General features: G+C 40.5%; 1 protein-coding gene across 2 annotated transcripts; it reads left to right on the top strand.

The window, feature by feature from the left end:
* Positions 1–59,249: 59,249 nt before the first annotated feature.
* Positions 59,250–130,259, top strand: RAB2A (RAB2A, member RAS oncogene family). Of its 2 annotated transcripts, none has more exons than XM_055126361.1 (8): positions 59,250–59,594; positions 86,148–86,219; positions 89,696–89,763; positions 95,303–95,385; positions 95,783–95,875; positions 105,152–105,263; positions 126,875–126,943; positions 128,940–130,259. In XM_055126361.1, exons 1-8 carry the CDS (start codon positions 59,549–59,551, stop codon positions 129,033–129,035), a joined length of 639 nt encoding a protein of 212 aa, XP_054982336.1. In that variant the 5' UTR covers positions 59,250–59,548; the 3' UTR covers positions 129,036–130,259. The 2 variants fall into 2 exon arrangements, with proteins under 2 accessions (XP_054982336.1, XP_054982337.1); XM_055126362.1 differs by lacking the exon at positions 59,250–59,594 and adding an exon at positions 60,164–60,252.
* The last annotated feature ends 13,920 nt before the right edge of the window (positions 130,260–144,179 follow it).

The raw sequence follows: 144,179 nt of genomic DNA, 5'->3' as shown, positions 1-144,179 counted from the left end.
GAAGGAATAACAAAGTTTATTAAACAAGTGCCAATAGACTGAGGAAGTATGTCAATGATAACACAATAGTAATGGTAGAATTTAACACTCCACTCTTGCTATTGAACAGATCAACTAGACAGAATATCAATAAAGAGCCCTAAATGAGGAAGAAAAAGAACTTGGATTAACTTCTTGGAATATACAAAAAAGGGCCCAAAAACACTATTTAGAAAAGACATCTGCACTCCTATGTTTATCGTAGCACTAATCGCAATAGCCAAAATCTGGAAACTACCCAAATGTCCAAGAATAAATGACTGGTTAAAGAAACTATGATACATATGCACAATGGAATATTAGTTGGCTGTAAGAAAGGATGGAATCATGCAACTTTCATGATTTAATCTCCAGATGAATCCAGTGTCATACTGTAAAGGTTAATCAGAAAGAAAGAAACAGATACATAGCAATTTCCATAATTCCCCTAACATAGAGGAAAATAGACAAGAAAAATCTGTTTAAAATATCCAAATTAGAAATATGGAAGTTATCAATATTTGTAGGTATCATGACAATATACCTAGATAATCCACCATAAAAGCTATTAAAATGTGTGCTAAAAGTAGATAAAGGACCAAATGTGACAGCTTCTCAGTATCTATATTGCAAACCATAATGCCCAGAAGTAGAGAGAGAGTATGGCGGAAATTGTCTGCCATAGAGGCAGGGGGAGGGTTGGTAGGTGGGGGTGATACTGGGGACATTGGTGGTGGAATATGTGCAGTGATGGAGGGATGGATGTTTGATCATTGTATGACTGAAACTCAAACATGAAAGCTTTGTAACTGTTTCTCAAAGTGATTCAATAAAAAAAGAGAGAAAGCAAGCAAAACAAAACCAAAAAAACTGTTAGAAAAAACATTGATAGAAAGAAGTGGTAGGCTACAAAATCATTATACACAAAAACATGTTGCATTTATATATGCAAACAATAAGCTAGAATAGAAAGAAATGTTTTAAATCCCTTTTAAAATTTCATCAGAGGCCAGAGCAGCGATAGCATAGTGGGTAGGGCGTTTGCCTTGCACGCAGTCAACCTGGGTTCGATCCTCAGTACCCCATATGGTCCCCCAATTGCTCAGGAGTAATTCCTGAGTGCAGAGCCAGGAGTAACCCCTGAGTATCACTAGGTGTGACCCAAAAAGCAAAAAATAAAATAAAAATTTTAAAAATTAAATTTAATCAGAAAGAATCAAGTATTAGGAATCAGCTTAACAAAGGTGGAAAAGACATAAACATCAAAAAACTGAAAGACACTATGAGAAGAAGTGAAAACACAAGGAAACATTAAAATATGTCCTACTCAAAGACTGGAAGAATAATTAAAATTACCACCCACACAACAAACTAGATAGATTCAATGCAATTACTAACAAAATTCCCATTTCATACTTCAAGGACACAGAAAAAATTTTACTAAAATTTACAGAATTGACAACTCCCCTGGAAAAAACAAAAAATCCAGAGGGAAAAGAAGATGGAAAGCATTGTGTTCCCTGACCTCAAACTATATTATAAAGCTACAATAATCAAGACAGGGTGTCATTGGGATGGGGAAAAAAACTGCTCAAATGTATGAACAGTTACTTTATGACAAAGAAGCAAACAGTATAAAATAAAGAAACAGGGGAGAGAGAGAGAGAACAGGGATAAGATGCTTGCTTGTATTGCATCTTATTCTAGTCATCTGATTATGGTTGACAGCTTCCTGAACACCACCAGGAGTGACCCCTGAGCTCAGAGCCAGGAGTAAGCTCTAAGTATATGTGGGTTTGTCCACAAACTAACAGGGGAAAAAAAGAAAGAGGGAAAATAATAGCCTCCCAAATGGTTTGGGAAAACTGGATAGACCAATGCAAAAAAGAATGAAATTGAACCACTGTTTTATGCTTTGCACAAAAGCTAACTCAAAATGGAACAAAGATTTGGATGGTCCATTAAATACATTAAACCCATTAAATACATCAAAGAAAACATAGACAAAACACTCCAGGATATTGATTTTTCATGATGCACTCAATGATTCAATTCCAATGGCAAGGGAAACAACAACAACGACAAAGAAACAAAAACAAACAAACAAAAAAACCCACAAAACCCCAACAAGATTGCATTAAATTTAAAAGCTTCTTGGGGCCAAGGATGTAGCTCAACAGTACAGCACCTGCCTTGCATATGCTGGGCTCTGAATTCTAAAAACCCAGAGAGAGAGTGGGGCTAAGGAATTAAAAGCTTCTTGTGCGGTGGAGGGGAATAATAAAAAATTTCCACACTGTGAAAGAAACTATCACTAAACCAAAAGATAGTCTACTATCTGAATGTAAGAGAAGTTTAGCAGACTACGTCATATATCTGACAGAAGACTAATATCCAAGTGGAATCCAAGATATATAATGAATTCACCATGACACAACAGCAGATATACAAATAACCGCATTAAAAATAGGGAGGAGTGCTGAATTTCATCGTCGCAAGAATGTTTATCATTACTAGTTAGCAGGAAAGTGCTTATCAACATGAGAATGAGATATCACTTCATACCACTGAGAATAGCTTTCACCACAAAGGACAGAAACAAGAAATGTGTCAGGGATGCATACTAAAAAGCACCCTCATCCCTATAGGTGGGAATGTAAATTGGCTCAGTTTCTATGGCAAACAGAATGGAGATTTCTCAAAAATTAAAAACAGACTCTCCTCCCCAGATGTGTGTCCCCCAGACAGCCCCATGTGCTCCAGCTCCGCCACCAGGACTGCGAGTCCCAACATCCCAGGGATGGTTTCAGGCTCCCAGCCCACCCGGCCTCCTAGCCCCAGGGACAGGCAGGTGGGTGAGAAGGAGGGCGGGGTGGTTGGAGGGATACTGGGATCATTGGTGGAATGGGCACTGGTGGAGGGATGGGAACTCGAACAGTGTATGACTGAAATATGAGCACAAAATTTTGCAAATCTGTAACTATACCTCACAGTGATGCACTTAAAAAAATTGAAAACAGAACTATGATATGATCCAGTAATTCCACTATTATATATTTATGCAAATAATATGAAAACATTAATTCTAGAGATAAGTCACTTCAAAGAACATATACTGATGTTCACTGAAGCACAATTTACAATAGCAAACACAAGGAAAGAGTCCAACTTCCCCATAATCAATGAATTAAAATATGGTATATATGCTTAACGAAATACTACTCAGTTGTCAAAAAAATGAAGCATTACCTTTTGCTGCAACATGAATAGAACTAGAGATTGTTGTGCTAAGTAAAATAGGTTAAGATAAAGACAATTACTGGATTATCTGTCTTATATAAAGAAACAAATGAAGGAAAGATACAGAATGATGATAGATGGTAAGTAGACTTATTTTGATAATCACAATATGCACAAATGTCAAAAATTAAGTCATATACCTGAAATAAGTATATTGTAGGTTGATTATTCTTTCATCGTGTCACTGTATCACTGTCATCCCATTGCTCATCGATTTGCTTAAGCAGGAACCAGTAACGTCTCCATGTGAGACTTGTTGTTACTGTTTTTGGTTTTAAACTCTGCATTTCAAATGTGACACGAGATCACCACTGGTATGAAAAATAAAATGAAGCAGCACGGTAATTACATATTATTACAAGAATGAAAATTTAAAGCAATGTATACCAACATTTAATTATTCTTTAATTAAAATATACCATATCATAAGAATTTCACAAATTCATAAACAGAAAAGTATCTTATATAGTTAAAATCATATACAACATATATAAGTCCTTGTGAGAGGACATTTTCAAAAAGTAGCTGTCAAATTTACTATGATCTATATTCAATGTCAATATTCTTTCCCAACTAATTTTTCAAGTTCTTGATTCCTTTTTAGAAATTCATTTTGTACACTATTTGAGCAAATACTATTAAATCTAAAGTTTAACACTATCTGTATTAAGCTCGAGTCAAAAGTTTACTAAAAAGCTGCTTAGCCATTGTTTGTCTTTTGATAGTTTGTTTTCTTTGTAAAAAAAAAAAATATTCCCTCTAAGATTGGTTACCTTCTACCTTGAACCCTATCAAATGTGCGGTGCTCCTTGAGTATGAGTTTGTGTGTGGTATGAAGTGTCCAGTAATAGGTTTACTCGTGGGTGAGGCTCAGCCCAAACATGTGGAGAACAGCCATGAGCATGGCGGCAGTTGAGTTCTGGAGGTTTTCGGCTGCCGGGGTTGGGTCCCTTGGGTACAGAGGGCTCTCACCCGCCCCCACCTCTGGGGTACCTGAGTGAAATAGCCTGGCATGGGGTCTGGTGGCATGTGTTTGTTTGTCTTCTCAAGCCTTGACTGTCTAGTTTTGCTCTCTGCTGATTAGATCGAGGAAACAGTGGTTACACAATAATGGAAAGTATGTTTACTCAACACTTATGTGACAACCGTTAATATCCAAGATATATAAAGCACATGTAAACTCAACAACAACAACTAAACAACCAATCCCTGTCCCAAAAAATAGGCAGAAACACTGAACAAACACTTCATCAAAGAAAATATCTACATGACAAACAGGTATGAAAAAGTGCTCTTTAAGGGACAGACATAGAGGGACTGCACTCATTTGTGGAGTGTAGGGTAGCATCACATGAGGCTGACACCCAAAGACAGTAGATACAAGGGCCAAGGGGATTGCCCCATAGCTGGAATACTGCTTCATGAGCAGAGGGGAGAAGGCAGATGGAATAGAGAAGGGATCACTAAGAAAATGATGGCTGGAGGAACCAGTCGGGATGGGAGATGCATGCCGAAAGTAGATAATGGACCAAACATGATGACCTCTCAGTGTCTGTGTTGCAAGCTATAATGCCCAAAAGTAGAGAGAGAATATGGGGAATATTGTCTGCCTTAGAGGCAGGGGGAGGGTGGGAAATGGGGGGGGGGAGTGTAAACCCGGGATATTGTTGGTGGGGAATGTGCACTGGTGGCGGGATGGGTGTTTGATCATTGTGAGATTGTAACCCAAACATGAAAGCTTGTAACTATCTCATGGTGATTCAATAAAATTTTTTAAAAATTTTGAAAAAGAGAGAAAAAAGAAAAAGTGCTCTTCATCACTTGTTGTCAGGGAAATGCAAATCAAAATGATAATGATATATCACCTCACAGCAGTGAGACTGGCACATATCAAAGAATACAAACAACTAATACTGAGATAGATATAGAGAGAAAGAAACCCTTGTCCACCATTGGTGGTAATGTTGACTGGTTCAACCTATGGAAAATACTAAGAAGACTTCAAAAAACATTAAGAATAAAGATGCACAGAAGATGCAAAAATAAGAATAATGATGCACAAATCAAAGCGATTTGACTTCTGTGAATCTTTACTTGTATTACTGTCACTTAATTCATTAAATAATAATAACCTACATTATTAGTTACTATTACTTCAATTTCTCAGCTCAAAAATCATTAACAACACAAGGTAGTCTATTAACTTGCTCAGGGTCTTTCAACTTGCCATCAACAGAGTCAGTATTTGATTTTAGGCCTGGTTGAATTAAAAATGTGCTGCTCTTCATGACTTTCCTACTTATTTGCCTTTGAGGTACTGGTCACTGAAAAGAAGGGTTCTGTGACATTAATTGTAAGTTCCCCCTCTATCCAGAATTATTGCTTTTATGAAATCTTTCTGAAACCAAAATGGCATAAAGAAGCTGATACAATTTATTTATGTGGAAAAGTTAGCATTCACAGACCCAAAATAACCTAGCAAATTATATCCAATAACACATAAAAAAATATATAGCACTCAGAATGAGTCACAGGGAAGGGAAACTGGGGACATTGGTGGAGGGAAATGTTCACTGGTGAAGGGATGGATGTTGGAACATTGTATGACAGAAACTTAATCATGAACAACTTTGTAACTGTGTGTCAAATTGTGATTCAATTAAGAAAAAGAAAAAGAAAAATCACTTATGTAGCAAAACCAAAAATGAGAGACTACACAGAGCCTGTCAAAATTAGTTTCTGGCAAAGAGAATGATGCAGGTGAGCTGCTTCTAGAATAGTTGCTATTTAAACTTTCTGTTTTGTTTTTGTTTTTGTTTTTTGTTATTTGGGTTTTTTTCTGCTTTTTGGGTCACACCCGGCGATGCTCAGGTGTTACTCCTGACTCTGCACTCAGGAATCACTCCTGGCGGTGCTTGGGGGACCATATGGGATGCTGGGACTTGAACCAGGGTCGGCCACATGCAAGGCAAATGCCCCACCCGCTCTGCTATCACTCCAGCCCCACTATTTAACCTTTCTATCTCGTTGTAAAAGTTAAGATTCTCTTCGGATTTCTTTCAGTTAGGGAAAACAGTTCTTAACCTATGTATTTCATTCCAGCAAAGTGACATAATGCAAACCTGAAAGGCATGACATACCTAGAGAGTGGAAATGAGCTCAAAGAACATAAGACCAGAACTCTTTCTGTCTTTTGTTTTGGGGCCACACCAGTAGGGTTTGGAACTTATACTAGTCTCTGTGCTAAGGGGTCATTACTGGACCTCAGGGGACCACACAGTGCTAGGGATCAATCCTGGGTATCCTGCATGCAAAAGATGCACTTAGTCCATTGAGCTATTTTTCCTACCCAAAAGATCTGAATTCCTACAGTATCTCTTGCTATTGTTGTGTTCTCACCCCAAAAAATGACAGAATCAGGGGCCAGAGAGATAGAACACTGGGTAGGGCATTTAGTTTGCATGTGGCTGGCCTGGGTTTGATCTCCAGGATCCCATATGGTCCCCTGAGTACTGCTAGGCCTGAGGCTGAGCTCAGAGCTAGGTGTAAGCTTTGAGTACAAGGACCAAAAATGACAGAATTAATTAAAAGATAATTTTTTTGTCTAAAACATTTATGTTTCATAAATTCCTGATTACAGAACAGAGTTCTGATAACAAGGCATGTTGTTTTGACATGGAGCTATGCACAATAAGAAGATTTGTCATGAAAAACTAGTTTTTAAGGGGTCAATTTGTTTTATTAGTTCAAGTGATTGTATTAGTCATTGTGAAATAATCTGATATTTACTGTTCTTAAAATACTTTGAAAAATACTAAAGTTTTTCCTTAAAATAGTAGTTCTACACCCAGGTCATTGTGTTTTGTTGGTTTAAATGATACTTTCCTAGAATGTGGTCAAACTATCAGTATGCCATTAAGCATCATCAATCAAATAGCAGCTGGTAGAGCTTGTTTGGCTTTGTGAGACAGACACAAGGCCAAGGACAAGGACCCAGAGTGTGTAACAGTTGGGATGACCCATGGAAAAAGAGAGAAGAGGGCGAGTGTGGGGACAGACCAGAAACCCAGCTAAGATGGAGCTGGGTTAACAATCCCCAGCACTGCTTTATGCCATTATTCAAAACACCAACATCACAGCTGGTGTTTTAACTAGCTTTATTGATTAGTCTGGGCTCACATGCAACTTCAGAAAAAGAGAAACTAATTGAAAGGGAGGATTCCCAGATCAACCTTGGCCCTGGAGTTTAGGGAGGAGAAGTAAAGAAAGAGTGAAGGGGAAGGGGGGAAGAGACAGAAGAGAAGCAACATGGGCCAGGTCAGGTACCAGATTAAGGTCCAAAGATGGTGTCAAGGAAAGCTAGAGCCCAATATCCAAACCACAGAGTCAACAATACTGAAATTAGGAGACCCAAAATTTAGCAATGAAAGTTGGAGCCTGTCAAGAGGGCAGGTTGGAAGATGGGGGATTATGGGAGGGAACATAGGGACATTGGTGGGGGAAGTTGGCACTGTTGGTGGAGTCGGTGCCTCAATATTGTATGTGTAAACCTCAACTATGAATAACTTTGTAAATCATGGTGCTTTAATTTTGTGATGTGTTGATTGAAAAACAAATTTAAAAATTTAAATCATCAACACTGAAAGAAAAAAGAAAAACCAAGACTCAACATTTGGTTGGACATTTGCCAGGAAACACAGGTGAAAACCAATTAGCTAGTTGAGAAATTTTCCCAAAACACGCAAAGAGGAGATGCCACAAACTGAAGGTGTTTGGAATTGGATGAAGTGACCCAACAACAATGACAACAAAATCACTTGTTTTTTTTTCTAAACCACAAAGCAGAAATCCAAGGGGATAGCATTGAGAGACCACTGCCTAAGAAAATGAGGGATGAGTTTGTCTCCAAAAGAGCTTAACCTCTGAGTCTACAACTAAGGTTAGTTATTTTCTTCCTCCAAGAGACAGTTCAATTTTATTAAGAAACACTGAGATAATTTTAGGAATCCAAGAATCATCACAGGAAGGCTTAATAATTAGGCAAGCAGGTAATAATCCAACTGTGGTCAATCAGACAAAAGACAGAAAGACAGATGGTTGAAATTATAAACACAGTCAACCTCAAACACAAAATCTGTAAACCTTCAAATCCCTTACAAGTTCTGGTGAAGAGAGCAGTCCAGAGATTCCAGAAGGAAAATCAGTAGACTTGAGCATAGATAGCTGCGGAAAGCCAATGTGATGATCTAAATCAGACAAATCCTTCATTTTGCTCCAATTCCACATTCACCAGGAATTTCTTGATTATTATTTTACTCCCAGAGGAGAGCTGTTGAGAGAGAGGTAATATGCTCATCTTATTACCTAAGTATTCTTGTTAAGGGGATGCTCAAAACTCTCATTGCAAATTAATACTGGTACTTTACTTTATACATCTATCTCTTATCACCTGAGTTAAAAGGAGTCTGTCCCCTGAGAGCTGAATATATAGCAAGTGTGCTTAAAAATTTTAATGTTTGAAGTTTCAGACATAAAACTCTGACTTATAATAGAAGGGAATATAGCATAAATGACCATTTAGGAGACACAAAATTATGCAATCAGTCTTCTTTAATAACAATCCCCAGCACTGCTTTATGCCATTATTCAAATTAAAATAAATAGCAGCATTGGGTACACATTTAGTTCACTTCAAATAAACCACAATGTGGGGCTGGAGTGATAGCACAGTGGGTAGGGAGTTTGCCTTGCACTCGGCCAACCCGGGTTCGATTCCCAGCATCCCATATAGTTCCCTGAGCACCACCAGGAGTGATTCCTGAGTGCAAAAGCCAGGAGTAACCCCTGAGCATTTTTGGCCAGGTGTGGCCAAAAAAGCAAAAACAAAACAAAACAAAACAAAACAAAAAACCCACAATGTAAAAAAGCATCTTAAATTGCTGTGTAACTGGGGCTGAAGCAATAGTACAGTGGGTAGGGCGTTTGCCTTGCACGCGGCCAACCCTGTTTCGATTCCCAGCATCCCATATGGTCCTCTGAGCACCGCCAGGGGTGATATCTGAGTGCAGAGCCAGGAGTAACCCCTGTGCGTTTCCAGATGTGACCCAAAAACTAAAAAGAAAAATTGCTGTGTAACATATAAAATTGAAGAAATTGTCTTGGGCCATGTATGCATTGCAAGAAAGAATGCAAGGTCTTTGGAATTCAAGTAACTGAATTGATGTTGGGTATTAAATTATGAAGTGGTATATCCTACCTTAGATATTTGAACCATAGAGTAACCAGTCCAGTTTTCTATGTCACACTATCTACACTTTTTTCAGAGCCTTGAAAAGATACTTCTGTAACTTGTGTCAGTTCTTAGCATCTAAAATGCTGTGCAGCAAAAATCAAATAGAATTTTGCCAGAAAAAATGTCACTAGGCCCAGATATGATCCGGAGCTGCGGCACGAGAAACGGACCCTCTGCTCCTAAACACTTTGATCGAGAGGTCTTCTAACCCATTTTGGCACCCAGAGTGGCTTTTTGCAGCTATGCATTTTGACTGTGAACTGAGCTACAACCTGGTGCCCCCCAGAGAGGGATTTTCCCTCTCTGCCCAATTTTTCTGAAATGTATTAACACAGAATTATCCAGAGTATTAATTGTTTACATTTATATGCTTCTTTTAAAATAAAAAAGAATTAGTTTTTGAAAAGAAAATTTATAATTTACAATTTTGTGGGGGCTGGAGCGATAGCACAGCGGTAGGGCGTTTGCCTTTCACGCAGCCAACCCCTGTTCGATTCTTCCGCCCCTCTCAGAGAGCCCAGCAAGCTACTGAGAGTATCGTGCCCACACAGCAAAGCCTGGCAAGCTACCTGTGGCATATTGGATATGCCAAAAACAGTAACAATAAGTCTCACAATGGAGATGTTATTGGTGCCCGCTCGAACAAATTGATGAGCAACGGGATGACAGTGACAGTGACAGTGACCGTGACAGTGACAATTTTGTGGAATTTCAGGAGATAGCTCTCTTCATCTATATGTGTATAGGTATCTCCACCTCCACAGAGGGAAAAAGAGTGGGAAGAAGGAAGATATCTCCCACCTGAAACAAAGAAACATAGTTAGAGAACAACAGATGGTCAAAAGTCATTAGAACTAAAGATCTTGTCTATGAACTGGGCTTGTATGTGTTGAGGGGAAGGGACATTGGGGAGGGGTTGTCCTTGGGACACTGGTGAATGGAAGCTGATTGTCTGGTAGTGGATCTGGTAGTGAAATATGAAAAGTGTGATTAGCAGTATTATAGGGGCCGGAGAGAATATAATAAGTAAGGTACTTGCCTTGAACACATCTGACCCAGGTTTAATCCACAACTGAGCACTCCAGGAGTGATCCCAGAGCTAGGAATAAGTCTTGAGCATAGTTGGGTATGATCCAAAACCACACAGTATTGTACCAGTACCTCAATAAAAGTGGTCAAATAGAACTGCAGCAATAATACAGCAGGAAGGGCATTTGTCCTGCACACGACTGACCTGGGTTCAATCCTTGGCATCCCATATGTTCCCCAAGCACCACGAGGAGTAATTCCTGAGACTAGGACCCAGGACTAACCCCTGAGCATTGCCGGGTATGGCCCATAAACAAAAACAAAAAACGTAGTCAAATAAAAATTTTTAAGTGCATAAAAGAAAGCATTCAAACAACAACACACACATACCCACACACAAAATAAATTGGTTAAAGAACTAGAAAATAGATTTTAAAATGAGTTTCATGTCAAGGCATCCTTTTCTTGACTGTTCTTTGGCCACTGACCTGGCAGCTAATGATCCATGAATGTGGCTTCAAGTCTGCAGAGGATGACCATCTCAGAGAGACCTGTGTTGAAGACTGAATGACAATGCAAAGGAGCAGGGTTAACACAAAAGAGCTTTTATGATGAAGTAATCAGTAAATGTTCATTCTTTCAATGACTTCCACCTTTTTAACTATGCATTTAACAGAAAATGATATTAAGTCATGACCATGCCATTGTAACAAGCGCGAGGCAATATCTTACTGTGCGTTTGACTTGCATTTCCCTAAGAATATCACGAATAACGAAATCCCCAGTAATAGTCGATTTCTCGAGCAGGCTCAGTAACCTCTCCATTCGTCCTTTCCCTGAGAAAAGACGAATGTCTTAGAAGTGTCTTAGAAGTCTCTCTAGGCCCTCTCAACAATGTCACACTGGATGCTCTTTCAGGGTCAGGGGAATGAGATCCAGCTTGTTACTGAATTTAGCATATGAATACACCATGGGAAGCTTGCAAGGCTGTCTCATGTGGGCAGGAAACTCTCAGAAGATTGCCAGTTTCTCCCAGAGGGAGAAGTAGGCTACAAGATAACTTCTGGGAGCTTGCTTTTAATTCTCTCTCTGAATGTTGGCCGTTGATGGGATTACACACACCTGGGTTCCTCTGCCGGTACCTTCATGCATGAGGCCTGTCCGAACGTGTGGAGAGGGGCCTCCAGCATGGCTGTAGCTAGGTTCTGGTGGTTTTCGGCCCCCGGGAGCTCTGCTCGGGGTGGGGAGGGAAGCTGGAGCCCATCCCCTCTGAGTGGCCCTGGGGAAGATAGCCAGGCGTGCAGGCAAGAGACTCTCTGCATCACTCTCTTCTGGGAGCTTGCTTTTAGATGTTTGATTCCCCAGCATCCCATAGGCCTCCGAGCATCACTGGGTATGTTTCTGAAGGTCCATGAACAACACCGGGGTTGGCAGGGGGTAGGGGGTAGGGGGGCTCTTATGGTCCTGGGCACCACAGAATACAAACAGCAACACAGCCTGGGACCCTCCCAGAACTCTCCTATGCTGCATTTCCCTGGTGCAAAGAAGTCATAAGTTTAAGTAAGAAAAAGTTTAAGAAGCTTAGCTCCAAATCAATGCACTATTTCCCAGGACCCACCACCTATTTTTAAATTAGGAATATTGGATATTGTTGTTGAGATGCATTAATTATTTTATACTTTTTAGCCATGAACCCCTAAATTGGATGTCTGATTTGCATATATCTTTTTCCATTTAGGTTGTCTTTCCATTTTGATAATGGTTATTTTCACTGTGTGAAAGCTTTCTCATCTAAAGAAGTTCTACTTGGGTTCTGTTTTGTTTTGTTTTACTTGGGTTTTGTTTTGTTTTGTTTTCATTTGTTTCTCATCATTGGAGCTTAATTTCACCCAGGCATGGCTAAGATCAATATCACGTACCCTATAACCACATTTCAATGCATAATCACTACAGATTTTAAAGCAAAAATATTTTTCTTTGTGTAAAAGTGGAGCATGAGCATTATGTAAGGCTTTATATGTAGATTTACATGTGTATGTGTCTGTGTGTCTGTGTGCCTGCCAGTGTGCCAGTATACTTAAAGTCCCTTTTATTAAAATTAAACTATCTTTGATGCAAGACTAAAATATATAGAATACTTGTGAATATATGTTAAAGTTGAAAAATTCTCACTGACATTACATCTTTTCTTCTTCACAGTTTAGCAGACACTTTTCTGGTCTGAAAAAAAGTTAACAACTAGCTGCTGTTGATTTGGTTTTTTATTTGAAATATAACACTTTGGAAAATTTACAAATTTACAAATTTTACAGCAATATTGAAAAGCATAGATTTGGGAGAGTTGATCTTCTGTGCTACTACCATAGGTTTTGCTACCTGACACTCATCCACAAAGAAAATGCCTTTAGTCTGCTGCTCTGCCAGTGTGCCCTCTGCAAATTCACCTAGTACATTTGAAATTCTTGTCTTCATTTTTTTCATTAATTACTTAATTTCTTTTTTTTTTTTTTGTACCACACTCCGCTGTGCTCAGAGTTTATTTCTGGCTTTGCATGCAGGGATCACTGCTGGCTGACTCAGGGGACCCTATGGGATGCCAGGGTTGCAACCTGGTCGGCTACATACAAGGCAAGTGCCCTGCCCACTGTACTATCTCTTAGGTTCCAACATTGTCTATTTTAAGCCTCTTATGACAGGTTGACAGGTGGGTTGTTTTTTTTTTTTTTTTTTTGCTTTTTGGGTCACACTTGGCGATGCACAGGGGTTACTCCTGGCTCTGCACTCAGGAATTACCCCTGGCCGTGCTCAGGGGACCATGTGGGATGCTGGGATTTGAACCTGGGTCAGCCACATCCAAGGCAAACGCCCTACCCACTGTGCTATCTCTCCAGCCCCTCTTATGACAGTTTTATGTGATAGAAAGTCCTATCACTTTTAGAAAGAAAAATCCTAACTCTTTTTTCTTCTCTTTTCAGTTTTTTTGAATCACATCCAGCAATGCTCAGAGATTAGTCCCTGCTCTGCATTCAAGAATCACTCCTGGTGGCCTGCAGGGTACCATATGGGATATCGGGGACCGAACCTGGGTCTGCCGCATGCAAGGCAAACGCCTACCCGCTGTACTATCACTCCAGTCCCAACTCCTAACTCTTAATTGCCCATGAGTGTAATATTTTCAAATTTTCAAATAGGCAGGACTAATTCCAGCGGGTGTCAGTTGGTGATCACGGCTCAGCATCCACTCCTTGCAGAAGCCGTTCACTCAGACTGACTGTGCTCACCCACTGAGAACTTTGGGGTTGGGCACTTTGAGTCAGCAGAAGACAAATGTGCATCTCTCTGCCACTGGCGAATACATTACTGCTCTGTTTACCATTTAAGCTGCGTGACAAATAGAATTATACCATGCAACAGTTTATGTGATGAAAGGTTGGAAACCAGTTTTTTAAACTGTAAAAGCACGGTGTGACAATTACACAGTGAAACATGGTGCCTTTGTTGCCTCCTATGCATTTTATGGTTTCAGGTCTTAATTTAAGTATTTAATACATTTTAGTTTAAATTTTGTATAAGATAATCGTATGGTTTCATTATTTTACATGTGGTTCTCAAATTTTCCCAGAACTATGTATTAAAAGGACTCTGGGGGCAGAAAAATAACTCAAGTAGTACAGCAAATGACTAGCATATGTGAGACTCTGCTTTCAGTCACTGGAACCACATGTTCCTCCACCGGTTTTGGCCCTGGTAGCTCCCAGTACTGTCCATATAGGCACTGAACCAGGACTGCACCAGGTTTCCCTACTCTGCTGAGTGTGGCCCTGTTTAAAAATAAGCATAGCTCTTTTGGTATAAAATAGTTGTCCATATATATGTGGAACTCTTAATTCTGTTCTACTAATATATGTATGTGTTTTCTCCAACAACATTGCTATTTTTATTGCTGTAGTTTTGCAGTATAACTTGACATCATGGAGCATAAGATATAATTGGAATGATTCTAAGTTATAATTCTGAGGAAGATGATAGTAAGTCTATCTGCAAAAACTTATAGATATGAGCCCCAACATTAAAATTTTTTTGTTTTGCTTTTAGAGTCACATCCAGCAATGCAAAGGGTTACTCCTGGCTCTACACTTAGGAATTACCCCTGGCACTGCTCAGGGAACCATATGAGATACTGGAAATTGAACCCGGGTCAGCTGCATGCAAGGCAAATGCCCTACTCGCTGTGCTATTGCTCCAGCCCCCCTCCCAACATTAAACTTTTGTCAAGATCTTTTTTTGTTTTACTCAAAAGCAGGAAATTATTGAAACAGCTTATCTTTCACAAATGAACACTCAAACAGTATGCAAATTAATTACCACTTTTCTCTAATGCAAATACTACTTTAATAAGCGTTTACTTCAATAAGTACAACTGTAAAATTCTTTAGGAAACTGAAATCAAATGCAGTTCAAACGTAAACTTTCAAAAAGATAGCTGAATTTCCAAATAATTTTCTCATTGACTTTTATTACAAAATTGAAGATACTCTACAGTCTTTTTAAATGAATGTACATGTTTTAAGCTGAAAACTCTTGCAGTATAAATGGTACTATATATCACTATGTACAAAGAAATATAATCTAACACATTTTATAATTAAACTCAAGAAAACTACAAAAGGTACTTTATAATTGTGACTATTCTATTATGGTGATTAAATGTATGACTTTAGAATTAGCTCTCACCACCTTGACTAACTGGGTAAATGTATTCAACCCATATAAACTCTAAGCCTTAATTTCCTTACCTGTAAAATAGAGATAATATTTATTTAATGGCATTGTTGTTGATTACAGCATGAAACTGACAGATAAAAAATCCAGTAAGTGCTGAATAAGTAGAAATAGGAAGAAGAGTAACAGTAGCAACACGATCGCAAAGGTAGTAAAGGAAGTAATAGTGATCTATTTAAATGAGAACTGGAATTACTGTCATAGAAATACCTGAGAATATATGTGAAATGAGACAAGAAACTGTATTCCTTGGAAAGGACAGAGCACAGCAGACAGCTCTTGTTTCACATGCAGTCAACTGGGTTTGATTTCCTGAACCACATCTGGTCCCTTGAGCCTTACTAGGGGTGTCCTCTGAGCACAAAGCCAAGAGTAAGCCCTGAGCACTGAACACTGTCAGCTGTGGCCCAAAAAGTAAACAAAAAATCAAACTTATTACTCAAAAGCCTACCTTAGAAACCAAACTTTGTGTTTGGATTTCCCGCTATTAGAATAAACAGTAACAATACCAATTTCTAGGGGCATATTCATGTGACCATCGGTAAAAGATGAGATCCTGAACATCTGAGAAACGAGAAGGATTTTGAGGATTTACTCTCAAGATAAAATAGGAAGAGTACAGGAATTAAGGGACTTGACCATTGATGGAGCAATGGAGACATGAGAAATCCACTCTGGTATGGTTTGCTAAGAAATTCTATAAACATATCTGTAATTTGTTTTTCTGCTGAGTTTAATCAAGTGGAATCCCTCCCAGTGATTTATAAATGCTGAAGAAAGGCTTTTAGTTATTATTTAATTTATTGAAGTCATTGGTTCGGGGCTCACAACCAGCAGAGCTCAGGTTTTACTACTGGCTCTGCATTCAGGGATCACTCCTGGCAGTGCTCAGGCTGTCATATGTGGTGCCACACATTAAACCCAGGTCAGCTGAATGCAAGGCAAGCACCTTACCTGCTATACTAGCTCTCCAGCCCAGAAATCCATTCTTAACTAAACATTTGTGCAAGCTCAGATAGAGAACGGACCACCAAGTAAAAAGTGCTTGGAGGGCCCGCTCAGGATGGGAGATGCGTGCTGAAAGTAGATTATAGACCGAAAATGATGGTCACTTAATACCTTCATTGCAAACCACAACACTCTAAAGGGGAGAGATAGTAAAAGGCAGGGGTGGGAAGGTGGGTGTGGGAGATAAGGTGGGGTGGTGGGAAGGATACTGGGAACATTGGTGATGGAGAATGGGCACTGGTGGAGAGATGGGTACTCAATCATTGTATGACTGAAATGTAAGCATGAAAGTTTGTAAGTCTGTAACTGTACCTCATGGTTATTCATTAACCATGGGGAAGGAAGGAAGGAAGGAAGGAAGGAAGGAAGGAAGGAAGGAAGGAAGGAAGGAAGGAAGGAAGGAAGGAAGGAAGGAAGGAAGGAAGGAAGGAAGGAAGGAAGGAAGGAAGGAAGGAAGGAAGGAAGGATGGGAGGGAGGAAGAGAGAAGCAAATACATTAAGACTCGCAGAAGCCAACAGGGATACCTAAGATAGATTTCTATCCCACGATTACATATTTCTATCCTTGAATTTCATGAGATACCCCCTTACCTTTAAAACAAAATTCCCTGGGGGCTGGAGTAATAGCACAGCGGGTAGGGCATTTGCCTTGCACGCGGCCAACCCAGGTTCGATAGGTTTGATTCCCAGCATCCCATATGGTCCCCTGAGCACCGCCAGAGGTAATTCCTGAGTGCAGAGCCAGGAGTGACCCCTGTGCATTGCTGGGTGTGACCCAAAAAGAAAAAGGAAAAAAATAAAAATAAAACAAAATTCCCCCTCAACCCAATTTCTGTACTTTGCAAACGTTCAAGTAATAATAAAGAGATTTATCCCAGAATTCATGATATTCCTTTGTTGTTTAACATCAACCATCTCCATTTTGAGTTTTCTACCTGAACACAAATTAATTGAGAGGCAAAATGAGGACCATAAGCTCATCCTGACCACTTGTCTCACTATATATAAGCCATCCCAGGATAACCTCCTCACACAGCTCTACCATAAAAACAGGTCTCAATTTCCCCCAAAACCTCCTCTTTCATGTGAACCTAAGGAATGAATGGGATCCAAGTGGCCAAGCCTGGTCAGCATGGAACCCAGAAGCCACGTGCATTCTTTACCTCCGCGTAATGTCCAAGAAAGTAGGCCTGCTTTGAATGGGGTTTAGGAGCTATAGTTCTCTAAGAAGAAAATCACATTTAGGACAGTTTTTTTGTATTGAATCACTGTAAGATACACAATTACACTGTCATTCATGATTGAATTTCAGTCATACAATGTTCCAACACCCATCTCTTCACCAGTGTACATCTCCCACCATCAATGTCCTCAATTCTGTCCCGTGTCACCCATCACCAGCCTGCCTCTGCAGCAAGCACTTTTCTTCCTTCCTCCCCACCCCTCTCTCTCTCTCTCTCTCTTCCCCCCCCATGGGCATTATGAAGTCTGATGATGGATTCTGAAAAAAAAGTGAGGAAAAAAAAACACTCAGAATACTTGTGACACTTTTGCTGAAGAACCAAAAATAAGATAACCTCTGAAAACATAAAGGGCAGAAAGTGTCTCTTCCTTCCTGCCATAAAGATGTTGTATTTTACCAAGTTTTGAAGCAAGAAACATTTGACCAGAAAAAGATAGTGCATTCCAAGGAGGATAGTGCATTCCAAGAGTCTAATATTGTGCAAGATCTAGGAAGCAACCAAGGTAAATTGCAACAATGTGGGTTTGTAGGAAATACTCAGTGTCCCAGAAGTTTGTCTCAAAGAACAGTGAGCAATTCTTCCATATGGAGATGTTGTTCTTCTTTATTGATTTCTTCCCCCTTGTTCTTAAACTCAGGGAGCCAATCGAATATGAAAATTACAAGGAGTGCCTAGGTCCTGTCTGATTCGGTTGACATCTTTTTACTACTCGAAATAGCAGAAAACCTGCTTAATCTTTATCAAGTAGTATAAAAACAGTCATAAAGAAACCATGTTTTCTTTTTGAACCATCAGAATTTGCTAATTAAGGAATTCGTAAAGTTTAATGTTTGCTTGTTGTTTTGTCCACACCCAGCTGTGCTCAGAGTTTACTCCTGGCTTTGTGGTCTGGGGTTATTCCTGGTAGGGTTTGGAAGATCACATATGGTGTCAGAGGTAAAACCTGGGTTGGCTGCATGGCAAGCTCCCTGCCTGCTGTACTTTTGCAATAATTTTGATTAGCTTATCATAAATTTCCTGGCTGTCTTCACCGGGGCCCCTTGGAGAAGATGAGCTTCAGTTTCCCTCCCCACCCTAAGCAGAGCCCCCTGCAGCCGAAGACCTCTGGAACCCAGCCACAGCCATGCTCAAGGCCCCTCTCTACATGTTCAGATGAGCCTCACACATGAAGGAACAGGCAGAGGAACCCAGGTGTGTGGGAACCGGGGTTGAGATCTCCAAACCTGCTCAGATCGGGACTGGGCCTCTTCCACCCATATCCCCCATTTTCCAGTTGCTAGGAGGTCACACCCAAGGACTGCCCCCAGCGCTGTGTAATCCCATCAATGGCCAACATCCAGAGACTATAAAACCAAGCTCCTGGACGACATCTTGTAGCCTAGTTCTCGGAGAACCTGGAAAACTACCGAGAGTTTCCTGCCCACATGGGAGAGCCTCGCAAACTCCCCGTGGTGTATTCGTATGCCAAAACCAGTAACAATGCTGGGTCTCATTCCCCTGACCCTGAAAGAGCCTCCAATGCAGCACCATTGGAAAGTTCAAGTAAAGAGAGGCTTCTAAAATATCAGGGCTAAGACAAATGGAGACGTTACTGAGATCATTCAAGAAATTTGACGATCAACGGGATGATGATGATCATAAATTTGAGGTATTGATGGAATTGATGTCGAAGTTAAATAAATAATCTCTCCTTGGTTCAAAGTGAATATCAATTAAATAGGTGTGAGACAAAATTAATATTGGAAATTAAAATTATGTTTTTAAAATATTGCTTATAAAATTAAAATGCTGAAATTTAAATATAAATGCACACAGACCTTCAAAACTACGTTCATCTATTCCAAGAACTTCTATGCTGAATTCAGTAATTATCTTTTGGTCATCTCGTAACAATTTAATAATCATAGGCTTTGGATTTTAAGTACAAACACTATTCTCGTTTCCCACACATAGTATACTACTAACATATGGTACAGTACATAATTTACTAGCGAGCCACTTGCAAAGATCTGTAAAATCAAGATTTCACAGACGTCTGTGAGGATTCTTCTGCTTCTACTATAAAAACATATTTTGTCAGTTTTAATTATATTCACAAAACCCAAGTTTTCCGAGTTTCCATCATCTGTAACTGGATTTCTCAATGCACCAAGTATTTTTTAAATGTTGTTCATTTTTGTAAACCTTTTTTGTATCCCCTAGGTTCTCAGTGGAGTGACACCCTGCCCATCTGTTCTGTCTCTCTCTGCTAAGTCCCCTGCTATGTTGCCAAGGCAACACTACCTGTTACGACATCATAAGGAAAGGTTATCCCTTTGCTAGACTTCTGATATCAAATGCGATGCTTGACTTTCAAGACCACGGCTTTTTATCTTTCGAGTTAAGGTCCCTTCGGTAGGAAATAGCTGCCCGGGGAGGCAGCGAGCACTCCCAGCAGTCATCTCTCCACCGTTTCCTGAGCTAAGAGCTTCCCTCCATATTTAGGCAACCAAAAGGTCTTAAACACCCCCCATTCCATATTTCACCCTCGCAATCACAATCTCTCACAAAGACACTGAGCAGCGAGAGGGATCGGAAACCACTGGTAGAAGACAACTGTGGGTGGTTTTCCACCTGCAGCGTGACTCAATCCCCCCTACCCCCAAGCTGCCTGTGATCAGGACAAAGTCTCGTCTCTACCCTTCCTCGGTTTACATTCAGTTGTTGTGGTGCAGAATCCAGGCTTCTTGTCAACATCTCCTAGACCGAGGAACAATAGCATTCAGAAAACATTGACCTAGATTTTTCTAATTCAGGCAGCCGAGCATCAGGGAGTTTGACGTGTGTTTTTGTATACACAGGACTTGAGTACGTGCATCAGCCCTGCTGGGGAGTTTGACTGAAAATGCAGGCGCCAGAACACTGCTTCTTATAGCAGAATCTGAGTCCAGGATCCAAATACCTGTATTTTCACCATCATGCAGAGGCAATTATAGAGATGCATGAGAAATCCAAGAATCCTAATCCAAGCTTTGCCACAAAAATAATCAACAGCCCATATTTGAAATAACTTATAAATAAGTAAATGTTTCCTATGTAGAAAATAAAATGCAGTGATAAAATCTTTTCTGTGATAAAATCTTGCCCATTAAACAATGAGAAACCATGTATTTTTGGGTGTTTCTGAATCAGGAAGGGATATTTAATTGGTAGGCCAAAAATACTGCATAGTCTGGCCATCTTTCTGAACATAATGGAGCATTCCAGAAGATCCAGGGGGCAAACTCGTCCAATCAAAAGCCATACTACAGGGGTTGGAGCGATAGCACAGCATTTGCCTTGCACACAGCCAACCCGGGTTCGAATGCCAGCATCCCATATGGTCCCCTGAGGACCACCAGGAGTAAATTCCCAAGTGCAGAGCCAGGAGTAACCCCTGTGTGACCCAAAAAGAAAAAAAAGTCATACTACAAAACTCCAATTCATTTTTGAGAAATGGTGAAGGGTCACAGAATCAAGGAGATAATTTCACAAAATTGTCAATCCATAAAATATTTCTGTATTTCATGAAAATCTGAATATTATAAAATGCAGTATATATGCAGAAGAGAGAAAGACAAGGAACATTGCCTCGGAAAGGTGCTTGGACAGATTTTCTTTCAAGTTACTCCACCAACATTATATTTTCTACACTTATATGGATGAGCACTTCTTTTATTTTTATTTTTATTTTTTATTTAATAGATATCATTTTTTTAAGTGAATCACCATGTGGAAAGTTACAAAGCTTTCAGGCTTAAGTCTCAGTTACACAATGCTCAAACACCCATCCCTTCACCAGTGCACATATTCCACCCCCAAGAACCACAGTAAACCTCCTCCCCCGGCCCCCTACCTCCCCTGCCCCCCACCCCGCCTGTGCAGCTGATAAATTTCACTCTACTTTCTCTTTACTTTGATTACATACAAACAAAAGAACTCACTATTATTGTTTGGAATTTCCCCCTCACCCCCCAGAGTCGGACCTGGTGGAAAGGAAGCATTTGATAATTTGTTTTCCATTGCTGAGAATGAAGAGATATGAAGTCATGTGGCCACAATAGCAGCCGAGAGGTTCTGGATTTCTGTATTTTAGTAATTTAGTAACTAAGTCCAGAGGGATTTCTGCCAGAAGTTGCATCATTTCTAGCTCGTACTTCTCTGCTACTTTATATTCCACATACGAGTGCAATCTTTCTATGTCTGTCTCTTTCTTTCTGAGTATGAGCACTTCTTACCAGAATCTTATTTCCTGAGTTTACTCAAGTCCAAGTTTCTTCTCACCACCAAGTATGGCCCTTAAAAATAAATTCTTCTAACCTGATGAGAAGCAGGGTACGGTGCTTGCCTTGCATACAACCGACACATGGTTCATCCTCAACACTGCATATTGTCCCCCAAACTCTGCCAGGATGATCCCTGCACAGAGAGCCAGAAATACTCCCTGAGCACAAGCAGGTATGACCCCGAAATAAAAACTCATAAAATAAAGCATTTCTCCTCCCATCATTCACAGTCCAGCTTTCCAAAATGCTTTCAAAATGCCACTCTAACGATGAGTCCATATCAAGAATAAAAATTATAGATTTGTACCAGCCATTTCACAGATTCAGGGGTGCAAAGTTGAGGCTATGGTTCAAATGATCTGGAGTGAGGGAAGAAGCAGAGCATAATTGTCTGATTCCTATTTCCGGTTTCCATGCAGAAAGCATCCTCATCAGTTGGGGACTGCTGTTCACTTCCAAATAGCCCTCTGGAATAAACAAGTCTGGACAAAAAGCCTCCTCAAGAGTGACAACGGTGACCTCGGCCCATAACCCTCACACTGACCAACCTTCCTCGATGTGCAGAGTGTGGAAAACAGCCTGATACTGAGAACAACGCTAGGAAGACAATCAAATAATTGGAAAGTAAAACCTTTTGGGAAGGGCTAAAGGAAATAGGATATTTTGCCTGGAGAAGAGAAGGCTGAGGAATGACCTAATTATAGGCTTCAAGTACATGAAGAATTAATCTACAGCAGATGGTGACCAGCTGTTTTCAATTCCCATTGAATACAGTACAACAGAAAATTGGCTTAGAGGGTAATATAAAGGATTTAGGATAGATAAAAGAAGGAATTTGCTGGGTTTTGAGGGTCACTGAGGTTAAGAGGAGATAGGCTCTATTACTTAGGGACATGGCAGCCCCTCCTTCTCTGAGGTTTCCGGGCTGGCTTGGTTTGTTAAAGTGCACTGAGGGGGAAAGAGGGCTTTATTGTGTTGCGAAGACCAGCCTATTCCATGACTGGGGATCACACCTGTGCACTTTATTCGTATGGCCTCTTCTGCTACAGGTTTTGTTTTCCATAAGTCATTATAAGCGAACCAAGTGGCATTTATGAAGTGCTGAGTGACTGCCAAGCATAATCAAAGAAAACTACAGAGATTCCACCTTTCAGTCTGCAACCTTTGCCATTTGGCAATTATAAGCACAGATTGCGTGCCAGGCCCTGTTTCAGGCATACGGGAGAGATGAATTTAAATGAATAAAATAAAGCCCTTCTCAACAACAGAATACACACACACGTGTGTGTGCATGTGTGTGTATGGGGGAGGTAGCCTGGGACACGTGCTGTGATCAACTGAGGGATTGTAAAAACACAGTAGGGCAAGATAGCTCAGCAGTAATACTAAAGGCACAAGCTTTGCATGTGTGAGGACCAAATCAAAACCCTGGCACCACCTGGCCCCTGAAGCATCACAAGGTGTAGCCTTGCACTCCCTGCACACCACCATAATGCACTAGTGAGCCCCCAGCTCTGCAGCAATGGCCTTGGCAGTTCCTGAATGCATCACCAGGCCTAGTGTTGCCCAGCCCAGTTGGCCATGTATCACCAGGAGTGATTGATCCTCATACCCCTGAGCACTTCTTGGGAGTCCCTCTTCATCACAAAGTCACATACCTAGACCCATGGATATGGCTCAGTAGTGAAGCACCTGCCTCAAAGGTGTGAGGCCATGAGTTTGATCCCCAATGCCTCCCCCACATCATTAAGTGCAATCCCAGCAGCAATGCCAGCATCATTGCTATTGTGCTACCTGGTATCACAACAGGTGTGCAATCTCTGGCACACAACTAGGTGTATGACAATCACACCCCTGGCATTGCACCAACAACACCAATAATAGGGAAGAGGCGGGGAGGAAAGAAATACATACCTATTTCTTCCTCCTTAGACTGATTTCCCTTCTCTGATACATTCTGCCACATCAGTATCATCTCCTGTAAACTGAGATAATCCATACATATGTGTGTAGGGTTTTTTTTTTTGACACATCTAGCAGTACTCAGGGCTTACTCCTGGATCTGCACTCAAGGATCACTCCTGGCTGGGCTCAGGGCACCACATGGGATTCCAGAGATCAAACCCTGATTGGCCAAATACAAGGCCAACCACTGTACTTAACATTCCTCTGGTACCAGGAATTCTTGGTTTGTCTTTGGCTTTGTTTTTGTTTTTAACTACAAAGTATCACAAGAAAGACATCTTTATTTATTCATGCATTTATTTATTTTTTAAAGGGACTTATTCTTTATAACGACTCATGTCAATTTTCAGTATCCAAACAGTTTCACTACTGGTTTTTCTTGCTCCCGATCATGCCCTTAAGAGACCTCAGCAAAGGAGAGCTCATTAAAAGACAGTAAGCAGCAGGAGCAAAGCACACCTAACAGACCTCAGAAGATTCACTGAAAAGGGGATTGGAGAGGGTAACAAATGTTTAAGGATCAGGATAGAAATGAATTTTCACTGTGGTCCGGTACACATTCACATGCATACGTAAGCACACAAACACACATACACACTTTTATACACATAAATGCCCATGACTGAAAGATTTCTACTTTTATATTTTCTATTCTATTCACTAACTTATTGCTTGGTTTTGAGGGGTCATGTCTGGCAGTACTCAAGGCTTATTCTTGTCTCTGTGCTCAGGTATCACTTCTGGCAGTGCTCAGAGATCATATGCAATGGCGGGATTTGAACTTGAGTTGACCATGTGTCAGCGACCCCTGACGCTTTCTGGTCCTTCCACTTTACTAATGCTGGTTATTCATCTTCCCCCTCTCTTTCCTTTGTTGTTTCTGTAATGACAAGGGGGTCACACACTCATGCTTGTGGTGCTAGCACACTTGGTTGTGTTAAATGTTACACACTTGGTTGCAGTTCTTGTCAGGGCTCACTCACTTTGTTGTGTTCTCATACTTTCTGGTTGCAGTGCTCACGGGGGTGGGGAGGGGAGTATCATTGTGATGTCATATAGACAATTATCAGTGCAAACTCCCTGAAGGAAGTTGTGCTTGCACATCTTTTCGTTGTGGTGCTTGTCAGAGTTTACACATGTTTGCATTGGTGCATACACAACCTGGCCACAGGACAGCCAGAAATCACTGGTAGCTTATTCCAGACAGCAGAGCACCCGGCTCAAGGAGCAGAGCTGCCGGGCATATACCCAGCACAGTGATGGCCCCGGGGCTTGAACACTCACTCTTACATTTGCAAGGCACTAAAATATTCCATCAGACCCCAATAGGTTGACTTTTCAACTCGAACTGATCATGACCCAGTTTGAAGAACCCTGCCATGTGGAAAGAGGACAGCTTCAGCCCACCCTGGGAGCCAGAAATTTATATTCTTAACATTTTAGCTAAAAGGCATAAAGTATGGAGTGGGCAGGAAAATAGCTCCGGAGGTTAGAGTGAATGCTTTGCTGGCAGAAGACCAGGGTTTAATTCCTGCTACTACATAGTCCCCCAAGCACTGCTGGGGGGCAATCCCTAGCACCAAGTAGGGAGGAACCTCTGAGCACTGCTGGGGGGCGGCCAAAGAACTGAAGAAGGCAAAAATAGTACCTTTTAGCTAAGAAAAATAGGCCAAGGTCTCTCGAGCCTTTCCAGATCTCAAGCTGAAAAGGTGTGTGTGCGTTAGTCCATCATCAAGAGAGGAGGCCGGCACTCGGGGGTAGCAAAGTGCTCTGGGACTGGCCTCTGCAACCCCTCTATCCACCAGGCAGATGGGGATAGAAACCGGCTCACAGGGATGGAGATTCAGGGCAGAAATAAATGCGGCCTATTTGAATAGACACCGCGCAAAGAGGATACCTAGAGAAGGGGAGAATTAAAATGTCAGATTCCAGTTGCGGATAGGTCACTAGTTAGTTCCAGGGATCCAAGCAGGTCATTTAATATCCCAGGAGTCTGCAGCAGAATCTGCTGCAAAAGGCAGCCAGTGCCTCCAGCGTCTGGCTCAAAGATTATTCTCTCTTAGCAAGTGGTGAGGGGCGGACTGCGGGCCTAACAGCCACCCTATAAGACTGCCAGTCAGCACTTTCCCCTGCTACCTGGGGAGGCTTTCCTTCAAAATTGTGACCTACGGCTTAGCCTCCAGCCTTTTGAGAAATGGCTGCAAGAGCAAAGATTAAGTTTCAGGGGTCAATTGGTTATCAAACAATGAGTCGCAGATGGAGGACAGGAGCCCAGCCGGTCGCTCTGGGAACCTCTTCTTCAGCCCTCGGAGTGCTTGCGCAAGCCCAGCTCCTTCCAGGAAAGCAGGCTGCGCGGGGTGTCTGCTGGCTCCTGAGAGAAGAGACTATGTCGGCCGGCTAAGCCTGGAGCTGAGACACTTGCACAGCCAGAGATTCAGGACAGAGAAGGCGCAGTGGAGTCAGTCCCAGGTCGGGAGAGCTGGGCAGGGCCCCTTGTATTCCAGCTGCTCTGTCCCTGCACTGGTCAGCAGCACTGAGGCTCCACCAAAGACAGGTAGGGATCCAGGTACCCCATCAGTAGGGGGAAGAGGGGAGAGAGAGAACTGGGGCTCCCAGCACTGAGAAGGCACTGGTCAGCATCAGCTGTGTCCCTAAACCCTACCATGCATTTGCCTTTCCTTGGTGATAGGTCCAACAAGCCCATCCTTTTGCACAATGAGTTCTACCAATGTTCTGTACAGTTCCTCAACCAGACCCCTTCATACACAAGTGTATGTATTCAGATAGGATAATACACTCACAAAAAAATCATGATTTCTATCCTTAGAGAGCTCACAGACTTATAAAGGGAGACAATGGGAATGAAGAACCAAAATAGGGTCTTTTATAGGCCATGATAGAAATATGAAAGATTAAAATATAGTCTCATCTGACTCCCTCATCACAAGTTCCTAAGTTTCCAGTTCATTTCTCAGTCAGGGCTATGAGATATCTTCCCTCCAAGGGGACATTTAGAAATATGGTGCATAATCTTGCTTGTCAGATGTCTTAATCCATTAAGGCTGTTATCACAAAATGCCACCAATGATGTAGCTTCAAACAACAGAAATTTATTTCCACAGTCCTGAAAACTGGAAGGCTAAGATCAGGGTGACAGCATAGTCCGGTGAAGGATTTCTCCTTGACATGGACTTTTTGCTGAGTTCTACTTGGGGAAGCAGCTAGAGCTCTCTGTGGGATGGGTCTCTTTGTATGAGTGCTCACCCCATTCAGAAGGGCTCCACTCTTTTGGGTTAATTGCTCCCTAAAGCCCTGTATTCCAGCACCATCTTCTTGGGCATTTAGATTCCAATATGTGAATAGCTGGGGACACACATTCAAACCATAGCACTGGATGACAAGGGGTAATGCCGGGAAGTTATGACTAAGGGGAATGTGTGAAAAATGTCCTGTTCTGCGTAGGACAGTCCCACCGAAAATGCCAACAGCTGCCTTGTTGAAAAAAAAATGTCTTTTAAGATCCATGCCAGAAATTCTTATGCTCCCTAAGATTCCCCAGCCATTGGTATATCACTTTTAAATTCGATAAATATTTATTGTAATATTTATTGTCATCTGCCGTGAGAGTTTGAGTGTTTATCTCCTCCTCACCACTTCATGCATTGGTGTCCAGGGTGATAGTAATAGACGATGGGCCTTTAGAAATTCAGTCCTGAGAGTGGAACCTCATGAATAGGATTATTGTTCTTACAAAAGAAGTGCCACAGAGAACCCTATGCTCTTACTTGTTCATATTTAATGAAGGATCTGGCAGTAGTTCAGCCGTAGAGCACCTGCTTTGCAGGCAGATGGCTGAGATAGGTTAAATCATAACTATATGATGCATTAATGATGAAGGTAGAAAATGGACAGGTAAACACAAGTAAGGACAACATGAGATGGTGTGAAGTGATTTGAAATAAAATAGAGAAGGGTAATGAGTTAGACAATGACTTGGGAGAGGGGCTAGCTGTTTTCAGACAGGCTCTGTAGCACTGTTGTCTCGTTGCTCATCAATTTGCTCGAGCAGGCACCAGTAATGTCTTCATTATGAGACTTGTTGTTATAGATTTTGGCATATTGAGTACACCAGGGTAGCTTGCCAGGCCCTGCCATGTGGGGGAGATGCTCTCGGTAGCTTGCTGGGCTCTCCAAGAGGGACGGAGGAATCAAACTTTGGGTCAGCTGCATGCAAAGCAAATGCCCTACCCGCTGTTCTATCACTCCAGTCCTTTATGGACAGGAGGATGGACATAAACTTCTGTAAACATTTGAATAAGATCTGACTTATAATAACTCGTGTATAGAATTGGTGAAAAGAACATTTCAGGCAGAAGGAGCAACAGATGCAAAGTCTCTGAGTCTGGGGTGTGTTTGGCAAATTGTAGGACCAGCAAAAAAACTTGAGGAGAAAGAACAGGGGCACAAGCCTTAAGGAGTGTATTTGGAGCATTTATTCAGTAGTTGAGCACAAGGACCATCATAGACTTTATAGGCCACCATAAAGACTTGGATATTAAATATAATGAAAGGCATTAGACAATTTGAGTCAAGAGTGACATGATCTGGCTCCGCCAAGATTCGACCCGGGTGGCCATACATTTGTGCGGCCGCTCTGCTGATGATCAACCATGATATGGAGGCCAGCTAGACTACTTTTGGTCCCAGCAACTGCTTGCAGTCATGTCTCTGGACTGTGAACTAAGCCATTGCCCCATGCTTCCCCAGGAAGGGAAATAATGTAATTTCTAACATAAATCTCCCTGGACTTAATTACTAAAATACTAAAATACAGAAATCCTAAACCATGCGGCCGTAATAGCGGCTGCACGATTTCATATCTCTTCATTCTCAGCAATGGAAAACTAATTATCAAATGCTTCCTTGTCAGTAGGGCTGGTTTTTGGGGGGGAAACTCCAACAACAATAGTGAGTTTTGTGTTGAAATATGGAATGTAACCAAGGTAAAGAGAAAATGAAGTGAAATTTATCAGCTACGCAGGCGGGGGTGGGGGAGTGGGGAGGTGGGAGGTATACTGGGGATTTTGGTGGTGGAATATGGGCACTGGTGAAGGGATGGGTGTTTGAGCACTGTATAACTGAGACATAAGCCTGAGAACTTTGTAACTTTCCACATGGTGATTCAATAAAATAAATAAATTTAAAAAAAAAAAAGAGTGACATGATCTGACTTACATTTTGAAGTAGTCTATTGAGAAGACACAAAATGGGCAAGGGTAGAAGAGAGAAAACCAAGCTTAAAATGCCAAAGAAAGTACCTACATAGCCAAACACATGGCATGAGCTACACCACAGTTGCCAGAGGTGGCGAGGATCAGAACCTGGCTTCCAAAGCAAAGGACAGTTCCCCACCGCCATCACCCCACCACTCACTGGATGCCTAATAATCTAGCAGCACTCTGAATGGCAGAGTGATTATCCAGGCAAAGTTCATGTCCAACCCATTCAGATGGTCATGGGCATTCTCCAATCCACGAAGGCAACAGACCCTAAATCACAAGTTTAAGGAAAACTAGCTAAAATTTAACAAAATCACCTTTGTTTGTGTTTACATTGGAACCCTTTTAGGTAGTGGCAAAACAACTGATTTTGTTTTGCTTCCTTGGATTTGGCAAAGAAAAATGAGCTTGCAAGACATGGTCTAAAAAAAGAAAGATTCAAGAAAATGATAGAAGAACAAGAACAGATTGAAGAAAGTCAAGGATAAATAAACAGATGAATTAAATAAAAACAAAAACAAGCTTCCAGACTATAAGTCTAATTATAGGCCACCAGAAGAAAAAGGACAAACGGAGTAGATAAATTGGGTAAAGTTCTCAAGTGATGGAGAAAGATAGAATTGAATTTTCAATGGTAAACTCTTCTGTTTTATTTTGGGGCCACACCTGGCGGTTCTCAGGATTTCTGGCTCTCTGCTCAGGGATCACTCCTAGCTGTGGTCAGGAGACCAAATGTGGTGTTGAGGGTCAAACTGGGGTCCTTTGCAAACTAGGTAAGTAACTTAGCCTCTGTACTTCTCTCTAGTCCCCTCACTGATAAATTTAATGCACTCTACACACATGTTGGTTTTGAATGATATGCAAATAAAATAATAAATATTGCGCTGCATAACTTGAATGAAAGAAAAAAAAGCCAAAGGGACTATAAAGGTCAACATTCATAATGGCAGAAAGAAATACAGATTCTACAGTGACTTTATGGTGATCATGCAGATAGTTCATAAAGATATTAATAAATTGCACTATTTTATGTGAAAATGGGGGAGGATAGAATGCCAGCACCAACAAATTTACTGTGACAGCAGGACCCCACAACTGGAAAAGAGTAAGAAGCAAAAATGGCAAGTTATCTACAACACAGTAATTTGTAAAGGGCTTGGTGACCAACAAGCAGTGCAGAGAGGGAAAAGTGTAGAGTAACAATCAGGCTCTGGCAGTAATAAGTGATGAAAATATCAAGTAATACACATTTTTTTAAATCAAGAGTTTTATGCGTGGTTTGCACATAAATACAAGCAAAGAGGAAAGAAGAGAAAAACACATAAACATTTTGACAATTGAGGCATTGCATAATGTGTATATTTTAATTGTGTATACTTTATCATAGGTATTTTTCAAATATTCTTTAATAAGTACATTTCTTCACATAGGTTTCTTCGAGTGGGTGTCATGGGAAGGTGGATGATTCTTTAAGAGTGATTAAAAAATAAGAATCCAGACACACGGCTTTGGGCTATTCGGGCAGGTCTGACTGCTTCCGAGAGAGGCTTTAGAAGGAGACTCAGTTCAAGGACAAGGGTTTTTGTTTCCTTTTTATTTCAAAACAAGTCTTTTCCGTCAAGCATCGGCACAATACTCCCTGAGAGACACAGTAGTCATGGAACAGTGCTGGAGCCAGTCCCAATTATGCTCAAAAGGCTTGGTGACTCATGACTCTGAAAGAAGCACTCGTGAGGCCGCTCTGGGCTATTGTTTAGCCCTTTTCCCCCACGTTCACTGGTGTAGACTCAGCTCTGGCAGAGGGCTTACTCATCACTGCCATCCACAGCCTGGACTCTGCAGCCTGCCTCTGTTCCTGCTGGGTAGACGCTTCCCCAGTCTTCTCTCTCCTCATCTAAGAAGCATCAGTTATTGTCCAGCACTGTGCAGTGGAGCACTTAGACCCTCTCACCTACCTACCCTGTTTCACAGTTATCTGTGACTCCTCCCTCCCTCATTAATCCTAACTTCTGCCCTTACTATTTCCCAAAGCATGGAATACAGTGCCTGATAAACGTTTGCTGAATTTCATGAACAACAGCATCAGATTGGGTGTGACAAAATATGATTGATTCACGCTGAAATCTTGTACGGATTCAGACCCTGATTCCGACCAAATCTAGGAGAGAGTACATTTGATGATCCATCCATTCCGGGGTACACATACTTACGTTGTGGAGCTCCTGAGTGATACGTCACAGAAATGTTCTGCCAGCAGAGAACCCAGATATAAATATAACAAAATGAATAAAAATAGCAAAAGTCAGTTTTCTTTAAACCATATTCACCATCTATTTCTCTTTTTTGATTGTTTGTTTGGTTTTTTCTTTTTTTTTTTTTTTTTTTTTTGCTTTTTGGATCACACCCAGCGATGCTCTGGGGTTACTCCTGGCTTTGCACTCAGGAATTACTCCTGGCGGTGCTTGGGGGACCATATGGGATGCCGGGGATCATCCCCGGAACCCCGGTCGGCCACGTGCAAGGCAAACGCCCTACCCGCTGTGCTATCGCTCTGGCCCCATATTTCTCTTTTTTAATCTAAGTACCTGACACATTTTTTGACCATGGAGGCATCCATTTGAAAGATATCAATCTAGAATGAGCAGTGCCAGTTGTATGCATAAGTACTGGCTAGACTACTAAATACAGACCGCTCTCCTCCACCCATGAAATTCAGTTTATAAAAGAATGCTACATAACCTAGGTAACTGATCACTTTGGGTGATTACACTTTTCCCTTCCCACACCCTAACTTCCACCCTTTTTATTTGGAGGGACCTGGGGGGCCAAATTCTCACTTTTTGTCTCTACCTAGCACCCTTGCTCCATTACCCTTAGGCATGCTAAGTACTAAAGACCATGTGAATGAAAAATCTGCTTGTCCACAGTTCCCTGACATGATTGTTTAGGTGCATATCACTTTCCTAGTAAGAACCACAGGGTTTATCTACCTGTGAGAAAAACATCTGTTAGATCCCTCTAAGTGCTCTCAGACACATTTTGTCATAACTGTACAGACTTTAACTAATACAAAACGTTTTTTGAAGTAAGCAAGTCTTTAAAATCTTCAATAGATTTTAAACCATGTTTCAGAAAAGACTACCAGCTTACTTTTACTACTTAAAACCATGTCCACATGCTCTATGACAAAAGGTTAGGCTAGACATTGTTTTTGTAAACATGAGATATGCACCATGAATTTGCTCATTGAATTGTTTGTTTCTTAACTATAAAGGTGCAATTAAGAGAAACACACAAACCTGGTCTACACGTGTTCTAACTGAGTGACCCGGAAAGCAGGACACATACGGGAAGATTTGAAATGTCTGTATGAATCATCCTTCCTCATACAGACAATCAAGCTTCCCGTGTCCTTAGGACATGTTTAGTTCTACGACCGAGACCATTTGGAAATATGGAGCTTGCCTTGATTAAACTTATAATACAAAGAACATGGAGCCACTTTGAGGAAAAACTCATGAGTGTGCCTGTGGGAGGGAGCACAAAGCCTGTTCAGACACCTTCCACAGTCTTGTGAAGATTGCTGGGCTCTGTGAGTCAGAGGAGTGGAGGAGCTATTTTCACAGATTTGGTGGATCATGAGCTTAAAGGTGGTAAATGAAGTCATAGAGTAGATGCCATCAGCAAGGGGGAATGATCGGTGGGTGAAACAGGGGAACAGGGTGTGAAGTAATTGGACATAAAGATACTATTGAAGGAGGCTTGAGAAGAATGGTCTACGATAAAGAGAAAATCCAAGGAATATCTATCATTTGTGGTAAGCTGTATCAAATGTCACAGGGAAAACAACAGCTGGCAGTCACTTACCTTTTACTCTTCCATCAAGAAATGAGGTTCTTTTCCCCTTTCCCTTAAGTGGTGGTACGTGCTGTGGCTGTCTTGCCCAAAAACTGACGAATTAATGCCACACCCATTTTCAGGTCTAGAATTTAAGAGAATGGCAGCAACCAATTCCTTTTCCTTAGAATCCTGTCTTAGGGAGAAGCTACATAAGACATTGACTACTTCGAAATCACACTGAAAATCCCAAGCTGGCCACAAAGAGAGAGGTGCTCAGACAGCCCTGTGTGTCTTTTTTTTTTTTTTTTTTTTTTTTTTGCTTTTTGGGTCACACCCAGCGATGCTCAGGGGTTACTCCTGGTTCTGCACTCAGGAATTACTCCTGGCAGTGCTTGGGGGACCATATGGGATGCCGGGGATCGAACCCAGGTCGGCCGCGTGCAAGGCAAACACCCTACCTGTTGTGCTATCGCTCCTGCCCTAGCCCTGCGTGTCTTAACAATTCTATGCCAGGCACCATTTGCCCAGTTCTTGACCTCAGTTCACTGCATTACATTAAATACCTAAGGTGTGGCTAAACCCAGGTCGTCTACAGAGCTGTGAGAAATTACATTTTTCAATTAATTTTCAATTTATGGAGGTACTGTGATTTATAATATTGTTAATGATGGCTTCACATGTACATATTCATCAACCCCACACCCATCACTGCCAGTGCACCCGTGGAACCTCCCAAGGATTCAGTGTCCCTGATTTTTAAGCCCCAACCCCATACTCAGTTTTATGTATTAAGTTCTCTAATTGTGTTGCCTTTGACCCTTCCTTGCTACCTACCTTGTTGTGTATCTCTAAGTCCACACATAAGTGAGATCATTCTGTATCTATTTCCTTCTGACTTTGGTCAGCATGACATCTTTAGTTTCATCCATGATTTTTGTTTTTTCTTATAACTGCATACTATATCACAACTTCCTGCTCCATTCATCTGTTTTTGGGTATTTGGGCTGTTTCCATATCTTGGCTATTGCTCTGAGAGCTACAATGAGCATAGGTGTTCATATATCTTTTTAAATGCTTTCTAAATTATTTTTAAAGAACTAAGTAGTTGATTTATTATATAGCATCTAATATCAATGCCCAGTTGGGATGTATGTGCTATGATTTGATGTTGACACTACCTATCCAGAGTTAATATTTTCCTCACAGGTGGAGAGAAAAGTCCTCGGTAGTAGCCCTTACTTCAGACATCAGCTGTTCAGAGTGTGCCCAGGCCACTGTCTTCTGACTGAAAATTCATAGGTTTCCAGAACACCCATAGGTTTAACAAACCCACCAGAGTGCCTTGGAACTTAGAAAAGTTAATACTTATGATAAAAGATTTATTATAATGAATATACTGCACTTCATCCCGTTGTTCATCGATTTGCTCAAGCAGGCACCAGTAATGTCTCCATTGTGAGACTTGTTGTTACTGTTTTTGGCATATTTAATACGCCACAAGTAGCTTTCCAGGCTCTACCATGCGGACGGGATACTCTCGGTAGCTTGCTGGGCTCTCCGAGAGGAACGGAGGAATCAAACCCAGGTCAGCCATGTGCAAGGCAAACGCCCTACCCGCTATGCTATCATTACAGTCCAATAGGGAGAAATCTAGAAACATCATAAAGGCAGAATTAGAATCTAAAGTAGATTCTAATTAATCATGTCAATTAGAACATCAAGGTGTTTGCACAGCCAGTAAAGCTCCTTCAAGCTTAGTATCCAGAAATTTTTTTTATTGTAAAATGATTGTTTTATTATATGGTCTTTTTTAAATGAGTCACTATGAGATACAGTTACAGACTTACAAACTTTTGTGATTACATTTCAGTCATACAATGATCAAGTACCCATCCCTCCACCAGTGCCCATTCTCCACCACCAATGTTCCCAGTATCCCTCCCCCCACCCCCACTGTTGCTGTGGCAGGCACATTCCCTTTTACTCTCTCTCTCTCCTTTGGGGTGTTATGGTTTGCAATACAGGTAGTAAGCGGCCATCATGTTTGGTCCATAGTCTACTTTCAGCACGCATCTCCCATCCCAAGTGAGTCCTCCAAGCATCATTCACTTAGTGGTTCCTTCTCTATCCCAGATGCCTTTTCCCCCAGCTTGTGAGGCCAGCTTCCAAGCTGTGGAGCGATCCTTCTGGCCCTTATCTCTATTATCCATGGGTGTTAGTCTCCCATTCTGTTACTTTATATTTCACAAATGAGTGCAGTCATTCTATGTCTGGCCCTCTCTCTCTCTGACTCATTTCACTTAGATTATGAAACCCTTCATGTTGATCCACTTATATGCAAATTTCATGATTTCAATTTACTGGGATTATTTAATTGTATAGACATGCTTGATTAAATCATTGACTCTATAACTGAAAAGCACCTCTGGCCCCAAAGGTGACTGACTGATCTACTGATCTAACCATCTAATTAAGGTGTACTTCCTAATGATGAGCCCTTTCCTAAAACTCTCTAGGGCACCCATTGCTACTTATTTAATTATCCTAATACAGGCATTCCTCACAAACAGGCCATTCAAAGGGTTTGGTGAAGTTCTATGCCAGGAATCTGGGGTAAAACCCAAAGTCAAGATTTGTGTCAAGAAAATTAAGAATGAAACATACCCATTACATTCTGCAAAGTTTACAGATAGTATAAAGGTTAAGGCACTAAACAGTTCAATCCTCCAAACCAATGGTTCACTGAACACCACCAGGAAAAACTCCTGACCCCAGAGCCTAGAATTGCATCCAAGAGTCATTAGATGTGGGCCCAAAACAAATAAACAAATAAAAACAGTGGATAGAGATGCAAAATGTACCATTTTAAGCTGCAGTCAAATTTCAAACAGGAGTCACATGCTCAAACATGATAAGCTATTCAGGTACTCTCAAGATAATAGCACCGTTAAAACACAAACAATAACATAGTATAATTTTGTATCAAATTTTTGTGTGTGTTAAGTAAACAAACAGCCCAGGTGGGTTGTGGTACACATGGGGATGTGTTGTCAGGAGCCTTGAAAGGAAGGAAATGCTGCCAGATGGAGTATAGGCAGTCCACAGATGGTCTACAGCTGTCGGCCACTTAGGGGCTGGCCTCAGCTGCAGAATCGCCCTGCTGAGGAAAAGTGCTTCCTAGGTGTGTAAGGTCAGAAGGTCAGAGGTCAGAGTACTCAGGAGAATTACGAGCAAAAGGAAACAAATAGAGGCGTATGTTGTATATATTGGCACATATAAGTTTATTATATATCCTATATGATTACTTACATGATAAATTTATTTTAAACCTGTAATGATTTAGTTTTCTTGCCCACAATAATTTGTGGGCCAGAGAAATAGTATAGGGGTTAAGTTGTATGCATTGCATCCTGTCAACCTCAGTTCAAATTGCCCGCACCACCAGGGATCTCACTCCTGAGCACCACTGAGTATGGACCCCAAACCAAAAATAAACTTAAAATGTTTATTATATATTATATATTAATGTAAATATTATTACTGTCACTGTATCACTGTCATCCCGTTGTTCATCAATTTATTCGAGCGGGCACCAGTAACATCTCTATTACACTGAGCCCTGAGATTTTAGCAACCTCTCCTTACTCATCTTTCCCAACCATTGGAGGCTCTTTCAGGGTCAGGGGAATGAGACCTATCATTACTATTTTTGGCATATTGAATACACCACGGGTAGCTTGCCAGGCTCTGCCGTGCAGGCGGGATACTCTCGGTAGCTTGCTGGGATCTCTGAGAGGTATGTATATGTATTTTACTGTATTTGGAATATGAATACACCATGGGGAGCTCCCAGGCTCTCCCATGTGGGCAATAGACTCTTGGTAGCTTGCCAGGTTCTCTAAGAGGGAGAACTAGGCTATAAGATGTGGTTTCCAGGAGCTTGGTTTTATAGTCTCTGGATGTTGACCATTGATCAGATTACATGGCAGTTTCTGGGTGTGACTGCCTAGCTACTGGAAAATGGGGAATCTGGGTGGAAGAGGTCCAGTCCCGATCCAAGTAGCCTTGGAGATCTCAGCCCCAGGTCCCGCACACCTGGGTTCCTCTGCCAGTTCTTTCATGCATGAGGCTTGTCCGAACGTGTGGAGAGTGGCCTTGAGCATGGCTATGGCTGGGTTCCAAAGGTCTTCAACTCTCGAGGCTTTGCTTGGGGTGGGGAGGGAAATGCAAACCATCCCCTCCAAGGGGCCCCAGTGAAGACAGCCGGGCGTGGGGGACAAGAGACTGCATCGCTCTCTTCCGGGAGCTTGGTTTTATAGTCTCTGGATGTTGGCTGTTAATGGGATTACACAGTGCTGGGGGCAATTTCTGGTTGTGACTGCCTAGCTACTGGAAAATGGGGCATCTGGGTGGAAAATTAAATATTAAATATAAATATATTCACATAGCTGACCCATGAACAACATACTTTGTTAAGGACTTTTTGTTTGGTGGTTGTTGGGGGGGCCACACCCCCAGCTGTGCTCAGATCTTACTATGGTTCCTGCCTAGGAATCACTCCTGGCGGGCTCAGAGGACCATATGGAATGCTGAGGACTGAATTTGGGGTGACTTCATGTGAGGCAAGTGCCCTACCCTGTGTACTATCGCTCTGGGCCCCTGAACAACAGAACTTGAAATGTATGGGTCTACTTATAACTGGAAACATTTTTAAATATAGAGAAATTCTGTTGCTAGTTCCTCATTATCAGTTCATGGATCTTCATACCTATGAATAAGTAAAGCTTTATTTTTCACAATTACTTTTTGCTTTTGATGTCTATAGTTATTTGTATGTGTAACATCTACAGTTTATAGTCCATGAAATAAGACAGATATAGTTATTAATGATTATTCTTATAAATTATTGATAAATATAGTTCAGAAGTACAGTACTATACATATATAGTTCTCTTCCTTATGACTTTCATAATACTTCTCTTTCTTTTAAGCACACGGCATATAGTACATGTAACATACAAATTATGTGTAGACTTTGTTGTCAGTAAGAATTCCGGTAAATCAAAGGCTGTTCATAGTTAAGTTTGTTAAAGTTAAACATAGATCTGGGGAGGCCTCCTAAATGCTATTTGGATGAGGTACTGTGAGGACTGGGTGGTGTCAGAGGTACCCAACCCCATGATGTCTGGAACTTTAAGGGCCACATCTGATAGTGCTTGGATGTCCATGCGGTGCTTCAGATCAATCCAGGGCCTGAGGTATGCAAGGCATGTACCTTAACTCCTGAGCTATCTCTCTGGCCCCTGTACCTAGATTTTTATCTGTATAATACTTGACACACCTAATTTCCCTGTTGTTCAGGGGTCAGTTGGTGTATGAGGGGTGGAAAGGGTTTTTATAGAGGCAGAGTTAGAGATAGGGAGATAGATTCTGAGGAATTGATTCAAATGGTTCTGGAGGCTAAGCCCCATACTAACTGTCATCTGTAAGCTCTGGGCCCAGGAAAGCTGGTGGCATGAGTCCCAGCCCAAATCTGAAGAGCTGGTGACGTAAGCCACAAAGTGCAAAAGAGAACGTCGCAGCTCATACAGTTAGGCAGTGACAACAAATTCCCCTCTCCTCCTCTTCTGTCCTTTCTAGGCCCTCAACTTGTGGGATGAGGTTCACCCACATTGGGGAGGGCAATCTGCCTCACTCAGTCTACCGATTCAAATGTTAATCTCATCTGGAAACACCCCCGCAAACAAATTCAAAAATAATGTTTAGCTAAATATTTGGGTACCCAGTGTTCCAATCACATTGACACAAAATTAACCACGTCATGAGCAGCCTGCATCTGGCCTGAGGGAGGCAGCGTCGAATTCCAGGCCTCTGCATGAAGGGAGACACACCAATGGACAATCAAAGTGGCCGTGGGCAGCCCAGGGCGGCACACAGCACAGCTTCTCCGTCTGCCCCATCCTGCTGCCTCTTCCTTTCATAGGTGTGGATTCATATTAAATATCTGGTATACTATCAAGTAAAGGGTGCTAGGAGGGCGCGTTCAGGATGGGAGATGCAAGCTGAAAGTAGACAATAAATATAGACCGAACATGCACTGTAGCACTGTCAGCAATGTCATCCCATTGCTCAACGACTTGCTCGAGCGGGCACCAGTAACGTCTCCATTGTGAGACTCGTTGTTACTGTTTTTGGCATATCGAATATGCCACGGGTAGCTTGCCAGTCTCTGCTGTGCGGCGAGATACTCTCAGTAGCTTGCCAGGCTCTCCGAGAGGGACAGAGGAATCGAAACTGGGTCGGCCACATGCAAAGCAAATGCCCTACCCACTGTGTTATCACTCCAGCCCGATGGCCACTTAATACCTCTACTGCAAACTACAACACCCAAAAGGAGAGAGAGAGAGCAAAGGGGAATGCCCTGCCACAGAGGCAGGGTGGGGTGTGGGGAGGATAGGGTGGGGGTGATGGGAGGGATGCTCGGACCATTGGTGGTGGAGAATGGGCACTGGTGGAGGGATGGGCATTCAAACATTGTATGACTGAAACGCAAGCACAAAAGTTTGAAAGTCTGTAACTGTTCCCCACAGTGATTCACTAATAAAAAATTTATGTATATAATAAAAATATATATATATATACGTATATGGAATACTGGTCTCTGAGTCTGCCCTGACAACATTTATATTCTCTGAGCCTACCTGGTTTGGGATAGTGAGATATGAGGGAAAGGACATGTATTTTATTTTTTTTATGTTTAATATATATTTTATTAAACACTGTGATTTATAAAATTATTGATAATACATTTGTTTCAGGCATTTGGACAGTCAAGTGTTTCAGTCCCACTACAAGTGTGACTTTTCCTTCACCCAAGGACATGTATTTTAAAGACAGCTATATCTAAATTCTAAACACAGATCCTCTACAGATTGGCTATGTAATAACATTATTCAGCCTCACTTGGTTTTTTTAAAAAAAAAACTGTAAAATCCGAATGAAACTCACATATATTGTAGGGTTGTCATACAATTTAGAAACAAATGGAAGGTGATATCCCTGCTGCATTGGAATCATTCAGTATAGGAGTTAACTGTCCACCTGGAGAATAAATGCTATAACCCAGTCGAGCTTCCAGAGTCCAGCATGAGATGCCAGCTTCGTAAGCTGCAATCTCTCAGCACTTCATCCAAAGCACACAAAGAACAACCTAATCAGAAAAAGAATCATGGAAACAATACTCTAAGTACTTCACTTACTGAATATCTGAGTGGTTTGTAACCCAGTTATACCTAACAAAAACATAAAACTATTATAACAAAAACAAGGAATCTTAACTAGGGACTGGAGCGATAGCACAGTGGGTAGGGCATTTACCTTGCACGTGACCGACCCATGTTCAATTCCCAGCATCCCATATAGTCCCCTGAGCACTGATAGGAGTGATTCCTGAGTTCAGAGCCAGGAGTAATTCCTGTGCATCGCAGGGTGTGACCCAAAAAGCAAAAAAGAGAGAGAGAGAGAGAGAGAGAGAGAGAGAGAGAGATCCAAACTAATCTAGAAAACTGGGGGGGTCTTTCCAAAGAAATCATAATTTACATGAATTCTGAAAGAAAATTAATAGTAATCTTCCAGATACAGTATGTATATGTTTCAAGGGAAGAAGATATATTCACAAATGAACTAACACTCATTTTCATATGCATCTTGACCTAATTACGAAACATAAAGAAAGAAAAACATATGTGCACATATATTTTTTTATTTCATGCCACAGTCACATATTTAAGAAGCTGAAAGCCCCAAACTAAAACTGATATGTCTATTCTTGTTTATTAATACCCACTTGCTATTATGAGCCATCTGTGACATGAACACGTTGTGCTGGGACCATCTGTAATGTTCCTCATCTAATGGCTTAAATGATGGCTCATGCTCTCATTAGAAGATATTAGCACCTCTAAAACATTTGCTGGAGATAGCAAGGTACTGATCCCTTCAGATACTAGCAAATGGCTAAACTGATGTGCATAGGAATAGGAACAAAGGGAAGTGTGTTGTGTCCCATCAATGGATCAGTACATTTAAAACTATTTAAGACTCATTAATTCTTTCAATAATATCACGAGATGAGTATTGCTATTCTAGTTTTACTTATTTTTAGCAAAATAGGCTTTTAAAGGTCCGTGAACTTACCTAAGATGGCACAGCTTCTAAGTGACAGAGTCAGAATTTAAACTCCAGGTTACTCCTGAGATCTATGAAACCTGCAGTAACTGTTATCTCTCTCTTGCCCCCTTTCCTTTCTTTCAAGACTTGATATCCATAACTTCTTGGAGTACTTTCCAATACCACTAGCAATTCGGTTCTCAGGGGACATCCATCTGGCGTTCTTCAAATTTCTCAATTCTGGCACTGCTTACCTGGAGATTGCATAGGTCAAGGGTCCAGCAGCACCTTCTGTCTTCCTCTCGCATTAGACACTAATCACAAGTCCCAGGATTGCCTGTACTGCTAGTTGACAAGCTCTGAATCAGGGCTCCCAAACTCCCACCTTAGGTTTAAGAAGGCTACTAGGCTAGAAGAGCTTCTTACAAAGCATAGAGAAGCAGTGACTGATACTTAACTCTTTGTTCCAAAGGGATATTACTCGGGAACAGTCAGCGGAAGACAGCAGGGGTGACTCTCTGGCACGCCACCCTTACAGAACCTCCACACGTTCACTGGCCAAGAAGCTAGCAAAATCTCTCATTGTTCAGGCTTTCTTAAGTAAAACTTAATCTGCAGTATTCCTCCACTTTCTGTGTTTGGTAGGTAGGCTGGAAACTCTGGTGTGACAAGAAGGAGTTCTGATGAATTACAAGACTCTCATCACTCAGGAAATTTCTAGGGTTTGGGGCACTCTAAGGAGCAGGCACAAAGATGAAGTCTGTTTCTTATAGACTGCACCTCCACATGAAACACTGAGATTTAAAGGTTGACCTCTCTGAGCAGGCTCAATTATCTTTTGGGGTTGTCCAAAAGATAACCTAGGACTATCTCATGTTTGCATCTTAAAAGGACTATCTCATGCATCCTAGGATCTTTTTCTTTTAATAATTTTTATTTTAATTTTTAAATTTTTTTATTGAATCACAGTGAGATACATAGTTACAAAGTTGTTCACAATTGGGTTTCAGCCATACAATGTTCCAACACCCATCCTTTCACCAGTGCACAATTCCTACCACCAAGCTCCCTCCTACCTTCCCACCACCTCCGCTACAGCACACACTTTTCTTCTCTCACTCTCTCTCTCTCTCACTCTCTCTCTCTCTCTCTCTGAGTGCAGAGCCAGGAGTAAGCACTGAACACTTCCAGGTGTGCCCCCATCCCCACCCCAAACAAATCCCACTGCAAATAAATAAATAATCTCAAACATTGGGTTTTCTGTTGTTTGCTAAAGCAAACAAACTGCCTGATATATATTCTGGAGACTTGACACTATGGAAACTGGGGCTTGGGCCACACCTGGTGGTGCTCAGAGCTAACTCCTAATTATGTGCTCAGGGAACCATATGTGGTGTTAAGGATTGTACCAGGGTCAGAATATGCAATGCGGGGCTGGAGCGATAACACAGTGGGTAGGGCATTTGCCTTGCACTCGGCAGACCCGGGTTCTATTCCCAGCATCCCGTATGGTCCCCTGAGCACCGCCAGGGGTGATACCTGAGTGCAGAGCCAGGAGTGACCCCTGTGCATCACCGGGTGTGACCCAAAAAGGAAAAACAACAACAACAACAACAACAAAGAATATGCAATGCAAATCCCTTAGCCCCTGGACTATCTCTACAGTCCCTCTTTTTCACACTTCCAGGTTCTACTATTTCTACCTGGACCAGAGAACATGCTGATTTGACATTGTAGAAGCTAAGGTATTGATTTCTATTTCAAAAGCTCGCTAACTTTTTATTCCCTACTTCAGTTTTGTTTTTCCTTTCTGCATCAGCCTTCCATATTGCTCCTTCCTCTCTGTAGAAAAAAAAAATTCTTTTTCAGTTTGGGGAAGGTTTTTATTCTCTCAAAATATGAGATACTCAAGTTCATTGACCTTAGTGTGCAAATGCCTTTAACGAGCAGTCAGCTAGGTGTGGTCAGATTAGTAAAACGAGAGTGAGAGCTGACAAAGAGAATAGGAATCACAAATTTTCTTCCTGGAAAACATCCAGGAGATCCCAGTGGCAGAGCAGCACACTTGGATGTGTAAGCCCCTCACTCGTGAGCATCATCCCCAAATGAGAAGAATGCCTCATGCCTCATGCTTTCTTAGCTTGAGATCATTAAATATTTCCATACAGGTTGGCTCTTTGTCTAGGATAATAATAAAAACTCATCATATAGATTTTACGTACTCCTGTCTCTGACATGATAATTTTTCATTGCAATTTGTCATTCTGCTCTTAGAGATCAAACTCATAAACTAAGTTAATGTGTGTTCATTCCTGAAAGATGAATTCACTCTTACTGTGCAGAGAAATAAGGTTTCTAAGCCTGATTTTTTTCTATATATAATATCCTATGAGTCCTCTGGGGAGACTCAGTATATCCCTTCCTCATGAACATAAAACATTCATGATTTTCTTGTGAGGGACAAACACGATTTTCTTGTGTTATTTGTTGATGACTTCTAAATTTGAATATAGAAGAGGTTAGAATACTCATTAGACCTATCTGTCCCAGTACTACCACTTGCTAACAGTCATGACCTGAAAAATTATTTAATCTCTTTAAGCCTTAATCTCTTTCTGCATAAAATAAAGATGGGGGTGGGGCAGAGATATAGTTCAGTTATAGAGCAGTTGCATTGCTTGTGTGACATTGTGAAATGGATTCCTAGCACTGAAAAAAAAAGCATAGAAAATCAATAATTTATTAAAGTTATTAAATTTTTGTGAAGACAGCTTGGAAACTGGCCTCACATGCTGGGGGAAAAGGCAGCTGAGATAGAGAAGGGAACACAGTAGAGGATGTTGGGAGGACCCATTCGGGTTGAAAGATGCATGCCGAAAGTAGACTATAGACTGAACATGATGGCCACTCAATACCTCTACTGTAAACTACAACACCCAAAAGGAGAGAAAACAAAGGGGAATGCTCTGTGACAGAGGCAGGGTGGAGTGGTGGGGGATGGGGTGGGGGTGGTGAGAGGTAAACTAGGATCATTGGTGGTGGAGAATGGACACTGGTGGAGGGATGGGTAAATGATCACTGTATGACTGAAATGCAAACACGGAAATTCATAAGTTTGTAACTGTACCTCGTAATGATTCACTAATAAAATATTTTTTTAATTTGTGAAGATTAGGTGATTTGAATTGCTTTTGTTAAACATTTTTCAGTTTTATTAAGCTTAGAACATGTAAATAAATAGAAAATAAGTAGAGACTCTGAAGTCAGAGAGAGAGTACAAGGTTAAGCTATATTTTTGCATGCGGTTGACATCTGTTTTATCCTGGGCATTGCATATGGTCCCCTGAGCATCACCGTGGTGATCCCTGAGTACCACCAGATATAGTGTAATACCTCTCACACCCCATAAAAATAAAACTTAAGTTTTATTTAGATTGGAGAGATAAGTGCAGGAGTTAAGCTGCTTGCCTTGGTTCAAATCCCCCAGTACCACAAATTGTACCACGAACACCAACAGCATCATTACTGAGCGCAGAGCCAGGATTAGCACCTGAGTACTATGCGGTGTGGTTCAAAGACTAAATAAAGAAATATAGGGAATATTAACTAGAATTCTGAATGACAGTGGTGGTGGGAAATATACACTTGAGAAGAGATGGGTATTTGAACATTATATAACTGAAGTTCAATCATGAGCAAACTTGTAACTGTATATCTCACTGTGTGAGATATATTTAATTTAAAAAAATAAATTTTTTAATTAAATAAGCATTTATTTCATACTAGAGGAATCACAAATGTCTATCAGGCACGTGAAAAAAAAAGGTGACCCCAACTACAATGCAGGTCTATGGTATCTATTTTAATTTCTAAATTTCCAACTATTGTTTCTCCATTAATTCTAAACTTTCAGATAACTTTTTTTCTGAGATTAAAAAACTATCTTGGAGCATCAAAATTTGTTATTTAGAGCAAGAAGCTATAAGCTACAGGGATTAGAGCAGGGCCCCTTTCCACTAAGTTCAAAACAAGTATTTATAATTTCTTTTCAAAATTTATTCCCCCCCTCTTAATGAACTTCTGCTTTTAGAATGCTTGTAGAAACATTTTGTAGCAATTAATTCTCAATACCAGGTTAATTTTTAATAAATTTTATCACGCATTTTTATTAATTTTTGTTGTGTATTCTGTTACTTTTTATGAACTCTGGGTTTTTTAATTTTTTATTAAAGAACTATGATTTGCAGTTATTGATAGTTATTTTTTAAGTATATAATATTTCAACATCAATCCCACCACCAGTGTTAACTTTCCTCTACCAGTGTTCCCATATTCCCTCCCACCCCTACCCCCACCTCATTTTTCTTATCAACCTGACAAGCACACTATAAAGTTTCAGTGGCTGCAGCTTAGATCTCGCATTTTCAGTTTCCTTGAGTCTGTGATTTGGATATATGGCTGTCCCACTCTCCCATATCACCATATCACCAGGATAGGTGAAGCCCAGTTGCCTGTTCACCCATTATTTCCCATTAGCTTCTTCTCCCCTTGATTCCTTTCCTTCTCTGTCTGTCTCCTCTCTGAACACAGGGGTCAAGAGTCATCCAGGCATCCCCTTTTACTACATTTTCTCACCCAGTATTCTATAGACTACAGGTCAGTGAGATAAACCTGTTTTACTTTTTCTGGCTTACTTCACTCAACATGATATCTTCAACTTCCAACCATGTTGCAGCAAATTTCATGATCTCAATGTTTCTTGTAGCTGCATAGTATTCCATTGTATATATACACCACATCCTCATAATTCATTCATCTGTCATTGGACACCTAGGTTTATTCCATATCTTAGCTATTGTACTGCGTGCAGCAATAAATAATGGTGTGCATATGTCCTTTTGAGAGAGTACTTTTATGCCCTGGGAGTAGATGCCCCAAAGTGGTATTGCTGGGTCATTGGCAGTTCAATTCTAAATTTACTGAGAAATCTTCATACCGTTTTCCACCAGACAATATTCCCACCAGCATTCAATGAGATGAGCTTTGGTTTTAATAAACACTGTATTACTGTGTCACTGTCATTCCATTGTCCATCGATTTGTTCAAGCAGGCGCCAGTAACATCTCCATCCATCCCTGCCATATGCTAGTGTAGCCTGATGGCATATTGGGGGCTCTTTCAGGATCAGGAGAATGAGAACCATCGTTGTTACTGTTTTTGGCATATGGAATACGCCACAGGTGCCTTGTCAGGCTTTGCCGTGCGGGCAGGTTACTCTCGGTAGCTTGCCGGGCTCTCCGAGAAGGACAGAGGCTCTCATTTATCAGTCTCTAATAAATGAGAATAAATTAGAATATCCAGAATAACTTTTTATTAGATTATTAGAATTAGAATATCTTTTTCACAAAAAATGAGGGATCTCTCATATTTTATTAGATTTAATTGAAAAGTTTATTAGATTTTAAAAAGCTTTTTTTAGATTTAATTGAAAAGTTCTAGAGTAGATATACCTTCTTCTAACCCCATCTGTTCAGTACTTGTCATACAGATGTAATAAGCAGAAATCTGATAGCCAAGAGCTCCACTGAATGATATACATACACTGTTTCCCAGTTTTTCAATCAAGTATAACTTAGGTACTTATGTAAAGGACTTTTGAAGATGAAACGAATATCCCAAATCAACTGACTGCAAGATAGGTAGATTATCCTGTAGATAGGTAGATTATACAGACCTAATCAGTTTCAGCCTTGAAAGGGACAGGACATTTCATGACAGCTTTAAGAGTTAAAAGTAAGGGAAATTCTCTATTGTTAACATTAGGATGAGGTCAGCCATGTGGTAAGAAAGGCAGAGAAGCCCCTAGTCAAGGAAGAAAGAAAATAGAAACCTGTTAGACAACTGCAAGATGAATCCTACACAGCACATGAGGTTGGAAAAAGGCCCAAAACTTCTGAAGAGGATGCAGCTAAGCCGGTAGCACTGTAACACTGTCATCCCATTGTTCATCGATTTGCTCGAGCGGGCACCAGTAACATCTCCATTGTGAGACTTGTTGCTGTTTTTGGCATATCGAATATAACACGGGTAGCTTGCCAGGCTCTGCCGTGCAGTCAGGATATTATCGGTAGCTTGCTGGGCTCTCCAAGAGAGACGGAGGAATCGAATCTGGGTCAGCCACATGCAAGGCAAATGCCCTACCCGCTGTGCTATCACTCCAAGACTGGAGCAGCTAAGTCTACATCTTGATTTTAGTCATGTGAAATCCTGAACAGAGATCCCGTTTCCATCATAATTTGACTTCCAGAACTGGAAATTCATAAATGGGTATTTTTTGTATGTGATATTTTGTCATTTGTCACTATCTGTAACATTTTAGCAATATCAGCTCAAGCTGACAGGGTATGCTAACATTGATATATAACCTTTATACTAGATGATGTGGTTTGGAACCTGCACAGTAAGAATTGAAATATTCCTGGAAGTCATTTGTACACTGGACAGCTTGCAATAATTAAATTATACACTCAAAACTCTGCTAAATATATTCTATGAAGCTGTTGCTCTCAACTTAACTAAAAAATACGTGTGTGTATTCTAGTACTTTACCGAAGTTGGGTACATACAATGATTTAGAAGTCTGAGTTGGAAGAGATAAGAGAATACACTAGTAATATTTCTTTTGCAAATTTTACATTAAAGGACAGCACTTGGCCATGTGAATACCTTTGCCTTGGAAAGGGTTCATGTAACTTAAGAAAACTGAGCTTAAGTTTCATTAGGTTTATGACAATTCTCTCTCCATTTAGCATCTGCCCAAGGACTCAGCCTAAGAATGGCAGGTCTCAAAAATTTTTTCTATATAGCTACACTAAATTAATCCTTGAGCAGGTGTTTATTTTAGTAGAAGTCACTTGAACGTTTTCTTAGATTGATAGATTCCTGTGAGTTTCCAAAGGAAAAGCGGTGGGTGCTCTCGGGTGTGTGGGGGTGGGGGAGGGGGGCGGGGAGTGTTCGGTGGCCAAGAACCGTTTCCCTAGTCAGCCCACAGCGACAGATGGATGAAGGACCAGGGGAATGGAGAAACAGGGCCCCAGACTGGTCGGCAAACAGTTTTTTTTTTTTTATTGAATCACCATGAGATAGTTACAAGCTTTCATGTTTGGGTTTCAATCACACAATGATAAAGCACCCATCCCTCCACCAGTGCACATTCCCCACCACCAATATTCCCGGTATATCCCCCTTTCTCACCCTCCCCCTGCCTCCATGGCAGACAATATTCTCCATACTCTCTCTCTACTTTTGGGCATTATGGCTTGCAACACAGACACTTAGAGGTCATCATGTTCTCTCTCATCCCCAGTGTAGTTCAATCTCTCCCTGACAGCACAATCATAGTCAGAGTTTTGGTTGTAGTCCCAGTCATCATAGTTTCCTCCTCCTCCTCCTCCTCCTCATCGTAGTCCTCTTAGCTCTCTCCTAGTCCTTATCTTTCTAGTCCCCTCTCTCCCCTTACAGCATATAGAAATCGTGAAAGTTGGAGGCACACATAGGTGGGATTGAACATTGTCATAACAAAAAACAGAGGTAAAGTCACTCCTTCAGGAGAAAATCTCCTCTGAGGGTTCAGCACTTCAGATTACTAGGAGATCCACTCAAGGGCAGGATTCCGTCCAGGGTGTTTTGCTTTATCCTTTCCTCAGCTAGTAATCCATTTAAACAATAACAGTAAAAAATAAAAATTAAAAAAATAAACAATAATAGTAAATTTACTTATAATATTTGTGGTGATTTTGTGTGAACACAGTAAGAGATATATTAAACTTAAAGATTGGCTCTTCCTGAGGACATCTCACCATATATCCCAGACCACAGTCCTCAAGCCACGTCAGTCTTTCCTAACCCCTGCAGAGTCCTTATTCAGTTACTTCTTTTTTGGCTCTTGACAGAGTTTGTTCCATGACCATGTTCTTAATTTATTATACTGATGTTGCTTAGCTTATCCCCTTTCGATGCCAGGGTAGCTTAGAGCTAGCCCTGGGTCCATCCAATTCCTTCGTCAAGACCCTGCTTTTGGAGTGCTAGGAACTAAGGGCAAGTGAGGCTTAAGTCAAGTAAATATGGATGCCCAGGAGTAAATATTTTTTGGAGTCAATTAACTCCCATGTTACAAAGCATAGCATGAACTGTATTCCTGTGTCTATATGAAAAGGCTATTGCTAAACCATGCAAGTGACATAAAGGAAAGAGAAAAGCAATATAGGATTATTAGTGCTTGATGGAATTGGGTGTGCTCAGGGGCACTGTTGTGGGAGTAACTCAATAAACCTAAGCTCCCATCAGAGGAGCAAGGACAAGCCAATGTTATCCAGCATTGTTTATTTTAGTAGAAGTAATTTCAAAGTTTTCTTAAGTTGATAGATGCCTATATACTGAGTTCACTTTCAATTTCCTATATCCTGTGTCACTAATAATAATACATGCTATATACTAACTTCCAACTGCTTATTTTCAAGAAAGGAAAACAATTCAGTCTTTATGATTCAATCTGTTTTTGGTTTGTCCTTTTATAAATTAGCAAAATAGTTTATTTTAAGGTTCAGACTAAACAATCATACATTCCTCCCTTCCTTCTTTTCCTTCTTCCATCCTTCCTTCCTTCTTTTCCTTATTTTTCTTTCTTTCTTTGTGTTCTGTCCTTAAAACAATTGCTCCAGAGTAAAATCTTACAAAAAAGAAATACAAATAATATATGGCTTTCCTTCCTTTTAATTGTAAAATAATTATTTTAGATAATTTTTTTAAAATAATTTTAGAAGTACACAACCCTTAAACCACAATGAACTATTTATTTTATTTTATTCTTATTGAGGAAACATGGATTACAATAGCATGAATATTTATATTTTGAGTGTACACAGCTGCTACGCCATCACTAATGAAGTGCTCCAGCACTCCACCACTGTTTCTAGCTCCTTCTACAACTCCTCGTCCCTTACCTCCCTACCAACCTTCACTTGGTCACCTCAGTTCTATTATCAAAGTTCAATTTCCAAAACATACTTCTTTAGAAACTAATCTTTTTTTTTTAATTTTTTATTGTGGAAAGTTACAAAGTTACAAAGTTTTCAGGTTTAAATCTCAGTTATACAATGCTCAAATACCCATCCCTTCACCAGTGCTCATATTCCACCACCAAGAATCCCAGTATAGCTCCACCCCGCCCCCTCACACCCCAAACCCCCCCACGCCCCTAGCCCCCCCACCCTAAGCCCCCCCTTGCCTGTGTAACTAATAAATTTCACTTTACTTTCACTTTGATTGCATACAATATTTCAACAAAACTCACTATTATTGTTTGGAGAGTCTCTCCCCTAAAGTCAGACCTGCTGAAAAGGAAGCATTAGACAATTTGTTTTCCATTGCTGAGGATGAAGAAGTATGAGGACGAGTGACCACACTTAGCAGCCTCTCAGTTTTGGGTAGAAACTAATCTTAAGGAAAATTTTCTTGGTAAATAGGTTAAATGAACCAAATTTTACCCAAAGTCTGATTTCACATGGCAAAACACTTCTTACCTCTTGATCTCTTTAGGGGAGGAAGCAAGTTAGTCTGATGACTCCCAATGACCCTTATCTTGTATGTTAAGGCCTCTGTGTAGTCCTTTCCTGTGCAATAGACGAGCAGATCATGACCTATAGCATCCAGCACAAGGGATGTGACATTCAGGCTTGTCTTTGGCTCCACTCTCCCTCCTATCACTTACTCTAGTTAGCTACCATGTGACTACTCCAGCAACCTGATAGAAATATCCCTCTAATAATCTGTCCAATCAGGGAAGCAGTTTAACAGGATGAACTTGCTTCGCATGTGTGAGTCCCTAACACAGCAAAAATCAATGAGTTAAAAGGTTTATGTACATAAAAGAATGTCTCTTGACGAGAGTCTTGTGAGGGAGTCAATTTGGACGCTGACGTCCAGTCCCAGTCATGCCTCCACATGGCTGCAGCTTGGGCTGAAAGATTAGTGGCAATGCCCTGAGAGAATCCAAGCCAGGCAGCCACGACAAAGTTGCTCCTAGATATCTGATGTGCAAATCTTTGGTAAGAATGTTATTTTCTCATGGTTCATATTATTGGGGGAAGTCTCCTGAAAACTGGTCCCCAAATTGCTTAAACTGCATAATTTAAAAGCATAATGAGAGGACTGAAGAGGTTAACGGTGGCAGAAGACTTGCCAGAGATTTGAGTCATGGCTCTGCAAACATAAATTAATTAGTTAAAATAAGATAAAAGAGGGGCTGGAGTGATAGCACAGCGAGTAGGGCTTTTGCCTTGCACGTGGCCGACCCGGGTTCAATTCCCAGCATCCCATATGGTCCCCTGAGCACCGCCAGGGGTAATTCCTGAGTGCAGAGCCAGGAATAACCCTTATGCATCCCCGGGTTTGACCCAAAAAGCAAAAAAAAATAAATAAATAAGATAAAAGAAAAGAGCAGTAGAAGGGCAACAAAGAGTCTTGGCACAAACCTAAATTAACTTTGCATAGTCCCCCTGTAAATCCATAGATATAAAATCACTTTTTAAAATACACTATTATCATTTTTTAATAATAACTTCTACTTATTTTTCCATTGTTGCTGTTTGGGGGATACACCCAGAGGTACTCAGGAATCTCTCCCAGTGGTACTAGGAATCGATCCTGAAGGTAATTGGGGCAGGGGCCAGTGGGGAGAGGAGTCCTGGAATCAAACCCTGGACTCCTACATGCAAATCATGCTATAGAGGCCTGGGAACACACACACACACACACACACACACACACACACACATTTAAATAAGAAAGCATGTGGACTGGAGAGATATTACAGGGGGTAGGCAGCTTGCATTGCACACAACTAACCTGGGTTTGGTCCGTGCCACCTCATATGATTCTCCAAGCTCTGAACCCTGCCAGTAGTGACCCCTGAGCATAGAGCTAGGAGTAAACACTGAGCATGACTATGTGTAGCCCCAAACCAAAATTAATAAATCAGTTAAAAAAGAAAGTATGGAAGATTGACTCTTGTTTTCTTCAGATTAGACAAAAAATTATGATTCCATGGTGTCATTTTCCTTTTACTCACTCCATTATGCAGAAAATCCTGATAGCGTGATTGGTAGCATCAAGATAAGGATTGCATAAGAGGGAGAGGTCCAGAAGATGGGTGAAACATGATCTCACTGTCCCTATACCACTTATTTCTCAAGATCTCATCTCACACAAAAGACATCCTTAACAGAAGGTTTTCTCTGTCCAAACCTCCCACTGGGACCGAGCTAGCTTATACGGTCTCAAAATTAGAGAGAAAACAGATTTCTCTTTATCAAACTTTAAAGGCCTTTAGTGCTAAAGATTAAAATTAATGGAAATACTCTTGGGAGCAGTAAGTGATTTTCTCTTGAGTACAATGTGAGATATATTCTTCTGTATTCCCATTCTCATTCCAATCCTAATTTTATTTTTTACCAGCTAACATCTATCTACCACTAACACAAGACACAGAACACATTAAAGGTGAGTAGAGAATAGGGTTTAAAGCAATTTCATGATCTAGTCTCTGCGAACAAAAAAAAATGCAAGTGAGATATTATTAATGCAATGTGGTTCTGTTAGAGAGGTCTTTATATACATTTGCAGGACACAGCATCTAGTCCCGGAAGGCACCATAGCGCCGGAGATCCCTCCGGCCCCATACCAAGACAATTTCACTGGGGCATCCCAGATGGAGCTGATGCAGTCTCCCCGCCTACTCTAGATGGAATCCCGGCAACCAAGAGCTGCCACAAGCAAGGCCCAGGTATGCGGGTTCCAGAAATAAATCTCCAAGCCTCATGGCGGCAGAGACACTGGGCTGTCCCTGCCTGCGTCCCCACCCACTCCACAGGTTGGCTGTCACACCCACAAGCTTCCACTGGGCACCGTCTTAGCACACCAACAGCCCTGCTCCAGAGATGCCCATTTGAATCCCCAAGTGAATTAGTGCCCTGCAGAGATGTCTCTGGAACCCAACCACTTACCATGTAGAACTCTCATGATATTCAAAATGAGCAATGGAAAATAAATGAGCTAGCGTCTGCCCCTGGCAAGCAGGCTTGAATGGTGATGGGAAAATTCGGGCAAAACATAATGCCAAAAATGTAGAGAGAGAGTATTGGGGAAATTGTCTGCCATAGAGGCAGGATGAAGACTGGGATGGGGGGGCAGGGAGGACACCGGGGACATGGTGATGGAAGATGTGTACTGATGGAGGATGGGTGTTCCATCATTGTATGGCTGAATCTCAAACTTGAAAGCTTTGTAACTGTATCTCACGGCGACTCAATTAAAAAAAAAAGAAAGAGGAAAAAGAAAGAAAAAGAAAAACAAATACATTTGCAGAAGATTCTCACCTACAATTTGGTATACATGCCCTCTCCTCATAATAATCTACTTTGGTGAGTACTCTCAGATCTTTCAGCAATTCTATCATGTAAGAAACTGAGATTTTTATATCTATTAAATTTTTTTTAAAGTTTGGGGGCTGGAACAATAGCACAGCGAGTAGGGCGTTTGCCTTACACGTGGCCAACCCAGGTTCGATTCCCAGCATCCCGTATGGTCTCCCGAGCACTGCCAGGAGTAATTCCTGAGATGTAGAGCCAGGAGTAACCTCTGAACATCGCTAGGTGTGACCCAAAAAGCAAAAAAATTTTAAAAACAAACAAAAAAATTTTTAAAGTTTGAAGAGGATTTTTCTCAATGGCAAGTACTAGAGGCAGGAAAGAGACTGTAAAGAGACCTCTTAGAATTCAATATTGCCAAGGTACTGTGGTCACACAGACCTGGGCAGCTGCTATGAAACCCATTCTGGGTAAGTCATGAGTGAGGCTTAACCCACATACCCACTTCAACACAAAGCATGCATTTAGGAAGTGGTCGGGAATAGAGTCTGGCTTGCTGTAGGACAGCAAAGTGTGGGGATTACAGTAAGGTCTTTGGGCAAGCAGGTGCCCTGCTTTGGGAATGCTTCTTTCTGGCTGTAGGGATGCAGCTTGATTGCTAGCAATCCAGTGGGCACTGGTGGGTACTGATGGGGACTGGGTCTCTTTGTATGCAAAGAGTAAGCACTCCTGGTAGTTGTTCTCTGATCCAAGTAGCTCATATATTGCTGAGAGTTTGTGGAGTTTTCCTTAGAGATTTGCCCTTAGGGTCTATTAGTATGAAGAGTAAGTTTTTATTTGGCATCTACCATGTCAGCTGGACTGAAGCGATAGCACAGCGGGTACAGTGTTTGCCTTGCACGCGGTCGACCCAGGTTCGATTCCTCCATCCCTCTCGGAGAGACCGACAAGCTACTGAGAGTATCCCGCCCGCACGGCAGAGCCTGGCAAGCTACCCGTGGCATATTCAATATGACAAAAACAGTAACAACTAGTCTCACAATGGAGACGTTACTGGTGCCCACTTGAGCAAATCTATGATAGTGCTGCAGTGCTACCATGTCAGCCAGCTGGCAGCCAAGTTGTGAGGGGTCACCAAGATGCTGTCTGCAATTAACTCTGGCCTGGCTTCATCATCATCATCATCATCATCACCCCGTTGATCGTTCAATTTCTCAAGCGGTCTCAATAATGTCTCCATTCGTCCTAGCCCTGAGATTTTAGAAGCCTCTCTTTACTCATCCTTCCCAACGATGCCGCATTGGAGGTTCTTTCAGGGCCAGAGGAATAAGACCCATTATTGATGGCCTGGCTTATATTCTATAATTACTTGCCTCTCATTCCATAGGATATAAGGATGGTATTGACAGCTATTTGGCACACATCTCTTTTGTTTGTTTGTTTTTTCTTATTGCTTCAGGAGATAGCACAGTGAGTAGGGCATTTGTCTTGCACACAGCCGACCCAGGTTTGATTCCTCCATCCCTCTCAGATTCCTCCATCCTTCTGAGAGAGCCCGGCAAGCTACCGAGCGTATCCTGCCTGCATGGCAGAGCCTGGCAAGCTACCTGTGGCATATTCGATATGCCAAAAATGGTAAGAACAAGTCTCACAATGGAGAGTTATTGGTGCCCACTCGAGCAAGTGCTACTGTACTATTGCTTCAGAAGCTCTATTGTCTGAGATTCAGGTTTGTTTTTATTTAGATTAACCAGATTAACCAGATTTGGTGTGACTGAGAGTGGAGATAAATATGTTTTCCTTATTTGATCATCTTGACCCAAACTTATCCTTAGCTCCTAGCAGTTTGTATTTAGGTATTAGGATAGATTACCTAGAGAAGGCTACATATAAACCAGGAATACGGTTCAGCGTGAATGAATTTGTCAACAAAAGTTGGGAAATAAGTATGAAATTTCACATGCAAGGAACAGAAAGTGTCAAGTTCATGGGTCTGCTCAGGGAAGTTCAAGTTTCACAGGGAAATGAGTTAGTGGCCCATATCCTCTGAAGTTGGAAGATAAAGGAGAAAGGGAGATCATTGTTTGGGTACAGTGACTAGTGTTTAGTGGCCTTTGTTCCTATTGCTTAATATTTTCTCTTTGTTGAGTTCCTACTATGTAATTTTACTAGCAACCCACCAGGAGTGAACACAGAGCAAAGAGTAACCCCTGAACACCATGAAGTGTGGAACCCACCAAAACCACAGAAACGATGCAATATAAGGGCTCCATTGGTATCTTTGGTAATTTTATTAAAAGCAAGAGAAAAAGCAGCAAAAATTAACAATTTAGCTAAAATGATTGTATACAGAGAAACATTAAATTGAAAAGTCACACAACTTAATGGACACAATATTTTCACACCACATATTTGACATAGGCCTAATATCCAAATAACATAAGATACTCACAAAATGCAACAATTAATAAAACAACCCATTTAAAAAATGGGCAGAAGAGTTTAACAGATACTTCACCAAAGACATTCATATATTCAATAAGCACATAAAAATATTCATTATCACTTACTATCAGAAAAATGTAATGGTACTTGGGTAGTGTGGTAACATACATTTTAATTCCTATAAAATTGTATCCTTTGTAAATCAACAATGCCTTGATCTTTTAAAAAGGTAAATAAGTTTAAAAAAGTAAATAATTTTGTCTTCTACTTCCTCTTCCGAAACTATGCTCTATTAGAATGTGGTCTGGGATAGCTGCAACCATCATGAATGAAGCGAAGTATATAAGTAAATCAAAATAACAAAGAGATAATCACCTCAGACCTCTGAGAATAGTCTGTAACAAAAGGATCAAAACCAAGAAGTGTTGGCAGAGATGCAGAGAGAAAGGAAACTTCATACACTATTGGTAGAACTATAAACTGATTCAACTTCTATGAAAAACAGTATCAAGCGATTGAATTGATAGTACAGCAGGGAGGGTGCTTGCTTTGCATGCAGCCCACCTGGGTTTGATCTCCAGTACCCTATATGGTGCCCTGAGCCCACCAGGAGTGACTCTTGAGTTGAGAGCCAGGAGTAATCCCTGACCACCGTTAGGTGTGGCCCCCAAACCAAAACAAAACAAAAAGCAGCAATAACAAAACAAAAAAAACAGCATGAATGTTCTCAAAGTATTTTTTTAAAATATCTGATATGTTCTGGTAATTTTACTCCTAGGTATTTATCCAAAGAACACAAAAACACTAATTTGAAAATTTATATGCACAACTGGGTTCATTTTAGCAGTACTTATAATAGCACATGGAAACACCCCAAGCATCCAATGACAGAAAAATGGATACAAAAAAAAGATGTGTTGCTATGAATAAGAAATACTAGTGAGATATAAGAAAAGATGAAATCTTGCCTTTTGTGATAACATCAATGAAACTGCAGAAGATCATACAGTCAGAAAGAGAAAGACGAAAGACAAATGCCAAATGAGCTCAGCATTTGTGGGATATAAAGAAATAAAGTAAGGAACAAAATCAAAGGAAAACAAATCCTTCAACTCCTAAAGACTATACCCTGGGGTTAGTAAAGAAACAGGGAGCTGGATACTGAAATACTGAAATGGGGGGAGGGGGCGTGGATGGTGCCGAAGGGCTAATGGTACCTGGGTGGTGGGTGTGGTGTTGTAACATACATTTTGATCCCTATAAAATTGTACCCTTTGTAAATCAACATTGCCTGACCTTTTAAAAAGGTATCACTGTATCACCGTCATCCCGTTGCTCATCAATTTGCTCCAGCGGGCACCAGGAATGTCTCCATTGTGAGACTTGTTATTGTTTTTGGCTTACCCAATATGCCATGGGTAGCTTGCCAGGCTCTGCCGTGGAGGCGAGAAACTCTCGGTAGCTTGCCGGGCTCATTCATCTTATTTCTTGAATGTATGCTTCGCTTCATTCATGATGGTTGAATGTTGCAGCTAAAGCAGACCATATTCTAATAGAGCACAATTTTGGAAGAGGAAGCAGAAGACAGTCCTCTTCCGAAATTGTGCTCTATTAGAATACGGTCTGGTTTAGCTGCAACCATCATGAATGAAGCGAAGCATACATTCAAGAAATGAGGTGAATGAACAAAAGTTAGTCTTTCTTTGAAACAAATTTTCAAATGGCAAATTATGAGTATTCAAAAAAATTTCAAACCACACAAACAAATTTCAGTGAAAGGTAGAGTTTCCAATCCCACCTTCTCCTTTGATTGGTACCTGTGTTTCCTTTAAGAGGGTCTATGCAACGGAGTATTTAAAGTGTCGTCCTGTCGCTTTTTCATACTACTGGTTTTCAACCTTTATATACCTGCAGATCAACACTTGACTGGCAGTTGAAACCCATTACGTGTACAACGTCTTTATATAATAATAAAATAAAAGTTATGCATTACCATCACAATGTATCCTTTCTACATCTTGAGTATTTGTAAATAACATACACAATATTAATTTATTATAAATATATACACATATATACAGTAACAATGACAGTCCTCATTCACCTGATCCTGAAAGAGCCCCCAATATACCATCTGGCTACACTAGCACGTGACAGGGACGTATGGAGACGTAACTGGTGCCGGCTGGAGCAAATCAATGAACAACGGGATGACAGTGATGACAGTGATACAGTGAAATATATATACATATATCGTTTTGTGCCTTGTTCTCATTAAGCATAAATCAACTTTTTGCTCTTAATTAGGAGCTGCATAATATCACACCACAGGGGTATATCATGATTTACTTCCTATTCCTGACTTACAGTGCCCAATTCACAGATGCTCCCACTTTCACTGTCAAAGAGCTGTCCTCAAACACAGTGGTACTGTGGCCGTCCATGCTACTTTGAAATGGTTTCTGAACTAGTAGCATCTCCTATTTTGGGTGGGGGGGGTGCGCTGGGAGGAAGGAGAGGATAGGAGGTTTTTGCACCCAGCGATGCTGGGGGCTGACATATGCGGGGTCGGGGTGGCGGGGGATGCATGCCTCCCACAGGGATCGGACCAGGAGCTTGCAGCTACCTCGTGGGCCTCCAACACCTTTTCAGAAGCTGGACGACGAGGCACGAGAGCCACCACCACCTGCTTCCCATCACGTGCCCTGCAGCCCCACGACAGGCACGAACGGGGGACCCGTGCAGCGCGCTGTGACGAAACCAAATCTTTCCCTCCCCTCCCCCAGTTTCCTCCCAGCCACCAGGCTCGCCAGCTCACGAGCTGGAACACTCCTACGCCCAGCCTCGCCTAGCTTAGGGCGGACCAGGACGCACCGGGAACTGCCGGCTGGGCGCTGGGCGGGACTCCGGGAGGGCTGTGTCACGGACAGGGCCGTGTCGGGGGCGGAGCCCATCCGGGGGCGGGGCTGACCAGGGGGAGGAGCTCTTGCGAAGGTGGGGCCCCGGCCCTGCAAGCTGGCGTAGGGGGCGGGGCTCCGGCCGGCGGCGCTCTGGCGGGGGCGTGGCTTACGGCCGGCGGCGCTCTGGCAGGGGCGTGGCTTACGGCCGGCGGGGCGCGGCTGGCGTACGGAGCTCCTCCCCTTTCCGCCGCCGGCGACGGCGGCCGCAGCACTTCCGGGTCGACGCGGAGGCGGGGCGGAGGCGCCGCGGCGGCTGTTATTGTTCGACAGAGCTCTGTCGGGCGCTGCGTCCCTGGACTCGGCCAGTGTCAGTTTGTCCCGCTTGCTCTTGGCCCCTCACTCCGGTGTCAGACGGCGAGCGCAGCGGCGACGGTCGGGGCTTGGCGTCTCCAGGCCGAGCGGCGCCGGGGTGAGGGGCGCGGAGGAGGAGGAGGAGGAGCAGTAGCTGGAGGAGGAGCCGTGTGCCCTGGCACCGAGCGGCCGCGGCCATGGCGTACGCCTATCTCTTCAAGTATATCATCATCGGCGACACAGGTGAGGGCCCGGGGCGCGACCGGGCGGGCGCGGGCCGCCTGCCGGCCCGGGCCGAGGGGGCAAACGGCGTGTGTCGGCGGCGCGGGCGCGGCCCCGGCGCGGCGCCTCCCTCCCTCCCTCCCTCCCTCCCGGCCGCGCCGCTCCATTTCCGCAGTGCTGGAGCTGGTGACGTGGGCACTGCGAGCGGCGCGGCCTGGCCGGGCCGGCTCCTCCGGGGCCCCCGCGCGGGCCAGCGCTGCAGCGGGCCGCCGCCGCAGCCGTTTGCGGGGACCCCCCGTCCGGGACGCGTCTGACGGGGCGGGGGGCGGCCGCGCCGGCGCCCCTGGCCGCGCCCGTGCTCGCTCGCGGTGGAGGGGAGGCTCGGTCGGGGGCTTTCTGGCCTGCCCCGTTTGCTCTGACCTCTACCGCGCTATCTGCCAAGGCCGGGGCACCGCGCTCGTGGTGTGGGACACCCTGCTGAGAAGGGGGGGAGAAGGACTCTTGGGGGAAAAAAATTCGGGGGGGGTTAAATTCTGTGTACCATCCTTAGCCCCCCACCCCCCCACCCCCCGAGCAGCAAGTCCCATCTCAGTCCTCGACGCCTGGGGAGTTCTTTTCAGTCGATTCTGTAAAGCGTCAAGAGTGGCGTCGCCTCTTGCCACGTGTAAATTACCACGGGGTGGGTGACTTGATAGTACTGCGGGCTGCAGCGCTGCGGGTGGGTGTGGTAGGTGGGGTGGGGGTGGGGGTGGTGTGTGTCTGTATGTATGTGTGTGTATGTGTGTGTGCCTGCGCGACATTGATTTTTGGAGGACAGTATCAAATCGGGGTTCCAACTGCTTGTGACTTGCGACCCCTTCCTAGGAGGAAGTCCTTGAATTATTATATCTCACTTAAAAATCATACCCAAGTATTTTACGGATAAGTAAAGAAACTCTTTGTGTAATATTTTTTAATACCTGTGATTTTGGGGGGTGTGGGGGGGCATCAGTTTGAATCTAATAATAAAACTCAGACTTGTTCAGGTGTTATAACTATTAATATACTAGGGTCTGATTTCAGTGACGGCTCTTGCACAACTTTGGACCCTTTGCACAACTTCGGAAATGGAAGCAGCAACTTGTGGCTGCACTAGTGATAGAAGCCGATTCGATAAGTAACACAAGAAGCATGCTGATTACTGCCTAAGAAAACATGTGTTTTTTTTTTTTTTAAAAAAAGGTGTTTTCACCGTATTTCCAAGGTGTTTTGATATATTTATCTAAGAAAACTATATTTTTCTACTAAGTCCTATGGGAAACAGTGTTTTGCAACTGTCTCGTTTTTTGTTCGTTTGGTTTTTTAAATACAAAATGTCTTCGTGTGTGTTAAATGAGAAGGAAGGGAGGTTCTGGACCTGGCTGTGAAGCCAAAACTGCAGCGGAAATTCTTGTTTTGAGTGGTTTGATAAGTAGGAGCCAGTGATGGTGGCCATTTATCTGTACTAAAGGTTCAAATTAGCCTTTGTAAGTACCCACCTTTCAACTTTCTGCTTGAGAATCAACTGTGGTTTCAATGTACTGATAGTTGTTAGGCTACAAATACTGGTTAGTGCTCTGTTCTCTTGGAATTTGTCATTTGGAAACAACCCCAAGGGAATTCAAAAGCAGATACTTCTTTCTTGCCAGTACTCTGAACACCTGACACTGGCCTGTTTATAGCAGTGCTTTCTCCCTTACTGCTGTTCAGCCAGTAAGTTGACTGTCAGACTAATCGTCCTGAGACATGGCTATCAGGAGACTATTCCTCTGCTCACATCCTTCAGGTAACCTTTGAGAAACTCCAAATGTTATCCCTATCTCTTTTCCAACTTTTCTCATTATTCACTCCTCCCTCCCTTGCTTCTGGCACTTGTCTTACTGATTGATCTCTGTGAAGCCCCCTCCCCCCCAATACTTCCCCATTGCTTTCTCTGGTTGGTACGCTTTTTCTGGATATTGTCTGTGTGTCTTGCATAATACATTTAGTATCAACATATTCTTATGGATGTGTCAGGATTTTTTTGTCAATACTGGTTAGAAGTTAGTAGTCCTCCTTAGCTGGATATAACTCACTTTGTATCATTCTTTTGATATAACTTCCTGACCATGAAGGAATCTAGATAGTTGAGGAAGAACCAACTAGTTGTAGAACCAATAGTTGTAGACTTTCAGACAGAAAGGGTGATTTACATGGCTTTATTTTAGCTAGAAATAAAAATTTTAAAGCCATGTGAAAAAAATTGACTGCATTTAAATTAGCACAAAAGTAGCTTAACATGCCAATATATTCCTGTTGTTACGCATTAGTGATACGGCAATATAAGTTTTTAAGCAGGATTTTGGGTTTTGCCACTCCCTTGTCATTGATGCTTTAGTTGAAAAACTTTTTTTTTTTTAAGTTTTTGGGTCACACCCAGTCATGCTTCTGTTATTCCTGACACTGCACTGAGGAATCACTTTTTGGCCATCTTAGGAGACATTATGGGATTGAATTGGGGTCAGCTGCATGCAAGGCAGGTGCCCTAGAGTGGGCACTATCTCTCCAATCCCAAAACTTTGGTTGAAATCTTTTACTGGATTTCTTTAATTCCAGGTATTCCCCAGGTTTCAGGTACATTTAAAATAGAGGCCAGAGAGAGAGTACAGCAACTTGGGTACTTGCCTAGCATGTGGCTGAGCTACGTTTAATTCCCAGTCCCTAGTGCCCCATTAGGAATGAGGCCCAAGCTCAAAATCAGAAGCCCTGAGCACCACTGGGTGTGGCCCCAAAACAACAGTAAAATAGTTCCCAAAGACAGTAAACAGTGTAATATCCATAATTCATATTTTTTTAAGTTGCTCTTCAAAAACATGTATCTTGGGAGCAGGGGGGACACTTGGGTCACACCTGACTATATTCAGTGACTTAACTCCTTGATCTGTGCTCAGAGATCACCTCTGGTGGTGCTCAGGGTGTCCTCTGCAGTGCTGTCAGTCACGTACAAGGCAAAACCCCTAACCCATGTATTATCACTCTGACCCCCAAAACATGTAATTTAGAATGAAGGAAATAACTCTTGCTTTTCCTAATCTAGAAAGCAGTCATTCTTAGCTTGTTTAGCTCTGGGCAATGAGATAATAAAGGAGGACAAATGTGAAAGTACTTATTTTCTAAGAGAAAGGAACAATGCCCATTTTCCTTTTCAAAATTCTCTTTCATAGAAGAGATTTTTGGAGTTTTTTTACATATCATGATGATTCTGCTGAAATTCTTGGCTTCCTGTCATATGGCCAAATACTATTAAAATACAGTTTTTAAGAGAAAGATTGTTTTTTGAAAAACTTTTTCCAGCTTCATTGAGTTACAAATTTTTGGAATTTCAGGAATTCAGCTTTAATTACGTGTATGCGAGTGTCATCACCTCCACAATAGATTTTTTAAAAAATCTCTCATAAATGTGCTATATGAAGAAGCAGTGTATGGGAAAAACAAATGGCCAAAGCCATTGGAACTGGAGATTTTTGTCTGTAGAACTGAGCTTACACAGAGGGGGTTGTGGCTAGGAGTGAAAGGAAGTGGACACTATTCATGGCTGTGGTGTTGGAATGATGTATACATGGATGAAAAGTATAATGAACAGTGTTGTAAAGCCCAGTACCACAATATAAACAAGAAAAACAACTGTAGCTTTTAAGTTTTTTATGGGTAACATCTTATTCTGGATAAAATCAGACCTTTTTCTAAAATTTAATTACTTGATTCATTTCTGGCCACAGCAGGCTATACTTGAGGGACCAGGAGGTGCCAGGGGTTGAACTTCATGCAAAGTGTGCTTCAGCTCTTTAAGCCATCTCTCAAGCTGAAGAAATCATTTAGGAAAAATTGTTATTTGAATCTAGATATGAAGTAGAAATTGATTTCTAAAGAAGCCTGGCCTAATGGAAAATATCTGCAGAGGGAAAGACTTGCAGTACATTTATAATTGTTGCTCCTGAAATTCTGGCATCTGCTTCCTGTTTTAATCTGATCCATAATTCATTCTTCCTTTTCATTCCCTTGCATTCTTCCTTTTCATTCCCTTGCATGGTTATGTTCTATCTGATATGCCCCTTCTTGTCCCCCTACTAACCCAAAATGAAAGGTTAGGTTAAAATTTTTTACCTGGAGCTGGAGATACAGTGGTAGGGTGCTTGGCCTTGCAAGCAGCCAACCCAGGTTCTGTTCCTGGCATCTATCTGGCTTCCCCAAGCCTGCCAGAAGTGAGTACAGAGCCAGGAGTACTGATCCCTGAGCATGGCTGGATGTGGCTCCAAGCCCAAAAATAAATATTGAAAAGAAAATTATTTGTATCTGGCTAACCCTTATTCCACCAATTCTACATTCTACTTGTCCTCCTCTCTTTTATTTTTTGTTCTTTTTTCCTCAGTCCACATGGTTTTTTTTTTTCTCCCCCCAAGTTTAAATATTTTTAGGAGGGGTACATAATTGTGGCTCAGTGGCCCTAAATTCAATTCCTGGCATGACTTGAAAAAAAAATCTTTTGGGGGAATAGTATTATATTAAAAAAAAAAAAAAAGAAGGGGCTGCCGCGATAGCACAGCAGGTAGGGCATTTGCCTTGCATGTGTCCGATCCAGGTTTAATTCCCAGCTGCCCATATGGTTCCCCGAGCATCGCCAGGAGTAATTCCTGAGTGCATGAACCAGAGTAACCCCTGTGCATTGCCGTGTGTGACCAAAAAAGCCAAAAAAAAAAAAAAAAAGTCCAACCTAGTTGCATATTATCATATTATCCAAATCTTTTTTTTTTTTCAGTGCCAAGAATTTAACCTACAGCCTCATACATGCAAGGCAGGTGCCCTACTTCTGAGTTCCATTTCTGTTCCCAGAATCTTTTGAACTGCACTGAGTGGTGCATAAGGGGCTATTGCTAACTAATGCTCACTTGATTATGGCAGTGCTCTGGGGATTAGACCTGGGTACCTTCATGGACGGCATGTGCTGTTTCTTTGGTCCTGAATCTATTTTTACATTGATATGTAATTGCTCGTAATATTCCTTTTAGGTGTCCCACATAATGATTTCACATTGGTATGTATTGCAGAATGATGGCCACAACATCTATCAGCACACACACAGTTTTAAAAGTTTTCTGCGATAACTTGTTTTATAACTTGGAGAGATAGTACAACAGCTAGAGAGTTTTGTACACAGCTAGCCAGGCCTGATCCCTGGCACTGCATATGGTCCCCCGAGCACCAGGAGTGATCACTTAGCAGAGAGCCAGGAGTCGGCCTGAATGAAAAGAAAGAACTTGCTTTGTTTGGGGGCCATGCTGGCTGGCAGTGCTCAGGTGTTTTTCCTTGGATGCTTAGGGGACCCAATGTGGTTTCAGGGATTGAACAAGCATTTGCCACATGCCACTACCTTATCTTGTCTGGACCCAATGATAAAAAAATTATAAAATGTGTACTATTGGGGGCTGGAGCGATAGCACAGCGGGTAGGGTGTTTGCCTTGCACACGACGGACCCAGGTTCGATTTCTAGCATTCCATATGGTCCCCTGAGCACCACCAGGAGTAATTCCTGAGTGCATGAGCCAGGAGTAACCCTTGTGCATCACCGGGTGTGACTCAAAAAGAAAAAAAAAATGTGTGCTGTTAGCTTTCAACTCTGCAGTGCAATGGTTACTATACTCTTCGTGGTGTACATATGTACCTTATGTGTGTTAAAACTTTCGTATTAAGCTTTATTATTACAACTGGAGGTTTGTAACTTTTGGTCATTTTTAAATCTTTAATGGAAAACTTGCTTTGTCTTGAACATAAAAGTTGAGCATTCACTGTCAGATTTTTAATACGTGTGGATGGATTTTTATTATGAAGTATATCATTGAGTAGAAGCACATGCACGTGTAAAATATGTATACATAGTTGTCTTTTAAAGGTAGAAATAAAATGATGCTAAAGAAATACAGTCATCACATCCTTCCTCTCCCAGCCTAAATTTTATGTTCATCCTTCCCTTACTTCGTAGTTGTATCACTGATATGCTTCTAAGCTATATTACTTAGTTTTGTCTGTTTCTAGGTGTATGTAGATGAATTTTCCAATAAGAGCTAAAGCATGTTTGAAACCTTTTAAAATCATCTAAATCTTTATGTTTTCCTAAAACTTTTTTCTCTGCATGTTGTTTGCGATTTTTCAAGATGACTGGCCCTTTCTTTTCTCTTTATCTATCTCTCCCTCTACTGTTTTTATAAATCAAGTTCACATTTTCTTTCCTCTGATAATTTTGTATTTCTCCTGCGACTGTATTGAACTATAAAGGCTGTTGCCCAATTGTTTTCATGCCTGTTTCTCCCTTCTTAACCTCTACTGGTGAATTTATGTTTCGGTGTAAATCTACCTTCTCATTGCAAAAAAAATTGCTAGCTCTTCTTACTCGGTGCTCTTTTCCTTTTTTTCCCTGCTCCATTCCTGCTTCTCCTCTAATATGAAGTTCATTTTCTCCTTATCTCCCCCAAAGCCACCTCTCCCTCTTTTAACCTCACCAACCCTCCTTTTTTTGCTGTTTTATGTGAGCAGATTCCATTTCTGCCTGCTCAGCTGTTTTTCTCTCGTTCTTTCCCAGCTGTGCTTGCTCCATTTTGTCTTTCGCTTCTCATCCTCAATCTTGAGGCTGTGTCCTCTGCTCAAAACATGCTGCCACACATTGACCTTCCTGGTCCATTTTCCAGCCTAATATTTTCTGCGTGAAACTTCCCAGTTGATTTCATCAGCCTGGTTTATCTACAAGTTTTAAAATATTCTGTGTTCTGACTGTTGGTCTTTACTTGCAGGTAAAAAATGCCTGGCAAGAAGATGCTAGATTTCTCTCCAACTGCCCATGTACTAGTCTTTTGATTCCCATAGTGTTTCTCAATACAGGCCACTTGAACCCCATCCTCTGAGATGCTTTCATAGTAAATCGGCAGTATTATTTGTAATAGCAGGACTGTGGCATTCCTCCACTGCTCAGTCATTTTTTACCTATTTTCTGAATTAGATTCTTTCATGTCTACTGTTTATCTGCTTTCTGAGATTTTATTTGAAATCCATGTTTTATGTTGGGAATGTATTTATATAGAATTGTCCATCACGTAAGTTTGGGGCACTATATATAATGAAGGAATTCTATGTATGTAAATTTGTACAAAATTTTAAAGTCTTTTTTTTAAATTTTTAGTTCTTTTAACACCTATATTACACTAAAATTTTACAGATAAGCTGAGTTTTTGTTTATTATTTATATTTTGGTTGGGGGGCACACCTGACTGCTCAGAGCTTGCTTTCGGCAGTATTCAGTGCTCAGGGAACATATGTGGTACTGGGCATTGAACCGCGTTAGTTGCATGGGATCCAAATGCCTCCAAGTGCCTGCTCTACTATTTCGACGACCTGATATGTTCTTTTTTTTTTTTATAATTGCTGCAGTAATGGTAATTTTATATTAATATTTTGAGGATGCTATGTTCTTTAGGACAAATTATTTCTTCCATCACTCCCCTATCTCTTTTTTAAAGTTTTAACTTTACAGAGCTATGATGATTTTTAAGCTTCTGGCTGTTCTCTGCTTCAAATGTTTCTATTTTCAGATATAGCTGACAGTTACTCTGTTTCTTGTCAGAAACTTAAAGGAGTAAAGGAAAAAAATTGACTTAATAAATGCTGCAACAAGATTTTCATGAGGAGGAGGGCTGGTTGGGAGCCATACCCTGTGGTACTGAGATCTTACTCCTGACTTTGCACTTGATACTCCTGGCAGGGCTCAAGGGACCTTATGGGGTGCCAGAGATTGAACCCAGGTCAGCCCCAGGCAAGGCAAGTGCCTCACCACTGCTCTGGCCCCTGCAGCAATGGTTTCAAAGTCAAGGTCTGTGCCTGGCACTGTTAGAGCTTCCATAAATGTTAAATGTGTTCTAGTTAACTTCTGCTCAGTGGGCTGCATGCATTGACAAATTCTTTTTTTTTTTTCTCTTTAAAAACAAGATTTGCATAAAATTTTTGTTTCAAGAGTTCGTTTTTGGGTTTTTTCTTCCCCACTTTTTTGGGTCACACCCGGTGATGCACAGGGGTTACGCCTGGCTCATGCACTGAGGAATTACTCCTGGTGGTGCTCGGAGGACCATATGAGATGCTGGGAATCGAACCTGGGACGGACGGTGCAAGGTAAATGCCCTACCCACTACCCACTGTGCTATCGCTCCAGCCCTCAAGAGTTGGTTTTTTTTTTTTGCTTTGATTTTTTGGGTCACACCCGGCAATGCACAGGGGTTACTCCTGGCTCATGCACTCAGGAATTACTCCCAGTGATGCTCGAGGAACCCTATGGGATGCTGCAAATCGAACCCGGGTCGGTCGTGTGCAAGGCAAATGCCTTACCCACTGTGCTATTTCTCCAGCCCTCAAGAGTTTTTTAATTAAGTGAAATGTTGTGTGTTTTATCACTTGTATCACTTGTCATCCTGTTGATCTTCGATTTGCTCAAGTGGGCGCCAGTAATGTCTCCATTTGTCCCTGTCACATGCCAGTGTAGCCCATTGGCATCTGCTCGCTCTGTATGTTTTTTATATTACTGTATCGCTGTCATCCCGTTGCTCATCAATTTTCTCGAGTGGGCACCAGTAAGGTCTCCCTTGTGAGACTTGTTACTGTTTTTGGCATATCGAATACACAACGGGTAATTTGCAAGGCTCTGCCTTGTGGGCGAGATACTCTCGGTAGCTTGCTGGGCTCTCCGAGAGGGTTTTTGTGTGTGTGTGTGTGTGTACATACATATGTGTATGTGTGTTCCTGCCACAGACTTACTAATTCAAACAACAGAATTGATTCTTGTACAGTTCTAAAGTTCTAAATAAATGCTACTATGTGTCAGAAGTCTGACATGTATAACCTGTCAAATGTTTCAGAAAAGCTAGATTTCCTTCTTGAGGTCCTTCTTGCTGTTTGTTGGGTGAATATAGCTTATTGCCGTTTTTATCTAAGACTTTCATTTTCTTGTTACATATCATCTAAGGGGTGTTCCAGATTCTCGAGTTCACGCACACACCCACATTCCTTGGCTCATGGTACTTTTCCTCCATGCTTAAAACCAGTAATAGTGGTTATAGTCCCAGTGTTATCCTGACTTTTGTTGGCTAATTCCATCTCTCAGACAGGGGGCCAGAACAATAGTACCATAGGTAGGCACTTGCCTTGCATGTGGCTGACCTAGATTTGATCACTGGCACTCCATATGGTCCCCCTAAGCCCACCAGGAGTGGATCCCTGAGGGCAGAGCCAGAAGTAAGCCCTGTGCACTGCTGGGTGTGGCCTCCAAGCAAACAAACGATTTATGATTAGTGATTAGTTTTGGCTTGCCTAGGTGACCTTTAATAAATCTCCCCATCTCAGGGTATCTGATTTTAGTTGTATCTGCTCAGTCCCATTTGCTAGGTGGCCTACCAATCACAGATTTGGGTGGTGGGCATTGCGTTGTGTCTGTCTTTAAGACAGTGGGTTTGGGATAGTGGCATTGTTTCCCATCTCAGAGAGACTTTTCCTACTTTTGTAGGAGAAATTACTGTTTCTCCTTAGAAGGAACTTAGACAGAAACCTAAGTAGGAATAAAGATAAGGGGCTGGGGAGATAAAGCAGGGAGGGGTTACCCTCCCACCCAGGTTTTATCTCTGGCACTTCATGGTCCAAAGCATCGCCAGGTGTACCCCTAGAGGCCCCCAAACACTACTGGGATGACTCTCCTAGTCCCTGACACCATAGGTCCTGAGCCGCACTGCATCTTTTGGCCCTGGCACTGAACCCTCAGCCCTGTTTTGGCCAAATATTATTGGGAATAGCTTCTTGAGCCCAGGTAAATTAAATTGGAAATTCCAATTAAACAAAAATAGTAAAAACAAAATGAGAAGCAGCATTAGTATTTAAAGCATATCACTGTCATCCCGTTGATCATCGATTTGCTCGAGCGGGCCCAGTAACATCTCCATTATTCACCCTAGCCCTGAGATTTTAGCAGCCTCTCTTTACTAAAAAAAATGTAAAGTATATGATAATGACAAATGAAACAAAGGCATTCCTTTTGAAGTAGGCACTGTACTTAGCTCTGACAGTATCACTTCACATGTATCACTTGTCGTCCTGTTGATCCTCGATTTGCTCAAGCGGGTGCCAGTAACGTTGCCATTTGTCCCTGTCACGTGCTGGTACAGCCCAATGATATCTGCAGCTCTAACAGTACAAAGAGAAATTTGCTCATTGCCCCGATTTCAAATTTTATAGTATCCATATTAAGAATGTGGGTGTTTATACTTCATTATGCCATACTGGGTCTTGATAGAAATTTTCTTCTGTTCCTTTTATAAGGAATTTAATGTCACAGTGGAAAACTAAAGCTACTAGAGCAGGAGTATCCGTGAGGAAGGCTCTGACCAAGTTGCACTTTGAACCTAGGTCTTTCTTACTCAAGCTCTCATCCTCATACATATGTGATTCCCATGGATTCCATGTTACACTTCTTCCGTTGGCTTACTAGCTCTTGGTCTATTACACTATAGTCTCCCTTCCCTTTTTAAACTCACAACTATCACAACAAAAAAATCACAACAAATCTTTGAGCTGGAGGGATAGTATATAGTTCAGGTGCTTACCTTGCACAAGGCCAACCCCAGTTCAGTCCCCGTCATTTCCAAGAGTAATTTCTGAGCACAGCTGGGTGCGACCCAGAAATAAAACATAATAGACCCGAAAGACAAATCAGACCTCCCTTTGTGCAGAACTGCCCTACATAAGATAAAGTCTTTATTCTGTGCCTTACCTGCTTTATGCATACTTTCCTAATCTCTTGAGTCTTGGTATCCTCATCTTTAAAATGGGAATAAATATTTGAAATTATATGTAATGTTGATTTAAGAAATGCTTAACATGTATCCTTGATGTTTATCCTGTCCTTTTGACTTTCTATAAATTTCCCCATATGCATTTGAAAAACCAACCAAATTTGTCAGTGCTACTTGGTGTTATATGATTATTTGGTACTTTGAGAGTCTGCTATCCATGACTTTTAATTGATTTTTTTTTCTTGTCTGTGCTAGTGTTTTCTCCTTCGCATATTTGTTTACATCTTAATGTCTTATGCAAGGTTCAAATTTGAGAATTGTTTATAAAGCTATCTTTTATTCCATGTTACTGATCTTAATAGTTTGTCATAATTTAGTTCCTATGACCAACCAAGTGCACTAATGAATTAGTAAGATTGTAGGATTTTGTTATCAAAGGGATCCTTTTGGTAATACCAAACAGAAACCTACTCCAACAATCTCGAGAAAAGAGACATAATTTGAAAAGTACACATAGGAATTCTAGAAAAAAACATAAGGCAGATTTTCAGGAATTGGCTTAGCTGAGTTTTCATCTTCCTCTCATAACTTCTTGGTGCGGGGAGGGGGGGGCGCGGAGGAGACTTCAGGGGGAGGGTCATTGGGCCCTCACCTGGTGATGCTGAGGGGTTGCTCCAGGCTCTGCATTCTGGAATTTTCCTGGCAGTACTCATTGGACCAAATGGGATGCCAGGGATCTAACCTGGGTCAGCCACATACAAGGTAAAGGCCCTACCAGCTGTACTATTGCTCTGGCCCCTCATGGCTTCTGTTGGACCTTAAGAGTAATGTGTACAATTTTTCCAATTTGTTTTTTATTAAAGGAAATCTTAAGGTGGGCTTTTTGTTGTTGTATAAGACAGTATTATAAGATTCTTCTGGGTATTTTTGTATTCTAGGTTGTTTTTGCAGTGCTGGGAATCAAACATGCTGCATACATGTAGGCTAGTACCACAGTGCTGAGCGCTACATCCTCAGCCCTACCTGTATTTTTTTTTTTTTTTTTTTGGTAGGGGAGTGGGGCACACCTGGAGATACTCAGGGTCTACTCCTGGCTCCGCTCAGGAATCACTCCTGGTGGATCATATGGTGTGCCAAGGATCAAATCCAGATCAGCTGCATATAAGACAAACACCTTCACTGTACTAATGCTCCAGCTCTGCATGGATTGTTCTGATGCCTGATTCCTTGAATTCCAGTTCAAGAAATATGCCTTCAAGTGAAGGCATTGAAGGTGGAAAATGTACACATTTTTGTTTCGCCAGCTAATACTAATTTAATTTTAATCATTTCCAAGGGCAGAATAAAAGTGCTCAAATCATGTATGTTCCAAAGCTTTATTGCACTTGATACACAAATTTTAAAATAGGGAAATGAGTTGTTACAGAATGAATCATTGATCATTGTATGCCTGGGTAAGTTGATTTCACTTTACTTTTTCAAGATGCCTTTCACAGGAGGTGAAGAAATTTACTGTTTTTTCTACTGCGTGAATTTTTTAACTGGTTGAATAAACTTCCATGAATGATGCCAGGATGGCAAATTGGAGGAAGCATGCTGCTACATTCAGTCGATTATTTACAGTTCATACTAGTGACAACTTGAAATTCATTTGGTTGAAATGTGTGATTTGTGGAATACCCCAGACAGAATAGCTGATTCCACTTAGAAAATCAAATTTAATAAAGTGAAGTTAAAGCTGTATGACATAAAATGGAGGCTAGCTGGTTGGATAGAAATAAATATCTAAAAACTTGGTTCGGTATGAGTCAGATGAATAATCTACCCAACATAAAGAAATATAGTACTAGGCTGTTAAGAGTATAATGTTCTGATAAACCAATTAATATTCTATCCTGTCAGGGCTATAATTCTGTAATAAAAAGTTATTTCAGAGGAACATTTACATGTTGAGGTCTGTGCTCAGTAACCTGTCAGGGTGGTATGAAAGCTCTGTTAGCCATGACATTTTAGGATTGGTTGAAACGACAAATATTTAACCTTAGAAAAGACTTAGAGGAGACTTTAATGATGATTTTTTAAACACTTCCATGTAACTGCAGATTTAAAGTCCCTTTGTGGCTTTTCATATACAGGATCAAGACCTTGAGGTAGAAGGGAGAGTTTTGACTCTTAAGAAGTGGGAAAAATTTTACCAAGTGGTGAGTCCACTTGTTTCTAAGCCATTCTAGCAGAAGTTTGAGTCACATATATTAGGGCTTGGAAGAGCTAATTTTACCAAAGGGGAGAGGATTTTATTTGCTACTTTTTCTTTTAAAAAAAATACTCAAGAGGGAGTCACAGTACAGCGGGGCAGGCATTTGTCTTGAACATGGTTGACCTCAGTTTTATCTCTGGCATCCCCTATGGCCGCTCAAGCACTGCCAGGAGTAATTCCTGAGTGCAGAACTAGGATAACCTCTGAGCATCACCAGGTGTGGCCCTAGAAAACAACAACAAATATTAAAACTATTGTTGTGGGGTGCCCTCTGTGTCAGAATTAGAAAAATTACTGAGTCTGTCCCACCCTAACAGAAAACTAGTTTGCCACAATAATTTAATAGAGCTATCAACAAACTACTAAAAACCATGAAAAAAAATTATTCTGGCTGGTGAGAATAACTCATAACATGATTTTTGGTAGACATTTATTACAAAGGACCTGCTTTATGCTATGTCTTGGCTTTATATATATATATATATATATATATATATGTATGTATACATATATATATAAATCCAGACAGCTTCTGACTTCTGTTTTGTACCCTATATTAGGTGTGATATGATCAGACATGGTCTCGTGTGTTTAACTAACTCCACTTCATAATTCTGTAAAATCAGTTGGCGCTATGGTCCTTTTTTTTCCCTTTCATATATGGAGAATGCTTCACAGCCTTTTATTTTACCAAGAAAGTTAGATGACCTTAACCAGAAGTGTTTCACAGAATATGGCAGTATGGGATTTTTGTCAGGATTTTGTCACTCTTAAACAGTCTGGGATCTTAGGAATCTATGGAATCTTGGGACCATACCCTACTGGGAAGAACATAATGTGGCATAGTTTAGTGAATTGCTGTTTGACCTTCTTCACAGCTTTAGGAAGCCTTATTTCACATTTCTTTTGGTAGGGGGTATGTTGGTGTGGGTAAGGGGAATGCCGGAGATCAAAACTAGGGCAAGTGCTCTACTGCTGAATCACATCCTTAACCTTAACTCTTCATTTCAAAGTGGGACAAATCTGTTTAATTCAGATTCCTTGTTTCAGCTTGGGGGCCATGCCCAGGGAGTTGGGGCTTCTGGCTCTGTGGTCAGGGGTCACTCCTGGCACGACTCAAGGGGTCTTGGGGATTGAATCCCAGTCAATTGCATGGGAAGGAAGTGCTCTTCTCACAATATGTCTTTCTGGTCCCCAGATTTCTGATACCAAGTGATGAGCCCTTTCCACTATGTCCTTTACCTAGCTCTCCCTCCCTTTGTCTTTCTTAGTTTGGGGCCACAGCCAGTATTGCTCGGAGGTTTCTCCCCACGTAGTGCTCAGAGATCATAGTGATACTGGGGTGGGGGAGGGGATGGTGCAGTGCTGGAGATGGAGCTCCCTGATACTTTAGCCCCTAATTCTTGGCCTTCCTCCTCATCATTTTTGATGTAATTGTTCTTTGCTTAGAGTACCTTGAAAGATAAAAGAGAATTTTGTGTAATTGAATGTGTATGTATATTTTTTTAGCCTTGAGTATATCTTGTTTTTAAGTACTTTCAGAGTGTCGCAACACCCTTACACTTTTTTTTCACTTAAGAGTAAATATTAGCTTATCATACATAAGTCCTATACTCTGTTTTTATTTACTTATTTATTGTTTTCATTGCTTATTGTTGGGGGGGCCACACGTGACGGTGATTAGGGGCTATTCCTGACTTTGTGCTCAGAAGTGATTTTGACTGTGCTCTAGGACCATATATGGTGCTGTGATTCAAATTGGCATTGCTTGGGTGCAGGGCAGGTGCCTTGCACCCCTATATCTCTGTGGCCCTATATCTTTCATATGTTTTTTGGTGGTGGGGGGGACTACACCTAGCATGACTAGTGGGACTCATGACTTACTCCTGGTTCTGCACTCAGAGATCACTCCTGGTGGGCTCAGAGGACCATAAGGGATGCTGGGGATCAAACCCAGTCCAGCTACTTGCAAGGCAAGCACCCTACCCACTATGCTCACTCTAGCCCCTAAATCTTATTTTTAAAAATCTCATACCCGCACCATACTTAATAATCAGTTTCTGATTCTGGTAGTCTGAGTCTGTGGTTGCAAATAAGCCCACTCTGGTTAATTTAAGTGGAAGTTTTATTATTGGAAAGATTGTAGAGTTCACATGATTGAGAAGAAGGTGTTATAATCAAGCATGAAATGGCAAAAACAAGGAAGAGAAGGAATAGCGAAATTCCTGCTTTAAGTACAGCTTTTTTTTTTCCCTTTGGTTTGTTTTTGTTTTATTTTTGGTTTAGTTTGGTTTTTTGGGCCCACATCCTGCAGTGCTCAGGATTTACTTCTGTCTCTGCACTCAGGGATCACTCCTGGTGGTGCCCAGGGAATCATATTGGGTGCTGTGTGCAAGGCAAAAACCCTATCCACACTGTTTATCTCTCGATCCCCTCACATACCTTAAATTAAAACTATTTTTCTTATGATTTTGAAAACTGTCATTACAGTTTTTAAAGTTACCTTGAAATTGGTGGAAATTGGTTGAGGTTTAGGAAAATAAACTAAAGGGCAAAATCCAGCACATATCTGAGAGGACATATGGTAGTAAAGAACTGGACCTAAAAAGCACTCAGTGGGGCTTATTAATTAGAATCTTGGACCCACTCAGTGACCCACAGAATCTAGAGTCCCTAAGGTAGGACTTTAGGAATCTGCATTTTTTTCATGAGAGCAACTTGTAATTGTTTGGAATCAATGTGATAGTTTAGGTCTTACTACAACACCAGGTCCAACTATGGACAATGACTTGGACCCTGAGTAAAAGAAGGCAAAGCTTCATGCTCAGAACTCTTAACATTACATGCAGTACATTTTATTAAAAGACTTGGCATGATTTGTATAGAATGCCTACATGAAACCCTGAAAAAGGCTATTTACACATCTGCTTTTCATTTACTTAAACAAATATTGAAGAAATGCTGGGTGGTTAATCATTCTCAGTACTTTGAAATATAAAAAGATGATTCATATATAGATCTGGCCCTTGGTGGACTTAGCTTATAAATGAGATAAAACATGCTTTTAAATAACTTGTAGTAAAAGGTACAAGTAGTTAAGTGCTATTCAAGAAATGGAAATGGTCTCCTGGAAGTCCTTTGAAGGAAAGATCATGTCCAGCAAGCAGGGAGGAAACAGCAGGCCTCATGAAGCTGACTGAAGAGACCTCGGGACAGGCGGAGAGTATGCTGTGGTTTGCTTTTCACTGAGGAAAACAAGTGCATAATCTTTGCCATTTGAACACTCAAATCTCCTAATCCTTAGAGTAACTTTTTGTGTTATACAGACTTCTTTTTTATTTGTAAATTTGTTTGGTTTCTATTTGTAGCCACATCTGTTCAGGTGCTTCAGGGGGACTGTGTGGTACCAGAGCTGACACGCTGCCTCTTGCATGCACAACACGCACTCCAGCCCACTGAGCTCTGTTCAGCGCCAGCAAACTTCTTTGATCAGATCTTCCTGGACCTTCTATCCTTCCATTGTATTTAGGGTGATGCTACCAGAATTTGGTGAACAAGACCTAGCTGACAATAATTTGGGAGTGAGAGACCCTCAAGGCTTACGATGACAAGGATTTGATGATGAAAGAATCATAAAGATACATGGAAAAGGATAATAAAAATGATTCCTAGTTTTGAATGATAAGGTATAGTTCTTTGCCCTATAAGGAAAAGAATAAAATACATGGACTGCTGGAGAAAGTTGAGTGTAAAGAGGAAAGTTGAGGCAAAAAAAAAAACAAACAAAAAGTAACTTTGAATTTTTTTGTTTTTTAAAATTAATTGATATAATAGTAATACCAGTGCATTTTTACATAATGCTTTTCTTTATATTGACTGATTTAATTCTAAGCACTCCGTAAGTTAAGCATTATTCTTACCCCCATTTTGAAAATAGAGGCCAATGGTTTATCTAAAATTTGACTACTGTACAGTGCAGTAGAGGCCACTTTTATGCTTGTTCTATTTCTGATTTTGTTACTGTGAAAGAAGCATGAAGCAATGTGCCGAGTATTTTTTGTTCCTCCTGATTCTTTTTCAGAGGTCTTTGAATGCCTTTAAATAAAAAATTTAACAAATAATGTTCTTGTTTGTTTGTTTGAGGGACACATCCCGCAGTGCTCAGAACTTATCCCTGACTCTGCTCAGGGATCACTTCTGGCAGCTTAGCATACCATATGGGATGCTGATGACTGTGTTACAGGGCAAGTGCCTTATCTGCTGTACTGTATCTTTACAGCTACCCCCCTTGAATAATACTTTATGCATAAAACTAACTATATCTGCTCCCTGAGATTGTTTCCTGAATCTGTACCTATATATCCAGTTGTTTACTCAGTCTTACTACTTATATGTAAATGAAGCAAAATACCAAATAAACTGGAACAGATAGCTCTAACTATAATTTCCCCATCTCATTGATCTTCTATTTTATCAGGTAAAATATTGGAGCCATGCTTAATTCCCTTTCTTAAAATCCACATCTATGCTGGAGATGGTTTGACAGTCTGGAGTGCTTGTTTTGCATGCAGGAGACCTGGATTGGATCCCAATGTGGGTTTTTTGTGGGTTTTTTTTTTAACATTTGAACCATTCTTAGTTTTACTTTTTGGGTCACACCTGGTGATACTCAGGGGATACTCTTGACTCTACACTCAGGAATTACTCCCGGCAGTGCTCGGGGGACCATAATGAATGCCAGGGATTGACCCTGGGTTAGCCACATACAAGGCAAATGCCCTACCCACTGTACTATCGTTCTGGCCCCCATCTAAGCCATTCTTAATATATTTCTCTTTTTCAAAACCCACATCATAATAAGATTAATAAATTCTCTTCAGGGTACTATGGAATCCAGTCACTTCAGACCACCTCCATTGCTCCTGCCCCCATGTGAGATACCACTCAGTGAGAAGGCGTCCTAGCAGATTTCTTGCTGCTTCTCCTTTTAGGTTATGTTGAACTTTTGTTGCTATTGGGGGAGGGGAGGGGTGCACAGGGGCACACTGTGCAGTGGTCAGGAGACTGTATTTGGTGCTGGAATTCTAGTAGGGGGTCAGCCTCATGCAAAGAAAGCACCTTTAACTTTCTTATTGTAGCAAGTAATTTTGTATTTATCAGATTAAATTACTTCTCCTTTCAAAACTAGTGAATCTCCTATTTTGTCACAAGGGAACTTGAAAAGGCCTGTAGGGTCTCATAGACCTCTTGAGCCCTAGAACTTTAGCTCCTAAAGGCTTGATCTTTTTCCTGCTTTGTATGCTTTAGCCACCTCATTTCAGTTTGTCCAAATATACTACATCATGCTTTTTGTTTTATTTCGTTTGGTGCCAATTCTGGCAGTGTGGTACCAAAGATTGAACCCCCTGCACCTCCCACATGCAAAGATACCTCAAGGCACTTCAAGCTATTGTCCTCAGCCTAATACTCTTCTGTCGGTGATAATAGATATTTCTTCACGGTGATAATAGATATTTCTTCACGTCTTTCAAAGTGTTTGAACTTGCACCTTCTCAGTGAGAGATCACTTCACCTTATCTCCTTCCCTCCAAGCATCCATGCCATTATTTTGTCCCTTCTCTGCTTTTCCTGTGTACTGCTGTACTTCACATCTTGCAACTGTCGTTTCCCTTGTCTCTGCTTCTGTCTCCACTGTTTTTACACCCTCTCACACACACATACACATGCATTAAAAGGTGGGGGGGTTCTGGTTTCTTTGTCCTCCCTTCATGAGAGCAGGAACCTCTGCATTTCTTGTTTACTGATCCAGTCTAGTTCCTTACCCTTATAAATGGGCACAAAAAGGTTGCAAGAAATATTGAATTTTGGCAAGCTTGGGAAGTATATGTGATTGTAGTGAAAAATGAGTAAAACCTGATGTTTCCTTTTAGGGAGCTTAAAATGTAAACAGACATAGTAATAAGTGATGATGATATTAACAACTCATGAATATTAAATCTTTTTTTAAAATTCTGTTATGCTCCCAACACTTTAGGCACTTAAATGCATTAACAAAGCAGTTAATGCTCCTAGTAAGCCCATGAAATAAGTGGTAGTATCCTAGTTTTTTGTAATTGTAAACACATTGAAAGGAGAAATAATTTGAGGTGCCAAAAGATGAGGATTGGATCATATGGTATATGACTTCAGAGTCAGAAGTTTTGCATGAGTTGATATATGTGAAGTATAAAAAAACTGCCTCACATAAGAAGACCCATTCTTTGTAAAATTTTTGTTTGTCTGAAATAACTGTTTTCAAGCAATACACTCATCTGGCAGATCCTCAAGGATCACCAGGACCTCACTCAGCAGTGCTCAAGATTCGTCTCCCCATATGTGTGCGGGTAGGGGACATGCTATGTAGGGGTTGGACTCTGGGCCTCACACACAAATTCAATCCCTGTCATCACCTATAATCTTTGAGTCTTGACAGAAGTAAGCCAAAAATAACAGAAAAGAAGACGTCAAATTTGGGCAAAATGGAATTCAGACAATTTTGGACAGTCATTTCTTGTGTGGAAATTACTTGTCTATAAACAGAAGTTTCAAATAGTTACTAATTTTGAGGGAAATAGTTTTGTTGGATTTATACTTTAACTTAAGCATACAGTAATATGACCTGCTGTTTGATCTAGGTAAACGTCAAGATACATACAACATAAAGCTTTTAAAAGAACACTCTGATACAGTAGCCCAGTAACACAGGAATACTATTAGGCTTTAGAGTATAATAAACATTTGCCCTGACATTCTAGATAGCATGATTTATAATAAAGGAATTGGCTCTTCTTTTGAGAAGTATGCATCTGTTTGAAATTGAATTTAATACTTGGTGACTTTTTGCTATATTATTTTATATATTGTATATTATTTCAACAAAAGAAAATGACCTATACATTTTTAAGTGGGAAAGAAAGTTCTTTTATTGCTGTTCTGCATTTATCTCTTTATATTTTTTATTATCTTTGTGTTATTTTTGAGGCACACCTGATGATGCTAAAGGTTTACTCCTGCTCTCAGGGATCACTTTTGGCTCCGTGCTCCAGGAACTGTTTGTGGTGCCAGTGATTGAACCCCAGTTAGCCTTAAGTACAAGCACCTCACCCACTGTACTATCTCACCAGCCTCCTTACTATTACATTGTATGGCAATGATAGAGCCATTGTCTTTCATTGAGATATAAACATTCTGCTGTTACTTTAAACCCACCCATAGTAAAAAGAAAACATTAAGAATCAAAGATAAAGCAGGTGGTAGCTCATGGACCTTCTGAGTATCAATGCCCTGGGTTGCATCTGTGGCACTGCACAGCCTCTCGCCACAGCTAGGGAGTTGCACTGTGTACTCTAGCCCCACAGGGGCACCACGTAACTACAGCAAGAATGAAAATCTTAGAGCTCTTAGTAATTTAATAAATCAACAAGTCTAATGAGTAGAATTGTCCCTTTCATGTATCAAAATTATATCCCAGCATTCTTAAATTGACATGATTCGTACAATGTTGTAAGCAGCCATCTTGAATTAGACATTTTCAGAATTAGCTCATCATATCATTTTCTTTTCTTGAGTCAATAACTGACTTTTTTCCTACCAAGATAGGAGCAGGAATGGAAATATGCTTTATAACACTTGATTTGTGGACTGGAGCGATAGCACAGCGGGTAGGGCGTTTGCCTTGCTTGCGGCCGAACCGGGTTCAATTCCTTTGTCCCTCTCAGAGAGCCCAGCAAGCTACCGAGAGTATCCTGCCCTCATGGCAGAGCCTGACAAGCTACCCATGGCATATTCGATATGCCAAAAACAGTAACAAGTCTCACAAGGGAGACGTTACTGGTGCCCGCTCGAGCAAATCAATGAACAATGGGACAACAGTGCTACAGTGCAAACACTTAATTTGTAGCTGATAAGTGCTGACGATAGATTTTTGATCAGATCTCTATCTTAATAGAAATCATGTTCTATTGGGGTTTCATTCTGTTCTAGAAGAGCCTATAAAGCATTATATAATTTATATAATTGATGAGCAAAAGTAATAGCTTTTATTTGAGGGTGTTCTGTCATTTACATGCTGTACTTCATTGGTGATGGTGTCTATAAGAATTTGTGTTTAGAGAAGAACAAACCCAGAGTCTGGGCCGGAGCAATAGCACAGTGGGTAGGGCGTTTGCCTTGCACGTGGCCAACCCAGGTTCGATTCCCAGCATCCCATATGGTCCCCTGAACACCGCCAGGGGTAATTCCTGAGTGCAAAGCCAGGAGTGACCCCTGTGCATCTCCAGGTGTGACCCAAAAAAGAAAAAAAAAAAAAAACAGAGAGTCTGTGTGTATGTTAACATTGCACTGAGTTTGACTTATTGATGTACTTGACTGTGGTGGCTGGATATGAGCAAATCTGAAACCTGTAGGCTTTGTCAAAGTTGCTGTTACAAGTTATTCTCTTAAGAGTGACTGTTCATCCAAATATCTAGAAATCTCCCTTATTTAATGTCAATTATGTACATTAATTCCATCCACTACATGTCATATTAGTATCATGCAGATACATGTTTGAATAACCAGGAAGTGTCCAGCCAAAATGATGATCAGAGTCAATCATGTAGTTTTTATTTTTGTTGAAGTATATAATGCATTTAGGAAAAAAACATGTAAGTCGACAGTTTCACCTTTCCCCTTTTTTGACCGTACACTGTGGCTCATGGCTTACTCCTGCCTCTAAGCTCAGGGCTCTCTCCTGGCATGGCTTAAGGCTCTATATGGGGTGCCAAGAATTAAACCTGGGTTGACCACATGCAAGGCAAGTGTCGTACCCACTGTACTGTCTCTCTGGCCTCTCAGTTTAAGGATTTTTATAAGATGGGCATGCTTACATTTATTTCATTTGATTCTTACTGTAGGTTTTTGAGAAATAAATAAGCATTTACCCCATTTTGTAAATAGGGAGTTAAAACTTAGAAAGATCAGCTATCTTGCTTCATAATAAACTAACAAGTAACACAGCAATGATATAATTTGATCCAGTGATTTAGTTTGAAGCATGCATTGACCATCATGGAAATCAAAGTACCATTAATTCTGCATGTGAATTGGTAAAATCTTTGGAACAGAAATTCTTTGCTGAAGAGGGCATAAGAATTCCTAAGTGATGTCTTAAGGCATGAGTTTAAATGATGCAGTGTGTGAAATGGTCCTTCCTCTGAGGTGCCAGGGAAAGAATATGGTGTCATTTCAAGGGGTACAAATTGCATTGATGGTCTTAACCATACAGTTTTAGTCTATCATGTAATCTATTTGTAATAACAATTTTCAGCCTAAATACAAAAGACTTCATATACTCTTGGAGAGCTTGAACTTTATATTTTAAGCAATGTAATATGAGAGTGGATGACGTCTGCATTTCAAAAAATTTCCACACTGGTATTTAAAGTAGGCTGGGAAAGGGACAAATACTAAAGGGAGAATGATCATGTCTAGGAACAAGAACTAGAGCAGCAGATTAACATTATGAGACTGATAAACTATTAGATTGAAATAATGAAGAATAAGAATTGATGATGATTGTAATTTTCTGGCTGGTGTGATCCTTTGAGAGGCATTTTCAGAAGTAAGGAAATAAAGTAGAAACTGAGTTTGTTATGTGTTGTTGAGAGTGGTGGGAAGGGGACTGAAAAGAATGGATTCGATTTTGAAAGCATTAGTGTTAGTCCTGGAGGAATTTAAAATGGAGATATTCCATAGGGAGTCAAAAATAGGTGAAGTTGAGATGCTAACTGGAGAGATGGATTTGATTATCACTGGATAATTTATAAAAGTAGGTCAAGGCTACAGGACTGAATTCATTCTTTCAGGTGAAAAGATAACCAAAGATGGGAATCTGGGGAAGCCCCTAGTATTTAATGTCTGTGTAGAAGAGGAGCAGCAATTATCACAGAATTAAGACATCAGGGAATAATTGTAGTTTGATAAAGTCAAACATGCTCATTCTTTTTTTTTTTTTTACTGTTACCAGCATATAAACCATGTAGCTATAGTCTGTGCAGAATTTGTGGGTCAAGTAAGAGGACAGAAAAAAAATTTTTTTCAATGACTGCACTCATTTGTGAAATATAAAATAACATAGTATGAGACAAACACCCAAGGACAGTAAAGACAAGGGCCAGGAGGATTGCTTTATGTTTCGAAGCCTGCCTCATGAGCTAGGGGAGAAGGGTTAGAGAAGGAATCACTGTCAGTGATGTTTGGAAGGATTGCTTGGGATTGGATATGTGTGCTGAAAGTAGACAAAGGACCAAATATAATGGCTTCTCGGTATCTGTATTGCAAACCATTATGCCCTAAAGCAGAGAGAAAGAAGGAAACTGCCATAGAAGTAGGGGTGGCGGGAGGGATAATGGGGACATTGGTGGTGGGAAAGCTACACTGGTGAAGAGATGGGTGTTTGATCATTGTATTACTGAAACTCAATCATGAAAGCTATGTAACTGTATCTCATGGTGATTAAATTTTTAAAGAAATTTTTAACGTTATTTTATTTGGCAATTTGGAAAAGTAGCGTATGTTTAAGCCAGATACTCCAAGTATTTGAAACAAGTTTATCCAGAGTTAAAATACAAGTCAACACTACTGAATAAAACATTGTTTATATATTATTTATGTGTGTGTATAGACAAACTAACAGTCTATAAATACATAATTAAGGTGACTTGGAAAGCACAGTGGCACCTAGATATATTCTTAACATTGAAAGATTATTTGATTACCTAAAGAAAGAATGTGGAGTCTTAGGAGTAAACACAAAAGTGTGCCTTTTTTTTTTTTTTATTTAACCAGCACTTAGAATAAGTAGTACTGAGACTCCGGTATTATTTAAATAATTATCCAGACTTTAAGTTTTTAGAGATTAGGTTCCCGAAACACCCTTGCCTGTGCCAGGGATTGAACCCAGGTTTCAAGGAAAGTACCCTACCAGCTACTGCCTTTCTGGCCTCAAGATTCTTTATTCCATAGTGAAATCTGAGGTTTCTAATTAATATTTTTTTTCTACATCATAAGAAAAGATGTCAAACAACCTTAAATGCTTATTATCAAGTGAACAAAAACCACTTCAAAAGATTGCATACTGTTTGATTCCAGCTACTGTATGGAATTTTAGAAAAGGCAAAACTTGGGAAATAGTAAAAAAAAATAATAATGGTTGACAGGGTTAGGATGATGGAGAGGATGGAACACAAGGAATCTTTAGGTCTATGAAACTACATTGATTCTACAGTAGTGAATATGTGAAACATTTCTCCTAACACCAAGAATGAACCCTAATGTAAACTATGGACTTTGATGACGTGTCAGTGTTGGTTCATCGGTTATAACCGTTGTTACCACACTGGTGCAGTATATTGATAGTGAAGGAGGCTGTGCTCCCATAGGGCAGGGAATATACTGAATTCACTGTACTTTGAGTAAATATTGCTATAAACTGAAAATACTTTTTTTTAAAAATCTGGGGTTTTTTTTGTTTTTTAAAGTGCTTAATAGTTACAGATGAACTAGAAATATGAAAAAAAAAGAGTTTGACTTTGCACTTTTTGTACTGTTAAAAGAGAAATAGATAACAATGAGAAGACAATTGTTGTTGTTAGGTGTTTGAAATTTCCTTGGGGGCTGGAGGGATAGTATAGTGGGCCAGGCATTTTCCTTGCATGCAGCCATACTGGATCCCCGGTATCCCGTATGGTCCCCTGGACACTGCCAGGAGTAATCCCTGAATGCAGAGTTATGGGTTACCCCTGAGTACTGCTGCTGTGGCCCAAAAACAAACAAACAAATTTGAAATTTCTAGTTTAAGTTAAGTAGAATCTTAAACGTAGTAGAAAAAAATGTGGAAACCTGGTTATGCAGCCAGTAATAGAACATACTTTTATGTGTAGACATTTCCTTGATTTGTTATTTGACCTTTGACAGTCTATAATAAGTAATTCCAGAAGCAGTCACATAGCAGAGTTATTTAAGTGCCTTGGTTCTTTGTAAAATAGGAAGTGACATTGTCTTTGTTGAGTTTTATTGTCTAGATTATCTTAAACAATCTATTTTGATCAAGTTACTTCTTTAGAAAGACTCTAACCCTTCAATCTGTATTAAGTCTCTTTTGTTACTCTTCTTTGAATGGTAGTTATTATGACTATTTTAAATTGTAATTCCTACAGACTTCTTGGGCTGGAGCGATAGTACAGCGGGTAAGGCGTTTGCCTTGCATTCGGCCAACCTGGGTTCGATTACTCCACCCCTCTCAGAGAGCCCAGCAAGCTACCAAGAGTGTCTTGCCCACACGGCAGAGCCTGGCAAGCTCCTCGTGGCGTATTCGGTATGCCAAAAGCAGTAACAAGTCTCAAAATGGAGACGTTACTGGTGCCCGCTCAAGCAAATGGATGAGCAACGGGATGACAGTGACAGATTACATGAGTGTTCATCCATTTAGTTTCGCTGCCTATACTGGACTTGTAAGGGAACAACCATATTGTTAAGTCTCTAGTGCAAGCAGTGCATAGTTAGCAATCAGTAAACACTTCTTGAGTTAATGAATATATGATTAATAAATGCCTTGGGTGCTTTATAGAGTATGTTATCAGAGAAATAGTCTTGGTCTAATGCAAGTATTAGGATCTCAGAATGAGCAGAAAAGTTTCTTAATATTCAGTTCTAGGAGGACAACTAAAATGAAATTTTTAAAAATTCCTTTAACTCTGGAATGTGGAAGTTACTCATGAATGAATTTGATGGGGTAAAATTTGGAGGTAGAGTGAAGGAATGCAATTCATATTAAATTTTATGCTTAAAAATTTAGAAAATAGAACAAGGTGCTATCCAAGAAAAGTAAATCACAAACACATTGCTAGCTAATTTATTTGCAGAAAAAGTAAAATAATAAGTTGCAAAGAGGAAATTCTTGTTGTTAAACATTTTTAGAACTATACAAAAACAAAAATGTGTGGACATTAAATAAGATGACTACTTTGATAAAATTTGGGAGGTTTTTGCCATAGGGTTTTGTTGCTGTTTTAATGTTTGGGATTGGTGAGATAGCATAGGAATCCAGACGACCCTGTTTGATCCCTGATGCCATCTATGGTTCCCCCTAGCACAGATCCACTCACTCCACCTGACTGAGTACTTGGAGTGCTGAGCACAGAGCCAGGAGTAAGCCCTGAGCACCACCAAGTGAGCTCCAGTCCCTGCCCGACCCCTGCAACATGTGTTTGTATTGGTTAACACCTCCCCCTAAATCATTATTATGAATCATTATTATAAGGAAATAGAGCACTTGAGAAATTGTGTATTTTATATACTGGCTTTTGAGCTTTTTAAGAGTTTTGTGATATTTCTATAACTCTTAAATTTGTTTTTTCAACTTTTAGGTGTTGGTAAATCATGCTTATTGCTACAGTTTACAGACAAGAGGTTTCAGCCAGTGCATGACCTTACTATTGGTAAGTATTATAAGAAATATGAAAAGCATTAAAAGTTGTGAGTAATGGAAATGGAATATGCTAGAAAGATTTTTTTTTTTTAATGAAACTAAATTTTGTTTATTCACTTGTCTTTAAAATTGAGATTCTGGGGGCCAGATCGATAGCACAGTGGATAGGGCGTTTGCCATGCACGCGGCCGACCTGTGTTTCATTGTATATGGTCCTATATGGTCCCCCGAGCAACACAGGAGTGCAGAGCCAGGAGTAACCTCTAAGCATTGCCGGATGTGACCCAAAAAGCAAAAAATAAATAAATAAAAATTGAGATTCTGTAGTTTATAATACTTTAATAATGGTTTCTCATGCACATAATTCCAATAGTCTTCATCATTTTTTAAAGTATTCAATAAAAGCAGTGTTACAGGACCTAGTGAAAGTGGTTAGAATGCAGCAAGGTATTAGTATTAAGATTTTGACTATACTTAATAATGAAGCGTTTGTCTGGAGAGGAAATATACTATAGGGTAAGAACAGAGACACTAGACCATTCATATCAAGACTTTATCACTAGCCAGCTAAACCTAAACCTCATCACTCGTGGCTCATTAGTAGTAATACCAATCTCATGATCTTATGAGCAATTAATGCATTAATGTGAAACACTCGGAAGTACCTAGCAACAAAATGCGTATTCTGGGCATACCTATAATTACTGAGAAAACCTACTATCAGGCTTTTGTTTGTTTGTTTGTTCCCTCCATTGTAAAGAATAAGTGTACCAGTATAAAATACCTAACAAAATTAGCTATTACTATTGGCTAGTATTATTTAAATATTAGTTTTTGTTGCTGTAGTAGAATAGCTACTATCAAATAGCTGTTGTACTATATTTTGTTTCCTCGGTTCTATTTTTTGTTCCCTCAGTTTTAAAACATAAATGAGAACATTATTGGTAAGGAGTAACCAAACATACAGCTGATTTCAGTGCTGTTATTTATTAATATCCAAAAATTTAAATAAGTGGGGAAACTAAAATTTTAGGTAAACTGTTTTATTAAAAATACTAAGGGACCCAAGGGAAAAGTACAGCAGATACTTTTCTTGCGTCTCATGTGGCACTTCTGGGATTCAGTCCTTAACACCTTATATCATTGGCATAAACCCCGAACAACCGTAAACCCTGAACAACCCAGAGCACAGCCAGTTGTGATCCCAAAAACAAGAAACCAAAATTGATCCTACCCTGTAGCACTGTAACACTGTCCTCCTGTTGTTCATCGTTTTGGTTAGCAGGCACCAGTAACGTCTCCATTGTGAGACTTGTTACTGTTTTGGCATATCGAATATGCCACGGGGAGCTTGCTGGGCTCTCCGAGAGGGACGAAGGAATCAAACCTGGGCCGGCTGTGTGCAAGGCAAACGCCCTACCCACTATGCTATCACTCCAGTCCCTCCTTAAGAGTAGTGATAAAGTTAGTTGTAACTGAGTATTAAATGATAGAAGGGGGGGAAAGATCATAAAAAATCAAGGAAATCTATGATATATTCTTTATCCTTTGACTACTATCTCATTGGAATTGTAAATTGTAGAATTAGTTTTGTAAGTGGTTTCCTGGGTAGTTACATTAAACATCCAGATGAGTTTTAATATTCAAAACATGGTTCAAGAGGACTGTTGTATAGCAGCATCAGTAGCCTCTATTAAAGAATCTACTAAATCAGATTATGTACAGATTTTATATGTATTTGATCTCTGCATAATTCATATGGTTCATGTGGATATTAAAGTTTGGGAAATATCAAAACAGTGTTTCCCAAAGTGGGGTAGAGGAATAGAAAGATCAAGGAAGTAATACTAGCCTTGGGTATTTATGGAGTACTTCCTGTTTGTGTACTTCCCCCCCTCCCCTCCCACCCCACACACTTGTGGCAGGCTTCCTATCATGAATCAGTCCTTCTGGCCCTTGTTGTATTATTCTCTTACTATGTTTTTTTATAACCCACAAATGAGTGTAATTATTCTGTCCATTCTGCGCTGTCTGACTCTTTTTCACTCAGCATGATACTCTCCATGTATTAGCAGTACTTATTACTGAAGTATTTTTTGTCTCCTTGTCCTTGACTCTTCTAGAACTTAATCATGTTTTCGGTATTTCTCAGTCAAAGGGAAAATGGTTATTTTTACTTTTCGGTTCCTAAATTTTCAGTGAGGCTGTATAAATTCAAAAATAACTTCTATGTGTAAAAACTTCTTCTATGTCTTTAAATTACCAGTTCCTATGTTTGCCTTCCTAACAGAAGGCTCCCCACAGAAAGTTTATGTACATATTCTTTTAAATATTCTTCATATGTCCTAGGCAGCTAGAAGCTGTTTTCTGCCCAAAGACACCTGCTTTCTAGGGATCATGTGTTTTCCCTTCACCCTAACTCTGGTGTAAGTATTGGTAGGACACAATCTAGACAGTAATCATTTGGTACAGTATAAGTGATGGACGTATTTCAGAGTGTTCACATCTGTTTGCTATTCTGAAATTATTTCTCTTTTGATAATTGAGTATTTTCAAAAGAGATGGTAAATGTATTAGGGAAAAGGCCAAAGTGGAAAACTCATTATATTGACATTTGTATTCCCAGCAATCAGAAATCACATGTTGAGGAATACACTCAGTTATTTGAACTTAGCAGTGAGAATTTGGGTGCAACTAAATTTGTAGCAGTCAAGTACCACTTTAGTAAAGTGCATATATGTAGACATGTGTAAATCTTACACTATCACTGAAAATAATAGTGTTGATTTTTATCCTTACTGATGTATTTGGAGATAAGAAGGTAAAGTCTTTGACTTACTGAACAGAAAGTTGCACATCATTATATATTCTCATTTATATGATGTTGTATACTTATTTTTACCAGTAGTTATCTCTGAATGCCTTTGGAAATTACTTTCCTATTTGATGACTATGCTAGGAATCAGGGTTGTTCATTGCATTTAGTGATTTTTATACCACGCTTCTTATTAATCTAAAAGAAATTTTAATATATATTACTAATAATTATACTTTTTAATTCTAAACCAACATGAAGACTACAGTAGTTTTCCTTATTATTTCATGCTCAAGTATATTAGTATTTTAGGTGTATCCTTATGTTTTACTAGCACTACTGTTGACATACACATTTTCTAAGATAGCAGCTGTATTTTGGGGGGGCTAGCAGATGTTGAGCCATACCTGGTGCTCATAGGCTGTTCTTAGCGCTCTGCTCAGGGGACTGTATGTGATGCCAGGGATTTGAATTAGGGTTGAGACCACACAGCCACATATAAAGCAAGTGCTGTACGTCTTGTACTATCTCTATAACTTTAGGAGCTATATTTGTTAATGTTTTTTTATCACCTACATGTCCCAGAAATAGGCACCCTTTTTTAAAAAATTTATACATATACCATATATTCCCCATAATGTATGTAACAAATCATTTTCCGCTCTATTCAGGTGTGGAATTTGGTGCTCGAATGATAACTATTGATGGAAAACAGATAAAACTCCAAATATGGGATACGGTAAGTACAGCAGTAATACGGTGTTATGACCTTAGGAAGGTTGTTTCATAGAAGTACATTGTTTTGCTTTTATATTATTTTATACTTCAGAATTCATCTGTTTTGGTGGCCACTGGGCTTCCCAAGGAATAGGTGGAGGGACGACATCTTTCCCAGCTGGAGTGGCCCGGCAAAGGTGGCCTAATGCAAAGTGTGTATAGGTGGAGGGACGACATCTTTCCCAGCTGGAGTGGCCCAGCAAAGGTGGCCTAATGCAAAGTGTGGAGGCATTTCCGCCCAGAGCCACTGTTCCAAGATTCATTTGTGTGTGTCTGGGATCATGACTGTTACGGAGCTTAATAAGTAGCCGGGGGGGGGGGGGGGCGGCGGCGTTCATGGGCAGCATCTCAGGGTTCCGTCAGGGCGGGGGCTGAATTATCACTTTCAAGGAAAATTAAATACATTATTTTTTGTGTCTTAAAAAAAAATTCATCTGTTATACATACTAATAAACCTATAGCCATGAGATGAAATGTGAAAATATTAGGGGTTTTTTTGGTTGTAGGTTTTGGTTTTTTGGTTGTTTGGGGTCTTTGGTTTTTTTTTGTTTTGGTTTGGCTTTGTTTGGTTTTTGGGTCACATCCTGAAATGCTCAGGGGTTACTTTTGGTTTTGCACTCAGGAATTACTCCCAGCAGTGCTTGGAGGACTGTATTGGATCCTAGGGATCAAACCTGGGTTAGTCATGTACAAGGCAAAGCCCTACAATATTAATTTTTCTTATGTCATGTTTTTATCAGGTATACCTCAGGGTTTAGGTATTGTGAGCATATCTGAGTACTCAGGCTTTGTGATCTAAATAGAAATGCATATTTGCTTCCCACCCCCCTAACCCCATGTGGTTTTGGGACCACATGTGACTATACTCAGGGATTATTTACTTCTCACTTTTGTACTCTGGCATAACTTCTGGCTTCTGTGCTAGGATCACTTTTGCTCAGGGCATCATGTGATCATGTGCAGTGCTGCGAATCAGCACAGACTGGTCACATGGCTTACCACCTATATATCTCTCCAGCCCCACTTTAACATTTGTAAGGAAATAATCAGGGGCCAGAGAGATAGTACAGTGGGTAAGGCATTTGCCATGCACACGGCCAACCCAGGTTCTATCGCTGACATCTGATATGATCCCCCCAAGCAGCACCAGGAGTAATTCCTGCATGCAGAGCCAGGAATAACCCCTATGCATCATTGGGTGTGGCCCCCAAACAAAAAGCAACAAAAAGAAGGCAACATATCTAAAATACACATATGAAGTAAATTATATATGTTAGTACTATAGTCTTTTAATCTGGCAGTTTTATTCAGTTCTTTGATTTAGTCTCAACCACTTGAAGCTGCCTTGTTCCCAGTTACAGTTCTATATCTATCCTGTGTTCATCAAGTGGTTATTACAAGTCATGTTTTACAGTTTTTCTTGTTAAAAATAGAACTTGGGTCGCATGCTTGCATTGTCACCCCTGAGGGATGGTTTTGAGGTTTGGGATTTGTTCCCCCAATCCCCTTTCTGGGCTGTGCCTGGTGGTCATGGTGCTCAGGGAATCATTTGATACTGGGGATCAAATCAGGGGTTGAGGGCTGGAAACTTACAGTGGGTAGGGTAAGGTACTTACAAGTTTGATCCCATGTAGTCTACTGATCTCACACCAGGAGTGATCCCTGAGCACAGAGGCAGGAGTTCAGTCCTGTGCACTGCTAGGTTGAGCGTGGGGGTTGGGGGAAGGCCAGGGGTCCTATAGGCAGTGCATTTGTTCCAGCCTTTTAAGATCTCTCTCCAGCCCAGACTTTTATTTATATTTTGTGGTGCCAGGGATCAAATCCAGTGTCTCACACATGCATTCACTGGTGATTCCCTCCTTCCCTGTGTACCTGTCCTCTTGAGAGACACATTTTTAAGTTTAGTTATTGTAGTTGGGGTTTCCTCTCCATAGTATTATTGACTTTAGGGATTTACATTATACAGATACTTCATTTCTATACAGCATATGAGTCCCAAGGCCCCTGGCCCTTGCTGCCAGTGTTACTCTGAGTGCTTGCTTCCCCCTCCGTTTCTTGGCATTTTTGTTTCTGTAATCTAGGGCCAAGGGTTTACCCACCTTTGATACCTTCTAGTCCCTTGACATGTTTGAATGTTATGTTATTTTTATGTGGACCTATGGTTTCCAATACCGTTTTGCAGTGTGTCCGTTGATTTCAATAATAATAAGTTACATTTTCAGTTGTAAGGGTCATTATCGATTACTGGCTCAGATATTTGCAAAACCATCTTAAGAGGGAAATTTTTCATATGCTAGTGTTGCTGCATCAGCCTGGAAGAATTTTTTCTTTGATGACTAAATCTGTCATTTCGTTGTACCAGTGGCATATCCACTTATATTCACCATTCCTTGCTCCCCACCAAAAAGTATAATAAGGAGTCATGAGGCGTCTTTCTTTGTTTTTCATTTGTTTTGGGTTCACACCCAGATTTACTTCTGGCTTTATGCTCAGCGATTATTCCTGGTGGGCTCTGTGCTCAGGGATCGCTCCTGGTGGGCCTTGGAGGCCATATGGGATGCAGGGGATTTGGATCCAGACCGGCAGCTTGCAAGGCAAGTGCTATACCATTGAACTCTTACTCTAGCCCCCAGTAACAAGTCTTTAAAAACACCCATAACTGCTGTCTTTGGTCTCTTTTAAAATAGTAAAGATAGCTACTCAGATAGTCCCTGGAGCCTTCCTCCTAGCAATGATGACAGTATGTCACTGTCCCTTTCCTTTTATCTGTGTAACTGTTTTCTTTATGCGAAGTCAAAAGTGTGATTTTTGTTTCTGTTAGGAGAAGTTGAGGAAATGTTAGATTGTACCCAGTTCTTTAAAAGATGAGACAAATTTCTCAGCACTTTTTAATTGAATATGGCACTCATGGGGGAGCCGGCGAAGGAACCTAAGTGTGCGGGATGCAGGGCTGAGATCTCCAAGGCTACTCGGATCGGATCGGGACTGGGCCTCTTCCATCCAGATCCCCCATTTTCCAGTAGCTTGGCAGTCACACCCAGAGACTGCCCCCGGCACGTGTAATCCCAACAGCCAACATCCAGAGACTCTAAAACCAAGTTCCTGGAAGTGCCTAGTTCTCCCTCTTGGAGAATATGGCAAGCTACTGAGTCTGTTGCCCACTTGGGAGAGGCTGGCAAGCTCCCCGTGGCGTATTCATATCCAAAATACAGTGACAGATATATACATACCTCTCGGAGAGCCCGGCAAGCTACCCATGGCGTATTCAATATGCCAAAAACAGTAACAATAGGTCTCATTCCCCTGACCCTGAAAGAGCCTCCAATCGTTGGGAAAGATGAGCAAGGAGAGGCTGCTAAAATATCAGGGCTGAGTGTAATAGAGACGTTACTGGTGCCCTCTCGAGTAAATCGACAAACAACGGGATGACAGTGATACAGTGATAGCAAATAACATTCAAGGAAATGTTGTTATTACTAACGATAGTAACTGAAATGGCCATAAAACTTACTCTGCCAGAAGCAGAACACTTGGAGTGGAGAGAGAGGTCAACAGGCTGGAGTGCAGGCTTTGCATGCAGCAGTCTGGGTTTGTGACCAGAGTCCCTTCACCACATGGGCTTCTGAGCACCACTAGGTGAGACTCCTAAACACTGCTTGGCACAGCCTGAAAAACAACCCAAAAATGCCGAACCCATAACACGTCTCACTTAATTTCTCATACCTGCAAATGCTGATTGCAAGCTAGAGAACCCGGACATCGTAAATGCTTGCATTTTGAACTTGGATTTAAGGGAACTCTCTTTGAAAGATAAGTCTCAATAAAGTAATTATAAATTTTCTCTCCCCAGCTAGTATCATCTAGAATGAGTGGGCTATTTTGGGGCTGGCGAGGTCATACTCTCTGGTGTTCAGGGGCTACTCCCATCTCAGTACTTCATATATTGCCCCCAGCTGTGCTCAGGGAACCATGTGCTGGGGATCAAACCTGGGCATCCTCATGTGGAGTATGCACCATTGAGCCCTTTCTTCCCGAGCCCAATTTGGCTGTTTTCATAGACCTGTTATATTATAGCCATTTTGAATTTTGAACATCATTCTAAGTACCAAAATTGCTGTGAGTAACCAAGAAAGGATTTAATTGTTTGTTTCCTGAAAGGGGAGATTTTTGTCAGGGTGTTGTTTCAACCAGTGTCAGGGATTAAACCCATTGCCTCATCTGTGCAAACAAAAAGTTCTTTTCCACTGAGCTACAGCCGTGAAGTCCTAGGAAAAAATTATTCTTACTGAACTTTAGCTTACTAAGATTTACTGATGTGCCCTTCTGTTGTGTGAATAACAATCATTTTGTGTATTTACTAGGTACTAGATTCATTCTTTGGCTCAACACTCTGTAGTCTTTCTCTGTATACCTGCTGTATACCAGACCTAGTGCTAGACACGGTCACTGCTGGTAATGTGAGGGATCCAGTGTAGTGGGATTACCACCAAGAAAGCACTGTGTTGAGTGTCTGTTCTTAGGGTGGGAAGGGCTTAATATTTACACTAAGCACGAGGAACTTAAAACATGCAGACATGAATAATTTTTAATAAGTAGTAGATTTTGAATATGGAAATTATGAAAGCTGATTTTATGTTTTTGTGCTTTTTTTCCCCCACAAAATAAAAGCAAAAAGGTATTGTTATTATTTATTTTTATTTGAACAAGCATCCTTCTTCCCTACTGTTAAAAGAAAATGAGTGTGAGCAGGAAAAGAGAACTTAACTAATTTTGCTTAATCTCTTGAAATCTGTTTTCATATGTATATAAAGATCACTTACATCCTTTTGCTATTTGACAAGCATTGTATGTCAAATACAGAGAAAATTGATTAAGTGTGGCAAAAAATTACATAAATTGAATACAGAACCATTTTCTGTTTTTCATAATAAAATGATTGCCCAAAGAATTCCATCTGATGACCGTTGAAAGCTCACTGCAGTTTATGATATAACTGATAAAATCTGCATCCTTGGCCTTCCAACAACCTTTACACCAGCAGATGGTGGGCGTAAAGATGTCATTCATCATTTATTTACAATGGACTTTATTTATTCTTATGTCAACAGCTGCCCCAGGGAGTGGGTTATTGAATTCAAATGTGAGGCTCTGGGTTATTTGCCTCCTTTCAGATTTGTCTTCAGAGTTTAGTTGCTAGGAGTCCATTCTGTGTTCTAATGGTGATTCATGTGTCGCAAAGTCATTGGGTAAATTGGGTTGTCAGGGATTGCCAAAAAGGGTTTAGAGGTCTGGAGGGGTCTGGGGAAGATTGTTGATTGCATGCGTGTCTAGTAGACTTGAGCAGTGGTAGTATTATGTGACTTTTTTCATTGAGACTGGTGAAGTTAAGTTTCCTTCTTTATGCATTCCTTCCCTGTCTGCCCATATTGTACATTATGAGTAAGGAAATGTCAAGGACAGTTTTTTTAAAGGAAAAACCTTAACCTTTTCTTTTTCCACAGGCAGGACAAGAGTCTTTTCGTTCCATCACAAGGTCATATTACAGAGGTGCCGCAGGGGCTTTACTAGTGTATGATATTACAAGGTGAGAACTTGGAAATTTTTTCAGTTCAGTGATTGTGCAGAAGATTTTCTAAACAAAATACCATTACCAGTAATAAAAAATATAGCTTGCCTTTATGCCTAAAAAATTAATGTGTTGATCAAAATTTAAACTTATTACAGAAATCTGCAACTAAATTATTTTTTATATGAATAAGTAACCCTCAACTTGATACACTGGAATTTTCTAGAGTGAGGCTGCATTTAATTTCTGAGTGGAACTGTAATCAGTATACTCTTCACATACTGTACTTCAAATCACTTTCTCGTTATTAGTAGATATAACAAAGTAATTATTGTTAATGAAGCGTATATTGTTCATTGTATACTGCTAGGGAAAATACTCTTAAAATAGTAATCAAAGTATCACTTATGTCTAGGAGAGATACATTCAACCACTTGACAACCTGGTTAGAAGATGCCCGCCAGCATTCCAATTCCAACATGGTCATTATGCTTATTGGAAATAAAAGGTAAAAAAATAGTCTTTAAAATCGTTTTGCATTAATGATGACAACTCTGGATTGCTATTTACATGACTTATATATCTCATTAATGAATTTTTCTGAATGTTTCTTAAATTCTAAAATTTTGAAACTCTTAGGGAGTTTCTTTTACTTTTTTAAAGATATTGGGGACCCAGAGAAATAGGACAGGGTTTAAAGGTGCATGCCTTAAATGCTGCTGACCCAGTTCAGGCTCAGGAACCACTTAGTGCCCTGAACATCACACTGCATATATCCCTGGAGGCCCCTGAGCTCTGCTGCAGGGGCCCTGGTAATCTGCACTTGCATCCAGTGCCCAGGCCAAAATTCACTAAGGGGGCCCTGCTGGACCTCGTTAGTACTACCTGGGAAGCCCCTTCCAAAAATATAATGTCATAACTGACCAAAGGCTTTGAGTGGGGGAAGCCTGGGTTCAATCCCCAGCACTGCATGGTCCCTTGAATGCCATTTGGTAGTTCCCTTCTCTTTCCAAGCAAAAAACTAGGATATCTCTGAGCAAGGACAAGTGTGACTCAGAAAACAAACATGTAACATGAAGGTAGTGATGGAAATGTAATTAAGTGGTAGAGCCTGGACTTGCTTCACACATGTGAGGCTCATATAAATTATTTGTTGATAACAGTCAACAAATTTTGTAGTGTAATCTTTACTGGAAATAATTATTTCTATTTGAAATGGGTTTGTTGGAAGGAATACTTTATACAGTATAATCTGAAGTTTTATCTGATAATAATTAAAAATAAAATTCATTGATGAGGTAGGGGTTCAGCAGAAGAAAAAAAACACCATTGTTTTTGAAGCCAGATCACTGTTAGCTATTATCCAAATTGCTTTTGAATACTTAGCAATAGAAATGATCAACACAGAATGTATTGTGTAAGATCTTAAAATAGTGTTAAAGGGTATTTTAGAAAGATCTGAATCATTGCTAGATGATAGTCCATATGTCAGACTTTATGTCATTAATTGAAAGAACCAGCTAAATAAAATATAATAGCAGTAGATAATAGTGAGATAATAAAGGGTTTACTGAGATCACTCATCTATTTCAAGATTTATTATGCAGTTACTATAATCAGTTTTGCCTAATATTTGCAGAGATAACATAGAACTGGAATAGTGGGAAGTTCAGAAACAAAATATATGTTACATCTTTCAATATTTTGACAAAGATGCCAAGGCTGCTTAATGAGGAAAAGGGTAATTTATATCAAGTGGAACTGAACAGTTGAATAGCCTAATGCAAAAAAAAAAAAATGTTCTTTTCCTCACATTACATTTGTAAAAATTAACTAGATAATGTTTGTAGACCTAAGTGTAAGGACTAAAATCATTTTTTTTAAATTTCTAGGAAAAAAATGTGCTAACTTCAGTTTCATTAATATTTCTTAAGTGGGAGAGGAAAAAGATTTAAAAAAATAATAAATTGTACATCAACAAAATTTTAAAACTTTTGCTCTTTGAAGCACAGGTTTAGGGGCTAGAAGAAAGCTCAGTACTGGGAATGTCTGCCTTGTAGGCATGTGGTCACAGGTTCAGTAACTGGTGCCATCCTGTGTGCCAGGTGAGATCTTTGCTGCTCTGCTATCTTTGATCTTTGGTGCCACGTTCCCAGCTGTGATTCTTGTCACAGCACAGTCAGTTGTTCGTAAGCACCACAAGAAAGGGATGTAAGTCCTGGCAATCACAGCTGCTAAGAGATGAGCCAGCACTATGGCAGGGCTATATGAGCACCACAGTGACCCCTGGCAAGCACTGCAGACAGAATGAACATGTGCACCACAGCTGAAGAATGTAACCCTCTGTGAGGTTTGTGCCAGCACTCCATGGGAAGAGGGTGACTCTCCGCAGGCAAGGTTTTGTGCAAGCACGGCAGCCTGATGTGTGCGCTTTGATGGGGGTACCAGCTACTGGATGTACAATCCCTGGGCTTGGCACCACCACAACCAATGAAGGCAGAGAAGGAATCTGAAATTTTCAAATATGTAAGGACGGGATCAGACGGGATCAGAGAGAATACTTCGGGTAGCGTGCTTGCCTTACACCTGGCAAACCAGTTAGATACCCCACAAGCTGGGGGCCGGGGATTTAAATATATATATAAATATGTGTGCGTATACATGTATATATGTATATATACACACACATTTATATCTGTATATGAATAATTACAAGTGGGGGAAAATATTTGCAGACCATATACCTTACAGTTGTATGAAACATTTATATTAAGGATATATAAAGGATTTTTATAGATAATAAAAATACAGCCTTGTTTTTCTTTCTTTAAATGAAATAAGAGCTGAATTAGCTTTTCAGAAAAGATTACAAACAGCAAGAAAGTGGACCAAAGAGATAGTACAGGGGAAAGCACAACACTTATCTTGGTTATTATTTTTTCATCTAAATTATTTCACTGAAACCTTTTTAGTTGAAAGCTATTAGAATATAAAACTTTGTAAATAATAGTGTTGCTATACCATTCAATGGTAATGTGTGAAAATATAAGGTAAAGATATTTAGAAAATAAAGATAATTTTCATACTTTTATCTTACCAGTGTTTTCCTTGTGACTGAAACATGGTGAGTGGCATCTTACTGGTGACTTAAGTTTGGTTGCTGTTCATGAGGAGCTTATAGTCCAAATGTGAAAAAGAAAAGGGAAGTATAGTATATACTAGAGATATTTCTAATGATTCCAGTTGGATGTCCCTTACAATTCAGACTGTGGAGATACAACTAAAAAAAAAAAAAGAAATTGGGGCAGGGGTATGCAAATAACTTGCACATGGCTAACCCAAGTTTGATCTGTGGTTCCCCTGATCCCTGCCAAAAATGGCCCCTGAGTGCAGAGCCAGGAGTAAGCCCTGAGGATTGCCGAATGTGGCCCCCAAATCAAAACAAATGAAATAAAAATTTAAAAGCTACGAAAAAGGAAAAATAGAACAGTATTATGCAACATACAATAAATGAACAGGAACAAATGAAGTGATTAGTATTAGATGAGGTAATCTAGGATAAACATGGAAGCAGGTAATAAGCAATTTTTAAATTAGATTCTTTAAACAGTAGGGAACCGAGGAAGAAATTTAGGAAAGGGCATCAACCAGTCAGAGACAGATGATGCAAATTTTTCTTACTGTGGCATTTTACATTGGCTATAGAAGAAAAAGAAAGCCAAATTTATATACAAAGCTTAAAGCTTTTAAGAATTAGCGGATTATAATGCACACCTTAAACGAAAAAAGACTAATACGTTAAGGAAATGGTTTAGGGTCCAGAGAGATCACACAAAGGTTAAGGCTTGCCTTAACTCTTATAGCCCTGGAGGACCCCAACACCACTGGGATGGCCCAGGTAATCCCTAGCACCACAGAACCCACGTAGCAATTCACCCTTGAACTCTTTTTTTTTTGGGGGGGGGTGCGCTTTGGATCCTCTGGCCATGCTTAGGAATGACTCTTGGCAGTTCTTGGGGGATCATATGGCATGCCTGGAATTGAGCCCAGGTCAGCTGCATGCAAGGCAAACATCCTACCCGCTATATTACCGTTTCAGTCTCCACCTTGGACTCTGGCATTAAATCTCTGGCCTGTTTGGCCAAAAATTGTTGGGAGTGAGTCTCCAAGCCCCCTGAGCAACCCCTCCCAAAGAGAAGAGGGTTTAAAAAGTAGAGAGAGATTATGGGGAATATTGTCTGCCATGGAAGCAGGGGGACGGTGGGAAAGAAGGGGTATACCCAGGATATCAGTGGTAGGGAATGTGCACTGGTGGAGGAGTGGGTTTTTGATCATTTTGAGATTGAAACACAAACATGAAAGCTTGTAATCATCTCACGGTGATTAAATAAAATTTTAAAAAGAGAAAAGGGTTTAACAAAGAAAGAAAACAATGATTATTTAAGTAGGATTCTTAGAGATGCAAGTCAAAAGACAATATGATTTTATGCCTATAAAATTGAGGAAGTGACCAAAGTAAGTGAAAAGGTCAAAGTAACATACTTAGTATGGCATATAATATATACTGTAATAAATATACTATAATATATAGTATATAGAATAATAAAATACCACATCCTTCTTTTTCAATCCCTCAAACATGTGTCTTTAACCCGCTTTGCTAAGATGACAGTTGCAGATGCAAGCTTAATTTAAGATATTGGGAGCAGAGAACTGGACATAACTTTACATATTACCCAATAAAATATTCTTTAGCTTTTGTTCAGTGTCCTGCTGTGCTTGGGAGCTATTCTCGCACTTTGCTGTAGGGCAGTGCAGTGCCAGGGTTCAAACCCAGGTCTCCTGCATTCAACACATGGACTCCTGCTCTAGTAATTGCTTTCATAAAAACATTGTGTGTATACATATGTATATATGCATATACACACATATATATATAATTAGCTAAAGGGTAATTTTTGTTTTGTTTTGTTTTGGGGGTACAGCTAGCAGTGCTCAGGGCTGACTCCTGGCTCTGCACTTGAATTGCTCTTGGTGGTGCTCAGGGAACCATATGGGGTGCCAGAGATTGAAACCAGGCTGGCCACATGTAAGACAAACACTCTACCCACTGTACTGTCAGTCTAGCCCTTGAAGGATAGTTCTTAAAAAGTGTTTTCTAAAAGCTTTCCTATAAGTTGGGCCAGGGAGATAACTCAGGGAACATGCTTTGGATGTAGGAGCCCAGGTATAATTCCTGGAACAATATGTTCTCCCAGGCACTGCAAGAAGCAGTCCTATCCAACACCAGGTATGATCCAAAAACAGATGACAAAAATATGATTTTGTCTAATTCAAAGCTAAGTTTCCTTAAGAATGTGGAAACTGGTGGACCTGGGAGATGGCTTTAAGAGTTGGAACATATACCATGCATGCAGGAGCCCTGGAATTGCTCCATTACCACATGATCCACCAAACACTCTGTCAGGAGTGGCCCTACCCGCTGAAATAATTAGGGCACTGCTGGTGTTACTTCTCTCCTTTCTTCTTTTTTTTTCAATCCGTACTAGAATGTAAGATCTACTTGGCCAGGTTTTCTGGGCTTTTGTCTATTATGTTGAGTGATCTGTCCCAGAGTCAGAACAGGGTGGCACACAGTATGTCCTCGGGTAATAGTTGAATAAATTTTCCATGCTCAGTTATGCCTCAGTATTTTGCCTACTTATGGGGGAAGTTGAGGGTCACACCTGGTGTTGCACAGGGTTAGGCCTGACTCTGCACTCAGGAATTATTCCTGGTGGTGCTCAGGGGACCATGTGGATACTAGGGATCGAACCTGGGTCAGCCTTATGCAAAGCAAACACACTACCCGCTGTGCCATCTTATGTTTGCCTTTATTTTATGTTCTAATCTTACCACTAATATTTGGTAGCACTGTCATTCAAATTAAGGATTTCCTTTTTATATCTAGTATTAATTCCCGCCCCCCCCCCTTTTTGTTGTTGTTGTTTTTGTTCTGAGAGCCACACCCAGTGGTGCTCAGGCCTTACCCCTGGCTCCATGCTCAGGGATCAATCTTAGCAGGGCTCAGGAGACCGTATGTGATGCCTGGGGTCCAACCCAAGTCACAAGTCAGCTACGTGCAAGGCAAGCACCATACCAGCTGTGTACTCTTGGTCCAGAGCCCCGCCACCAACAACCCAGACTTTTACCAGTATTTTCTCCTGCACTTCTCCCAGTGAATAAATACTTAAGTAGCATTTTATAAACTGTCACTGTTTAAAGTTTAAAAATACTATTTTACGCATGCAGTGTGCTACTCCATGCCTACCACCAGACTGCGAAGATCCCGCCACCATTAAGTCACATATTTTTAAGGTGTAACAGCTATGGAGGTCATTAAACTGTCTCCATAATTACAGAAAGTTTCAGTTATAGAGCAACAGAACTGATGATGTGCCTTTGTGTGGCAACTTTGTAAACTAATTGACAGCTTATCCGGGGAGCCAGCTTTGAAGTTACATGGTTATGATAAATTTTGTAAAGTTGGCCTTATTCAACATTGGGTGGGTAAGACTTTATCCCTACTTCATATAATTAGATTTGCATAGAATACTAGGTACTCTGCACAAAATAAAAAATATTATAAAAGACCACAGAATAACATGGAAAAATAATCCATTGTATAATAAGTAATGAAAGATAAAATACATTGAATTTATTGAATTTATTCTATTTGGAAAGAATCGAATATTAAGTGATTAATAAAGATTCATCAAGATATTACTGATAGTGAAGTTATAGGTAGTTTTTTCCCTTGTCTTCAAGTGGTTTTTCAGTATGGTCGGTTATTATCAAGTGTCAATTTTATTTTGTTTGTTTTTGGGCCACACCTGTCCATGTTCAGAACTTACTCTTGATCTGTGCTCAGGGTTCACTCCTAGCTGGCTTAGGAGACCATATGGGATCCAAGGGATTGAACCCAGGTTATCCACCTGCAAAGCAGGCACCATACCTGCTTTACTATAGCTTCAGCTCCTATAGCATTCAGTTAGAGTATGTTCAGTTTTAGAAGTTTGTTGTTGTTAGCCCATGATACTTGATCAACCAGGCCGAGAGCTCAGCGCTAGGACCTAGGACTTCTAAGGCCACTCCTGGTGATTCCCAGGTGCTTGGGATTAAATCCAGGTTAGGTGCATTCAGAGCATCCACCATCAACCCTGTACTGTCTCCCTGGCCCCCATTAAAAAAATTGTAGAGTTTCTTGTTTTATGGGCCACACCACTGATGCTCAGGGCTTATTTCTAGTTCTGTGCTCATGGATCATTCCTGAGGGTACTTGGGGGACCATCTGTGGTTCCAGGAATCAGGCTAGAGCCTTCTGTTTACAATTTGGACACCACCTTGAAAATATAATTATAAATAGATGTAAAACAAAGTCAGTTTAGATTAAAGATTGAGAAGAAAGAAAAGTGAAAGTTAATGAGGGAATGACTACTTCATCCTACAGAATAACGTTCCTCTTCACCCTGGCACTCTTGATTCTAACTCTGCTCTTTCACTTTTAGACTTTCTAACACACCATATCCTTTCCTCATTCACTATAGTATCTGTCCCCTACTGAGTAATTTTATTGGGGGAGGGAGGAAGTCTGGCTTATTAATATATCCCAAGTACCTAGTAAAATTTCCGACTCATACAGTAAATAGTGAACAAACAGATGATTTCCTTTTTTTAGATGTTTCTGAGTGTCCTAATTTAATATAGACATTAAAGCATTTTTTTCTGAAACATATAATCAGCTATAGATAAATTTAGATAAATGTGTAATCCTACTCACATCCATCACATGCATCAAATTCTCACAAGTATGTTCTTACCAAATCTTGGTAAGACTAATTCAGTAGTAACTATCAAACATTGCTGCTAAGAGTATAAATTATGCAGCTATTTTGGGAAGCAACTTTGAGCTAAGCATAAATCAAGTGCATTGATTGGCTTCTGAACTTTTTTTGATGCAAAATAGATACATTCTACATCATAACTTGAATTAATGTGTGTACCTAGTAAGATAAAATCCTAGAAGCGGTGGTTGATACACTCTGATATTTTTTTCTTCTGTTTTTAGGCAGTATGATTTACAGAGCTGTTAATAGTTTCATCCATATAGTGTCCTACCACTAGTATCAGCATCCCTACACCAATGTCTCAAGGTTCCCTCCCATCCACCCAATTTTTAAATTTTGATTTGGACTTACTAAAGTGGTTTTACAATTCACTGAGTCATAACGAAGTTTGAAAAATACTATCCAAGAAAGTTTTGGGCACAAGTAGCCAAAAAACAACATGCAAAATTAAGAAACTTGACCTACGTGTATTTCATAGACAAAAAAGGGAATGTTGATTAATAAATTGTAGAACCAAAACTACATCTGAATTTATTAGTTATCCCCCAGCAGCATTGTCTGGGGACCTAGGGACCACTCCCTGCAATATTCAGCTCGGCAGTGTGGAACTAACGGTTTCGGTCCTGGGACTCAGTGATCCTGGCAGCCAACAGGGCACACTTGATAGTCAGGACCCGTCCTGGCTTTGTGCTTGCCAGGAGTACACTCCAGTCCATAAGGTACATTTCCAGCCCCCACTTTCTAAGACAAAAAATAACCCCTTCGTAATGTTTGGCTGTAAACATAAATTTTAATATTAAAACACTCATAAGTTTGAAAATAGCAGATATAAAGTATTGGTTACCTTTGTGGGAAGAGAATGAGATCAGGGATAGACAAGCACATGGGAGGAAGTTTAGCTATGATTATTGTTTTCTTTCTCAAAAGGAATCTGATAAATCTGTCAAAATATTGTGACAAGAATTAATGGAATTCCTGCATATCTTTCATCCTTTTCAGTTTGCTTTTAAATATAATAGTCAAGTTTTAAATTTTTTATAATAAAACAGACTTGAAAATATTTTTGTACCTCCCACTAAACTGATATAATTCCATTGTGATAAAAATGAACATATGCTTTTGTATAAAACCTAAGACTCTTGTTTCTTTTTTTCTATATCAGTTGGGATCAATACTGTAATGTTTCTGGATTATCCAAATAACATTGTATTATTTTGGATTTTATTGAGCAGTTGATACTGCCTGAGAGTACTTTCTGATTTTTTTTTGGTCAGAGTAGTGGGGGTTCACCCCCGGGTCCACTTCTTGTGATCTTTGATCAATCAGGGCTGTATGTGAAGCACTATTCAGATCACCATAGCTAAACCTGGCGGTGTGGGGGTTAGGGGCATGGTGCCAGGATTTACACCTGGTCCCATCCATGTGCAGTCTCCCTAGCTCTGTGTGACTTATTTTCAAAACTCAGTTACTCTGGCGAAATGCTGAGATTTCTGTGATTCTGCTTTCTCAAATTACTATTTTTAGAAAATGCTTTCTCTCTTTTTTTTTTAAGTCACTGTAATCATAGGCAGATCAGGTTAGATTTGTATCCTTTAGATTTCTCTCATGTCTAATATTGTAGGACTGTAACTCAGAATTTTCTTCCTGCTGGATTTTTAAACAATTTTGAAACTGCACGGCCAAGACACTTGTGTTATAGACATTTTGACCCTTGTAATACCCTGAATGATGCAATTGGTCGTTCATTGTGGGTTATCAGCCAGAAGAATGGTTAGTACTGCTTTGAATTTCCTGTTACTCTTTGTATGGATGCCTCTCATTTTCACTCTTTGTATAGATGCCTCTCGTTTGTACTGTGTATTGGTCAATGCCATAACCCTTTTCTTTCTCGTATTTAGTGATTTAGAATCTAGAAGAGAAGTGAAAAAAGAGGAAGGTGAAGCTTTTGCACGAGAGCATGGTCTTATCTTCATGGAAACTTCTGCTAAGACTGCTTCTAACGTAGAAGAGGTAAATAGCATTTTTAATTATTTATCTGCTTACATTATAAAATGTATACATATCTTAATATTTATTTATTGACATACCTCCCCTTAGCTTTTTCAATTCACTGTCTGACTGTCATAAATTAGGAAAATATCTTCCCTTTGAACATTCAATGTATATCAGATGCTTAATTATATTCTGAGCCTTATCTTGAGGCAAAAATGTTTTAACATTGTTTATGCATTCCCTTTTATAAATTACATGAGAAGGAGATAAAAACAACTCTAATAAAACTTGGAAATGTTTTAAGACACTATTTAAACATTTGTAGCCATTTGTATCTACCTAAACAGCAAAATATAACACCAAAATCTGTGTAATTCTGCAAAGCATAGGAATTCTTGCATGTTTTAATAGATAAAACATGAAATATATCAGTTTTTCCATTGACAGTCTGAACTACTGGAACTTCTCTAGCACAGCATATCCTTTAATGCTTTATGTATTTAGATATATTTGTATACTGCACACATATAAGTAGAGTTAATCCTCCCTTAGGTAAATGTGTTAGCACACTATCTTGTAAACAACAGAAATGAGACTGAGAGAAAAAGTAATTTGGTAAAAGTAATGCTGTCGTTTCCACCCTCTGGATAAGAATCTTTGGAGCAGGGCCAAGAGATATCAACTAGCTGAGCACATGCTTTATATGCGGGAGGCTGGGCTTGATCCCTTAGTACCCCATGGTTCCCAGAATACTGCCAGGAGCAAGCTCTAAGCTGGGAGGGGCTCCCAAGCACTGCCGGGTGCGGCCCCCAGACTACATACTTAGAAATAATAAAAACAAAAGAATCTTAGAAGCAACATGGGAGGGGGGGAGGAATTTTTAAAAGCTGTTGAAGAATGTCATTGCTCTGAGGAAAACATGATCAAGTCCTAGACAGTAACTAGCACTGTGCATTTAGCATAATAAGTAGTGAATAAATATTTACTGCAATACTTGGAGCTTTCTAATTAACCCTCTGAGCCTGGAAATTGACTATAGTAATTTAACAGCAAGGATATTTTCACTGAAGAAATTTCTATATTTGCTTTTGTTTTAAGGCCACACCCAGCTGAGTTCAGGCTTACTCCTGGCTCTGTGCTCGGAGATCACTCCTGGCAGACTTGGGGGATCATATGTGGTGCTGGGGATTGAACCCTGGTCAGCCACATACAAGGCATACACTCTGCCCACTATACTATCTCTCCAGCCCTTGAAGAAATTTTCTTAAATATCAGTATACTTACCATACTTGACGAGGTGGTCTGTTATTGTCCTTAATTTTTTTAAGACACAAATGATTTACCTTTGGTTCCTGATGATTAATATTTGATACCATGCTAGAATAATTTTTCACACTAGGCAACAAACTCATATAAAACTTCACTCTATACTTTTAGTGTTTATTCTTAGAATACATCTTTTGTTGTATTCTGTTTCAGAGATATACTTTTATTAGAGATGTTCTTTTTGAAGGACCAGTATGTTGTGAAAGTTTCAAGTCATCTAAAACATAATTTATTAACAATGGATTTTTTTGTTTATTTTTGAGAACTATAAAGCCAATATTGTTTGCATTTTAACAAAGAACTTGAATACATACAAATTTCAGGGCATCAGATGACAAGGCATCAATTGCTGAAAATAATGCTTTATTTCAGTTCTGATACCTTTGTTCATTTTTCTTGATCTTAGTATAAAACAGTAGGTGTTTGTTAGCAGTGCATTACTGTTGCCATTGGGCTAAACATTAAGATAGAATGTATTTGGGCAGCACTTATTATAAAAGTGGTTATATCTGTGGTTAGTAAACATTATTGTTTGAATTTTATTTGGGCAGGAATTTCATGTATATTTACATATATGCTAGTTTTTCTTCCAAAAGTCCTGAATATTAAGAAAAAATCTGGACTTTGTTATTTTTGTTTGAGGAGTGTGGGGGGGGTTGAACCAGGAATTGAACCCAGAACCTCAGTCATTGCGAATTTGCCTAAAAACGTATATGTGTGAGTATGTTTGTATATATACATATATACACGTATATATGTGTGTATATATGTATATGTATATGCATATATACATGAATACGTATATATACACATATACATATCATAGTAAAGTCTTTTAAGATGCTGAAGGACCATGTTGTCCAATAAATGGTGAAATCAAACTTGAATCTCTGTTTATGTTTAGAAACTGATTGAACATGAAATAACCATACTTTTTATTAGGTAGGGTGGAATAGACTTACTTTCTTTGATCTATCATCCATTTAATCAAAGATCCTGAAAATTTCTGATACTACAATTTTAAGATGACTAAGGTAGAAAGAAGGTAATCAGCTAGAGATCTTGGGCTCTGAGGAATATACCACAGAAGTGATTTTCCTTGTTTTTCTTTTTTGCCACATTTATACCTCAGATTGGATGCTAGGCAACCTAGAAAGGTCGCAGGTATCACGATGAGGGTGGGGTGGATGGGGAAAGCCTACATTCTAGCAAAAAGTCATGAAAGGATACAGTCCAGCAAGACAGAAAGCTTTTAAAAAATAATTATTCTACTGTGACCAAGCATCAGAGCCAGTGGAGCTGGGGGTGGGCATGGGGGCAGCATCACTATCAGCAGGCTGCAGTGACATTTTCCCGTGCTTATCTTTTCCTTTTGTGGGGGTGGTATCAGAGGAAGGTAGCTAAAGCATAGATTTTAAGAGGATTTAATTCCATAACACAGTACCCAGAATGTCTAGGTTTCAATTGGAAATAACTTTTTATACCTAGAATCAAGATGATTTTAAAATGAATGGGGAAAAAAAAATGATTGCCAACAGTACAATGACAGATGTTAGAGTTAGCTGAAGATATTTTTTTAAATAATATGCAAAAATGCCTTAACAACCTACAAATGAGTATGAAACAAAAGAAAACAAATCTCAGTAAAAGAAATGCAAGATACAAGGAACTTAAAAATATAATATTGGAGGCTGGAGCAATAGCACAGCGGGTAGGGCGTTTGCCTTGCACACGGCCACCCCGAGTTCGAGTCCCAGCATCCCATATGGTCCCTTTGAGCAATGCCAGGGGTAATTCCTGAGTGCATGGGCCAGGAGTGACCCCTGTGCAACGCCGGGTGTGACCCAAAAAGCAAAAAAAAAAAAAAACCTTAAAAAAATATATATAATATTGAAAATATAACCAAAAATTAAAAACTCAATGCAAGGGATCAGCAATAGAATGATGAGGACAGAGGATAGAAATAGTGAGCTGGATACCAGAATGATAAAAGTTACTCTAAACTGTAATGAAAAATAGACTGAAAAAATTGACAGTGCCTTAGAGACCTGTGGACTGTAACAAAAGCTCTTAATCAGAGCTACAAGAACAAAAGAAGTAAGATGGTTCTGAAAAGGTACATAAGTAATGACTGAAAACTTTCTTCTTTTTGTTTTTCTTTTTTTGGGGGTTCACACCTGGCGATGCACAGGGGTTACTCCTGGCTTTGCACTCAGGAACCACCCCTGGCCGTGCTCAGGGGAACATATGGGATGCTGGAAATGGAACCCAGGTCATGCGCGTGCAAGGCAAACGCCCAACCCACTGTGCTATCGCTCCAGCCCCTCTGACTGAAAACTTTCTATGGCATGATACAAACCTATAAACCTACAGATCAAAAGAAATCATAGTGACACTAAATACAATGAACCAAAAAAAAAAAAAATCCATCCAAAGATAGACTTACATCAAATCTCTGAAAGGTAAAATCAAAACCAAAAAATTACTGAAAGCACTAAGAAACAGCACCAGAGCAATTCCGATGACTGCAGATTTTTTGTCATAAACTATGGAACCCAAAAGGAAGTGATACAATGTTTTTTGGGGTTTTTTGTTTGTTTGTTTTGTTTTGTTTTTGGGTCACACCCGGCAATGCACAGGGGTTACTCCTGGCTCTGCACTCAGGAATCACCCCTAGCGGTGCTCAGGGGGCCATATGGGATGCTGGGAATCGAACCCGGGTCGGCTGCGTGCAAGGCAAACGCCCTACCCGCTGTGCTATCGCTCCAGCCCCGATACAATGTTTTTTAAGAGCTGAAAGAACTTTCAATCCAGAATGTTGGAACCAGCAAAAATACCTTACAGAAATCAAGAGAAAACATTCCCAGATAAAGAAAAAAACAGAATAATCAATATCATGTGTTCATAAAATAATGGCTACAGGAATTCGTTTATAGAAATGAAATTATTTTTTAAAATGAGAAATCTTGGAGGGAAGAATACAATTACCAAAAGTATGTCTATTTGTGAGACTTAAAGATTTGAGCTTTATAAATGATGTTTGACAAGTGAAACAAAAGTATGTTATCTGAAGGGATTCTTAGTGTCCTTATAGAAACTACTATAAACTATTATGGATAAGTGGACATCAACAGAGGGAAGGTTTATACACTTAGTGTAAAAAGGATAGCAACTTACAGACTGTGAAAAGGTGTATGTTTATAATGCAGTGTTTGGAACTACTACTAGAAATACACATACAGAGATGTTACCCTAAAAACTAATACATGTCTGTCTCAGTAGCAAATTCTAAGAAAATACTCAATTAACCCTCAAGAAATGATAGAAAAGAAAGCAAAAAATGATGAACAAAAATCATATGTCAGGTGTAAACCTTTCTTGGCAATAATAACATGAAATATTAGTGGTCCAAATATACCAACCCACATGACAGATTGGACGAGGGGTCTAAAAGACATGACGCAGTCTTATGGTGTTCATAAGAAACTAGCTTCAGATATAATGATTCAGGCCTGGGGGTATGGCTCAAAGGGGTGGAGCACATGCCTGCAGTCTGGTTCAGTCTCTGGCACTGCAGGTGATGCTCCCCAAGGACTGCTGGGCATCGCCTTGATGGCCCCTAATTACCACCAGGTGACCCTGCCAGGCCCTCAGCACTGCTGATGTCTGAGCACTGTACTGTTAGGTTTGCATTACAGAAAGAACCCCCAGATCCCTGGAGCACCACTGTGTATAAAAAATACAGAGATTGAAAATAGCGTGGTGGGCAAGCTGTATCATGTAACTTTAATAAGTGGAGTAGTCTAATAAAATCAGATATGTAGACTTAGGAGCAAAGACATTGCCAGAAATGAAGTGAAGCCTTATATAGTAATGAGTCCCCTCCAGAAAACAAAGCATTTCTAAATGTGTGTACACCAGAGCACAGTATGTATGACGCAAAGGACTGAGGTGTGACTCAGTGGTAGGGTATAGATGTATTTATGTTTCCTGTATATATAGATTTATAAATATAGATATGCGTATGTGTGTGTGTGGCTCTGGGTTCAGTCTTGGGCACCATACAAGAAAAATCCAACAGTATCCATTTACTTAAACTAGACTAGAGGTCCCAAGTTTATATAACCTACCTTCTGATTTTCAGGAAAATGAATTACTTTATCTAAGGACAAAAAGAGTTCAGGAAGTAAAGCAGTTGCTTTGTGTGCAGCTACAGTCACTACACTGGTTTAAATCCCCAGTACCGTATCAGTCTCCTGAGCATTGCCTCCAAAACTACCACTTTGTGACAATTAGGGCCACAGCTGCCAGTGCTCAGGACTTATTTCTGGTTCTGTGTTCAAGGATCACTCCTGGCTGTATTTGTTGGACTGTTATGCAGTGCTGGAGATTGAACCAGGGTTGGCCACATACAATGCAAGCACAGCACTTAATCCCTGCACCATTGGCGGGGGAGGGGTAGGAACGGACTCATTTCTTTGCTTAATGATATCCAGGGGACACTTAAAGGATTTTGCTTCTTAAGGACTCAGCTTTGCCAAATTATGGCATCCTCTTGATCTTTAGGACTTCTAAGCAGTGCACCATGGCAGAGAGAGTGAGTAGAGCCTCCAGCTTCCAGCTCAGACAGGAATCTGTCCTCGGTTTACTTCATGAACTTGGAGCTGGGAGGGTTCCCCATCTAGAACAGCTGATTATGTGAGAAGTGAAAAGATTATGGGTTCAGAGAGATAGTACAACAAATAAGGCACTGGCCTTGCACACAGCTGACCTGTGTCCATCCCAGGCGATGCTGTCCAGAGTGATTCCCCAAGCTCAGAGTAAGCTCGGAGTACAGCTGTCTGGACCCAAAGAACAAACAAAAAAGAGAGGGTAGCTACTACCCCAAACATGAATCCTAGCCATCAGTTGAGAATGTTGGTGGTGTGAGCTGTTCACAGAAGTTCATTATCGCATTTTATATAATATATTGAAAATTGCTTCCTAGCTGATTCTTGACTCTCATGTATAAAGAAATGGGGAAGCCTATGTTTAAAAAACTCATAAACGCCTTTAAACTATATGTAAATGGAGGACTGGAGCAATAGCACAGCGGGTAGGGCGTTTGCCTTGCACGCGGCCGACCCGCGTTCGATTCCCAGCATCCCATATGGTCCCCTGAGCACTGCCAGGGGTAATTCCTGAGTGCAGAGCCAAGAATAACCCCTATGCATCGCCGGGTGTGACCCAAAAAGAAAAAAAAAAACTATGTAAATGTACATATATATATATATTTTTTTCTTTTTGGGTCACACCCGGCGATGCACAGGGGTTATTCCTGGCTCTACACTCAGGAATTATCCCTGGCGGTGCTCAGGGGACCATATGGGATGCTGGGAATCGAACCCGGGTCGGCCGCGTGCAAGGCAAACGCCCTACCCGCTGTGCTATCTCTCCAGCTCCCCATACATATGTACATATATTTTAAAGGTTACTATAATTACATTGAAAGAATGAGTGCCAGTATCTTGGATATGGACCACCCAACTACAGTATCTTCTATAGAAATTTTAAACTATGATTGTTCACTAATGTTAAGCCTAACTAGTATATTGATCATTTCTTTCTGGTTAGAGTTATATCTATTTAATTTTGCTATTCTCTGGTGGTCTTTTTATATTTAACTGAGACCTAATTAAGGTAATACAGGTAGGAACTAAAGTTTCATTCTCATAGTTCCCTGTAAGAGATTGTTTGCTGGGTAGATAATGCCATATTTTCAACATTATTTGAGTTGTTACAGAAAAAGATTTATGATTAGTCTGTGGATCTACTAATTTACTCATTCTAATGATTGCATCTGAAAGGATCTGTTCAGGTATTAGAGAAAAATGTGCAGGATGGTTCCCCATAACAGTTACTTGGTTAAAATGATGTGATATTGAAGTTGAGAAAACCTGAGCTAGTATAAGATTATACTTCATGAAGTGAAACATCTGCAGATCACAATAAAGCATAAATCCTCTTTATTCTTTTACTTGTAGATAAGATGATGATTATTTTGATCTTTGATGACAATATAATGACAATTTGGGGTGAATAAAGACTGAAAACTAATTATAAAATGGAATCACTTATATTTTGTGGATTGTCTCTGACCTATGAAATTTGTCATGAGTATCCTCAACTGTTTCAACATCTCCCTTAAGATGTTAACACGAGGACCCAAGTTCTTTTTTTTTTTCTAAACCATTCTTTTAAACCATTTCTAAACCTTTCCATTTTTATTACCCACTAAACACCATCATTCAGCTCCACTCTGACTACTTAGAATATTTTGAGATTTATAGTTTCCTATGATTACAGCTTCTGATGTGCCCAACTTTTCAGCCTTTACCTGAAGTTATGCTGCCAATTCTGGGATCCCCATGAAGCTGCTTTTCCTCTTTATTTTCCCCCATAAGAATTTTAGGCAAGTTCTATAAACTTCAGTTTTTTATACTTGAAAATTATTTGGAAGAACATGAAAATCATATCTTAAACTGCCTAGGCTTGATAGTATTTAGGAAACAATAATTTCTTAGGCAAGATCTACTATTAGAAGATAGTTTATATTATAAAATCATATATTACATTAATCCATACACATTTATTTTTAGGCACGAAAACATACATGCGGGTAAAAATTGTTAATATAAAAGCTCTCTGTATTAGCATAATATTTGGGTACTATATTCAAATTCTAAGCTCTGTCATATGTTATTAGTAAGTTATAAGGTTACATAGTTCTGTTACCTTATTTAAGAATCAGGAATTTCTAGGTTTTTGGTTTTTTTTTAACAGAAGGTTGCATATCTTTTGCCAATACCCATACCCCAGCACATAGCATAAGATGCTTTTGTATATAATTGATAAAGGAATTCCATGCACATACAATATACATCTTAATCAGTTTTATACAATTTAGGATGGTTTCGAATATGCTGTTTTTATTTATCTTTTTTGTTTTTCACTGAGGAAATAATATCTATATCTATAAAGGTAATAGAACTATGCCTCAAAGTTCATCTCCTGACTGTTAACAAAATCAAAGAGCAAAATTCAAACAGAACATTGTTGTCTGTATGGTATTTCTGTGATAATAGGAGACAAAATCTCATTTATTAAATATAAAATTTGGGTAGTACATATCACTGTATCACGGTCATCCCATTGCTCATCGATTTGCTCAAGCGGGCGCCAGTAACGTCTCCATTCATCCCTGTCGTGTGCTAGTGTAGCCTGATGGTGCATCAGGGCTCTTCCAGGGTCGGGGAATGAGCACCATCATTGTTACTATTTTTGGCGTATCGAGTACACCACGGGTAGCTTGCCAGGCTCTGCCATGCGAGCGGGATACTCTTGGTAGCTTGCCGGGCTCTCTCAGAGGGATGGAGGTTTTGGGGGTGGCCTCTAATTGCTTTTACATATATATGTAAATATATGGTTCCTTAGGTACACAGCATAGAGGAGGAACCATATATTTATTTGTAATTCATTTATTAAGTTACTAAGTATGCAGAGTAAATTCATTTACTAAGTTACTAAGTAAGTAATTGAGTATGCAGAGTATTTATATTAGAGAGTAAGGTTTAAACTTTTGTTACCTCCGGTTGATGGCTTTTTTTTTTTCTGAAGATTTTGCTGCTGATAAAGTAATCTTTTATGTGACCGGAAGTATATTTTTTAAATATTATTTTCTTTCACTTTCAGTTGAGGTTTGAACATCATAAAGGACATCCAGAAATCACACTTGCATGATGACTAGCACTTGTTTCACATTAAGTGTCATACTCTACAGGTTCTAAGAAAGATAACAGCCTCTTTGATCTGTCATTTTCAAACTAAGGAATTAGTATGAACTTTACAAGAAACCTCTTGTCATTAGAATTTAGTTATCACATTTGCACACAAGGGTGTCAACATTCTCATAAGTGGGAAATTTGTTTTTGAAGCATTTTTCAAATGATTAAAATAGGCCAAGTACCTGAAACAGTAACATTATCCTATTCTTAAGTAGCACATTCTCAAAGTTACTTTACATTCTTTATCATCTTTTTCAGAAAACTGAAAACCAGGTTGTTTTGTTCTGTTTTTGTTTGGGGACCACACCCTACAGTGCAAAGGGATTACTCCTGCCAATATGTACTCAGGAACTACTCCTGGAAGGGTTTGGGGAACCATGTGGGATGCTGGGCATCAAACCCAGCTCAAGTGCATGCAAGGCAAGTGCCCTACCTGCTGTATTATTCCTCCAACCCCTGAAGACTAGATATTTTAGCTCCCCATCTATTCCATTTTATATTGTGTAACATAGTAAAGGGGCAAAGATAACTATTCTTTCCACCTCTAGGAGCTTTAATTAAAATGATCATACCTGCATAGGATTCCATGGTCAGATGAGCTTAGGAGGAGACAGTATACCCACCTTTTACCTTTTAGAAAATCAGAATTCATCACTATGTGCTAGTTTCTCTGAAAACCGCTATTAAGAAACTTAACTTTTTTTTTAATAATTCAGGGGGTTCTAAGCACAAGTTGGCCTTCCTACTCTTCCCATGAAATGGAGCTGGGGCAGTAGATGCTTAGTATCTTAATGATTGCTGTATCTTACTTTGCTATTCTTCATGATAACATTGATTTTACAAGAGGTTCTAGATGCTGTTATTAAGCCCACAATAGGTTTTGGGTTTTGTTTTGTTTTTTTCCCCCCTTCCCTTCCCTCTGTTCCTGCAGTGTCCTGAGATTGCACATACTTGGTTGTAGTTTTAGCACACTTTGTTCATTTGATTATGGTATGACCAGGAGCCATACCCTTGGTGTTGTGTTCTTAACGCGTTGAGTTGTGTGCTTACATTCAGTTGTTGGCAGTGTGCTGGAGACCATACACATTGTGGCCCTGGGGTTCACAAACAGCTGTGGTGCCAGGATCATGCTTCATATGTAAGGTGGTGCCAAGGCCATCTCGTGCCTGCAAGACAGGTGCTTTATCATTGAGCCAGCCCTGGACCGTAAAGGATTCTCTGAATTATAATTAAAGTCACCCTTCTTCAAACACTAAGATGTATACAAATCACCTAGGAATCCTGTTAAAGGATATACTGATTTGCTAGGCCTTGAGCATGTGGTTTGATATTTTACATTTGGAAGCAGTTCTCAATAACATCAGAGTGAGTCCTGGACTCACTTTCTGAGACACGTAGGCTATAAATTCAACAATGAGTTTTGTCATCCCTATCACCTAATAACAGAAGAACCTGGCAGAGTACTATTCTAACCCATTATTTCAGTTGTTTGCCTTCAAATCATTCACCTTTAGACTCTCCTTTCGGCAAAATTTTTTGGCTCTCACCATATAGTAAGTCAAGTTTTATCCATTGTTAAAAAAAAAAACCTGTCATTCTCAGTTTTCTTGGATATATTCTACTTTCTATTAAGATCTGTCTGCATTTATTCATATTTTTCAGATCGCCAAGGTAGCTCTGAACTTTCTAGTTGCTTCACTTACCATTTCTCTGTCCTTAAAATGAACAGCCTTGATTTTCTGTTGTCATATATATGTGTATATATATATATATATATACACACACACACATATATATATGGCAACTTTTTATTAAGCCTTCTTCCTCCTTAACTCCACAGTAATATTTGATCCTTTTATTCCTCTCTGTAATTACCCAGACTTTTTATGGGCTTATTTCCATGTTGAAAGGTCATTTAAATAAATGACTATGGGACCAAAGAGAGAGTACAGTGGGTAAGACTCTTCCCTTGCATGTGGCCGACCCAGATTCGGTCCCTGGCTTCCCATATGTTCCCCTTTAGTGATCTTGAATGATCACTGTGTTTGAATGATTCCTGCCTTGAGTGATCCCGTGCTCACAGCCAAGAGTCAGCCCTGAGTACTGCCAGGTATGGTGCAAGAAACAAAATCAAAAAAGTAGAAATTGAGCATCACTATCCAGTTTCATTCAATCATCTAGTGTTTCCACACAGCTCTAGAATCAAATGCCTTAGTTTGGCATGTCTATATATATCAACCCCTCACCACTGTGTTCTTCATATTACATTCATTTTATTAGCTGGCTGATACCCTCCGCTGCACATTCACAGTGTTCTCTCACTGGAAATGACCTTTTTTTTCTAACAGATTTTCTGAGGATCCAGTTGTTTAGAATGCCATGACACAAAAAAACACCTCCTGCCTTCCAGAAGCAGCCATCACACATGTGCACAGACAGTCTCAATTGGTGTGCTCATTTCACTGCTTTCCTTGTGATATTGCCCTGTGCAAGGGTGTCTGTTCACTCTATTGTGGTACTTGCTTTTCACTTCCATCCACCATAAGGAACTTTGTATTCCTTGAAGATACAGACTGTCTGTTCACCTCTGCATCATCCCCGACATCTTTCTTCTCCAGATAGTAGATAACAAATTTTGGACAGTTATTTACTTCTGTCCTCCTCTTTCTCAGGTCTTTCTTTAACCAGGTTATGATGTAGTCCCACTTGTTAGCATTTCGAGTGGAATTCTGCTCAAAACCTTCTTTGCTCTCTAAATTCTTAAGCCTGTGAGATTCTTGAAAAATTAGACAGATAGGCTCTACATTTGAATTAAGAGCATTAAGATCTTAGTAAGTTGAAAAGTCCTTTTTTAGACCCAATAGCAAAGATTTTGGTAGATTATGGAGCTTTATATAGAGCCTTATGGAGTTTTCCAAAAGCCTCCTGCTATCATTTTGAAGATTTGAAAATACCCAAAGACTTTTATGTATATATAATTATTTTGCTGTGTATATCCCTGTATTTTTCCTCTAAATTAAATGTTATGTTCTCAGACATGTAATTCCCAAAACACAGTATTATATTCTCTTTGGGTCTTAAAGGTCATTACAGTTTAAATGATTAAATTTGTCATTTACCAAACACTTGTCACTTTGTCAAGTATGTTCCTCGATCTCCTTAGCCAGTTGTAATTTTTTCTCATGTTCTTTTTTTTTTTTACTTAAGACTGTAAATTTATGTAAAACCGAAAAGATGTATAAATAGTAACTCCTAAACATTGCCAGGTGTGACCCCCAAACAAAACAAACCACAAAAAAATACCCAAAAATTCAGAACTGGAAATACCTGGTTTAGCTTCTAAAGATTACAACAAAAAGATAAAACAAGATACAAACCAAAGTGGTACCTGAAATATACATCAAACTCATCTTAGGACCCATTGCAGTAACCATATGGGTCATATACTGACCAGATAGTTGGACTTTTATGTCTGGGGAACATAAGGGATTTAATATCATAACGTTTAGTTACCAAGAGGTAATCGTATCCTATCTTATTACTTGGAAATATAGATTTTAATATGCCTTGAAGGGACTTCGTAGCTCTCCCGAACTGTTGAGTAAGTAGTACAACAAATAGTTCTCTATTGCTGAAATAAATATGACTGTAAACTGAAGACTTTGTTTTGCTGCTCACTTACCCCTGTTCTGAATGTCAAGGTTATAGGTGCACAGGCCTAACACACAACTTCTCACTGGTGATCTGACCTGACCATAGCTATCTGGAAGCACCTCGTGAAAAAGAGTTCAGTTGAATGCATATTCATTACTGTGACACACAGTGGAAGACTTCGCAGACTCATATCAATTTCAGTATCCCTTATTTGGTCGCCACATTAGTGAATTTCAGAGATGATTTTAGATCAAACAAATTTTCAAAGTTATGTCCATTTTCTCTACTTCTTAACCAGACTAACTAATATTTGCATATCACACACATACACTCAGTCATAGTGTGTTCATATTAGGTTTGCATTTATGTAAATCACCATCTGTTATGATATAATAATTCTGTAGCTCATACACTCTTTGTTACATCCTAGAAATCTTTTCAGTCTACACAGTACTTTGTTTTCAGTTTTTAGAACTTGTACCTTAAACTCTATACCTATTGTTTATCAAGTCAGATGCTAAGTTTGAGTTTTGCTTTTCATTCTGGTTTCCAGAGTTTTAATTTGTCAGGTCTTCATCTCTTACTGCCCTATTGCCAATCTTACTCTTAAAAATCCCTCCTGTAAATTACCTTCTGATCTTGCCCCTCCATGTATTTTCTGTCATGGTTCTTTGATGTCTGTTGGACTGTTTGTCTAGCCTCATCTCACCTGTCTGCTCGTCCCCAACTTGCAGCATAACTGATCTGATCTTAAAATCTGCCTCTTGTCTGTCTAGAATGTTCTTTCCTCCATCTTCTCCTTAGTTTTCCTAATAAATAACTTGGGAGCATAGCCTTTTGCATTCAAAGAACTTTTTCCAGAGCATTATTTTACGCTCAGAAGACATCATGCTACCATACCCTCTAAATAACTCTTGTGAAAGTTTTCATACTGTGTTCCTGTTTGGGGTTTACATGTCCTATACTTTCACATTGTCGAGGTTTAAAGCATCCGTGTTTACCTGAGTGTCCTCAGTGCAATATAAATGTAAATCAAGTACTTTATAAATGTTGAATCAAAGAACTGAATCAGTTTCTATCATTGCTGACAAAAAGTAATGAAAAGTTTCTAAATACTGAGGTATCCCACTAGTTTTCTAATATAATATTTCTAGTTTCTCCCCATTCCCTTTATTTCCAACAGATTGATCGGGATTTGTTTAGACCATTCTTTGTCACCCATTTTCCAACATGGTCCCATTCCAACCTTGTTTCCTTTCTGTTACCCCTCTATCCTACCAGTTGACCCCCTAATCTTGCTAATCTTGAGTTGTGGTTCTCCATTTACACAGTTTTATCCAGGCCCCCAGTTGAGAAACACTGATTTTGGCCACCACCTTCCCAGTAAACACTGATAGGTGATAATTGTTTTCATAAAAGGATGTAAATAATCATAAAATGCCGTCTTCTATAAAGAATCGTAGAATTCTAAAATAAATACGAGGGCCGGAGTGATAGCACAGTGGGTAGGGCATTTGCCTTGCACACGGCCGACCCGGGTTCGATCCCCAGCATTCCATATGGTCCCCCAAGCACCGCCAGGAGTAATTCCTGAGTGCAAAGCCAGGAGTAACCCCTGAGCATCGCTGGGTGTGACCCCAAAAGAAAAAAAAAAGATAAAATAAATACGAGCTAGAAACTTGTTAAAGATGTGAGAAGTTGTGTTTTTGATGTTCAGAGTTTTTTTTGTTTGTTTGTTTGTTTGTTTGTTTGTTTTTGCTTTTTTGCACTCAGGAATTACTCCTGGCGGTGCTTGGGGGACCATATGGGATGCCGGGGATCGAACCCAGGTCAGCCGCGTGCAAAGCAAACGCCCTACCCGCTATGCTATCGCTCCGGCCCGATGTTCAGTTTTTAACTGCAGTACAAACTGAGAATTCCTATGGATTGTGTAGCACTGACACTGTAGCACTGTCATCCCATTGTTCATCAATTTGCTCGAGCGGGCACCAGTAATGTCTCTATTGTGAGCTCTATTGTGAGACTTGTTACTGTTTTTGGCGTATCAAATACGCCACATGTAGCTTGCAAGATTCTGTCATGCTGGTGGGATACTCTCAGTAGCTTGCTACATTCTCTGAGAGGGACGGAGGAATCGAACCTGGGTTAGCCGCGTGCAAGGCATATGTCCTATCCACTGTGCTTTCGCTCCAGTCCACGAATTTTGTATGAAAATAAATGATCCTAATAAAGATAAATGCGGTGAACAGAATTTGGATTCCAGTCCTGCTTCAGCCATAGTTGTTCAATGTCTTGAGCAAGTTATTCCTTTTGCAGCTCAATTATAGCTATGGAATGAGAGTTATTATAAATTAATAGATTTAAGAGTGGCCCTCCAGGAGATAAGGCACTTCCCTTGCCTGTGGTTGCATAATCTTACCATTACTGGTTGTGGCCTTCTTTATGAAAAACGGGAAACCGCATAGAAGTAAAGCATACGGTTTTAGGATTGGTAATGCTGTAGGGTGAGCCAAGAGGAGAAAACAGTTCTTCCTCACAGGACTGGCTCTACTTCCTACCTTCTTCTACCAAAAGCTGAGATTTGGGTGTGGCCCTCAGGTTCTTAAATTCTGGTTCAGTGTTTCCCAGAGTGCATAATGTAGCCCCCTGTGGAGCACTGGAACAGTCCAGGGGGGACTGTAGAAACCTAGTGTGCAATTGGAGGGCACTTTCTGTTTGTTCGCTGACAGTGGATTTCTTGGGCGGCACTAAGTTTTATTTTGGGGTTTTTTCCTCAAAAGAGGGAAGAGATGCAGAGTGATAGTTAGCGCAGGTAGGGCATTTTTCTGCACATAGCAGACCTGGGTTCGATACCCAGCACCCCCTAAGGTCTCCCAAGCACCTCCAGTAGTAATTCCTGATTGCAGAGCCAGGAGTAACCCCTGAGCATTGCCGGGTGTGATTTCTCACCCCCGAAAAAGAAGGAGATAGGCCAAACAAGTTTAGGAACCCCTGTTCTAACTTCGGCAAATTATCTAACTTCATCAGAAATTATTTTTGAAAATGAATTTACTTGTTTTTATATATGTATATTGAGTTTATCTTCAGATATCATTAAACCCTTTCTGAATCACTTACCATCATGACTGGTCTGTAAGAACTTAAAAGATAAAGGTTATTTTAGCTTAGGCACACAGAGACTTTCTGGTTGGGGATGACCATCACGAAGAGGAGCAATTGAGAAGACAGTCAGACTTCAGTCTTAGGTTGCTCATGTATCCAAGTGTTAAGAGAAAAAAACTTAAAGCATCACTTACTTTGCAGGAAACTTTTCTCTGTAACATCTGTTCAGAATGTCTTAAGTAAAACTAAGATAATGTGACTTGTTACTTTGGATTCTTACCTACACAACACATGCTGTGGTTTGTATCTTGCCACCAGGTGGCAGCATGTTACACAAGGAAATGACATAAATGTTACTCTCATAAAATATTTTCCATGTTCTCCTTAAAATTTGTTAAACTATAATTTTAAAACATATTACCCCTGTGTTCTCCTGTTCTCTTTACTGGGAATACTCTTAACCACATAGTCCACTATCTTCAACTAAAACTGCCTAGTCAAGAACTGCCCCTCATTCAGTGCAAAATGTTTCTCTTTCCTGCATCTTCCACAAAGACTTCAGCCCCTGTGCTTAAATTCTTCCTGGTCAGGGAGAATTTTCCTGGTTTTCAGTTGCCTGGTCAGGCAACAATAGGAACTCTACCCTCCTTCCCCTCCTTCACCTAGTATCTTTTATGGTACTTAGAGAAGTGCTGGGGTAGTGATTTAATAAATGCATTTGGAGACATGTCAGTGAGTGGGCCACACATCACTTTATGTGTTGGGTAAATATTTATTTGAATTATAATCAGTCACTGTTCTTTGTAATTACGTTTAATGTGTGCTATCAAAGTCCCTGATTTTTTTCTAAGGTTTTCATTGTTACCAGAACCACTCAGATAATGTCTGCCCTGCCGATGGTTGAAAGATCAGTGTGTGAGGTGGAAGGCAATTAATGGCTAATGAAGGAAAAGGACTGAACATAGCAATTAATCAAAGTAGGGCAAAAGGAGAGAGCTAATGATGAAATGAAGAGAGGGTCAAGTTTCTGATACTGGAATGCAACACTGCAGGGGAAAACAAGAGGCTCACCAAATTAAGTTGACTGCAAGGAGAGCTATTTATACTTCATAATCATGGCTCTGCTCAGACATTGTTTTGATTCACAGTGCTAATAAACGAACATCCTTGACATCTGTCAGCAGTTTTCCTATTCTATCAGCCCATTTGTTGTTATTCATATTTGAAATGTGTATTACAGTGTTCATGCTTTTTGGGGAGACTCCCAAGCAGTGCTCAGAGGATTGGAGTGTCACTCACGGTGATCCTCAGCCAGCTGGCCAAGTGGCTTGAGGCCGGAGCCTGAGGGTGCAGTGCGGTTTTTGTCCTCGGGTGTAGGAACCTCCAGGCCAACCCCAGTTGGCTAGGTCAGTAGGCTCCGGAGCTGCTCTGGCAATTGTTGGGGTTCAGACCCGGATCCCCACATACAAAATATGTTCCTCTGATTCTTGTGTCATTGTTCCTTGCTTGTTAATTTTAACTTGTGTCTCAAACAGGTGCTCAGAATTTTCTGGAAGCATACTAACACTTTGACTTGTTTGGGTTTTGGGGCCACACCCAGCAATGCTCAGGGGTTACTCCTTAACTCTGCACTCAGGTATCACTCCTAGTGGTGCTCAGAACCATATGGAATGCCAGGGATCAAACCCCAGTCGGCTGCAGCAAGACACGCGCCCTACCCAGTACTGTTTCTCTGGCTCTTTATCTTTCTGATAATAAGGAAATTAGTATTCAAAGTGTATCAAAACTTAATGTAATGAGGGCTGGAGCGATAGCATAGCGGGTAGGGCGTTTGCCTTGCACGCGGCCGACCCGGGTTCAATACCCAGCATTCCATATGGTCCCCTGAGCACTGCCAGGGGTGATTCCTGAGTGCAGAGCCAGGAGTAACCCCTGAGCATTGCCGGGTATGACCCAAAAAGAAAAAAAAAATGTAATGAAAGTATCTCAAACATTTATTTTGTATTTGTTTGGTTGGTTTTGGGGTCATACCCAGTGATGCTCAGGGCTTACTCCTGACATTTTGCTCAGTGATCACTCCTACCACAGCTCAGGGGCCTAGAGGTGGTGCTGGCGATGTGTTGGGCTTCACACACGGGAAAAATACACCATACCATTGAGCTACATTCTCAGCCCTGTATGCCATCTATAATATGCTGAATATAAAGATATATTATTTCAGTGCCTTGATTATATAATTAGAGAGTTGGATGATAAGTCAATATACATTATCCAAAGACTGTCATTGAGATGATGGGAATCATAAGAGAATATATATAACTATTAGTTGTAATGAGATTAATTACATGTCCTTCAGGTGTAAAATACATCCTTTTTTCCCCCCCTCCTTCCTTCCCTTTATTGTTGCTCATGTCCTTGGTTGTACACCACTTGGTGTGGTGCTTGTCCACAAATTGGTGCACTGTGCCCGAGATCACACAGTTTTTGTTGTGCAAAGGATACAGAGAGGTTTTGGAAATCAAATTCTTGTGGCTTGCGGGTGTAGGTGCTCTACCACTGAGCAGTGTTGCCACGCTCCCCTCAAATACAGGACAAATCTATTGGGTTAAAAAGCGTAATAAAATAACATAGCATTGTTATTATATACAAAATAGTATATATAACAGACAATATTGTATAAATGGAATTTCTACATACCAGATTTTAGGGAAGGTTGCATGGCGTGACCCCCAAGCAGTGCTCAAGGACCAAGGGCCGCTCCAGTGACTTAGCCAAGCAGGCCCATGGAGGCTCTTTTGGCACTGAGGACTGAACTCAAGTTCCTGCACAAGGCGGGCTCATGGCCCTGACTCCTGCACTAGCTCCACGGCTGGAATCAATAACTTTTGTATACTTGGTGCTTGATAAAATAATGAGTATTTTGGAAATAAATTTAGTAGTGAAGAAAAATGACATATAATTTTAACTTTCTTAAGCTATTTTTAAAAGTGATTCATCAACAAAGTCTACATAAATAGGCATCTTTAATAACTTTCACAATACAAATGTTTGTATGATTCTAATTTATAGGACCTTGTTGTTCTAATGTTCCAGTAAAATATGCATGCATGGATGTCTTTATAAGGAATTCCAATGCTGTGAATTAACTAATCTCTTTGTGTATTTAGTTACTCTGATTTCATAATAATTGACATGTTACGAGAAATGAAGTTAAGTTTTTCCTTTTTTATAAGCATAACTTCAATTTTGAGGTATGTGATTAAGTTCACAGTTGGCTGAAAACCAATTTCTCCTTCACTTTAACTCCTGCACACACATGAAAAGCGAACTCGCTTTCTAAGTGCCTTGTGAATCTACAATGATTAATTCTTCTCATTATTTTGCTGCAAATTCTCATGACCCTCTCTGATGATTCGATCAACCACTTAGACTTTATGCATATTCATATCTCTGTGCTGCTGCTGTAGTCGGTCACGTCTCCTTCACTGACTGGTGTGTTCTTGGTGCAGTAATTGAGCTGCAGTAGATTGATTACTCTGGGGAGCTGTAAGGCCTTTAAAGGTGAAAACATATCAGTCCTGTTAATTAGGAAACAAAAGCTCTAGTGGCAAGTTCAGCAGTCAAATGTTTCCAATATAAGAAAGACGAAAGGTATGATTTGTTCCTCTCCACGAGCCCTGTTTACTTTTCAGATTTTGAATTAAGGTAGTGGTAGTGGTAGTAGAAAATAGTAAGTTTTCTTAGTAGGAAATTGAAATTGTAGAAAGTAGAAGAATTTGTTTTTATGGATTTCATAGAATGCTAATTGAAGAGAACTGGTTTACAATATTGTTTTAATACTATGATCTGTACGCTCCCAAATCTAGTAACTTGAAACCTGAGTTTATAGCTAATTTTGATAGCATTCACAATTGTATAAAGTCTCTTAATATCTTACCTAAGTACAGAAGGCTTGTGGATTAATTTTTGTATTTAGAAGCTTCATTTGTACCAATTTTTTGTCATTTTAGCAATGTGGCATTTGGCAAATAATAAGACCTTATTCAACATAGCATAAAAGTTGAACTGCCTTTTATCTCCTTATTATAAGCATTCTTTGGTGCTTTCCTTCTTCCATCTTATGTTCAGCAGTGCACTGTGTCTAAAGGGTCATGTGTGGAACTGTGCCTCCACAATGAATCACGTCTCAGCATGGAACTCCATGCAGTGGAGCTAGTCAGTGTGCATGTTTCTCGTGTATGCTGTTCTCCTTCCACTCCATCCTGCCTCCAGGGTTACAAATTTTCTCTTTTAAGACATACTGCACATGTAATGAAATTGACCCTTTGAAAGGAAACAATTCAGTGTTTTTTATTTCCTTCACAAAGTTGTGCAACTGTCACCACTATTTAGGTCCAGAACATTTTCTGCCTTTCCCTAAAAATCAAAATAAAAACCCTCAATAAAAAAAATAAAAACCCTCTATCAGTAATTGTCACTCTCTGAGACAACAGTTTACTTCCCCACTTTTTTGGCCTGCATGCTTTTGCACGGCCGCTTTGCTGCTGAACGACCAAGATCCAGAGCCAGCTATATTACTTCTGGTCCCAGCAAGTGCTTGCAGCCATGTCTCCAGACTGTGAACTAAGCTTTTGCACGCCGGCTAAGCGGGGAAATATCTTTCTTCCTTGGTTTTTCTTCCCTCTGGGAAGAAGCAGCGTGGCGTCCGCCATATTATGGGACTTTTAAACAGGTATGAACTTGGTGGCGAGGGGGGAAAAAAAATGTGTTTTGAACTTGAAAAAAAAAAAATTGGCCTGTTCTGAGGCTGGAGTGATAGTACAGTGGATAGGGCACTTACCTTGTATGAAACCAACCCAGGTTCAATCCCCGGCATCCTATACAGTCCCCGAGTCTACCATAACCTGTGATGTGTTCTTTGTCTCTCTGTTTCTCTCCTCCCTCTCTCTCTCTCTCCCCCCCTCCTCTCCCCTTCTCCTCTTCTCCTTCCCCTCCCTTCCCTCCCCTTCCCCCCCTTTCCTCCCCTTCCCCCCTTTCCCTCCCCTCCCCCCTCGCGTTCTCTCTGCCCTCTGGCTCCCTTTCCATTTTTCTAATTAAAACTATTTTATTTCCCCCAAAAAGAAACAACTTTACCTATTTCAGACATTTCATATAATTGGAGTCTATTCTTCTGTACGTGGTTTCTACTTAGAATAATGTTTCTACTTAGAATAATGTTCACCTGCATTGTAGTATGACTCTAGTAGTACGTTATTCCATTTTTGTCTGGGTAACATTCCATTATATGGTTATACTACACTTTGGTTTTCATTCATCAGTTGCTTCTACTTGGGTTATTATAAATAGTGCTGCTACGTAAAATGCTAATAAACATTTGCATGCATCCTCACCTACTTCTTGATCTTGGAGGAAAAGCTTTCCATCATTATATTGAGTAAGTACGGTATTTATTAGCTTTGGGTTTTTCTTTTCCATTTATCAGTTTGAGGAAGGTTCTTTCCTAGTCTTACTTTGGGAGATTTTATTGTGAAAGATTAGATTTCATCATATACTTTCTTCATCTATTGAAATTTGTGATTTTTTTTGTCCTTTATAATATGGCATATTACATTGATTTTTTCTTGTGTTGAATAATTGATATTCTGTAGAGCTGCTTTTGTGTAATATTTGTTTTCTGTTGAGGTTTAAAATAATTTGAAGCAATTTTTCTACCTTTTATTTCAGGCATTTATTAATACAGCAAAAGAAATTTATGAAAAAATTCAAGAAGGAGTCTTTGACATTAATAATGAGGTAATATTTATATAAATACTATTGGGTGACATCAGTTTAGAATTGAGTTTTAACTAGTGATCACATTCATGATCTTCTATTGCCTAAATTCCTAATATAGATCTCTTTTGACAGGTTATATATTAGCTTATAATCTAAGTGAGCATTTGTTTTATGTTGTGTGATAGCTAAATGTTTGTGTTCTAGTGCAGCATCACTGGGATAAAAATAAGTGACCCTATCCATTTATGTGAGCAATGCAAATAATTTAAATCCCCCAAAGAGAGAAGAAAATCCACTTTCATTCACACATCCATATGGTGTCATCTGCTTTGGGGAATAAATTTCTAGTGTGTAAATGCATGTGTTGTGTTACTAATGTAAAATATTCTCTGTTGTCTTGATATGAAAGAAAGAAATATCCAATTTGGAAATTACTCCCAGTGAAGCATAGTACATTTTCAGTAAATGAAACCAGTAATATTGGTAATGGCAGTTGGCATCGAATTTTTTTGTAATGTTATTATTTGAGTTGACTTTGGTCAGGGATTTGCTTTTTGGTTAGTTTTGATTAGGATAATCAAATACAAAGCTGTAAAGCATATATAACTCAGAATATTTTCCAAAAATGCTCATTGTAACCTAAATTCTCACTATGAATCTATGCTTCATTATTTCAGAATGCTTGTGCAAATACATTTACTAGTACATAATATATTTGCTAGTCTGTGTTAATGCTTTTTTGCATACAAGAGAAAAACCCTAATTTATCCCCCAGTTGCAATGGGGAAGTTGTGTTCGAAGCCATTGCATGTGTCCTCTGACTTATACATAAAGAAGGCTTTTCATTGTTCGCCTCAGTATTCTTTGCTGAAACAAACCATATTTTGTGTAAGATTTCAGGAAAGTACTTTTCTCATTTTGGTATAGTAGTTTCTAAATATTACCTTCTGGGCTGATATGGTAGTAGATCTTGGGGTAGTTTAAAGGCGACACTATTCAGAGACTAATGCTATATAAATTGAACAGTAATTGGGCCTCTATTTAAAAGGGCACATTCATTGTTTCTGTCTGGTTTCATATAGTAGCTGACTGCTTTACTGTGTCTTGTGCGGCTTTGATTGTAATGTGCTGTCAGGAGCCAACAGGCCGTGCGATTTATTTGGCCTAATGCCAAGTCTGACTCCTTGATTCCTCAAGAAGTTGCTACCAGCCCAGAGGGGGCAAAACCAATGAGCCATAGGGCATGCTTTTTATTAAAGAGGAGTCAAAAGAGCGAAAAGAAACCACATCAGCTGCTGTCAATACTGAGCTAGTGCCAGAAACCCCAAGGCTACTACTGTTGCAGAACAACTGCCAAGCACTATAAATCTGAGATTTACTGTGACGTAAAGTTTCCTTAAGAGCTTAATTTCTGAAGCTACTGTATTACTTTTCTCAAAGTGTTGTATTTTTAGGTAAAATCCACTTGAGGGAGTGAGGGTTAAGACATAAGTGTGAGTTTGATGAATGAAAGAACTGCTCTGTGTGTGGGTTCTTGGCAAGCTGCCATGTCTTTGGGGATCATAGAAATTATTGATGACACAGAACACTCATATGCCCTTAGCCTACACAGCTGATTCAACACGGAACAGAAATACCGTCTAGAGAAAAGATTTTTATGTTGTGTTAGAGTAGCACAGGTTTTGCATTATTTGGCCTTTTGAAAAGTCCACGCAACAATTGCTTTTAACAGTTTCTCCATTATGAGAATTTCTTGAAAAGCGGCACTGTTCATTTTGTTTACCCAGAACTTGGTATGAAAAAGAATTGCTTTCAAAATTGTTTCCACAGTGTTATATTTTAAAAGGCGAGAACATCCCCTAAGAGATAATGTTTTGATTGTTGTCAGAATCTGCTCAGTATATACTTTTAGAGTTGTTCAGTGAAATTGTGTCAGTAAGAATTAAGGATTGCTTAAACTTAAATACACTAGTTGAGTCCAGTTATATTTATGATCCTTTCTCTTTCATTTCAGGCAAATGGCATTAAAATTGGCCCTCAGCACGCTGCTACTAATGCCACACATGCATGCAATCAGGGAGGCCAGCAGGCCGGGGGAGGCTGCTGTTGAGTCCATTTTTACTGTCTTGCTACCCAAGTGGGGCCCACTCACCTATTCTTTCACCCTCTCCTCTGCTCAACTGAGACATGAAACTATTCGAAATGGCTTTATGTCACAGAAGACTTTAATCCTTCAAATTCTTGTATAACTTTGAATAAATGGTTAATGTTCACTTAAAAAGACAGATTTTGGAGATTGTATTCATACCTATTTGCATTTGATTTCTAGGTCAATTGACGTGATTATTTTTGTTAAATGTTGTCTTGTGCCCTTACCTACAAACTGAATTGTATTAAACACTACAAAGTCATCTTGAGTATTTTAAGTGGGTTTGTGTAGTTAGGTTTCCCAACACCTGTGGTTACCTAATGTTAATATTATAGAACTGTCCTCAAAAAGTTTGTCAATTTTCAAAGCTATAAGGAAAAACAGAAGGACTCTTTTAATTCTGTATTTATCATTTACTTTCTGTATATATAGTTTAATAACCTGCTTGGGTGTAATTTGCCAAGCTTGATTCTTTAATGCATTTGCATAAATTCTATACTGTTTAGAGCTTAAAAGCTACAGAAGCATTGTTAGGAATTGCTTGGACACTGAATTTTAAACTTTTTGACATTGTTAGCAAGCATGTTCATCTTTTCTTGTCACTAGTCCAAGAAAACTATGCTTAATGTACATTACTAAAGGCTATGTATGTATTAACCTGTTTTAATGCCAAAAGTTTGCTATTGTCCACAATTTCTTTAAGACCTCTTCAGAAAAGGATTTGTTTGCCTTAATGAATACTGTTAGGTGAAAACACAGTATAACGAGTGGAAAGGGTGGAAGCAAGAACTCCCTCCGAGCGACTCCAAGAAGAATGAATGTCCACATTTAGATGGCACATTATGAGGACTTTAATCCTTCCTTAAACAATAATGTTTCGTTTTTCTTTTATTCACATGATTTCTATTTTTCATGCAGGACAGTTTTTCAACTTTGATGTACAGTGACTGTAAAATTTTTCTTTTAGTGGCAACTTATAATCTTTAAAATATGGTAAGCATCTTGTCTGTTTTGAAGGGAATATGACAATAAATCTACCAGATGGAAAATCCTGTTAAAAAGTAGAAAAGCTCTAGTAATTTACTCAGTGTTGTGGTTTTATCCTTTTTCTTTTTTTTTTCTCCTCCCTTGGTCTATAATGAAATTGTTATAGCAGTGCAAAATAAAATTCTATGTATAAAAGTGTTTTATTATGATTTATTCATGTTATGATGAAGACTGCATCATTTTAAAATATTTTTTCAGTCAGACCTCTTCCACAGCTTTTCCATCTACTTAAGCATGTCTTTTTTTAAAGGGTCTGAATTGAACACCATCCCCCTTTAAAATTTTTTGCTAAATGTGATAATATTTTCACTATATTGAATTTCTCTTTGTTATAATGTAAGCAAGTATTTTCTACTCTACATCCAGCACAAAAATTCACTTAAACTGTAGGTCAACTTTCTAAAGAAGTTTGAAGTATGAAACGACTTTAAATTTATCTCACTCTCATGGACTTCAGCTTCCTGGTTCCCAAAGCTTCCTTGGCTTCCTCATCTTTGTTGTCTGCCTGAGTACTCAACGCTACTGTGTAAAATAGTCAAATGTTTGACATAATGCTCCTGGAGGGCAGTGGGGAAGATGGCAAGAAATCCAGTTTCCTGATTATATGCATTATGAACTATATTTTTTTCTTTAAAGTGGTCATATCAGATTCATTGATCTTACAGTGAATAAGTAGAAAAAGTTATCACAAATAGAATTTGTTCTGCTGTATAGCAAAAGAAGAGAACGACTTGTTTTGAAATGTTATTTCTAAACTGCTGTAACCTTTTCCAGAAGTTTTTGTTTCGTTTCTTTTCTTTCCCCCTAATTGTTTTAGAAATCGTGTATCAGCTGAGGATCCCTGAAGTACAAATACACTGCAACCTTAATTTGCCATGTCTTAAGCAGTATAGTGGCTTCTATAGTAATTACCACTTTCTCTACAAATCTCACCTACCCTTACTCATGTATGATGAACCCTTTTCATCCATGGACAAAACAGCATTACTGCCTGTGCCTCTTCACTCATTTTTATTATCCATATTATGAAAAACTGACGCCAGTTTATAAGATTTTTATTATGTAATTGAAACTTTCATTGATCATTTATTAACGGCATCTTTGAGTAGGTTTTGGTAGAAATTTAGGCACTAAAAATTTAAGTAGAACATTCAGTGCCTTGACATGTAATATTCTATGTTGTAATCTTCATAAAATTGGCTATACTGGGGCTGGAGTAATAGTACAGCAGGTATGGCACTTGCCTTTGACACGTCCGACCCAGATTTGCTCCCTGGGCACAGAGTTGGGAGTAAGCCCAGAACATCTCCAGCTGTGGTCCAGAAACCAAAAAACTGCAAGTTGTATTACTGTCTTCTGAACTTGAGACTAAATGGAGAACAGGTTTTTAAAGGAATGATACATAATAAATACATGATTTAAAGAGTACAAAGGAGCTGAACTGAACGTTCATGCAGTTTATTTGGGTTTTAAATAGCCTTTTAAAAAGAACATAATCCCTACTAACCTTCTAAAAGTTAAGAAAGTAGGAATGTAAGTGATACCAAAATATGGTTGGTCACTCAAAGAAATATATTTGACTTTGAAGCATCTCACTTCTCACTGGGCGTGAGGCCCATCTGAACACATCTGAAGTTGCAGTAGGTTTGACAATAGGAGCTTTAAAAGAATCCAGGCTGAGACACAGCACACACCTAGCTTATTTGGGGCCCTGAGTTCAATCCCTGACATTGCAAAGATTTCTTTTTTATTTTAAAAGACAGCTGTAGTTTCAGAGGGCTGGACCACAGCCCTTGCAGGGAGGAGCCAGAGACTTGACTGCCAGCACTGCACAGTGTCCTGAGCCCCACTAGCAGTGCCCTACCCCTGAGCCTGCAGGGGTGGCCAGAACCCCAATAATAAAAAGATAAATAATGCAAGAATGTGACCCTGTTTAATAATACACAGAAACTGACTATACAGACAAAGATAGTTGTCTGTTTCTTAGAGTTTGTGTGTACTTTGGTGTTCAAGTTAAAAGAAAGTCTAGGGGCTGGAGAGAGTACAAGGTAAGGCAGTGGACTCCTTGTGCAGTGGACTCCGGGGAGATATCTGGAGTGACATACGGTCCCCCAGCAATGCTAGGCATGATCCCTGAGCACAAAGCCCCGACTAATCCTGAGCACATCCAGATGCCATTCACACCCACCCATCCAAAAAAGAAAAAAATAAAAGCCTAATCTCAGCAGAGCATCTCATACTGCTTTGGCATATACTAGGTAACAGTACTTGGTTCAAGTAAGAACTCGATGGTGGAAGTTTATTTTCAAGTGTCAATATGTATAATCAGTATTCCTTAACAAATGACAAAAACCTTGTACAAGAAGTGGGGAAAGACATGAATAGCAAAATATGTATAAATGTCTAAATACATTTAAGTTTTCAAATAGTAATTAAAACATTTTTCACCTATGAGAGCAAAATTAGTAAAGCTTTAATAACACATTCCATTTGCGAAACAGCCATGTTGCTAATGAAACTTCAAACTAGTACTACCTTTCTGAAGAGGAACTTGGCAGTTTCTAATAAAACCGCAAATAGAGGGGTTGGAGAGACAGTTTAGTGAAAAGGTGCTTGCCTTGCATGTGTCATATCCCCAGCGTCCCTACTGGCCCCCTGAGCCCTCCAGGGCTTCCCTGAAATCCAGGAGTGAGCCATGAGTAAGCCCTGAACACAGCTGAGTGTGGTCTCAAAATCTACTACAACAACAAAAAGACACACTAGCCTGTTGACTCAGCAGAATACCCTGATGATACCCTCTCTCCAACAACGTGAAAATATATGTCTAAGTTTACTCACTACTGCATTGGGTGCCATTGTAAAACATTTAGAAATGACCTAATTGTACGTATAGGAGAATGATGCAATAAACTCACACATTCACACTTGAATTAACACATGAAAAGTAGAAAAATATATTAATTGGTGTCATGACTGCCAAGATAACATTTGTTAAGTGAGAAAAGCAAAATGTCTTACCACTGTTTTACTACCTTTTGTGTAATGAAGAATCTAAGAAGATATACGTATATCTGCTTATCTGTCCAAGTGTAGGAAGAGTAGAAATACTGCAACTGGTTATCTACAGAGAAGAGGGCGCAGACTTAGCCTGACAATCTTCCATTAGAAGAGCCACATTCCATTCCCCAGGAGCTGCTGCCACTGTGAAGAATTCTCATTCATAAGAACATGGTCAATAGTAACACGGTTGGTCTTCCCCTGATTCCGTGCCTGTGTGTGAGCTAGGAGCATCATAGAAGCTCAAGTTCTGCTCCATTGTAAAACTTGCCCTCGACCATGATCTCGACCAGACGTGATTTCCAACATCCTCTTTGTAACTAGTAATTATTAAAGACTGTAACCCAGCATTTCTCAACCAGGGGCCATAGGTAAGAGTCATAAATGAGAGATGGGGGAGCACAGCCTGAGACAGGCGAGCCAGTAGGACAGAGATCACAGGAAGGGAAAAAAAGGTTGGCAGGGGCTGTGTTTGAGAAAAGGTAGCGAACCACTGGTGTAATGAAAGATGGTCCTGTTGGGGACTGTCGTCTCAGAGGTTCCTAGAACCTATCCTATGGAAAGTCACCAAATAAAAGAACCCCAATACTTGCATTTCAGTGGCCAGCTGCTACACAGTGCGTGGATCGTTTACACAGGTGATGTGCATTTAATTTAAAGATCAAGGATCGTTACACTACGCTGTATTCACTTGATAAGGGCTGCTTTAGCAAAGCACTGGGGGACTTGCCATCAGAAATCTGTTGTTTCATAGTTCTGAGTGACAACGGTCCAAAATCAAGGTGTGGGCAAGTTTGTTACTTCTGAGGGCTACCACAGAAGAATCTCTGCCACCCCTTTGCCCCCCTCCCTCTCTGAAGGACTTCAGTCCGGTTGGTTAGTGTCCCCTAAAGACATGATTTTAACTGGATTACCTGTCACGTTTTCAATCTCCAAATTCGGCCATATTCTGTCGAACACAGGTTTAAAGTGTCAGACATGGAAAAGAGGAAATGTTTAGCCTATAACAAATATAGTTATGAATTATGGATTTTATAAAGTATGCAAGGGAAACACTTATTTTCATTTTATCGGGATGCTGTGTTCTCCAGGACTGTTATACTTCAGGCTTGCATCTCCACAACACCACACCCACCAACAGACTGCACACTTCCCTCTACCAGCGTCCCAGTGGCCCCTCCACACCTCCCCTCACTGTGTTCCTTCCTGCGAATATTTATGTCCCACATATGAGACTGATCATTCTGTGTCCCTCCCCTAACTCTCTTTACTCAGCATGATAACCTCTAGTTCTGTCAGTATAGTGGCACATTGCAAGATCTCATCCTTTCTTACAACTGTAGAGTATTCCACTGTATAAGCATACCAGAATTATTTTTTCTCTTTCTTCCTTTCTTCCTCTCTCGCTTCCTCTCCTTCCTTTTCTGTTCTGTTCTGGGGACATGCCTAGTGATGCTCCAGGTTTACACCTGTCTGTTCTCAGGGACTACTCCTGGCAGGGCTCGGGGGACCACTTGTGCCCAGTGATTGAACCTGGCAAGCCAGTGAGATAGTATAGAAATTGAGGTGCTTGCCTTACACATGGTGGACCCCGGCTTGATTTCCAACACTGCGTGTTGTCCTTCAACTACTATCAGAAATGACCCTGAGCACAGAACCACTGGGTGTGGTCAAATCCCCACCTAAATATATATCATTGGCATTTCTTTTTTGTTTTGTCGTTTTTGAGGCAACACCTGGCTGTGCTCAGGGGACCATTTGTAGTGCCGGGGATAGAACCTGGGTAAGCTGCTTGCAAGGTAAGCTTGCCTGCTTGACTCTCTCCAGCTACAAATTGGTATTTCTGGAATACTTCTATCTTCTCTCCTAGACTGAAGTCTCATGTGTATTTGCATTGTATTCCTTTCATGGCTTTTATTGAAGTCATACAAAGAAAAGAAACACATATGTTCAATCCACCTTTTTTCACCAGAAAAGTGAAAAAATTGTTTTTGAAGAACAGCACTGTGTTCTCATAATTTGTTAAAACGCAATGTATTTGCAGCAGAAAACAAACAAAAGGAGAACTTTTTCTTTTTGGGTCACACCCAGCGATTCTCAGGGGTTATTCCTGGCTTTGCACTCAGGAATCACTCCTGGCAGTCAGTGCTCAGGGGACCACATGGGATGCTGGGAATAGAACCCAGGTCGACCGTGTGCAAGGCAAACACCCTATACCCGCTGTGCTATTGCTCCAGCCGAAAACAGTTTTAAACCACTTTCCATATTTAGAGTCTCCACAAAGCAAGATTTGAATTCAAGTGGGGAGGAAATCTTTGAAAGCTTGGTGAGAGAATGCCAAAATGAACTAAGGAAACGAGTTAATGAAGGTATGTTACTGATGCATTATTGCTCTAGGGGTTCACTTCCACGGGGAACCTCAGAGAGCTGAGAAGATGCCCAGCAATTGGGTGTGTTGTGTAGAGAGGGAATGGCTGGAGGACCTCCGCGCTGGCCGCATTCCAGCCTCCCTGCGTGCCACCAGCCCTTGGACAGAGAAACCGGGACACCCTGCGCTGTTATTCAAGGATGTGAGAGGCGTCTTGGGGGTGGTGGGGCAGAAGAACTGCCCCTGCTCTGATGCCCTCTAACAACCTTTCCCCAGAGAAAACAGCTTAGTACCTTGCACTTCTTTCCAGCTTCTTTCTATGATTATGTATGCAAATTTTCATTGGCCAAAGTGGAACTGCAGCGCCTAGCACTTTTCCTCCACCTAGTATGGAAATGTTACAAAGTTGCCAACATAATCTCCTTAGCCCTAATGATGAGGACTGTAAATTCAGGAGTCTGACTCTCTGGTGCCAATAGTGTCTCTCCTACTTGCTAGCAAGGTCTAGCTCTCCCCCTCCATGCAGGTTCCTCCTTCATAAAGCCGCAGTGACAGCTGCTCTACCACAGGGTGGGCAGGAAAGAAAGAAACAGCCATTCCATGTAAGATGCTCAGAAACTGAGCCATACAGCTAGCACAGGGGTTAACCGCTTGCCATCTGCATGGTCAACCAGTTTTTCTTTGACACAACATGTGGTCCCCAGCACTGCCAGAAGTGACCCCTGAGCAGAGCCAGGAGAAAGCTCTAGATACTGTAAATGCGACTCCAAAGTAACAGGAAGTTTGCTTAGCATATAGTAAGTACTTGATAAGTGCTCAGTAGTTGTGACTCTACATATTGTGATGACTGTATAGTGTTGCTGGAGCAATAGCACAGTGGGTACGGTGTTTGCCTTGCACGAGGCTGACCTGGGTTCGATCCCTCTGCCCCTCTTGGAGAGCCTGGCAAGCTACTGAGAGTATCTCACCTGCACAGCAGAGCCTGGCATGCTACCCGTGGTGTATTTGATATGCCAAGAACAGTAACAACAGGAGCTGGAGTGATAGCACAGCGGGTAGGGTGTTTGCCTTGCACTCAGCCAACCCGGGTTTGATTCCCAGCATCCCATATGGTCCCCTGAGCACTGCCAGGAGTAATTCCTGAGTGCAAAGCCAGGAGTAACCCCTGGGAATCACCAGGTGTGACCCAAAAAGCAAAAAAAAAAAAAAAAGTAACAACAAATCTCACAATGGAGATGTTACTGGTGCCCACTCAAGCAAATCAATGAGCAATGGGATGACAGTGATACAGTTACAGTTATGATTATAAACATGTTATGATTAACCTAATCATCTTGTCTGTTGGCTAAGTTTAAATAATTTCAAAAACTAATCAACACCCAGCATCCTTATAGCTACATCTTCAGATACAACAAAGTTTTTCTTTTGTTTAGGGGGTATTGCTGAGGGCGGGGGGTGCAACCCTGTGGTACTTAGGGCTTACTCCTGGCTCTACATTCAGGGATCATTCCTGGCAGGGCTCAAGGGACCATAGGTGGTGCCTTGGTCAGTCACATGCAAAACAGCAGCCCTGCCTGCTGTACTATTGCTCTGGCCCCACACCAATTATTTTATTTTTAATTTTTTTATTAGAGAATCACTGTGATGTACAGTTACAAACTTATGAACTTTTGTGTTTGCATTTCACTCATACAGTGATTGTTTACCCATCCCTCCACCAGTGCCCATTCACCTCCACCAGTGATCCCAGTATCCCTCTCACCATCCCACCCCATCCCCCACCACCCCACCCTGCCTCTGTGGCAGAGCATTCCCCTTTGTTCTCTCTCCTTTTGGGTGTTGTAGTTTGCAGTAGAGGTATTGAGTGGCCATCATGTTCGGTCTATAGTCTACTTTCAGCACGCATCTTCCAACCTGAATGGGTCCTCCCGACATCCCCTACTTGGTGTTCCCTTCTCTATCTCAGCTGCCTTTTCCCCCCCACACCAATTATTTTTTAATGCATTCTTAAGGATCTCTGGTTCATAAAGTATAGGCAGTGTTAAATATTCCATGTGGGATCAGAGTGCTGGCTCCAAGGGGTGAGGCATGTGCACTGTATGCTTGAGGCTCACCTCAGTAGCCCCGGGCCTGAGCACCAAACTGCCCTGCCCACGTAGCCCACCTGGGTACTGTGGGAACGGCCCTCAAGCCCCATAACACCCCTGAGGGAGGAGCCTATAAAACGAACGGGAAGAAATATGACAGATTTCCCTCCAGAATGTACCAATTAATACTTCAATTAAAACATGAGAGTGTTTCATATTCTGCACCTCCTATCAACAACGGGGTGAGGGGGTGTGGAATGAGGCGGGAATGAGTGCAGAGGATCCAACCCCAAGGCCTCAAAATGCAAAGCCTGTTCTCTCTCACTGAGCTACATCCATAACCCTGGGAATTTTTATTTCTAAAGTAATTTTTTGCGACTTGACGCCCCTCGAATCTTTTACTTCAATGTCATTTGTTAAACACTACATTTTTATCAATACAATTGAAAAGCCTTAATTGCAGACAAAATTTCAAATGCAGAGTTTGACCTATTTCTGACATTTTTACTGTCACAGATTTCTACATTTCTGTTAGCACCACTTCCCGAGACCTTTAGAATTCCATTGAAAAATTGTATTGACTTATTGAAATTTATTAAACATGCATGGGTCTCCCTTTGTTTGTTTTAGATGTCCGAGTTCACATGTCCCCACACGGATGTGACCTAACACGCCTGCCTTCAAGACCCCAGTGTCCAACCTCCACAGCTTATTGGACCCTTCAATTGGGTTTTTTTTAATTGCTTAAATGTGTAGTTTAATTTTGAGAAAAATTGACATTGTTATATTAAATACTGTTAGAGTGCTAAATCCGAAATTAGGGACATGACTTATAGGCTAGAGCATGTGTTTTGCCTGCAGGACCATCAGATTTGATGTCTGGCATCGGAAGGGCCCTGAGCAACAGCAGGAGTAACTCAAAAACAAAGCAAAAAGAAAATAAATGTGGAGTCCAGGAATAAAATGTCTAAGCGTGCGTCAAGGACCTTCAGCAACTCATTGGACATAATGACATTCATTCCAGAAACACTTTTATTTGTTTAGTTGTGTTTGTGCTTTGATTTCAGAGGATCACAGCCCACAGTGCTTAGGAACTTAGTCCAGGCTCTGTGCTCAGGGGACCATCTGCAGTGCCAGGCATCGAGATGGGGTCACCCACGTGCAATGCAGGTGCCTTACCCTCTGAACTCACACTCCACTAGCCCAACACTTTTTCAGAAAGGCGCCATCAGTTTTTTAATCTTAAATTTAGGGGCTGGAGATTAGTGAAGAGTGATCCCTAAGGATAGAGCCAGCAGTCAACCCTGAGCATTGCTGGGTGTGCCTCCCCCAATAGCACTGTAGCACTGTCATCCCATTGTTCATCGATTTGCTCGAGTGGGCACCAGTAACGTCTCCATTGTGAGACTTGTTGTTACTGTTTTTGGCATATCAAATACGCCATGGGGAGCTTGCCAGGCTCTGCTGTGCGGGCAAGATACTCTTGTTAGCTTGCCAGGTTCTCCAAGAGGGAGGGAGGAATCGAACCCAGGTCGGCCATGTGCAAGGCAAATGCCCTACCCGATGTGCTATTGCTCCAGCCTCCCCCCCCCATAAAATAAAATCAAATCTAAGTTTAGTCTTATGTCTGTCACTGTCATCCCATTGTTCATTGATTTGCTTGAGCGGGCACCAGTAATGTCTCCATTTTGAGACTTGTTACTGTCTACATCTTAAAATTCAGTGTACTATAAGGAGGAAATTTCTGCCCAGCTTACATTTTTATTTAACCAAATGAATACAATTTCAATGGTTTACTTTTACCATTTCTCATCTGCCTGAAACTACTTGCTCTTCTCTTCTAATGTAGCTCTTTCTTCTCTAGCCTAATGAAAGTTTGCATCCTTTAAAAAAATAAATAATATTAATAAAATGTTATTCAAGAAACAAATAGCAGGGGCCAAAAAGATAGCATAATGGGTAAGGTGCTTGCTGAAACCCCATATGGTCCCCCAAGCCTGCCAGGAGTAATCCCTAAGCACTGCTGGGTGTGACACAAAAAGAAAAGGAAGGAAGGAAGGAAGGAAGGAAGGAAGGAAGGAAGGAAGGAAGGAAGGAAGGAAGGAAGGAAGGAAGGAAGGAAGGAAGGAAGGAGGGAGGGAGGAGGAAAGAAGGAAGGATGGAAGGAAGGAAGGAAGGAAGGAAGGAAGGAAGGAAGGAAGGAAGGAAGGAAGGAAGGAAGGAAGGAAGGAAGGAAAGAAGGAGGGAGGAAGGGAGGGAGAAGGAAAGAAGGAAGGAAGGAAGGAAGGAAGGAAGGAAGGAAGGAAGGAAGGAAGGAAGGAAGGAAGGAAGGAAGGATGGAAGGAAGGAAAGAAGGAAAGAAGGAAGGGAGGGAGGGAGGGAGGGAGGAAGAAAGGAAGGAAAAGAAGGGAGGGAGGGAGGGAGGGAGGGAGGAAAGAAGGAAGGAAAGAAGGGAGGAAGGAAGGAAGGAAGGAAGGAAGGAAGGAAGGAAGGAAGGAAGGAAGGAAGGAAGGAAGGAAGGAAGGAAGGGAGGGAGGGAGGGAGGAAGGGAGGAAGGGAGGGAGGGAGGGAGGAAGGAAGGGAGGGAGGGAGGAAGGAAGGGAGGGAGGAAGGAAGGAAGGAAGGAAGGAAGGAAGGAAGGAAGGAAGGAAGGAAGGAAGGAAGGAAGGAAGGAAGGAAGGAAGGAAGGAAGGAAGGAAGGGAGGGAGGAAGGAAGGAAGGGAGAGAGGGAGGGAGGGAGGAAGGGAGGAAGGGAGGGAGGGAGGAAGGAAGGAAGGGAGGGAGGGAGGAAGGAAGGAAGGAAGGAAGGGAGGAAATGCTTCAGGCCACAGACATGATCCTGGCACCAGCTCACGTTCCCCCGGAGTGCAGTCTCTGCACATGCTGCCGTGACCCTCCATGCTGCCTCTCCCTGCACAATGCAACAGTGAAGGGAAGGGAAGGGACACGTGTTAAACAAAAAAAACTCCAAATACCAAATATTTACTTTATACATTTGACTCGGTTTGATACCAGTGGACACTCAGCAATCACTGAATTTAGCAGCTAAAACAGAAAATCACACAAATGCAATACTTCATAATATATGTAACATCCAACTCATTGAAAAATAAGGACCATTAGCGTCCTTGTTTGCAGCATAATCAAGTCTTGCACACAGTGCCGCTGCCAGCAGGCTGCCTTTGTTGATTTCTTTTAACCTTGTCCTCCAGATGGATGGACCTTCCCTGGCTCCCTGCGCCTTCCTTCCACCTTCCTGCTGCTGTGGAGATGCAGAGACCTTGTTCACAGCCACAGTGCCTCGAGCTCCTCCGCCTTCATCCTCCGTCCCCCTCTCTCGGCCCTCTGACCCTGCTTTCCTTCCCCCACTCTTCTGTAGGCTCCATGCCTTGTCCCCGATATGTTTTATTGCATCACTCTGTGAAACCGCACACAGTCGGATTTGTATTTTAAAATACATTTTAGGGGGGCTGGAGCAATAGCACAGTGGGTGGGGCGTTTGCCTTGCACATGGCCGACCCGGGTTCAATTCCCAGCATCCCATATGGTCCCCTGAGCACTGCCGGGAGTGATTCCTGAGTGCAGAGCCAGGAGTAACCCCTGTGCATCGCCAGGTGTGACCCAAAAAGCAAAAAATAAATAAATAAATAATAAAATGTATTATTTTAGGAAAATAATACATTTTAGGGCTGGAGAGATAGTACAACAGGTAGGGTACCACATCTGGTCCCCCAAGAACCATCAGGAGTGATCTCTGAGCACAGAGCCAGGAGTAAACACTGCTAGGCATGGCCCCAAAAATTAGTTAATGAAATCAAATTAATTATAATCATTCCTCTACTGTCTAGTCGCAGGATACTGAGCAAGCTGTTCAAATTATTTTATACCTTCTCTCCTTGTTAAATTGGGGAATCTCAATAATACCTATTCCATGGGGTTGCTATAACAATGAAATAGACTAATATTTATAAAGTACCATTATAGTAACTTATGCACAGGAAGGAGTTGATTATAATCATATATATATGATTATATATATATATATGTTGGTTAAATAGAGAAAAAAATTTTCACTGTTCTAACCAACACTGTTCTAACTTTTTCTTTGCTTTTTGGGTGTCACATCCGGTAATGCACAGGGGTCACTCCTGGTTCTGCACTCAGGAATCACTCCCGGCGGTGCTCGGGGGACCATATGGGATGCTGGGAATTGAACCCGGGTCGGCCGCGTGCAAGGCAAACGCCTTACCCGCTGTGCTATTGCTCTAGCCCCCTAACCAACATTTTTTAAATACATTACATATAGGAGTTTTTACATTTTTCCTTAAAAAAAAAAAAACTTTGTGTAAAACTTTGAACGAAGGCAGAAAAAAATGTGGCATAAAAATTTTTCTTAAAATATGTTGTTAATCAGGAGTAACCCCTATGCATCGCCGGGTGTGACCCAAAAACCAAAAAATAATAATAATAATAATAATAACTGGAAACGATCATGCTGGATCTGAGGATTAAAAGTAGCTAAGGGATATTCTTTTTTTTTTTCTTTTTGGGTCACACATGGCGACGCACTGGGGTTACTCCTGGCTCTGCACTCAGGAATCACTCCCAGCGGTGCTCAGGGGACCGTATGGGATGCTGGGAATCGAACCCGGGTCAGCCGTGTGCAAGGCAAACGTCCTAACTGCTGTACTATTGCTCCAGCCCCCCTAAGGGATATTCTTGATAACCTTTCAGTATCAATATTGCAAACCACAATGCCCAAAAGGAGAGAGAGAGAGAGAGAGAGAGAGAGAGAGAGAGAGAGAGAAAGAGAGAGAGAGAGAGAGAGAGAGAGAGAGAGAGAGAGAGAGAGAGAGAGGAGAGGGAGAGAGAGGGAGAGAGAAGAAAAGCATTCCTGCCATAGAGGCAGGCAGTGGGTGGGAGGTGGGGGGTGACGGGAGGGAACCTGGGGACACTGGCACTGGGAAATGTACACTGGTGGAGGGACAAGTGTTGGAACACGGTATGACTGAAATCCAATCATGAACAGCTTTGTAAGGGTCTATCTCACAGTGATTCAATTAAAAATGTTAAAAAAAATAAAAAATGTTATGTGAAATTTCTGATATGAATTTCTTGGCCTTTAACGTCACAAAATTTAACACTACAGAACTTTTTAGCACTTGCTTTTTTAAACAAAAATGAATTTTAAAGCATTTTAAGGTTCATGGGGAGGGATAAGGAGGCTTTGGCATATTCTGAATTTGCTTTAATAGAATCATTCATGAAAATATAATTACACATGGATTTGATAATGCAAATGTTGATTCTTTAAAAAGCAAAAAAAAAACCCCTCACATTTAAAAGGTTAAGGCAACAGAAGATGGCAGAAATAAATAAGGGTGACAGAGACCTATGTAAGTTATGTCTCATGCCTGCCTCGGCTCATCACTCAGGTCAGTACGTGAACTGGAAGAAGTTATTTTTCTAGACTCAGAAGACATGGACCTGAGTGACAGCACAGCAGGTACGGCGTTTGCCTTGCACTCAGCTGACCAGGGTTTGATTCTTTCATCCCTCTCCGAGAGCCTGGCAAGCTAATACAAGTATCCCACCCACACGGCAGAGCCTGGCAAACTACCCATGGTGTATTCAATATGCCATAAACAGTAACAATAAGTCTCACAATGGAGATGTTACTGGTGTCCACTTGAGCAAATCGATGAACAATGGGGCGAGAGTGCTACAGAGCTACAGAAGACATACTGACATTGAAGTAAGTTGTTCTTTCCTTCTAACTTTAAAAAATGTGATTCTGGGGGCTGGAGTGATAGCACAGCGGGTAGGGCGTTTGCCTTGCATGCGGATGACCCCGGTTCAATTTCCAACATCCCATACGGTCCTCTGAGCACCACCAGAGGTAATTCCTGAGTGTAAAGCCAGGATTGACCCCTATGCATCACCGGATGTGACCCAAAAAGCAAAAGAGAAAAAAAAGTGATTCTATTCTAAGAATTGTTCTGCAATATACTTTTTTTTTTCACCCCCGTCCCTGCAATATACTTTTATTTGGGCTGGAGCAATAGCACAGCGGGTAGGGCGTTTGCCTTGCATGGGGACGAACTGGGTTTGATTCCTCCGCCCCTCTCAGAGAGCCCAGTAAGCTACTGAGATTATCCTGCCTGCACTGAATCGATCCCTGGTTGGCCACATGGAAGGCAAACTCCCTACCTGCTGTGCTCCAGCCCCAATATAATTTTCTTAAAACATTTATAAGCCTTTCAGTCTATCAATAAAAACTTATTTTTCCTAATGACTGCATAGTATTCCATAATTTATTTATTTTTCAAGGATAGAAATGAAATGATTTTACCATTAGAAATTAAATATTCATCATTAAACATTTGTGGAAAAGTTTTGTATAGAGCTAGAAATACAGGATTGGGATCATTGGTTATCTTTTTAAACTTTTGTTTAATTGATTGAGTTTCTGTGATTTATTATACTCTTAACAATGGTTTTCTATGCATACAATTCCAACATCACATCCATTATAGGTGTCATTAA

Source organism: Sorex araneus, chromosome 2 (assembly GCF_027595985.1).
Source record: "Sorex araneus isolate mSorAra2 chromosome 2, mSorAra2.pri, whole genome shotgun sequence".
NCBI classification, from domain to species: Eukaryota; Metazoa; Chordata; class Mammalia; order Eulipotyphla; family Soricidae; genus Sorex; species Sorex araneus.
The sequence above is the reverse complement of the archived record's forward strand: the minus strand, read 5'-3'. Positions and strand labels throughout refer to the sequence as shown.

What these genes read in the sequence shown, in the direction of transcription:
- RAB2A (XM_055126361.1), top strand. Translation starts at nt 59,549, where the DNA reads ATGGCGTACGCCTATCTCTTCAAGTATATCATCATCGGCGACACAG. An exon ending in AACTCCAAATATGGGATACG is followed by an intron (nt 89,764 to 95,302) that starts GTAAGTACAGCA and finishes CTTTTTCCACAG; the next exon opens with GCAGGACAAGAGTCTTTTCG. An exon ending in CTAGTGTATGATATTACAAG is followed by an intron (nt 95,386 to 95,782) that starts GTGAGAACTTGG and finishes ACTTATGTCTAG; the next exon opens with GAGAGATACATTCAACCACT.